Genomic DNA, 138,502 nt, shown 5'->3' with positions numbered 1-138,502 from the left:
AATCGTTGAAAAATCTGTAACCGTAGTTTTCGATTCCATTTGACATCTGACCTATATGTCTTTACAGTGCAAGTCTTAACGGCTCTGGCATAGCATCAGTCAGATGAACGAGCGAGCGCGCGAGCGAGCGAGCCCCTCTGATGTTGCTTTTTCTCTCATGCCTGCGTTATCCCGGAGCTCTCTCGCTTTCGTTCGCTGGCTTTTTCTTCGTTGCGATATCGCTCTTATTCGCTTGACCACAACGAAAGCGAGAGTTTAGCTCGTTTATTATCCAACGTGCTGATGCAATGACTTTTATTCGCCGGATTGCGCGTGCTATCTGTCGCTTTCAATGTTAGGCACTTGGACGCGCGCGAGTTCAATGCCACAGAGACTGTCACTAAACCATCCGAGCCGCAGCAGCATTTCCTACAGACAATCGCATCGATTATCGATGAAACCCCCGAGCCGAAACAGCCTACTCGTTCGTCGACTGATAAATCCGTGCGTCAGTGCATGCGCAGCTGTTATCTCCAAGTCCTCCCTCTCTTTCTTGGTTTAATTTTCATGTATTTACCAGGATCCATGCCTCGCTCGTGTTGCTTTTCTTTTCGTTCTCTGACGATCGCGCGCTCCGCATTTTTTATAGCAAGCGAATAATCCCGTAGTGAGATGATTTAAGAAGATAAATTAGTAAGTATCAAATAGCGGCATGGATAGTCCGCAAATATACATATCGAATAGTAGTATAGAGCCGAATGGTGATGCAAAAGTCAGCTTAACCCAAGGCTAAACAAAACAGGTCGCTAACTCTCTGGCCTACATATACCAACTAATTCTTCCACTTTTTCTTTCGTTACTTTGTAACGTCGCTTTCATTTTTACCCTGTGAATTATTTCAAGTAATCGTTTCGGTAATGTATTTCATGCATATATGTGTTTTTTCTATATGCGCTCAGGACACCTTGTGGTAACTGACTTGATCCAGACAACGGAGTTATTAACGACTAACTATTCAAATATTTGATTTTTTGAAATTCAAATAAAAGCAACAATCTTGATATCAATCAAATTTCAAGTTCAACTGCGAAGCTTTAGGTGGGCCAAAGCGTGCGAGAATGCGGCAATTTTTTCGTTTCATTAGTCGCTGATTAGGGGCGAACGAGGAGAATACTTGTTCAGTAGGTGCTACATTGCGCTGCATTGAGAACGTTGCCTACTTGACTGCACTTAAGCGGGACTACGCTATAAAACTTGAACAGTACCGGATTGTCCTGTGGGCATAGGCGCGCGCGCGCGTACTATACTACTACATGCCAGCAGCAGCACTGACGCGCTCTAGCAATTGCATAGTCGTATAGGTGTATAGCAGCCGCAGGGCTGTAGATTGGAAAACTATTGACCGTAGAGGCGCTTTCGAGAGGGAGCGAGGGAGCCATTTAACAGCTCGTAGCAGTGTTGTACGTTACAGAGAGAGAGAGAGAGAGAAGCCACCCACGCCGCTACTTCGGCTGTTGCTGCTGCTGTTGCTGCTATTGCCGCTGCACATGTATAAGCTCAACGTTCATTCACGCCGAGTAGTAGAACTTTGCAAAGTGCCACAAAGGTCGCCCGCGCGTGCCATTGACTCTGAAAGCTTGAGCTTCCGTAAACGACCGCCTTTTCGCTATATATACATCTATATAAACGCACGCACATGAGGGAGTTTGCGTGGCTCTGCGGTTGACTGGCATGCTGGTATTTCGATATATAGCACGACTTATACACGACTTCAACCTTACATCCGTTCTCTCTCTCTCTCCTTCTCGCTCTCTCGTTTATTAGGCTCAGCTGATTTTATAAGACTTAGCTGCGTGTCGATATTTAACTGTTTTGGCGTACCTTATCACAGACAAGAGATTACATATGTTCTTTACTTCTAATTATAATTACAAGTCAGATTGAATAGGACTTCTGTACATCTTAACGGCAAGGTATCATTTATACACATTAATAAACTTGTACACGGGCATTTTTGTGCATAAGTAAAATGGCTCCAATATTTGTATACGTAATCGAAATTTTTAAAAATGAATGATCATTTTTATGCACAATTTTTTTAATAATTGGCTGAATGAATCGAACATCTTCAACAGTAATATATTATTCAAATTTAGATATCAAGTTTCAATCCTATATAAAAAATTAATTTAAAGTTGACCGAAATTAGGACCTAACTGACCTAAAATAGGGACACTTAGCTCGTATACATATAACATTATGAAAAATTTTGTTTGGACTGTAGTAAGAGCTTTCGAGAATTATAGCACCGAAACTGATGTAGTAGTGTCTGTAGTTTGACATGCGTACAAAATATGATTAGAAGAAGGTGGCATTATTTGACAGAAAAAGCGCGAAGGATTAAGAGAGTAAATGAACGAAGCCTCATCTCACATAAATAGTTGCAGTGGTTGCAGTCGCCAGTGTGCGCTTGGTAGCCCGATCTCGTGCATGGGTGCATGCGCCTGCGTGCGTGTGTGCGCCCAATCGCACTCACAAAATTACAGCTGATACATACACCCCATGCCTGCACACAGAAACATTGCGCGAGGAGCGAGCGACCATTCAAGAGATTAATTGGGTTGTTATATGCAGGCGTGTGGAGCGGATGCTCGCGTGCACGAGGGGTCTGCAACGTTCTCTTGCTCCGCGTCGCCCTTGCACTCTATATGGCCGTTGTGTGTAGTTGCTAGTCTTGAGGTTTACTTTTCTAATTAACAGGTCAGTAGTGCCAAGAGGTTCAGGCCTTACACTGGAGTCAAGTTCAAGGCAAGCCGAGCTAGTTTTCGCGCTCTCTCTCTCTCTCTTGGCAATTACGAGCTGACGCACCTGGACCGGTTGTGTCAAAGAGATGAAGCCAACTTTTTTATCCAAACGTAAATCCTTGTCTACGTGAATATACACCACTTGGGCTGTATTATGATTCAGACGACAAGCATAGTACTTACCTTGTTAGGCAAGGAGTTTATCTGTAGTTCAAATATGCTTCTAATTCTTTTTGATTAATAATTTTTTTGAATACTTAACATTTAGGGTCACTGGACCGTTTACACTGAAAAAAATCTTAGAGGCAAGTCCAACAAAAGTGGACAGCCGGATCAGAAAAAGATATTTTGCTGTCACAGCAAAGCTTTAGCAAAATTTAGCATTGAAATATAACCCAATAATGTTGCTGTGGCACCAAAATATCTTTTTCTGATCCGGCTGTCCACTTTGGTTGGACTTGCCTCTAAGATTTTTTTCAGTGTAGGAAGAACCTTAAATATTGTTTACATTCAAGTCACAATACGGCTTTTTTTTACAATTTCGATCAAAATGACTGTAAACGCTGCACAAATAGCGCCGAGATTTCTGCTCTTAAAACTGAAATTATTTTAATTGAGGATACGTTCCTGTTTGACAAAGATGTCTCATAGAGATTAAATCATTTAACAATTCGAATGACATTTTATTCCGAAACATTACAGATATTATCTGAACTGGATGTACACGTAAATAGACGATGTAGCGTTGGACAGTCGAAACCGCGGAGAAATAACGATAATAATAAATTGTAATGTGAGGATCTGGCATGTCTTTCACAGCTTTATTCAAACAGAGTTCAGAGTGCAAATAAAATTCAAACTCTTTTTTTCTTCAGTGATCTCCTTGACATTGGACTCGTTTTTTGAGATTTGCTGAGCGAACAAAAGATAGTGGAATACTACCGCTTTATCCTCACTCACTATCGCTCGTTCGGTATTTTGGACTTATTTTGAGAAATTTGTGAGTTCGATTTTAAACAAAAAGTACTATAATAATTTTAATATAGCAATATTATAGTGCTGCTATAGTTCTAATATAGTACTACTATAATTCTACTATAGTACTATTGTAGAATTATTTTTTTTTAGGAATCAAAATCAGAAATGTTGGAGATCCAAGCACTAAATAAAGCAAAGCCCTGAAAAGCCGTTACTGTAGAGCATTTTAATGGAATCATTCCAAGGATTTTGATTCGATCCCTTTAATAAATAGAAATTTGTAAGAACACATGTTGGTCCTAGTAAGTATAACCTGAGTCTCGGCGTTGATCGCTTGCAGGCCCGACTCCCGAGACATAAATCAGGGAAAGACGTGACTGCTGACTGCACTGCGTGACCATTGGATCCATTGCGCGTTAGGTGCTACTCTACATCGGTCCTCAATTTTACCACTAAATATTCTACATAATAAAGTAAATAAAGGCTGAGAAACGACCTTGATCCTCGCAGACGATAATATCGAGGGGTGCTCATGCTCTCCTAATTCCCTCTCTGCTCTCCTTTCTCACTCTTGCTATTCGAGTTTTCGATACATGCATACGTTATATACATATCTATATGTATATATGTATTGAATATATACACGTAGGGGTACGTAAACGTAGGTATACACCTGTTGCACTCGCCGAGAGGGTCGGGACTGGATTGTATATTGGTGTACATACGTACACATGTATATATATAAACAAGCAATGTACATTGTAAAGGCGCACACCACGTGTGTACACATATATGGATAGTATCATGGATACAGGTGATTCGCGAATGTCGTACACGCACGGACTCGAGTCATCACCTCGAGAGGGGAGACGAATGCGTCAGCAACGACGCGATGCGAGCACGAACGAATGGCTAGCCCGTTTCGATGTTTTTACTCCCCGGCTTACTTGTGTATACATATTTATATTCAAATGGTATACATGCATGTATGTGTATATATACGCAACATGCTAATGTGCTCGCGAAAGCTTGAAAAAGACGAACAACCCGTTTCTTTGCTCCTAACATATCAAACTTCTTCCGTGCATATTATGCTGAATTTAAAGCTCGTTCTTCGTGGCGCCACTTGTCGGTCCGGACAAAGTCGACTAATCTCAAAACGGTCTCTCACATAAAAATACTTCAAAAAAAAAGAATTAAGGTATCGAAGGCATAAAATGGGCCGGGGGAGGGCAGGGGGTTAATTTTTATCATTCTTTTCCTTTTTGTTAACATTTTATTATGATATTACGAAAATAATCTGATATTTTTATATTCTTAATTTCTAAAATTTTATTCAAAAATTTTTATATCTATTCTTCGAGAGAAAGTCTATAGATAAGTCATGAAAATTCTTATAAGATATATATCTTTTTACAGGATCTTCTAATACTAAAAAATTAAAATAACACTATAAATGTATTAGTTTTTTCAGGTATTAAAGTTGAATTTTTTGATTCGTATTAATTTTTGAAATTTTGATGTTATTTTGAAGTTGAAAAACCGCTAATATTGAGGCCAAACTGAAAAAATTAACTTTTTTCTGAAAAATTATCTTAAATTAAAAAATATTTAGAAAACCCAAACGTATTGACGTCTGCAGACGATTTAAAAGATCAGTAAAAAAGTGTGAAAAATTTATTAAAATCGCTTCAATCCTTTTTATGTTATGTCCTGGTTATGTTACTTATCAATTTGAAAAATTTTATTTAAGTAAATCGCGATTTAAAGATAACAAACCTTAATTGTTAATCAACAAATACCAATAGTAAAATTTTATGATAAACTTCCGAAATCAATCTCTCAATCGATTTCTCAACAGTTAAAGCCATAGAAAGTATCAATGGATAAGCTATTTAAGCAAATCCAAGCTTATTCCTTGCTTTTCCTAGTCGAACTATTCAAGAGCTTTCAAGAGCTTTCAAGAGCGCCTCAAGTCATAGAGATAGAGAAAGAAATTGTACAACAAGCAACAGGTACTATCTCGCTTCTGTATACGTACGCTCATGCACGCAAATAGTATTTGTGTACGTACGAGGAAGCCATTAAAGATACGGTTTACGAGGCAGTCGCGCATGGAGAAGGTGGCTTTTTCCCTGTGCTCTCCCTTTCTCGCCACAATTCAGTCGAAACTTATAGAGCTATCCGTCTTTTTCTCTTTGCACTCGTTCGTTCGGGGCCGTCGGTACTGAGTTGAAATTCTCTACTCGCCGCGCGCATATATCTTTCTCGTGCTCACTCTTATTTGGATCAATGTCAAGGTCTTATTGATAGAGACAGAGAGAGAGAGAGAGAGAAGACCTACGAAGGAGCATAGCTCCTTTGAGGCAGATGGAGAGAGAAAGACCACAACGTGGTATACCGGCACTCGCATTCCTGACCAGCGCTATTCTCGCTTTCACAAGATCAAGACAATTTCACACCCTTTCCAGCTCCAAATAGTCAAGATCAAGACATGGACGAGACTCTACTTTTATTTCTTTTTTATCTTTATTTTGCATAATTTATTTATTTATATCTTAATTTTTCCATGATGTATCTGGCTGTAAAAATGAAGTATTCCATATTCATTACAATTTTCTAACAAAATCAGATGCTTTTATATTTTCGATAATTGAAGTTGAGCAGATGAGCTGATCGTTGTCGGATGGCGGAAATCTGATACAATAGATGGAAAAAAGTAGATATTTTAGTAAGTAGGTGAATCCGATAAGGGTTAAGCAAAAGAGGGATGAATAACGCGCAGGAGAGGAAGTTAGCTTTCTCAGCGATCCAGTCCAGTTGACTGACCTTTAAAATATACGGAATTTGACTGGACGCATAATGATGTCAAGGACTTGCTTTGTTGGTGCAGCCGATTTGCGGGCTTGGGCGAATCTTTCTTGCTCCTCGAGCGTTTAGAATGCGCCGAGCTGACGCGCATCGAGTGATAAAGATTTCCGAGTGTTTGCACGGGATAATGGCTTTGCAACTTGTTGCCGCTTACAGCCCGCTATATACCTACCTACATACCTACCTATCTACCGACACTGCCTCTCGATCCATGTAATTTTTCTCTTTCTGCCTCTTACTGACATAAATATATAACATATCATCTTGTATACTTGTGTGGATAATAATATATTTATTATATCATCTTATAAATAAATATTTATATAAAGAGTTTGCTTGGCAAGCTTTACAGACACCACGTGCCTTCTGCTTGCCATTTTATATAGTATGGCCATTCTATGTCTGTGCGGGTTCGTAAACTGATCTATGATTTAGGCATTTATGTTGCTGCTTATGTTAAAGCTGTATTGCCTGAGCAATTTTAGGAATTTTTAAAAAATCAAGAAATAATATGAAATAATTAAATTTACGCAATACTATGAAAATTTAAACTGATTCAATAAACATGGTCACGTTAAAGCTAGAATAATGCCAGAAATACGAAGTTTTTTCATTCAGTTGGTATATTCGGTGCAATAAACGAACTCTCGAAAAAAACAAGTAAGGGTATGGCAATTGATAAAAAACCGCTGCCAATACATTGATAAAGAGTTTCTTTATGAAAAAATATCGCTCCTATTTTTATTTATAAATGCTAATAAAAAACTAATTTTTGCTGATCTTCTTTTAAAATCACTTGCATATTCGAGAAATTACTTAAACTTTGTAAAAATCTATAATTCAATTTTCAAAAAATGAAGAAAAACATTTTCGTTTTCATAATTCAACTATGTGATTGATCAATGAATCCTAACCTTTTTGGTCTTAAATCGAAATTTAATTACTCATCTTTAGAAATACGTGCTCAAATACTTCAATGAATCACTTTATCCTTTCAAAAAATACGAAAAAAAATTTAATTTAAAAAATAAAATTTTTTTTAAATGTTAATAACTTATGAAATATTGTAGGAAATGAAATTCAACGTAATCAGGCTTAATCCTTAACCCAATCAACGATTAATGCAGTGTATTTCAATAGGATTCACCGTCCCATTATTGAGAAAACTCGTTCCACATACCTACAAACAGAGATCAGTCACAAATTCGATCTCGTTTATGAATATATACTCAAAATATACGAGACACAAGAATTGACGAAAGTCTATTTGGTATGAGCATCGCGCAACCAACTATGGAAAGTCTGCCGAGCACACGTGCTTTTTCATACCCTCATATGCTGACTGCGTGAATGTGCGTGGCCTTCGCTTCTTCATTCTGCCCGCACACAGCTGTTCTCTCCTCTATCCGAACTTCGAAGTATATTAATATACCGTCGTGTTGTGACTCATCGCTTGTGTGTCGTCATCGTAATGATGAGCCGTCGCCTGAACTCTGAATTTCTAGGAATTCTTCCTTTGCCAGCCATACATAATGTTTTTATTTGTTATAGGCTTGTGAAAAGCTTTAAATTTATTTTACAGACATGACTTGTTGACTTGAAGTGGCAAGGAGGAATCAAGTAAAGCCTCAGTATTGAGAAAATTTTAATTAAAAACTATAAATTTAAGGCTAAATTTGTGGTTGACTATTGCGAATCAATGATTAAATGAACTTGAGGGAAAAAGCGTAACAGTAGTATTTTAATAAGGCTGACAACCACACCGGTAACACATCAACATATTTTTTAATATTTTATTCTTATTTTTAGTTTTTGGCTCATTGTTGTATTTTCATCGACAATAATAAAGAAGCAAAAGAGATAAATTTATTTATTTTTGTTAGTGTGTGAGCTTGTTAAAGTTTTTCGCTACATACACTATAATTACGCATAACAGTTGCTTTTGCTATGTACCTTCGAAATCCGAAGAATATGAAAAAAGCTCTGTGGTGTCACAAAAGACATCGAAATCAAGGTAAAAAATTGGGGCCTTTTAATGAAATTTTAGGTAGAAGGTTCAGATAACAGAATTGATAATTTGCCTTCTCCATAAAATCAATATGTCTGGTGAGCAACGATGATATGCCAGAAAGAAAAGGATAATTTTGAAAGTCAGCGCGAAGACTCGAATTTACAGCGAGGCTAGGATATATCTCAGCTGGTGCACGAGCGTATATATGCGGAAAGAATTCAGACTCTTCCTAGCCTCTGTTTTATCTACCGTCGATGAATAATAAAAACAACAAAGCGTTTGCTTGTACTTTGACATTTGCATGCAATTGAGAGAAACGAAAAAATTTGAAAAACTTGTCGCCACAAAATTGACGTGTTAAAAAAAGATCACTCACGATTATTTGATAACCTTTTTCAATCTCATACCTTATTTTTCTTAATTGTTCTTTTAAATTTTCCAAGCTTACTCAGTTTTTGTATAATTTTTGCTGAAATCATGCAAGTAGCTTGTAAGTAAATCGTTTTGTTTTTTTTTTTTTAGATTTTCTCGTAGTATCCTGTGCTAAATTGAGAAAATCTAGGTAATCTTTTGGTTTCTGCTATATAGCTTGTACATGATTGTGTAATTTTCGGGAAAGTTAGTTGAGGTGAGACCTTGATAATATTAAGATACTGGGGTCATTGGTCGGTGCAAATAAAAACAAGAAAAATTTCCAGCAAAGTATTAATCAATAATGAGTTTGTTCTTCTCGCAATCAAACCAAAAATTTAATTTTAAAATGGAGGCATGTATGAAACTTGCAGGACGACAATTACAAAGAGCGAGTTAAAAAATATACCAAGTATTAATATTGCCAAGAGAAATGCTATTGCAAACGTGGCACGCGCTGTACATGCGCTACAATATTTACCGCATGTATATAAATATATAAGTGTGATTTGTACATGGTAGTAACAAAACAGCTATACATGCCTGCTGAGTCAGAGCGAGGCCAACGTTGCCATGATTCTATGCCGTGTTGCCGATTCTGCGGCTCGAGTCTTGAATCCATGACGCGTCGATGTGCGGAGTACAGCAGCAGCAGCAGTGGTAGCTCGTTCGTTTCCTCTCTTCTTTCTCCTTCTATACCGGCGCCCTTTTCAATTCTCTCTTTCTCTTTCTTGCTCTCGGTTACGCGTACGTTACCTTCTCTTTTTGGCCCTCTCTTTTCTCTATTTTACTCTGACTCTGCTACTTCTTTCTCTTCGCAATATATAGACCAATATATAGCCACTGTCTGTCTGCAGAGTTGCCTCTCTCACTCCCTCTTTCTCTCCTTCTACAGTTCCAATCCAAATGAATGCATATATATAATATTCTCCATCTATCTTGCCTCTTCTCTTCCCCGTTATATAGCTCAACGTCACCATCACAGCTTTACACACACACACACACATTTATGTATACGTGTATATTATAAAAGTAAAAAGGACAGAATGAGACAGCAAAAAAACGAGCAAGTAATTTAGTAGAGAAAAGCAGATAGAAAATAAGACGAGAAAAACAAATGGCATTTATTACTGATGCATGCTCATCTTTATTTTTACTTATACATAAATGACTTTTTCTCTACAGAACCAAATCAGTAATTATGCATCATTTTTATAGATTCGATCAAAAAAATTTTCATGAATTGTAATATCTGTGCATACAAATAAATTATTTATAATGAATGTTAAAAACTGCAGTTAGAACCTTAATTTTCTACCTAAAAACCTTCTGGAAAATATCCTTTTTGTAATTATTAAATTATTCATTCAATGTAATATTGATATGTGAAGGACCTCGTGCACGTTTTTTTTCTTCAATACAAACAATTTTGATTTTTGATGTAACAGAAGAGACTTTTAATCAATCTAAAAACAAATGAATACTTTATCAAATGATTAATATGTATACGCGATAATGTCGTGTGCAAGTGTATAGCGTAATTACCAAAGGAAACGAGTAGACTTTCCGTAACAAATATAAGTGAGAAAGTAGTTAGTGCGCAAAAAGAATATATTTGTATACGTATATACATTGGTGTCATGATATTTGGTTCCTGACCTTATAAAACTGCATTGGGTCATAGAAAGGGAAAATACAACCTACTAACGCGACGTATCGAGAGAGAGAGAGAGAGCGAGAAAGAGAGACATATAGACAGAGAAAGAGTTTGAATGCACTATATAAATACCTTTTGAAGAGAAGCTCGAGGACGAGGAGATCACCACCACCGCGGGAAATACGATTTTTACGAGCGTAGTATAGCTTAGTTTACCGAGCGATTTCGAGCGATTCAACCCATTCTATCCGCTCCTCGTCTCAACTCCCAAGATACACAAATAGTACTAGCCATAGTATATTCGAGTACGTGTCTTTGTGGATATGTGCGCTCGAAGGGAAGGTTGATGCTTTCTCTACCTGTATCAATGTAACTGCGCCAATTTTAATTTTTATTATTTATATATATAGGTAATATATAATATTTATTAAATAATACGGCAATGGACGCGGTACCTCCTTGCATCAACCTGTGTTGATACAAGTTGTTTTTTAAATCGCGAAAGCTAGATGCTACTTTGGCATTCCCTTGGAAAACTCACGATTTTATATATATTTTTATCTTAATCAAGAGTCAAACACATCAAACGATGATAATTCAACCCTTTACTTAACTCAAATTTTATTAAATAAATTGTACACAAACGAAAAAGTTAGGAATCGGACTGGACTCGAACCAGTGCCACACGCCTATAGCCGGCGCGTACTCTACCATCTGAGCTACCCAGTCCTCTTTCCAAACTCATCGTTATTTGTGTACAAGAGCAGATGTTATTATTTTTGACTCTAATTATTTAATTTTTATATTTTTATCGGCACTTACCTAACAAGTGCCGCCCGATTTCAGCCGAGGGCCAGTTATGTATTGTATTCTAAGCAATCCTTACCCGTAAATTGCTAGTTTATTTTCGCGCCCCAGTTTTATTTATTAAATAATACGGCAATGGACGCGGTACCTCCTTGCATCAACCTGTGTTGATACAAGTTGTTTTTTAAATCGCGAAAGCTAGATGCTACTTTGGCATCCTCTTGGAAAACTCACGATTTTATATATATTTTTATCTTAATCAAGAGTCGAACACATCAAACGATGATAATTCAACCCTTTACTTAACTCAAATTTTATTAAATAAATTGTACACAAACGAAAAAGTTAGGAATCGGACTGGACTAAATTAAATAATTAGAGTCAAAAATAATAACATCTGCTCTTGTACACAAATAACGATGAGTTTGGAAAGAGGACTCGGTAGCTCAGATGGTAGAGTACGCGCCGGCTATAGGCGTGTGGCACTGGTTCGAGTCCAGTCCGATTCCTAACTTTTTCGTTTGTGTACAATTTATTTAATAAAATTTGAGTTAAGTAAAGGGTTGAATTATCATCGTTTGATGTGTTTGACTCTTGATTAAGATAAAAATATATATAAAATCGTGAGTTTTCCAAGGGGATGCCAAAGTAGCATCTAGCTTTCGCGATTTAAAAAACAACTTGTATCAACACAGGTTGATGCAAGGAGGTACCGCGTCCATTGCCGTATTATTTAATAAATAAAACTGGGGCGCGAAAATAAACTAGCAATTTACGGGTAAGGATTGCTTAGAATACAATATATAATATGTAATTTATAATATAACTATGTAAACTAGACTGATTAAAAAAATTGGAGGTCTTCAAAGTATCGAATTTACAATCTGAATATCTTCAATATGCCTAAAAAAAGGCCCCAAAAATTTTCAGCGCTCAATATTAATTTTTAGAGGTCGCCCAATTAGGGTTTACGAATTAAGGGTTTGTAGGTACCTGAAAAGTTGGAAAAAATTTTATTTAGTTTTTGGAAAGTGTTTTTCTTCCCCTTTCCATAGCTATATCCTTTCCAAAAATTGAGTAAAAATGTTTTCCATTTTTAGGAGCACTAGATGAGTGGTAATTTTATCCGATGGAACGCCGGATTTTCCTATGCCTATACACGTTCCACCACTCTATTGAACCGCACAGAATTAATGCTCACCTAGTGTACACCTATCATTCCCATTGATCTGTCATGGGCGGTAAAAGCATCAAAATTAGTACAAAAAATACAGATTAAACTCAAGCTCGTCACCTTTTTTCTGCAACAGAATAGCCCTATATTTTCTCTGAAAGTAATCACTTTGAATTGGGGCATTGGTGGAACATTGTGAAAAATGGACAAAAGTAGCAAAATAAATGGCTTCAAAAGCGTGAGAAATTTAAGGTTGGATTAAACTCTCGTAACGACTCAAACAAATTTATTGAACTATTATTCAGTACAGAAACTCAAAATATGATTTCATTATTTTTTATAAAGATTTTTAGAGAAAAAATCGATGAAATATGGTAAAAAATGAGAAAAATTACTGTATCCGATTTTAGGTGGCAGAAAAAATTATTTGTACAAGCCTATATTGCGCGTACCTTCTTCTTTTATAGAATTCCTAAAGAAAATTGCTATTACAAGTCGATTTTCGGAAATCGTCCAAAAATGGGCCACCTTATTATACGCGCTACACCCCTCTGTTGGACTAGTTAGAATTAATGCTCACTCAGTGTACAACGCCAGGGTCAATAACACTTTTTCAGAACATGAATGGTTATAACCAAGACCTCGAGCGAGAAGATTGGACTGTTAGGTCTCACTCTGTGAGTAGTTTTGTTTGATATCATGAATAATAACGTAAAATAGAAAAATAAGTATATTTAAATATTTACGCAAGGTGATTTATGCTCCGATCGCCTCACCCGTGATTTTATTTGTGACCATTAATGTTTTTAAAAAGTGTACCCTACCCTAGTGCTGCGACTCAATCGATATGCTCCAAAAGTTTCAGAAGGGGATAAAAACACGACTTACCAGAAAACACAAAAAAAGAAAAAATTTAACATGCAAAGTTTATGAAAAAGGTCCCCAGAAATGTGTGTATACCTCGATAAAAAATAAACATCTTGAAATTTTAAATAATGCTACGGAAAGGGGAAGAAAAATTCTTTCTAAAAACTGGATAAATTTTTTTTTTATTTTTTAGGTGCTCATGAGCCATTATATAATATGATATTCAGATTAAATAAAACAATATATTTTTTCTTTACATGAGCCTATACCTGGAAAAGATTTGACAACTATGATAACATGTATTTTAATGCAAAATTTTTCAGAGTCTGGCTTCAAAATTCAGATTAATGCATTTTTCAGATGTTATAAACAATTTTTGTTAAGTAATTAAGTAAAGTATAACACCTTTTGGCACGGCGCAGTTTAGGGCCCGAACGCAGCGAGGGTACGAGTATTGTACAACATTTTGTAGCACTGTGCTAAGTTCACATTTATGACCCTTTTTACGATACATCAGTCGCAGTTTCTGGTAGCGCGAAGTGAGGTTAGCGCACGAGCGTATGCGAGTGTGATGCGAACGCAGCGGTGCCAGAATGTGCGACTTATGCCACAGAAAAGCGTGCCATAAATGTGAACTTAGCACAGTGCTATAAAATGTTGTACGATACTCGTGCCATGGAGATACTTTTCAGCCCATCTATTAGGACCCTCGCTGCGCTCGGGCCCTAAACTACGCCGTGACAAAAAGTGTTACTTATGGCCCTTGTATCGTAAATTACCATTTTCATTCCGAAATTTCATTATTCCGAAATTTTGTTTTTCTGAATTTTTCATGTTCCGTTTTCAATATTCCGATTTTCAAATATTCCGAATTTTACACATTCCGAATATTCATAATTCCTAATATTTATCATTCCGCAATGTGAACATGGCTTGATCTACAAAACTGAGTTACGAGTGTATGCAGTGCATACGACGTAGGGGTGAAGGAAGAGAGGCGGTTTTCGCGATCGACTTTCGTCTCGAATAACATGCGGTATTAACGTATATCTATTACTACCGTAAGGTTTTCTTAATCAGTGAAAGCACCAGCGTACATACCTACCGAGTACAGGACTGGTGAAAAGTGTGTTGAACGCTAGAGCATTAATTCATTGTCAATATGTTCTACAAATTAGAAAATTGAATACAAAAAATCCGTTTTTATTTTGCCTATTATACATATTTATTAAATTTTTTTATACAAAGCAGTTTCATTTACATTTGACATAATAGTAATGATGCTGGTCTTCAGCTCCAGACATATATATAAGTTATAACTGGCATAAATAGGTGAACCTAAGAGCTTGAGACAGTGCTTGCTTATAGTTTGACGAGTCGTAAGTAGTTGTAAACGGGTAATAGTCAGACGCTGATTCACAGTTGACTCGCACATGATGAAGTACGTGAGTTACGTTCTATCACGCATGCGGCTACTTACGCAGTGGCCGCTGATCTCGATGGCTGGCTAACTTGGTGCACGAAGCACTCAGTCCGCATGCTATACACAGTTGGCTACGTATAACCCACGCTGCACTTGACTATTGCATGCATTTGCAAGTGTATACCGTTGATATCAAACAACAAAAACAACCTATACTACATCTCTTATGTGCGTAGGCACAATCAACAATAGCCTAATTATTTTATTATTTATTTTAGAATATGTTTGGATATTCAATTTAAAATTTGTATACAAAATTTTTCATTTTCATAAACAAAACATCAAATAAGCCTAATGATATCTAGAAATTAGTAAACAAATTATCCCCTCGATAGACATTTCATTCAGAATCCTTTGATTGTAATTCTGCTTTTGTGCTGATCGACCTGATCAATTTTCTCTGAAATATGCAGTATGCACTGCGCAGCCAATTGTCCTCTTAATTTTACGCCGGAACGTCATTTTTTGAAATAAATTTTTCCTACAAATAAATTATATTTTCGTTAATGGAATTTTTAATTTAAGTTTGTAATATTGCAATTACTGTCTTTCTAGAAGATAGCTCCATGAGAGCCTTATTTTTCGAACTTTGAAGTCAAATATCCTACATACTCCAGAGCGCTCTAATGGACAAATCGACCCATACTACTACAATTTTCTGAATGGTGCAACCAAAAGACTTTTTCATTTGCATAACAAGGATGGTTACCTTCACCAATTTTTTCAGTTGCGCGTTCAGAAAATTCACGTCACTTACCCAGCTCAACCTCACAGTAAATACAGTAAGGTAAAACCACCTATTATGGGAATTAGCATCTTACTAGGAAATTGAAGAAAGCCTACATTTCTTCTGCAATTACCTCTTTAATTATTCCTTTAATTTTAAATTTTCTTTAAATTTTTTCAATTCTTATTTTTGAAGATATAAATGCCCACTCATGACCGCTTTGACCCAAGGTCGCTCCGCTCGCTACCCCCCCCCNCCCCCCCCCCCCCCCCCCCCCTCTCATTTACTTACTTGTAAATAAGAGAAAGGTAATTTTTAATTTTAAAACTCGTAAATTTTTTACTTTTGTAACATTTTTTTTGTAAAGAAAGAATTTTTTCGAATGAATTCTAAAAATATGGGAAGAGTAGGGGTCACGATCTAAAGCAATCCATTTCCCATAATTTTTATTTATAATACCTTTACCTTACATATACTAGACTACTTGCTTAAGGTGGCTCGTCAGTAATCATAACAATAGTACAGCGAGGCGTATATCTGTCTCTTTCTCGCATTAGGCAGGCAACCGCTCTCACTATTCTAAATGAATGATTTTACGCACATTTTGTTTAATTACTCATTAGTTAGATCGATAAGGGGTAATTTTTAACATACCAATCAAAAGGTAGCGACTTGAAGCATAACATACTCGTTTTTGGTTAAGATCTGTTGTTTAATAAAAAAGTTATGGCGTAAATGTATGAAATTATGATGGCCTCCCATAAGAGCTCATGTTAAATTTGCTTTTTTCAACAGCTTTGTTGTCAAAAATTAGTTCGATAACCCATGCTGAAATTTCTACAGCATATCAAGAGCACTTTCAATGACATTTCTGCGAAGTTTCATAAACATCTGTTGTCGACCCGTTTTACTGATGAGCCACCTTAAAGAGCGAAAAACTGGAAAACCTTATAGATTTCGCGTAATTATAGTATGTTATTGAACTTAAAATTAAGCTCAAGTATGGAATTTTATTTTCCAACTGAAGCGCCCCCAAAATGACCTAAGAAAAAAATAAAAAAACATACATGAACATAAAATGTTCCGCTTAAATCTGCAATAAAAAATGGGGATCACCGAGTGAAACATCGATTTTTGGTTCGCTGTAGCTTTGAGGTTACGTTCAATTTCAAAATGAAAGTTAAAAAACATTTATTGTCAATTATGTTAAGGATAAAACTCAAAAAAGTTTTATCTCGATCTGTTTAATATTTTAAAAGTTACAAAGATTTTCATTTTTTTTTCAAATTTTTTAAGATTGAAAATGTGTTTCTAACATTTTTGCGCAGTAATTTTGAATGATAAGCTTCAAAGCTTTAAAATAAGATAAAAAACGTTAGAATTACTGGATTATTTTAAAAGTTACATCGCGAAAAAGAAAAATGAGTTTTCCTGCTTTAACGTAAAATACGCAACTTTGCCGCTAACTTTAGGCTTTCATAGGTAGCAATAGTGTCATGAACTGTGCAGATTTGGTTTTTTAACAAAACTCACCCGTTGAGAAATATACTATATTAATCTTCATTTTTTGGAAATTTTAGTTTTTTCGTAGGGTTAGATTTTTTGGTTCATTATTCAATGTGAGACAAGATTTTAAAAGATGAGTGGCCAATTTTTAATTTGAGATCAAATTTTTTTTAAATTACATCCTGAAAAAGAAAATATTTTTTCTATATTTTTTAAAAATTTCAGTTTTCTTATCTCAAGGTTTAAATTTGTAAAACTGCTTCATGAGTATCCACACATAAAATAGGAACGATAATTTTTTTATGACGAAGCTCTTGGCAATGAATTGAATGGTTTTTAGTTTTTTAATGATTGGATACCTTTTCGATTCACAAACAAGCTCGAAGATTACCATTGATACAAAGGTATTTTCAAATATTTACTCATATCGTTGCTTTGTCCTGCTCTAAAGACTCATTCTGAAGAAGAAAAATGAAATATATATATGGCCGATTCTCCGTGAAGTCAAACGACCGAAAAAATTTTTTTTCTGCAAATATGAAAAATTTATTGTTTTTGATGTCAGATTTGTCCCAAAACATTTTTAGAAAAATTGGGGCATTCTATGACACTTTTTCAGAGGCTCAAATTCGGCCAAAAACAAAAAACACGTTAGTTTTGGAAACGAAAGTTCAGATTAAATTCGATTAGATTTCGTGTTTTTTTCTAATTATTTCTACTCTACAAGCCTCCAGATTACTTCAATCACTTTGAAGTACATTTTTTCTGCAGTACATTTTGATCACGGAGAATCGGCCATTTATATAAAATATGAAAGACACGGTTTGGTTAGTAATTAATATAATGAAATGTTCGATCATTTATATTCGGAATCAATCGAATACATAGCTTTAAATGCATAACTACATTTCTTTAAAAAATTGCACTACACGTTGTATTCTTACATTACCTGATTTTCTTAAGAGATAAATTTTTCAAAATAACTGCAAAGTCAGAGCTTTGTTGCCAGTATTAAGGTATGAAAAGCTCCTAAGATAAAAGAAGAAAAGCAAAGCGTGTGCAGAGGAATAACTGGCTTGTATAGACGAGATGTTATAGAGGAAACTTTGGTGAAAAAAAGAAGGCACCATATAGATGAGCGAGCAATAAAGTACTACAGAATGAGAGAATGAGAGAGAGAGAGAGATTGATTTGAACAATTTATTGACCAAGGTCGAAAGACCGAATGGCAATTAGCAGTAAATTACAATAATATATATATTTACAAATAAGACAAGCATAGAATAAGCTAAGTAAAACAAAAATATGCAAAAATTAAGCCAGAAAACAGATATTCAGGTACAGTTAATCAGCATCATATTCAAACACTATGACTAAAAGTATATACAAGTGTAGGTAAAATTAAATGCTATAAGTACGAGAGATTACAATTAATAAGCAATAATACATAAAAAATTATTGAGCATTTTGTTGTCTCCTCATGTAATGCCCAAGTAGGCTCTTGAATGACGCCAGAGAGCCCGATGACCGTATCTGAGCAGGAAGTGCATTCCATGGAGAGAGAGAGAAAGCGCGAACACTTCGTTTCGCTGATGCAAGCTCTACATCGTCTTGTAGTCCTTTCCCTCCTTTTTTCACTGTCTTTTTCCATCCTCGGTACATATTAAATGCACGATAGCAATGTACTCACGGTAATCATCAGTGAACTCGCTCCTTTCGGGGAACAGTTTTTCCTATTGATATGTGAAAACTTACCACTTCTATCACCTTTTCAAACTTATACCTGTTACCTGTGTCGTAACGTGTGTACTACATCGTAACGTGTATAATATTAATAAATAACAATATTTTAAATTTTAAACATTAGATAAATGGGTCGTGGGCATGAGCACCAATAGATGATTTCAGCTCTACACCGACAAATTCTTATATAAAAGCTTTATATTTACGAAAAATAAGAAATCTCGCCGTTTTATATAAGATTGGGTACTCAGCGATACCATTAGAAATTATAACTAAAATTTGATATAAAATTGCTAGTAAACATTACTTGAAACATTTGTTTTAAAAATTGTAAATATTGATATTAAAATTCTTCACATTTTTTAATTGTAAGTTAAGGGCTCAAAAGGGGCTTAAAATTGGAAAAATTTTTATTTTATTTTCAAGTAGGATTTTTTGTCTCCTTTCCATTGCATTTTTGAAACTTCAAAATTTTAATCATTCAGTGAGATACAGCTGTTTCTGTGAGCCATTTTTATATACTGTGTGTATTATTTTTTTTTTTCTTTTGCGTTTTCCGGCGTTTTACGTTTTTACAAAGTGCACCTCAGTTGTCGTAACATTCAGAGCGTACCGATTGAGTTACAGCACCAGGGTCGCGTACACTTCTTTAGAACATCAATGGTTACGGTCACAACCTCGGGCGAGGTGATCGAACTTATAGGTCACTTTTAATCGGTAGATTCATTAAGGAGGTCACAAAAAAAAACGTAAAATGAAAAAAAAATTGTGCTTCAGTGTTTGTGCAGGGTGACCTAAGGGTCGGATCGGCACGCCCGAGGTTGTGACCATAACCATTGATGTTGTGAAGAAGTGTAGGCGACCCTGGTGCTGTAACTCAATCGGTACGCTTCGAATGTTACGACAACTGAGATGCACTTTGTAAAAACGTAAAACGCCTGAAAACGCAAAAGAAGAAAAAATTTAATGAATTTAATGAATGATCAAAATTTTGAAGTTTCGAAAAATGCAATGGAAAGGGGACAAAAAATCCTACTCGAAAATAAACTAAACATTTTTCCGATTTTAAGTCCCCTTTGAGCCCTTAAAATGATTCATTGTAGTTATAATAGAATTTTAAATTGTTCGTTTAGTTAGTTATTGTTAAAAAGTTGAATTCTGAGTTCAATGAGCAAGTTAAGATTTTTTAATATTATGTCAATAAAATTACAAATACTTTACGAATAATTGTATTTTATTGAAATGTCTTATTACAAGTGTCCAGATATTTTAAAATAATTTGCAGATAAACAATTTTGGCATTCACAGTCAGTTATAAATCGAAAACTTTAAAATACTATTATCGAGGAAATGTCTTCTAATGTATCATATTTTATAATCATTAAAATACTTTGATGATTCATTTTTAAAGTTGGCGCATATGAATTTTTAATAGTTGAATATTTGTTTCATGTAATACATGAAATAATCTGTAAATGACTTTTTTATACAACTTTTATTTATAAAATTTAAGCAACATAACTAGACAAATACTTTTTAGCTACTTTTGTTTAATACTGTCAGTATTTAATAAATTTGTAATAAATGTTGTGTTATCGAAATAAATTAAAAAGTATAGCTTAAATTAAAATCTAATTAAAAAATATGATAATAAACAATAGGGCGGATCGAAAAACCACTGAAAATTAAAGTACTAAATCGGTGAATTTATCATAGACCAGATACCATAAGATCATCATAGAATTGAATCATGAATTTTCAGTAAAACTTCAAACAGCTGTATCTCCAGTTCTAGGGGGGTTTGACTATTTTTAAATCACCAAATAAAGGTAATTTTGTATTCTTTGAGACCATATAACTATCATTGGGGTTCAAGTTTGTCTAGCATGTGTAACTCTTAACAAACTGAAAAATTAATAAAAAACGTAGTTTCGATCCTGACACAAAAGGTTGGACGTTTTATTCTGTAGCTTCAGTAAAAATTTAAAAAACCCTATAAAAAGTTATATTGTTGAAAACGTCCTTAAAAGACGAATAAATTGGTTACTCGTTCGTCTCAATAGCAGCAAAATTACGCAACGTACAGGTATACAAAGATAGAAATAGAAAAAAACAAATTAATCTACCGTTGTTTTTCCACCTTCCTATGACTATATCTTTGCTTCTAAGGCACCTAGAGGGCTAAAATTTTACAGAGAAACTTCTATTAACATGTAGAATAAGCCCTGAAACTCCTAGCCCAATCGGTCAATCCGACGCCGAGAAATTTTGTTGTGATTTATTTCTGAAGCATGATGATATTGTTTTTACGAAATTCAAACTTTGATCTTCATGCGTTAACTGAAGATATCATTTGTATGCACCTACCTCGCGGCTTTTCACTTTTTCAATATGATACTAACGTTCTATTGCTATTACAAATCGATCGAAGAAAAAAGTGGTTTTTCGATCCGCCCTAATAAACAAGGCGAAAAGAAAATAATTTGAAGAAATGTTGTTAAAGAGCATATCTACACTACCGACATCCTTGTAAAAGATTCTCGGGAAGAAGTGCGTAAGCTCCAAGCGTCAATTTTCTTCAGGTCTGTCCTTTTATCTGGTAGAGTAGAGAACGTTAAAAGAGGTAAGGTTAGGTAAATGTGGATGGTAGAACGCAGATCGCGGATTCGAGGTTCTCTCTTATACAGAAATAGAAGCAGCCGGTGCATCAGCAGTAGCAGTAGTTCGGCCTCGACGGCTGCTTTGGGCACATGACCGGCAAACATTATATGCGTAAAAAGGAATAGCTGACGGAGAGAGAAGAGAATGAGGAATAGAATGAACAACGATAGAAGTATAAGCACCATCAGCAACGAAGAAAAGTGCGATAGAGGAAAAAACTCAGTGTGGATACATCGGCATAAGAGAAGCTCGTATATAGATGCTACCCACTGTCTGTATCCGCTTGTACGTACACGAAGGAGTAGAAGTATACACATACATACACCCAAATGTGTATATGTATACGGTACGTGTTTCTATCGAGCTCTCGGCTATACAAGGCAGAGAACCGCGCGAGAAATGGTTAGTAGCAGCAACAGCAACATCAGCAACAGCGGCCCCAGCAAGCACGCAGCGACACCGACGCGCCAGCAAGCGCAGCAACAGCAACGAAACGAACGAGCAAATCCCTCCTTTCCTATATGCCAGCTAGTGTGCTTTCTCTCTCTCTCTCTCTGTCGCTCCTGCTGGCGCTCGTTCTGTCTGTCTGTCTCTCTCCCTCTCTCTCTCTCTCTCTCTCTCTCTCTCTCTCTCTCTCTCTCGGTCGGTGCTCCGCCGCCAATGCTGCCGCCCGTCCGCGCGCCGTGCCATACTATGAGAGCACCGCGCGAGCGAGAAGCGAACGTATACGTAGTACGTACTGTACTGTACTAGGCCGGCACGGTCCTGTAGCCCATTTGGCATTTCCCCAGCTATAGCGGCTCTCCTGTAGCCCATCGTTGTTATCGTCCCGCAGCTGCATAAAGTCGGCTCTCCCTGCCTGCGCGACTCTGTCTCTCCCTCGGCCGCTCGATCTGTGCCCCCTCCCCTTTTCAAGCGCGCACGCCACGCTGACGACGAGCTGATGCTGCTACTGCCGCCGCCGTCGCCGCTGCCGCCGCACTGTGCGCTCGTACTCCATGCAGCTATATATATTTATATATATATATATACATATATACACCTATATAATACTAGTAGTGAGCAAAGTCAGATCCAGTCATCCCCTCGGCCCACGTCCCCCTCTTTCCCCTTTCACTTGCAACCATCTCTCTCGCTCCTTGCCATTTGTGCATTATATACCTCGCTCTGCTGTGGCTGTCTCTATGTGCCTATACATATATGTTCACGTAGCAACGTAACTATATAGCTTTCGTATATAACGTATAGCTCTGCTTTGGCTGCTGCTGCTGTTACCAGGCATGCTTTTACGGTACCGAGTAACCCCACCAAAGAAGCGAGCAAGTCTCTCCGTCTCGCTTCATCCCGCACACGTAGAATATACCTCTACAAATATATGTCGGAGCGTGCACGTGCGTATGTGTATATAACTTTACACATTATACACAGATCTTTCCGAATATAGGGCTGTTCTGTGAACAATTCGATGCTAGCGCCGTCACGAGGCTCTCGCCAACTGCTCAAAGTGCTCTCTTCTTTTTGCAGCGATCGTTTGCCATATTTTCTCTCTCCCGATCTGCTTTCATGTATCTATATGAGCACGTTACATTACGCGTACGTGCAAGCACTTTCTCTTGTATACTATAATACTTCAATGTCGATGTGATTCACAAGACTTAGCAATACTTACTCCAACAATAAATAATTATATGAATTTACAATTATCTATTATGTTCATATGCATAAGCACATATTGTGCATAGCGATAACTATGTACTAATGAGGTAATAACCTCAACATTTTAATCCAGTATAAAAAAAACGTATGAGTAACATACGGACGTGATAACACATACAACACATAACAACAAACAGCAATAACACGCAGATCATCATAAGCTAAATCCCCGCTTCGCTAAATTTCGGCTTTCTGCCAGTTACCAAGTTGAGTGCTAATTACTAAATTCCCTTTTGGAACTTATTGTTGATAAAATTGTTGTCTTCAAATTTTATACCTTTAGACATTTGTAATTCATATTTAATATATATTGATAATAAAATAGTACTTCATGCAATAGGTGTGGATATGATTTTTCTGCAAAACGATATGTTGCCGCTTGAGCCAAAGTGCAAGTGCGAGTGCAGTAACAATTTTTGCAGAAAAAGTATATCACCACAAGTTGCCTAGTATATTACGTTGCCTAGGGAGCGAAAAACTGAGAAGCCTCAGAGCACATGTTTATCGGCCGCGGCTACGCCTCGGACGATAATTACACGTACTCTGAGGTTTACTTTTTCGCTTCATAGGTGTGTATACTATTTTACAGCAGAAGAGCTTAAAAGTAACAACTAAGTTTATAATTTTTAGGTTAGAATGCTATAGATACTAAGTATCGGCATAATAATTCATTAATGACATGAAAATAATAAAATGAAAGTGTTAGCATAGGAAGGGTTTTGCCTAATCGAGACTGCTACTGTTATCAATGTTCAGCTTAACATAGACACGCATTCCGGCCTATTGTTCGAAAAAACCATTTTGAGGTTGTTCCCAAATTAAACTCTCATTGGTGTACATGCATCTACGCAGTACTTACGCGCAGCTTGCGCGCTCACGTGTACAACTTTAAGGTGCTTATATCGCTATTGCAACCGATCGTCCTTGCCATACTATCGTTTCTGAGTTCGTTTTATTCATTCGCTTTATTTTTTCAAATCATGTGTATCCGATTGTAAATAGCGCAAATTTGTACGCATGCCTCTTTTGTAAAAAATTGTGCTTATGTCCCCTTGTTGTCTAACCTTACTTTTAAATGAATCTTTTAACCCTTTAATGCCTGAAATGACCATTTTTGGACCACATTTATAGCGATGAATTACACCGACTAAAAATTGTTTAAAAAACTTTTCAGATATCATTTCTTACGTAAAATTTAATGTAATTTTCGAATCTGGGGTCAGAATTTTCAAAAATTAATTTATTTAAAAGTTATAAACTATTTTGTGAAAAAAACATGAAATTTCGAGAAAAAAATCTTGTTTAACTCAAATTTCAATGCGGAAAGAAGGTTTGCTCGTGCGTCTCACGCATATAGATTTGGTCAATGGCATGTATACTTTATTGTAAAATAGTTATAATTATGAAATTCGATATGAAGATCATAAATATGACTCCCGAAGACCTGTATGTCCTAAAATGATTTCGATCATTTTTAACTCAATAACCATCGACTTTACGAGAAAAAGTTGTAGAACGAAAAGTGATTAGAATTGATAAAGAAACACGCCTGATTTTTTTCAGAATTTTTGGAACGATTTTTGGATTTCTGGATAACACGATTTTTTTCAAAAATCCAAAAATCGCTCAAAAAATTCTGAAAAAAATCATGCGTATTCTTTGATTAATTCTAATCCCTTTTTATTCTACAACTTTTTCTCGTTAAGTTGATGGTTATTGAGTTAAAAATTGTCGAAATCATTTTATGACATACAGGTCATCGGGAGTCATATTTATGATCACCATATCGAATTTCATAATTATAATTATTTTAAAATAAAGTATTAAAAAAAATCGAGAAGTACCAAATTACAGATTTTGAAATATGAATGTATTTACAGTGTCAAATAATTCTGATAAATATCTCAAAGTACTTATTATTAATAGCTTTTAAAAAATATAGATAGGCAGATGAAAATAAGTTACCCACAATTTTATTAGTTTCAAAATATACTACAATATTTTCAAATGCAGGTGGCCAGTAATAATCATTCTAATCAGTTTTTTAAAACAACAATAGTAACAATAAAATTAAAAATGTACTATATCATATAAACCGAAAAATATATTTTATAAAAATGTACGATTGACGTCTTATTCAATCGCAACTTCATCAAACTTCGAAAATATTTCTAGAATAAATTTACCATATCTTCGTATTTTCAATGTAAAGGATAAAAATGTGAACTTCTGGTTTCAAAAATATTAAGTATCATATTAATACAATTTTGTGAAGTGCTTTAATAATAATTCTGCCTTAAATTCTTTAATGTAAGATTCACTATTTACTTTATAGGCATGACAATTACGCAACATTAATGTTGTTTTTTCATTTATTCGTGATATTGTATAATTTGAATCCGAATAAATTATAATTATGTTAACCCGAAAAAAGTATAAACGATTTTTAATACATGGAAAATCGAAATAATCTTCAAATTTACATTACAATTTAAACTATCGAACACTTTAGGTCTCTGCCTTTACCAAAAATTACTTTGTAATTTTTGAAATGATACATCTCTATCTTTTTTAGAATCTTTTTTAGAATTAATATAAAATCGCATTGTTATTTTTTGAAGATTATTAAGTCACGCACATTTCATGAAATTCACATATACATGTATATTTTATTTCATTGATGTAATTTTTTTTGAACCTTGAATTCAGCATTGACTTAAATTTACAAAAAATAGAAGTGAAAACTACTTTGGTAATGCGTACATAAGTTTGGTAGAGTATCCAAACATACTGAACATAAATAGAAAACATATGTTTTTTAATTGAAATCAATAAATTTTGATGAATTATCTAAAACTTTTTATCATTGATACAGTAGCCAGTAAATATTTCTTATAATAGGTAGTGATTTCGTTTTTCTATTATATAATATAAAAATAAATTTTTGAAACGTATTACTTTGTATAAAAAAAAGAATTTTTGAAGTTGTTATCTTATCAGCCTTATATTATACATTCTACGCCACCTAGTGGTTCACAAGAGAACTTATGAAAATAGTTGCTCTGCGAGTAACAACTGTTGGCTTTACATCTAAAAGTAGAACTATTTTATTGACATTTTATTTGGCAGGTAGGAATCGAATATCTTATAATTTTTTATTACAAGTATTAAATATATCATGAAGTATATTTTCGAGCTTCAGATAAAACAATTTTATTATGAAGTTGAAATAGTGTACTTTTAAAAAAATATTTATTCAAATATACTTTGGTACATTGAAAAACTAATTTATCATGAATTTATCAATAACAAAGATCGTGAATTAAGAGTATTAAAAATCAAAATCAAAATACGTCTGTCATAAGTGCTAATTTACTTGAAATATTGACCTCGTTATTTCAAATAGTATTTGTTTTTATATTTATCATCAGAGTTCATTTTCATGATCAAGCTCTTTTTCCGATGCACCCGCTGTTATGATCATCGAACGTGTAAAATTCTCCTCAAATGTTTGAAATTCTCATACCTTACGGGGAAAAGTTCTTTATTGTTTTTATATGTGATTTAAAATAAATAAAAATTAGATTTTTATTTTAAAATTTTTAGTTTTTGATGTATAATCATGTTTCAGAATTTTTTTCATCAAGTAAATATGACTGTTAAGACTATTTATTTAAACTAGTCCAGGATCCATCAAATTTTGCAGGTCCTTAGGAATCGAGTACGATTGCAAGTACGAAAAGAGTAAGCATATGTACACCAGCGGACTTAGGTACTCGAAAACTTGCGATCGATTAGTCACTTCCTTCACTGTGCAATGCACGTCGTGAAACTGTAGTCACGCGCTGTTGTTTAAAAAACGTGAAGGAAGCGACTAATCGATCGCAAATTTTCGAGGTCCGAGTATCTAAGTCCGTTGGTGTACCAGTATACCGTAACGGGGGAAAGGCACCTTGAAATCGAAATAGTTATTTATGCAACATGTGCCCAAAAGGCGTTGTTGGGCACGAGTGTGGAAAAAGACACGAGTGTCGGCCATGCCGGCACGAGTGGGTTTTTTTCCCGCACACTGTGCGCAAAAAGCTGGGCACGTGTTGCATAAAAAATCTAGTATTTATATCCAAGAAACTTTTGACTTTTTGACGGAAAAAAAAAATGTTTGCCTACTTATCGACCTGAAAAACGATAAAAATGTAAGGCTTATGATTTTTAGCAACCAGTATTATATATTTTTTTAAATAAGCGACTTATAAGATAAATTCAAATTTTTTTGTTAAACATTTTTATGGAAACCTCTAGAAATCTCGTGGATTAAGCTTAAGATGGTTGGATGAAAAAATTGAATGTTTTTGAAATGACTATAACTTGCTGAATTATGTTACGAGGAAAATAAAAGACTATCCATTAGAAAGATAAAGTCATCACCTGTCGATTAGTGCATTTAAAAATATAGGTTTTTGTGCTTTCTAAAGAGGTATTTAACGATCAAAGTTTAAAATCATGGTATTTTGGCTTATGTTTGCCTTCTAACTCGCTTCTAGGTTGCGCATAAGCCAACTGCGCATGCCGAGATTACTCAAAAGTGTAGTATTGTTATGATGATAATCCAACCACCTTAATAAAAAAATTAAAAAGTCCATGGCCGATGTATTTTGTGGCGAGAAATCAAATCGTGACCTTGAATTTGACCTCAAACATATCCTCTAAGCTACAACGAACCAAAAATTGATTTTTCAAATGAACTCCCCCTTTTTTGCAGTTTTCGAAAGAGCGGAAAATTTTACGTTAGAACATGCCTTTTTTTCCAGATTCCTCTATCAAGAGAATAATTTGAGTAGACTCAATTTCAGTTAGAGGAGGTATTTGCGTACTGCAAACAATATCTACAAAACGGCGTACAGGGTGCTAAAATAATCCTAGAGGATTCTTTTTTTTTTAAATACTCGTTGAAAAAAGTACTTTGAGATGATGTATGTTTAATTTAGATTAAAAAATTACTATAGTCCTGGTGGACGTTTAAACAATCTAGTTTTTCTGCCATTTGAGGTATCATGTTCAAGTACGACTGGCAACTGGACATTGTCTTGAACCCATTCATAATATACATGGAGTTAAGTAGCATGACATTTTCAAAAAATCAAAAATATGAATATCACTATTACTTACTTTGATATGCTTTAATGAATAGTGTACGTAGACTGGTAAGGATTGGGTGAATAAAGAAAATTATTTAAAATTTGTTACACTTACAATTTTTTTTATTTGGAAGAGTGAAGAAATGTATATCGGTTGAGTAGAAAATCTAAACAGCTAACAATTTTGGCGACTCCATTACAAATGTTAGATCAATTTATTTTATCATAAATAGAACAGTTTTAAAAAGTAAGATATAAATAAAAATATTAAAATTAAGATGACATGTCCAGAAAAAAATAAAAGATAAAAATTATGGCCAATGAACTCAAATTTGTAAAACAATAACGATTTAGAAAATAATTATTTTCTAATTGATCTTATACACATTTTATCATATAAAAGTCTTCAACACAACATTTGCAAGATAACTAAAAAAATTGATTCCAACTATTTTGTCATAGAAAATAAGATATTTATCAACTTTAAGGAACTATATTAAATATGCTGGTGAATGATGTTTTGTTTATTATTTAGGAACCCTAAATTATGGAAGTATGAATTTCTATTTATTAGTTTCATGAAACAGTACAAATAGTATTTCATTGAAAATAATTTGCGCGAAAGTCGATTGAAACGTGCAAAATAGATTCCTTTACCTTAGATTATTAATATTACGTTCAGCCGTAGAAACCAGTTCTGGCAAATAATACAAATATAAATTAAAAATTTTTCTGGAACTTACATATCTATTTCAATTTGTCGCATCATTAAAAAGAATACCTACTTTTTCATATTTTAATCTCATTTTTTAAGTACAGCATGGGGCGAAAAACTATAATTATTACTGCAAAAAAATGATTTAACGAACTCTAAATATACACCATAAAATAAAAAAAATATGACATAAATATATTTTTTCGTACCAAGATAATCTGCAGATATGGATAAGTAAACGGATCAAGAAAAATTGATACACTCGGTTTTCAAGCTTTTCGTATTCCATTGACGAAAATCGATAAAATTACAATCTACATCAGATTTTTATGTTCGATGAGAAGTTTGAATTTTGAAAGATGTAAGAGTAAATCTTGTATCAATGTGATTCAAAGTAAAAAATATAAATTTCTATTGAGAGTAATTGAGTATTAGAAACCTAACGAATAAAAGTGCAAATTATGAATTACTAATAAATCGTCATTATGAAAATATTGGGTCGATGCAATTTTCAAATAATATCCAGAGCAACCAACCAAAAAATGCAATCGGTTCTTAGGAACTTCTACTGATTATTTCTCCGAAAGGCTTTTTGGTGTTCTTTATATTGATGCTTCTAAGGGCACCATAAAACTTTTTTGAAAAATATTTAGTAAAAGTTGCAGAAAACTGCATTGAAATATTAATTTTTAGCTAACTCCGAAAATATTTAAATCATAATTTGTTTTGTTATTAAATTGAAAAAAATATTAGTATGCAAATAATGAAATTTTCATTTAAATTACAAAACCCTTGATTTGATTATAAAGTACTTCTTCGTCGAATGCCATTATTTTTGAAGCTATTAGATCGTTCGCTTAAAAATTCTGTTGTTGTGAAATTGTGCATATATCACTTGCACTTATATATTCATTAAGATACTTATAAAGAATGAAATAATGTTCAAATACTTGTAGTTTGAATGATAAATTATGATGTGGCAGCGACAATTGAATGATTAACGATTTCTGGTTCGCCAGCGCCATCAGCCACAGATTTTTTCAATTTGATCGCTTCATCGGTTTCAACTACTTCTGTCTTACCACATACACCGTTTTTATCGTCAATTTTCGTAACATCACCATTCGTTGTTGTTCCGTTAAGCTTCTTTTTACCTTCACTTTCAAGGTTCTTTTCATTTATTTTAGTAATTTCGTTTTCCGTTTTTGCGGCTTCTTCTTTCGTTACAGTTCCTTTAATTTCTAAAATCTCTTCTGCTATCTTATTTGAAGTAATTTCGGGTTTCAATTGATTCTCTGCTTTATTATCTGCCTTTTCGACTTCAACTGGTTTTTTGAGATCAGTTATTTCTGCTAAGTCCTTTTTAACGATTCCATCGACCTCTACTATGATAGATGATTCCTTTTTTGAATTAGAGACTTCCTTCAAAGAAACATCAGTTTTTTTTACTGGCTCTTCAGTATCCGCTGCAGTTTTTTTTTCAGTACTTTCTTCTGAAGTTTCATTAGGTATTATTATTTGATTTTCTTCTTCTTTATCAACTGGTTTTTTAACGTCGTAATTTAATTTTTCATTAACATGTAAATTATCAATATCCACATTTTTTTCAGTATTAACTTCTTCAGATTGTAATTTGGTTATTTTTTCTCCCGTGGATTTTTCAGCATCTAATTTTTCGGATACAGATTGAACATTAGTTAATTTTTCACAACATTCACTTGATTCCTCTTTTTTGGATTTGGCATTTTCTTTTTCATCGCCTCCATTTTCTAATTTTTTTTCAACGGGAGTTTCTTTAATTTCAACAGCGCTATCAATATTCATTTTCTCCACAACTTCTTCACTCATTTTTTCTTTTAATTCTTCATTTTGATTTCTTGCGATGTTATCAGTTATAATTGCAGAATCCTCCATTGCTGTTCCTTCTGTCGTATCCATAGCTTCATCAGACTTTAAAGTTGAATCAAAATTTTTTTTTGTATCATCCTTTTTTTCAACTCCATCAATACTTTCAATTTTTTGTTCAAGTTGAACTGTAGATTCATTTTCTATTTTTGGTCGCTTATTGCCCAGTTCGAAAGATATTTCATCAAAAGATTCTATGGATTTAAATTTTTCCATTTCCTCGTCAGTTAATTCTACATTTCCTTTACGAACGACTATCACTACTGACAAACCCGCAGTTATGGCAGCTTCAGCTTCTGTAAACGAGAATAATTGTTGATTGATGATGGTTTGGTAAAAAATTTTTTTAAAAATTATTAATCTTTAACCTTTTACTGCATCAGTCAAAAACAGTACTTCAGATGCCTTGCAATTAATTTTTTCTAAAATTTTTTTATAACTGTCAGCTTCTTGTTTTGGACCAATACTAGTATCAAAGTGACCATTGATGAACTGTAAATAAACGTCTTTTTTTTAAATCTAAAACTTGAAATTTTTTATTTAAGTGACCTTAATTTTTTATAATAATAATAATAGTGGGAATCAGAATGTGGCTCAAAATATCGGGAAATGCATACACTTGACTTCCCTTGATACACTTACATGGGACTTGACAGGTAGAAGAAAAAAAAGAAAAAAATAAATAAAAGTGTAGTCTTCAATATAAACGAGTTTAAAAGTGTTTTTTTTTAGCAATAGAAAAGACACGTATTATCTAGAGTAGAAGACACGAAAAGACACGAGTAAAAAATGAGGATATTTTTATATCGCTGCTCGGTATACATCCGCCATTTTAGAAATATAGAGGCTAGATAAAAATCGCAGCAACCTGTTTCTTGAAGGTTCAGAGAAAAATTACACGATTGTTGGTGTTATGGGAAGCCTCTGAACGCAGCGCGAGGTAGAAAATCGACTTTGAAAAAAAATTTCAAGTCAAAAAATCACGTTTTTTCTTTTTAATCGCAAAATAAACGATGATAATGTTTATTTATCGCAAAAATAACACTGAATTCTGAAAAAACATACCCAAAAAACCCTGGGTACGGATTTTCAAGAAAATATTTTAACTTTATACATGATTATTTTTAAATGGAAAATTCATGCACCAAATTGCACTTTTGCGCGTTAATGGGTTAAGGTAATCTAACACCTGTGTGGAAATTTAACATCAAACTTTTTTTCATAGATATCTTTACATCGTTGAAGATATTCAAAGAAACACTTTGAAAAATAGTTTAATGGAAATACATAAAACACATCATAAAATTTCATTCTTACATATAGGCTCCACAAAATTATTCTAAAAACGCCGTTACCAACCTTCAATAAATCACCATGCGTGGAGTCTCCGAACAGTAACTTTTGAGCTTGCACACTACCACTTGAATAAATATAAAGTTTTTTACCAGCTTTGGTCCATTCTTCAAAAGCTTTTGGCACATCATCATAAACGCTGAAAATAATAAGATAGATATATATTAAACAATAAAAAAAACCTTGATACCGGTATGATTTAATAAATCAATTTTGTTCAAAACAATTCTGAATACGAATCCATTCGTTCATTAGATGTTCAGTGCGTGTCGTTTAATTCGGTTTCGCGACAGAAATAATATATGTGTATACATTTTAAAGCATTACTGACTTGAACGACACATACTGTACAACATTGAAAAATTTACGTCATTGCATTTATTCTTTCAGAAAATTAATTTTGATGAGTTATTAGTACGCGTCTTTTTTTTGTTTTACTTACTGTCCTTTAATTGATTTATGTGCAGCTTTCCATATATTCCCTTGCAATTGCTTCAAGGCTTCCGTTTTACGATCATTGTCCATTTGCCATAGTACATTTTTAATTAAGGATTCTTTGGCTTCCTCTTCAGTACCCTCTTTAATAGATACAAAACCGTCAACCTTATTTTGCTCATCTTCTTTAGCCTGAAAATTAATACATTTACAAAAATATTATAAAATATCAGTTTTAAAAATTGAATTACCTACACTCGGCAACAAAATTATCGCATCAAAAAAATTCATCGGAATTTTGTCGATTTTCAAATGCTTCTATCTTGGGCTAGATTTATCGTATCGACACGCTTTTTTTTAATTTCTTGGAAATTTTGTCCTCTTTGAATCCATATACATTAAGATAAGATTCGAGTTAATGTCGAGTGACCAGTAAATTTTGAGCGCGACACTAAAAATTACTGAAAAAAATTGACTGTTTGAACGTGTACCAATACCACAATAATTTTTCTATCGAAATCTAACATACACCATCGCAAAGTACTCTTTTCAACGAGTAATTTAAAAAAAAAGACTTCCATAAGATTTTTTAAACGCCCTGTAGTACGATTTGTGTACGCAAAATGCCCAGAAAATCGTCTTGATTTCAGCTAAACGAGGGAATTTACGTACTTTAAATGGTATCTTCAAAACGACCTACAGGGCGTTAAAAAAATCGTAGAGAGGTCTTTTTTTTTTAAATTACTCGTTGAAAAGAGTACTTTGCGATGGTGTATGTTAGATTTCGATAGAAAAATTACTGTGGTACTGGTACACGTTCAAACAGTCAATTTTTTTCAGTAATTTTTAGTGTCGTGCTCAAATACTACTGGTAACTCGATATTGACTCGTGTCGATACGATAAATCTGGCCCAAGATGGAAGCATTTGAAAATCGACAAAATTTCGATGAATTTTTTTGTTGCGATAATTTTGTTGCCGAGTGTATTTGTCGGTTTTATATTTACCTGAGCATTCAATTTCATGAAATCGTCTTTGAATTCCTCACTGTCCCATTTTTCATCGACGTGTTTTTTCAGGCATTCACGGATGTAAGGAAATAGAGTGTCCTATAACATTCAAAACAGTTTTATTATATAAGGGTAAGTTTTTTAAAGTTTTATTTATATAAAAATTATAGATATTTGTAAATAATTAAAAAATGTTTTGCGTGTTTTCCAATTATAAAATTTTTATGTATCACTCATCGATCGAGTGAAATAACTGGTTTCAAGACCTCCCCCTCCTCCCCCCGCCAAAGCTAACCTTTTCGGGCTTGCGGCTAAAACGAAAAAATCAATATTCTATAAATAAAATCCTATAAGGGTACGTATCATTGTTAAAGCTCAATTTCAGTTTAAACAAAGATAAAATCGACTTTTGGATTGCTGTAGTTTTGAGGTTATCTTCAAAATCCAATTCAAGGTCACCATTGAAATAAATGTAAACTTCAAGAAATTTAATCTTGTCATCAATTGAAATAAAAGGGCCAAGTCAGATGTTTAAATTTTCTTTATACTTCCGTATTGTTCGATATTGATAGATTGATCAATTTTATTAACTGACAGTTTACCGGAAGAAGGTCACGAAAGTGACCGAAACGTCGTGAAAATAAAGAAAATTTAAACATCTGACTTGTGCCCTTTTATTTCAATTGATGATAAGATTTAATTTTATTACATAAAACACGGGGCAATTGATGATAATTTTACTATTATTACTGTAAACTTTAAGATTTTTAATGGACATCCTAAATCCATCTTTTCCCTCTTTGTTTACCTGCTTTCTCATTTTTTAGTAGAATAAGACATCTAAATGGAGCAGAGTCAATATGAACAAGTCGGGAAATAACAGACATCCTAATGTCGATGGATGATTAAAAAAAAGGCAAATTATATATGTACTGCCTATAAATTTGAATTATAAGCTTGTGGCTTATAAATGAAATGTCAATTTTTTTTGTTAATAATGAAATAGCTAACGGCCTGTGCACGCCAGGACACAATAATTTTTTTTCTTTTTATAATCACCGATATAGCATAAAAATATTTCATCTTTGATGTTTGTTTTCAATAAATGCATACTTGACACAAATAATTTTTGTTTATTTTCGGATGAAAAAATGAGTCAAATATTCGAGTCACGCCCTGTTTAAAAAATGATCATGATTACCGTTTGATGAGATTGTAAATTTTAACAAACTAAAAAAATTAATTTTTAACTACTTTCAGGCTGCTTTGTATAGATAGAAATTTGCTAAACACAAAAAATTGAGATTGAAAGAAAAAAAATCCATTCAAATCTTCATACTTAAAATAAAGCTACATCGAAATCTAAACTTGCTAGATTATCCACGTTCTATGATAAATTAGTGATCTTATATCCTCTTTGAAATTAGTTGGCTCTTTTTATTTATTTATATGGGATATGATGACATATTGGGTATGACAATTTTTTAACTCATGCTTCTCGGAATACTTAATGTATGTTGAGAGGCAAGACTAAACCTAATATTAGCTTATTATTTAAATTATTATTTAAACCTAGTATTACCTAATATTAGCGTAATCTCATGTAGATATAAAAAGAAAATTGATGGAAATTTCTTCGCTGCATATGAGTAGCGCGTGTCGTCACTTAGTTCCTGCCATACTTGCCAGAGGGAGCGTGGCACACGCTCCTCGATATCCAGGCGTATTTGCGTTTGCAATAAATTAAGTTCTTGGATAATTTTTTTTGAATTATGCTTTTTTATAGAATGATTGTTGAATATTAGTTCAGCTTACCTACGACAAGGCATAAGTGCACGTAGTAGCCTTAATTCTACAGATCTAAGCTGGCAGTGCAAAAAAAAAATAATTCGAAGATATTCATTTTTTAATTTATGCCTTTAAAAAGTATGAAATTCATTGCAAAAACAAATATGCCATTTATATTTACACGCCAAATCACGCAAAATCACGCCAAAATTTTAGGTTTAGTCTTGTCTCTGAACATAATTTAAATACTCCAAGAGGCATAAGTTAAAAAGTTGTTATAACTAATTTGTCATCATATCCCGGTCTATTATTGCTTAAAATAAAAGCACTTGTAGTTCTTTTGAAGAAGCTGAAATATTTATAATTTGATTACGATAGTTTGTAGGAAAATATGCTGGCTATTTATTAATGATTCTCAGCATTTTTCTAAAAAGTTCAATTAACGATCATTCAAAGAAATCTCACGCCTCGTAGAAAAAAATAATTCGATGGTTGAAACAAGAGCAGGAAGAGAAGCAGGAAAAGGAGCATCGCCGACTAGCTTGAACGGTATACCGGCATTGCCATCTCTTAACTAAAAGAATAAACGACGAAGACCCAGAGCATTAGTTATGAGAATGTATAGGGTCAGGCCCCCTCTCCACTTGAAAGGCTAAAGCAGCCGTGCTTATGCGGCAATTCAGTACAGTAAAGTTGCAACCCCCTGGATCTACGAGGCTGTTTAGCGCATCCTGTTTCGGCTCATAGCATCGATACTATCGAAGGTATTGTGGCAAATTTTGTGCGATTCGGTGCAGCATATCGCACTAAATGCAAGGTACGTAGCCGAGTGTTATGACCTTTGCTGTGTACCGTATACTGCGAGCTTATGCAGATAAGAGACCTGACGCACAGCCGATGGTCTGATATCTGTTTGGCGCACTCATTAATTCATTAGCCTATTGGGGTTCATCAAAATCGTCGCATTCGTCAGGGACGAAAAGTTTGCAAAAGTCTACTGACCTTGACAAAGCTGATGCTGGAAGTAGTTCCTTCGATATCGAGCAGGATAGCGGTTTCCTGGCGGAGTGTTTCCTCTGCTTCGGTCGCGTTGCGCTTCTCACCGGCCATCTTTGCAACGAATTCTGTCAGGCGATTTCGATCGGACTAGTGGACTGCTTGCAGTATGGTAAGGGTTCGCGATTTGGATACTCGAAGTAAATTGGAATGAATGGAATGAGCGGGAGCAAATAAGATTTTGGAGCTGTAGCAGTACCACTTGCACACACTCACTGCAGCCTCGACAATTTCGTAGCAAAAACGAAAAGAGAGAGAGCACAAAGGTGACAGTGGTATAAAATATGAAGTGAAGGAAAAAAGCGACGATGACAACGACGATGACGGCTACGGTAACAGTTAGCTCCCACGAGTCGCAAGCACAGCACACGACTGAAGCCGTTGGCTGTGCAGAAAGTCGAGCCGGATCTTTAGCGCAACCGGCGCTCTCCTCGCCAATTCACCGCCGCCGCCGCCGGTGGCTGCTACTGCTGCTGCTGCTGAAGTTGCCGGCAATGCGCCTAATATGCGCGCGCTGCTCCGAAACTATACTAGCCTCCGAGTTCGTTCAGTCATTCACTCGTGTTTTCGCAGACTTTTGTTTCAACATTACTGATCCCTTGTAGACGCTTCGTTTTATTTTAACTCTGCACCGTACGCACATCCTACCGTGTATCAAGCTTGTTGTAAAATATCTAACCGGACAACTACTTGTATACCCACCCCATGCTCTACCAACAGGTCTTTGTTTCGTGCCTTTGCAGTATGTCTGCGAGCACTTGAGCACCTAGGTATGGCCCACCTATGTTTCAATCACTGATATGCCTATGTCTCTTGCATGATCTTATTTGCAAGTGGAAAACTATTGCAGTGGATAATTTCCCTTGGCGTGGGGTTGTTGTATGATATTGGCAGCATCGCTTAACTCCTCCGAATTGGAAATGTATTCATGTACATCACTTGTGATGCAGCTTTTATAATGAGATCACATAGAATTTTTTACTCTATTGTTATCTACGTCAATTTTTTGTTATCTACCATTTATAAGTCTTAGATACTCGATTCAGCATGAGCAGTAAAACATTTCAAACATATCAAGGCTAGATTTATCTACAATTCGATTCAAGCGAGAGAAAAACTCACACGTAAGCAAAAAAAAAACTTACTACAATTATAAATTAAATCACGAGGATATTCTTAATCCAAGCTACATCGATGATGTCTTTTTATGCGTAACAAAAAACTTCCGATTTTTAAATTGGAATATAAAATTTTAGATGAAATTGAGCTGCGAAAAATCTTAAAGTTCCAATCGTACATATTTCTTAAAGATTTTACAGTCAACTTAAATGCGAAGTAAGAGGGGAATGCACTGTATACGAGGGTTTCTTTGTTAAATTTTTCTTTCTTATACTCCGGTTCTCAGCTGCATGAATATACAACTTGCAGAACAGATGTTCCCAAGTGTATAGAAAATACCCTCTCTTTATTCGAGTTACCCATCATAGTGTATAAGCCTCGTACGATGTACCTATATACCTAAGAATTTCAATAAGTACGAGGTACGAATGCAGCGTTAACTAGAAACTTTGTGCTGCTAACATCTTTTTAAATATAAGAAGTGAGAAAATAACGTTTTTTCTCATCTTATCAATCTAAAATAATTTGATTCATAGAGCTCTTCATAATCAATCAATGTATTATTTATTTAAACATTGCTTCAGCAATGAGAAAAAATCAAAATAAATTATTCAACATTTTTGCGTTCATTATGAATATAATTTTGATTTGAAAAATCGCACAGTTTTTTCTTCGTCACAACTGCAAGATGGAATACGACATACATTAAGTTTACCTCATAAGTTACCCCCACGAGATAAATAAAAGTTAATGATTGCCTACGAACAAAAATTCGCTAAAACACTTTTGAGTATCGTAAAACATAAATTAAAGCCTTTGAAATTTTGTTTATTTTTGTGTAAATTGAAATTATTCCTTCAACTTAGTATTCATGTTACAGATACATACATTTTAATCTCAACTAAATAACACATAATTTACGCAATAAATAAAATTAGAATTGAGTGTAAATTTTGCCATCTCGAATGATTCTACGGTTTGGTAATGCACAGTTTATCTAATAATGCCAATATACCAGAAAAAAACCACCTGCAATTCGCAGTCGCTCACACACTCGCTCTCTCTCTCTCTCTTCCTGTTTTTATTTTATGTACTGCTTTCTAGGTCCTATATTTAATTCAGTATGAAGTGATTTGCTCACAGTAAAAGAAGAACATGCTTCTGCAAAAACTTTCTCAACTGAGAAAAATAAAAATTCGGATACATCAATGATTAAAATTAGTTTGAAATATTAAATGCAACTATTATTTTGTTAAAATAGTTTATTTTCTTTAATAAAAAAGTGTCACTATCTTTTACCAGCTCAAAAATTGATACTATGTACAATGCAGACTTAGTCTGTTCACATCATCATGGAGCTGAAATTTAAATGGTAAGGATAGACCGAGTGCTATGCTTCCATTCACGCATGTGACACATTTCGCCGGCTTGCTGGTTTCTCATGAATCATGTGTGCATGTGATGGGTGTGTGTGAGTTACATTGCTTCAAGTGTCGTCAGCTTTTACGCCATTGGTTAATTTTTCGTTAAAGATTTGATGTGTAGCTTTAAACACTACCAAACACGTGTTGTTATGTGAATGAGAAAATTGGGAGCTACAATTATTCCAGCAAACGTGCATGAGTTGATTTGGCATTTTTTTTTTGGTTTTTCAAGTTACAAAAGTTGCGAATAGTGTAAACAAAAAAGTAATCAATAAAGATGTGTTTCTTTCAAATTCCAAATTGTTTATTGCAGTTACTCAATACAATTTCATATTTATTTTCTTGAATATACATAATTACATTTTGTAATTCTTATTTTTTACAAATCAAGATCACTTGATTTCATTACGGAAGTATGTATAAAAGTAATATTTTTAACCTGTGGCGAATAGCCTCCTAATTGGCTTATTGCATTAAAGCTGTGTAACTAATTTTAATTCTTCAAGTTAAAATTTGGCACAATTCATACACAGGCCAAAAAATCCTTTTTTTTTTAAACTATATCAACATATAAAACTAAAATGTTTATACTATATTATGATCTATTATTATAAAGTACACATCTTACAATCAATCACAATTATCAAATAGGTGCATGCAAAATTATGTTTAAAATTTATTGTAAATATATACACATGACACAACAAACTGTTTTAATACTATTCACACAATTGCATATTGTTCATATAATAATTCCCTCACTTTATAATACTCTTCTGAAAGACAGCCTTCCATAATAATTTTGCCAGCTTCGTGCTAAAAAAGTTTTTAACAAAATTAATAATAATTTAACTAAAATTTAATGTTTATACTCACTCTTCTCACTGCAATAGTATTATTGCAACACCATAAAACCCCACCACTGAACTCAGAATTCATATTAGATTTGCTTAATATCTGTTTAAAATCGGAGAGTTTTAATTCATTGATAAATGCTGTTTCATGGCCTGGAATCTACAGAATAAATAATTATAATTTGGCATTTTACTATTATTATTATTATTATTATTATTATTATTATCTTCTTTTTTTTGGCACATAAAACTCTTATAATATATGAAAAATGTTACCTCGCTCAAAGGCAATGGTTCAAGAGTAAGAATATTTTCAGATTCGTCCACGGGGTCTTCATTTTCTGTATCAGGCACTACATCTCTCCGAACTTTGGTGCGTGCAGTTATTGCAGCATCAACCCAAGCAAGTTCTGTATCACTCTTTCCTCGAGAAAACTTCAGGCTGCTGACTAAAGCATCAGTTAAGCGCACCTAGACAAGTCACAGTCGATTAATGCATTATTTTTTTTTCATAATAGATTTTATAAATCACAAAATAATATTACTTGATAAATGTGAGTTTCCGTAGTAACATCCATAGTTTCTCCTTTAGTGGGAATGAATACACGTGCACCAGCTAATTGAGCTTTTTGAGCCATCTTGTCTGAATCTTTTTGAGACCCTCTTACCAAAATAACTCGCCTAGGTCGTAATTGTATGAGTATTTTTTGCAGTGATTCACCATCAGATCGACCTTCGAAATCGATATACGTTACTGAAGCATTAACAGCAATTGAACGTGAAGTTGTTACACATTTGGTAGGAACATCACTTGCATTTTCAGGATGATGAAACTGATCCTCTGTCTTGGATTCAAAATTTTCTTTATTATCTTCACCCTCGGCTGGAGCATCAGCTACTTTGTAGTCCTCAGGTCTTCATTTGCAATAAAATTAATATTTCTTCATGTAAGCAACTAAATACAGAGATTTTAGAAAAAAAAAACTTACTTAATTATTTCTCCATAATCATCAAATTTAATTTTTTCTTCAACAAAAGGAAACATTGGATATAATTTTTTATTTTGTTTGAAAAATCCAGGTTTATGTTCTTGTTTAACTAATAAGTCATGCTTTCCCTTTCCACCAACATCGATTTCATCTTCAGATTCAGAAGACATATCATCAATCTCCCTGTAAAAAATAAGGAATTTAATTAATCATTCAACAAATTAAATTTTATTATTCAGTAAAAAAACTAACATTTTTTCTTGCTTTTGTTGTTCTAGTCTAAGTTTCTCTTTTTTTTGGTATTCTTCCAATTCTAAACCTTCTAATTTTACTTTTTTCTTTATTTCAATTGTTAAATTTCTATTTCCTCCATTTTCTATAAGGTCTCTAGCCAAAGTTCCTGGTGATGATCTGCTGGTTATTATAATACTATTTTGTGGATTACCACACCATTGCAAAAAAAGTTCTCGTGAGAAACCACATTCCATATCTGGTGTACTAGCTAATACAACCTTTGGGCTTGGGACTTGGTTCAATTCTGTCATACTATGACATAACTGCAGGTGTTTAAATTGAAAAGGATTATTTCTTGCTCCCTCAAAACTTTTCATGAGTTTATCACTCATCCACTCAATTTGTGATTTGGCAAATTCAACAACATTGTAGCTAACATTATTTAATAATGCTAAAGAATACGCTAGTAAACCTGACTCTTTATTACGCCACAATTGGTCCAACATATGTGCTAATTCTAATACTCTACCAGCTGTATCAACCCCAACTAAAACATTTCCTCCTCCTCGTAAGGTTTGTAATATATTGGCTATAATCATAAAATAAAGTTAAAAATTAACCAAGATCTTTAATAACATATAAATTAAATTTTTTACTCACTCATTAATTTTTCATCTCTTGCTCGCCGTCTAGCTTGCTGATATGTAGCATTGAAACTGTCAGTAATTAATAATGATGGTCTTTGCAATCTCTCTAACTCACAACCATTTAAATGTCTTTCTTTTTTATGATTAAAATCAACTGCATATATAATATCTTCTTCCCCAACTTTGACGATTTTCCAAATAGTACCACCAATCATATGTCCAGCAGGCAATGGCGTTAAGGTTACACCATACCCTTTACCTTTCATAGAGATACTTTGATTATATTTTAGTTGCACAATTTTATCGAATGCTGCATCAACATCATCCAAAGTAAATAAAGTGAAATCTTCTGTATTATGTCGAGACTGTAATAAAAACCATTTTAGTACTATTACTTCATGAAATTTTTGAAAAAAAAATTTACAAACCTGATAAACATCATACATAAACATTTGACCCATTTTGTAAACAGGTATAGTAGCATATATTGGACAGCTTAAACCACATTTACCCACTAAATAAGGTAAAGCTCCTAGATGTAATGGATCTGGATATGACAACAAAACTGCATCAATTGTATGAACATGTCTGAAAAAGTTTTCAAGTAAATAAATCAATTTAAAATAAAAAAATCTCTTGACTTTTTTTTTGAATAAATTTTATATTGTACCTCTTCAACTCTTTTATCATTTCTTGATCAAACTTTTCATCCCATCCACAATCTAACAAAATACGTAACTCATCCACCTGTAAGATGTAGCAAGGGGGCGATTCATCTAATGCCCCAGAAATGGCATGTAACTTGATTATTGAAGTCATGGTCTTAGTTGGTAATGATCAAAATACTGTTTTGGCAAAATCTGAAATGTCTAAAAACACTAATTCTTCAATGGTTGTACTGTTACTGTTGTAACTGTAACATTCTGGAAAAAGTGTTTGAACTTTCTTATTTTTACCTAGAGTTAGGATCTCTAACTTTTTTGACAATATTGATGAATAATAATTTTCAACTAACCTCAAATTATAACAATGTATCAAAATATGTTTTGGAATTTCTTTTCATTTGATGACTTTTATTGTAAGAGGGAAATCATCTAAAAGTACTAAGTTTTGTAGTTTCATACAAAAAACACAAAGCTTAAGAAATTTTCGGAGAATAAATTTAATCATCCATTCAGTAAAAAATAACTAAAAACAAACAAAAAATAACTTAAGTGTGCGGAGTATACGCATCGTACACCTAGCAATATGACACGGGACGGGCGCGACTGCCGACTGCTGCGTGCATGGCAAGCTGAAGCGACTAGCGAGTGCGACAAGCGGACGGTGCAAACTGCGAAGAGTAGGGGTCACGCAATTGTAACACGACTGGCAACTGTTAAAAAATTAAATACAGCTGCCGCTTATGATAAATATGTTTTGTCGATTAATGTGAAGACGAGAATTTATATAAAAACCCATCAAACAAACAAAATTTTAATTTTCTTAATATTAAAAATATGTTTTTCTGCTCAAGTTTCTACGGAAAAAAGATTGAGTACATATAAAGCATTACACTTCAAAATAAACGCTAAACAATTGTTTTAATTATAAATGAGGAAGATTTTCCAAAAATTGAGGCGGACTTTGCGCTTGGAGTACGACATACGAGTTTATGAATGTTTTACAAACACGTGCCACCAACTTTTATTGAATGCATTTAATTGAAGAAAATGAGTAGGTGGTGAAAGGGAATGAAGAAATAAAGAAAATTTTCAAATGATTGCGGCATGTCAAACACTCTCAAAAGAAAAAATTCCTGATATCGCAAAAAAATAAAGTATGCGTAACGTATGCGCCTTTGAAAAGTATGAAATTTATCTATTGACTAGAATAGTTCATTAAAAACATTGGCATAAGTCAAAAAATGACAATCTGCGAATTATTTTTTTTACATTTCTAGTCTAGACCTGAACACTTCAAGCTACTACGTGAACGATTGGCTTGTCCAAGGTAATCTGGGCTAATTCTTAACTATCATTCATTTTATAAAAAATTTAATTTATTGCGAAGGCCTTAATTTATTGCAAACACAAATACGCTTGGACATTAATATATCTGCATGGGATCACGCTAAAATTTTTGGTTTAGTCTTGGCTCTGAACATATTTTAAATACTCCAAAAGGCATGAGTAAGAAAATCTTTATGCCCAATCTTTCATCTGTTAGTTCTTCGGACCATGAATGGTCAGGACTTCGTATCGGGAACCCATAGGTCGTTCTCAATTAGAAGATAAGTAATAGAATTATAATTATTGAAAACTATTATAAATATAGTATAGCTATAATTAGAAATATTAAATAATATATTAATGTTTAGGTAGAACTATGAAGATAGTTTTCATACCAGCGGCCCAAAAGTGACTGCTTCCCTGCCGCTGCGCAAAGCGGGAAGAGCGATTTTCGGGCCACTGTATGAAATAGTAGATTGACAACCGCCCATAGTATTTTAAGATCACCATCCGTGCGCGAAAGTAGCACTTTCCGCACGCAGTGATGAGAAATAGTTTTTATCACAGCGTGCGGGAAGTTTGATTTCCCGCAAATCTTGATAAAAAATACTATACGTCACTCGTGCGCGTGGGGCTTCTCGTCTTCGTCTCATTGTGACTGAGACTCGTGCGAGAATCACCCACTTTGCGCACGAGTGACGCAATGTACTAATACAGGCCTAAGCGGCGAAAAAGAAAGCCTCGGAGCACTGTTTATGCTAATTACACGTTCTCTAGGACTTTTCTGTTTTTCGCGGCTTAGCTGGGCAGTGATGAAATAATAAAAAGCGAATTACTTTATGGCACTTTCCTTTTCTTTTCTAAACATTCCATCTAACTATTCATAAAAAAAACGTTTTACTATTTTGAACAATTATTACATTTTTATAAGACTAAAATATTTTTTTAATTATGTTCCGAATCTTGCTTATCATTTTTTATTTATGATTTACATTAAATATATTGTTATTGTTCAATTACGCGCTTCATGCATTAGTAATAGTTATTTTGGGATTTCTTCTTAGCAATTTTACTAGCGTTTTATTATAAAATTGAGTGCGATTCAAATTGAAATTTTTATTTCATAGTTTGCCACACTTCCGGCCCGCCATGTTTGCCACTCGCCCCACTAAAAGCAGCGGTTTCTACTTTCGTGTCGTTGCGGCGTCAGATGAACTTAGCTGTTCGTCCTTGTGATTAAAAATATTTATATATCTTTTGAATAATTATTGAAGAATTTCTCAATATTGTTGTAGTGATCAAGGTGAGTATTTTTTGTGCCTGCGTTTATTAAACGGATTCCTTTTCCTTTTCATGGATTAATTTATAAAATGCTATAGATAACCGGCGTAATACTTTATGTTGACTGAATCAGTATTTAAGTCTTCAAGTATTTATTTTTCAACTTGAACTTTTATTAGCTCATTAACTTATTTTATGAACTTTTAGAAACATTAGTGCGAGAATAGATTATTTCAAAATTCATTCAAATCTCGAAAGCTTTGATACTGTAAAAATCAAAATAAAATGTATTGGTTGTCACTGTAACCTATAAAATCACGCTTATTTTTCCTTATATACTCCTCTTTTTCTCTTTTGTTGAGTTTTTATTACTTTTGTCGGTATTTTAACTGAACCATAAATTCACTCACTTGTGTATTACTAAAAAATAATCAACCAATTTATTATTCTTCCATTCAAGGATATCAAATTTTGAACTGGATTTCCATAGGATTGATCTTGATTGTTTAAATTGCAGTTTAAATTTGTTAATATGAATAACCTGGTGAGTAGATAATATCATAAAATAAGATCTAATTTCATTTTTTGTTCAATCGTTCTATAGTGACGACTAAAATTATTCCAAAAATTTGAGAACAACAGTAAAAAAATTATAAAATATTGAATCAATACTTAGTTAGTCAAATGTTACGTATTAACTGGTATGTGAGTTATGATTTAGTTATTATTAATAATTTTTTACTGAATATGTTTTATTTTAATATATTATTTGATGATAATGATTATATTAAATTTAAGCTCAAATAATTTGATTACATTTTTTTTCTACATGTACATCATAATTATTAGATATTTTTGAGCAATATTAAGTTCTTGAACAGACACCATGCTTTTGAGCCTAAAAGCATGATCGATTTCAGAAGAAACATAATAATTATTGATATGGGCTATAAATGTATCTAATTAAAAATATATTAAAAAAAAAATTTTTTTTACAGAAAATGGTTTCACCTACTGCTCCGGTAAGACTTTTTCATTAAATATTAACAAAGATTTGTTATCAAAATATTAATGCAAGTATACATTCTTGTTTATCACATATACTTTGTTTTGAGTTTGTTAATGACAAATTGTTGAATAGTTGAATTATTAAATTGAACTGATAAAAAATGTTTAGTATTGTGGTTGACACAAATGAGTCTGAAAAATACTGATTAACATTTTATGTTTTGTAATATTCATACAAAATTTCAAAATAAATTATATTTATTATAAATAATATAACATTGAAGATGTGATTTTAACTAGAAATAAAGATAAATAAGGCTGGATACTCCTATTTATTATTGTATTGATCAATCTATACAATCAATAGTATCGATTGAGGTCGCTCAATAATTTTACAATTTACTTTTTTTGGTAGAGTGTAAATTTGGGTTTTATTGAATCATATGAGCTATATAAATTCTGGAACAGACACCATGCTTTTTTATCTTTATAAGCATGGTCGAATTCAACAGAAACAAATATATTATTATTATCATCAAATTAAACTTGATAGTATTTCAAATTTTCATTCTTTTATTTTAAATCATTTACAGAGAAAAACAAAAATTTTTGTTGGGAGATTACCGGAAAATTGTCGAAGTGATGAGCTTCGAAGTTTATTCGTACGATTCGGGGAAGTCACTGAGTGTGATGTCATGAAGCGTTATGGTTTTGTACATATGGCTCGAGAAGAAGATGCTGCTGAAGCTATTAAAAATCTTCACAATACAGCATTCAAAGGTGCAACGATTAACGTAGAGCAATCCACTGGCAAGTCTCGTACCCGACGTGACGATGTAGGAGGTAGACGTCCAGGACCTATGCGTGGAGGCAGAGGAGGACGAGATGGAGGACGTGATACTCGTCCTGGTCCATATAATGACAGAAGAGGTTTGTTGACATGATATCACTCTATTCGTTATCCCTGAGAATTTAGAACCCAATCTAAATAAATTTTAACCATTATTAGAATTAGGTTGTCATAAGTTTTGATTTCACAGCATTTAAATTACAAAAAATTACTTCATTTTTATCGTCTCAGACTGCTTAGTCTTAAAAATTATTTATTTTTTAACTAATATAGTAATTTCTTCTACAGAAAATAAAAAAAATACTAAATTTAGAGCAATCAATAATTTTGTTCTAAGTTTAAGAATTAACAATTTGAAACTGAAAATTCACATTAATCAATTTTAATTTATGTTTGCAGTAATGACAGTACACAACATGGGTTATGAAGGTCAAGCAGGAGGTGGTGGAAGTGGTGGTTATGGTGAATACAACCGTGGAGGAGGTGACTTTGGTGGCAGAGGTGACTTTGGAGGTGGTTATAATGATAGAGGAGGATATGGTCAGAATATGGGAAGTGGTAACATGGGATATCAAGGACAAACAACTATGGGTGGATATGGACCTGCTGGAGGTTCTGTGAGTGGTTATGGACCAGCTGGGGGCATGGACTACAGTAGAAATGATTATGGTCGGTCTACTGAATTTGGTGGTAGAGCAGATTACGGTAATCGAGGAGATTTTCCAAGTATGTTCATCTTCTCATTAGTTTGTTTCTATTTGATGTCTATTTTTCTTTATCTATTTGAAAACTACAGTGATGCTGTATTCAATTTTGTTTCTTTGTAAATTGTTTTTTGTGCTTCATTGGATTTGCCACTAAGTTACCATTTATTATCAAATTTAATAATTCTGTATACTAAAGGGAAGAAGTGAACGTTGCATTAAAGTAGTCCGCTTTGCCATGAAGTACTTTCTATATATTTTCCACTCTGTTATTTAATAGCATATCACTGTTTCTTATCAGGTGGGGGAATGGCAGCTGAATTTAATAGACCCACTCAAGGACCAGTTGACTATGGACGTACAGAAAATTTTGGAACTGGTAGAACAGATGCTTATGCAGCAAGAGCCGATTATGATCGTCCAGCAACTGGCCCCATAAGAAACGGAAGCAGTGGAGTTGCTGCTGGAGCATACGGTGCTGGTTATGGTGATGTTGGGTAAAATTTTAAATATCTCTCTTTTGTATATTTTTTACGATTAAATTTATGATATTTCCATGAAAATTTTTTACATGTCGAAAAATTTGTTTAATTTATATCTTTTTTTCTAAATCGAATATCGAAAAACGGCTCTGTGGGAACATTCATTTTGTTGCTCTGAATAGCTGGTAAAAATTTTAGCTAATTCCACCGATCAGATTTCCCGGAAAACGTGTTTGAAAATTTCAAGCTGGGGTAACGTGTGAAAATTGTAAACACGTTTTCCGGGAAATCTGGTCGGTGGAATTAACTGAAATTTTTACCAGCTATTCAGAGCAACAAAATGAATGTTCGCACAGAGCCGTTTTTTGATATTCGATTTAGAAAAAAAGATATAAATTAAACAAATTTTTCGAATCTGTCGATAAAATATGTGGGGTACAGACCTCCTTAAATGTACAATTATGAGAAATCTAACTACGAGTTTTAAATATAAAAAACTTTCAATAGAAGTTGCTATATTATGTGCTAAATTGAATTGACAGTACTTTAAAGACTATCTTTTCTCTATCTGCTTAATAAAAGTCTTCTGATTAAGGTGATGCCTCGGCCACAATTTTTACCTACCGAGCACAGAAAATGTATAATTTCGTAACTTTCTTTCCAGGCCGATTTTCGAAAAATGTAGCCGAAGCCCCGATTTTGACCGACCGAGCATTAAAAATGTAAATTTAAATAACTTTTTTACTACCCCGATTTTCGAAAAACGGCTCTGTGGAGCCCTCCGTATTGTTGCTGTGAACAACTGCACCAAATTTCAGCCAATTTCATCGGGTAGTTTTCCCGGAAAACAGGATCGAAAGTTTTGATTACTGTTTGTAGGATAAAAAAGTTTGATCCTGTTTTCCGGGAAAACTACCCGATGAAATTGGCTGAAATTTGGTGCAGTTGTTCACAGCAACAATACGGAGGGCTCCACAGAGCCGTTTTTCGAAAATCGGTGTAGTAAAAAAGTTATTTAAATTTACATTTTTAATGCTCGGTCGGTCAAAATCGGGGCTTCGGCACTTAATACAGCAAATTTTTGGAAAAATGACTAGATATAAAAATTTTTACTTTAGTTTTTCAGTTTATTTTCACAGCAGTTTGAAAAAAAATTGTTGCTGAAATTTGAAAAAAGAATTTTTCTCATTGGTTCTGGCAAAATAAGAGAATGTGTACTAATTATACAACTAATTATTTTTCTAAAAAGTTAATTAGATACCTAGACAACAAAAAATTTAGTTACATTTTCTCTATTTTAGGTTTAGATTCCTCTTCATCATTCTGTATACTATGGTACCCTTTATTTAGTTATACTTATCAATTTGCATGGAACTTTCTTTCCAGCTTTTTTTTTAGTTTGCATAGAATACCAGTGCTTGTAACTCTTTTCCAAGGTCATTAGAAATTACAAAGATTAAAACTTATTAATTACTTATATACTTGAAAATTACAATGAAAAATTAATTCACGAAGAATTGAAGTGGAAAAAAACCTTTAAATACTTGCGATTTTTTATGTTGAAAAAGAACACTTTTAAAAAGACGCGTGGAAAGAACCAAAAAGTTTTGAAATTAGTCATTTTTTAGAATTTTTTGAAGAATTTTTTAGAATTACGAAAATGGCGTTCTCAACTTGCGGGCATTTAATTTACTTGATGAAAAAAAATCGTTTTGCCTCAGATTTCATTTCACTTTTAGGTCCGAGCAAACTAAAATAAACTTGAGAACGAAATTTCATGATTTGATAAGTCACTATAATATATACCCATGAATACAGTTAAACCTTTTAATTTCAAACTCTTTCATTCTCAATCCTTTCTAATTCATAAAAAATTTTTGTTACCTTAAGAAAAACTGTCTAATTAAAAAAAAAACCTCTAATTTATAAATTTGGGTTTTCCATTTTGTTTGCCTAAAAACAAATTTACACATTAATTTACCTCTCTAATTCATGATTTTCCCCAATTGTATACTCTCTGAGTATGTACAAAATCATTAATGAATTATTAATCAATCATTAATAAATTAAAATCATTGTTAAGATTTCATTGTGTATACATTTATCTACAGAAAAAATACGTAATAGACTAAGTAAAAAATTCCAATTGAAATTTTTTTAGACCATTAAGTGGAGCACCCAGTTACAATTCAGGCGGGTCAAATTATAATGCTGGTCCTGGTCCACAAGCTGATATGTTTAGCAGAAGAACTGGAGGAACTGTTCCATCTACTGGGGGATATCCTGTTGGAGGAGGGTATGTTAAACGTTATTTCTTATTCACCTACGTATTCTAATACTATGTCATTATTTTAAAAAATTTTAAATATTTCAGATACACGGAAGGTTACGACAGAGTAGATCCCTATGGACCTCCACGAGGAGGCGGACGGTAAGATACATTTATTTTACTTTTAATCTAAGGTACAACCTTCGGTGTTGCATCGCTTTCATATTATTGAGTACTTCTAAAAAGAAGCGAAAATTGGTTTTCGATTTATTAGAAAACCCTCAATTATTCCTCGTTAGCCTTTTCACTTTTACGATCCATTAAATAGTTTATTATGCGTAAAATTGAAATCAATAGCGTACATGCGACATCAATATAATTTCGTAAGTATAAGATGTAACATTTCATTTGTTAATTTTTGGCAATTGGTAATGCTATTTTGCATTTACTATAATTATTATTTATAAATAATTAGTAATAGTTGTATTTATTACAATTGCCACTTATTATCAAAATGCGTCCTGTGCGTTTTTCATCTGTTAAATGACATTCAAGTCTACTGATTAATTGGTTTTATTACGATTGCGAATATCATGCGACATCTAAGTAATGACCCCGTATTCCGACAAATATCAGTAAAATAGAAAAAGTTTTTGAGTTGTGTAGGTAGTTTCTCGAATAAACAGAAAGTTACATCTCATACTCAGGCTGCGCAGTGGAATTAAACGTGTATATATTAATCATGATTAATTTGCGACTTATTTATTTTTTTGAACTTTTAGCTTCCCAGGCCCGGCAGACGCGATGCCTCCAAGGTACTAATTAAATTTGAGTACCTGCGAACCGAAGCGAACTGTAACTCATGCAAACTGACGAACACTCGAGTTTGCCTAAAAAATAACTAAATGTTAAGAGCGAATTCATACCTACGTTTAAAATAAACCCATTCTGAACTCAAATTATTTTTTAGTAAATAAAATATTTTGGCTCGTGTATAAGTTTGTATGCTTACCATAAAACTTTTGATTGACTAATTAAGAAGATGGACATACATTTCCCAAAAATGTATAACAAATTTTAAAGAAGAAAAATACGTAAAAATACGTTAAGTCATCGTAGCTTTGATAGCATTTTTTCAAAATGAATGAACCGTTTGAAGGGAACGGAAATGAATTTTCGAAAAATTCTTTGCAACGTGGCCTTGCCATCTTCTTCAAGTCTCTCAAAAGGATATGTCTTAAATGGAAAAATAGTTATAAATGTGCAAACTATAAATTATAGCACATGGAATTGAGTAATTGAAATAAAATTTGTATGAATTTTTTTTAATATTCCAAACGCATTGGAAATTAAAAAAAGGGCAAGAACCTTAAATATATTCATTGACTCACTCTTATGAGTTGTCAACAGTTAACAAAGAAGCTCTTGTGAGCATTCGTTTCGGTGATCGTAACGTAATGTAATCGATTAATTAAATGTAAAGGGCAAGGAAAATCCTGTCATTTTAGGAATAAATATGTATAATGATTATTTAGGATATTAAACTAATATAAATCAAGCCTTTCTAGTAAACGTATAAATGTACGATAGTTATTTATATAGATTTGATGTATAATTTTCTTCTTTTCTTTTTATGTAAGAACTTTGAGTGTTTTTTAAAAGTATGCGTCAATAAAACGAGAGAAAATGCTTGAAACTGCTTTCATTAAATTTCGAAAATTATTTTAACTCCATTAAACAACTCATCGATCCTCTTCCTAATTGTAAGTTAACAAAATTCAGTTGTAGTAGAAACATAATAATGAACTAGAACCATGTTTTTTTCTTTGTAATTAATATAAATTGTTCATTTTCGGTTGGTTACATATTTATAATGTTAATTTTTATTGTCTAATATTTTTCCCCTAAATTGCATGCTGTAGATAATTTTTTAAGCAGAACGTGCTTACTAAAAATTGGATCGTTGATTAATTAATATTTCTGTTCTAAATTTGAACTTTATCTTGCAATGTTTAGGGTTATTTGTTTCCTAGATTAGTGAACTTGGCTTTAGGTGCGATCACACTATAATTATAATAATATTATGTGTATTAAGTGCGAAATTTCAAATTTTAATAATCGTAGAAAAAAACACAAAATAAGCGTCATTACTAAGCAATTTTTAAGGACAAATATATTTTCAACAAATATTTCAAGTCAGCGCTGGAAAGTATTTTTTATTTTCAACAAAAAAACAAAAACAAAATAATTCGAATTATTAGAGGCTACTCATCGAGTTAATGTGCAAAAAAATTTCATCTTGGCGACTTTTTACCTACTTTCTATGTAAGAAAGAAGAGTAAAACAAAAAACTCGATAAAACTATGTTCGACGATGCGTGCGCTGTAATGTTACAGAAAAAGATGCGAAGTTGACGATGACCATGCATTTGTGCTTCATCGACTTTGAAATAATAAAAGGTATGTTGAAAAATTGCGAACATCCTGTGTTGCACAGCGAGTTATCAAAGAAAACTTTTATTATATTGAACTTCATCCGTTTTGATTTCTATGTACTTTGACGAATCGTGGTAATAAGAATGTTTTCTTTTTGATAACTGTTTTAACTTCGATTATATTTGAATAAATAAGATTTTTCGAGCAAGATCTTGAAATTATAAAAATGAATGGATGCCATTCGATGCATATTGCGTACAGAATACTAGATCAAGTACGTGAAAGAAAACAAAACATGTATCATAGAACAGTAAGAAAAAACTATTGTGTTTGATGTATTATTGCGTTTGTGTTCTAGAAACAAAAGAAACTTTTCAAGATCTATTATTTCCGAACTTAATTATAAATAGGTTTCATAGAATCTCATAGAAAAAGAGGTTTTTTGCGATTCATTTTGTTTGAAAATGATTATTAATTTTACCCGTAATATAATAAGCAATTTTGCCTTGAAAAGACAATTTAAGATTTGATTACATTTTGAAACTTGAATTAATTCTATTCGGGCATAATTTTAGAAAAATTGTAAAATTTGTACATTCAATACATTATTAATATTAAGTTTTTTCAATCGCAATCAACTGAACAAACGTGTTTATATAAACAGCGAAATTATTATTGTGTCCCTCGATAAAATAAATAATATTGAAGCAGCTAATATTGCGGGTATGAGTATATGTTTACTCTATAAAATTGGAGCTCTCTTAACCATTTCATTTAGGTTCAAATTTTTTCTAATTTCAAAAATTATAAGTGTTTACGTAGTGTTATTGCTCTTCAGAATAAACGAGATATTCCCTTTCTATAATACCTTTGCGACTATATAAAATTTTATCCACCGAATGTCGACCCCCCTCTATCTTTTCATCTTTTTCGTTAATTAACATAATTTTATGCAAACAGTTACTGTAATTAATTTAATAAAATTAATATTTTTCAATCGTATTTTCAACAGGATCCAACCAGGATGATAATCGCTAAGACACAAGATGATGCATTTTCCTGAAGAAAAATAATTGTATTTTATAAGTGAATAACTGATTTTGACACTGGAAGTAAAGCTTCAAATAATTGCTGAAATAAAGGAAGCATTTACGTGGAATCTTATTTACGCTAAGTATTTGTAAATAATTCAAAGCCAAGCTGTCATCGGTCGATTTTAATAAATTTGTTTTTTATTAGAATTACGTTTTACTAATGAATTTTTACATTTTTATCTCTATAGTACGATTCCTTTTTCATTGCTACATTGGTTATACATAGTTAATTGATCTAAAGTGTGTACCTAAACTATTAAAATGATCCTAAAATTTTATACTAACATGCCATTTAAATTGAACAAATTACTTGATTGATACATGCACACTGAATCCCTTATAAGGTGGCTCAGACAGTTAATTTTTTCAAATTTGAGTTTTCTAATTGAAATAAATTATAAGTTAACGAAAAGATAAAAAATGTCTACTTTTTTTTAACTTTTGTCTTATGAATCTTCTGCTCAACCTAAAACTAAATGTCTGATAGGTACGATATTTTAACAATATTTTTTAATCAGTAGTAAGTATGAAACTTGTATTATTCAATGAAAAAAACAATTGCAGTGAAACTTGTTTAATTCGAAACGGTATGGATTAGAAATCCCCTTTGGACAATTGCTGGGATTTTCGGAGTGGTAATAAAACTCTCAATATTCAAAGGAGGGTATCAAGCCCAGTTCGAGCACTTCAGGAAGTACCTCGATGTTCCTTGTACAGGTTGCATCGTCAGAATTCTTGTTTCATACTCTCTGCGGCGATTCCACAGTTTTCTTTCTGTGCAAAGGATTTGGCGAAGCTGCGGTGATCTTCTCTTTTGTTGACTCAGAGTGTTATAAGTTAAACGGCTGAATTGTCACCGTTCAAGGCTTGCGGTGATCGATGCGCATTTGGTTCAGGGTAACAATAACCGATCGATTCGAGATATTTTCCACCGGACCCTAAACCATAGGAAAGATCTGACGCTGCTGTGAAACAAGTCATAAATATTTATTTCTTTGTGTTCCGCGTCAACATTTTCACGGCGGATGTGTTTGTCGCATTGTATTTTTTAATAATACCGTGAGATCAGTGGAAGACGCAGGCGAGAAATCAATATTAAGTGCGGTGGTGACTCGCAAAATTATCAGCCTTCTTGTTGTTAGGATTTGAATATTATGATGAGATCCAAGCAAGCTTCATTGAAAAAGTGTCATTATTTTTGGCCAAGTGATAAGCTTATTTTTTTATTCTTATTCATTATTTCGAACAGCAAGTGGTTAGATTTGACCCCAATATTAGCAGTGCAGCTTGTTCAGCTAAGTCATCAATACATATATTGTTCATAAGGTATACATTACGTTTCAATTGACTTTAACATGTAAAACAAACGATAACGATACAAACGACATTTTAAGTCACTTTCAAATTTATCGTTTGAAAATTGAATATCGCGTATGAAAAACGATTTTCTAAAGTAATTTTCTAGTAATAGAGAAGAAACCATATCCTTAAAAAGTTTGTACTTCGAAGATGAAGAAATAAACATTTTTTGTTATAAGCTCTGAAAGAGTTGAAAAAATTACAAGTTAAATGTATAATAGAATATTATTAAAAGCAAATGTATCTTTGTTTTATGTATCTAGCATCTATCAGCACGCTACGCGTGCTCAAATCATACCCGTACTCGTTCACGTTTTCAGGAATTCAAAAACTCGCACTCGATGCATAGCACGCTACCTACATATTTAAATTCAACAACAATAATTTTTTTTGTATTAACAATTATTTGCTATTAGTTTTTTTAACAAATTTTTTGCAAAATAAAAAATTTTCTTAAATTTCTTGGACATTTCTAAACAAAAACTTCCTTTCTTAGTTTTTTCGCTAAGAACATTGAACTAATTAAAAATCGTTCAACGCTGGAAAAATATCAATTTTCGCTACTTTTCAATACCTAAAATAACACAAAATGACCCAACAATTTAATTTTAATGAACGGAATTTAACTTTTTAAAATGTGATCGCGTCAAAATTGAGGAGCATACGATACCGCAGCGCCTCTATGCATTCAATGTTAATTTACACATGCTCCGTCAGTGCTTAATGCTCTGCTGTCTTATACGTTGCCTCGTGTGTAACACGATAGAGCAAAAAAACGTGCCGCGTGATGTTTAGTAGATCATAACCAAATACTTATGTCAATTTAGTACAGATAAGTAGAAACTTATTACTGTGTAAGATATCAAAGCCAACGCCGTTGAAATATTTGTGATTTGTTTTCATTCAAAAATTAGTATTGACGATAACAAGTTTGTGCATTATCAACCGAAACTTACACTCATAATTTCATGACAAATATATTTTTAAAAATAAAAATAAAATGAAGAAGCCAATAGAAGCTATAATAGACAGTGTTATAATCGAACCAAATAAAATTCAACCCATTATTGGTATGTGTACTTGAAATTTTTTTCTTACTTGAAAAGATAGTTGGAACGATTTTCTTTGTTCCTAAACTTATTTATCAAATTTTATAGAATGATAATTATTATTTTAAACTGCAGTTCATTTTCAAAATGGTCAACTTAAAGATGAAGAAACAAATAAAATGAAATGTCAATTGTACAATGATGAGGATAAACAGAAAGTAGTTCTGGCAATGACTAATGGTCAAGTGGCTTATAAAGGTCATAGACCAGATTTTAAAAAAGAACTAACTTATACAATGTTGGCAATTCATAATAAAAAAACTGGAAAAGTTAGATTAGTTCAAGCAGAACACTGGGATGTAGCTCCTGTGTTAGACCAACTTACTAACAATAACGATGATCAAAATGTAGATAAAAATGCTGAGTTAAACAAAAAATTTGGATCTAAAAAAGTAAAAAGGCGAACAGAGCAGCATGAAAAGATGAAAGTCAATGTTGAAGATATTAAAGAACAATTGGAAAAAACTGTTCAAGGTAAATATTATTTACCTTTTTTTTTAATAATAAAAAAAACAAAAGTTTAATTTTAAAACTTTTCTTAGATATTCAAATTGACAAAGAAGATTTAGAAAATAATGCCAAAGATGATTTGATTGATGGACAAATTTTGCCACCTTGTAATACAGATGCCAAGCACGAGTCTGAAATTTATAATATTTATGATATTGTTCCAAAGAAAATTTTGAAAACTTTATACATTGCTTCAGTTGACATTTCTGAAAGTGATATTGTAGAGTGAGTATTATATTACAGGTTATAATTTTATCTTGAATAAAATATTTAATAATAACTTTTTTTCTATATTTTTAGCAAGCCAACATTTTTCATGAAAACTGTTGAATATGTTAAAACAGATCCTAAATCAGCATTTAAAATTGCAATGTTGCTGTATATTGAAGCAATAGCTAATTGGTTAAATAAACCTGTAAAATCAGCAAAATCTAAGGATTTTAATGTATGTGAACATTCTGCTGATGTAAACTCTTATGTTTTACAAAATTACAGTATTAATAATGGAAGGTAATTTTCATCATTTAATCATGGTATATAATTAAAAAATACTTGTTATTATATATGCTATTTATAATTTACAGACTCAAGCCCCTAACTATGAGACACAAAGGGTTGATACATTGTATAATATTAGGACTAATAATATGGGATTACAAATTAGACATAGAACAGTTTAATACAATGTTTACGTTACGATTGGGTACTAAAAAACTAATTGAATTAGCTAGATGTATTCGTGCTGTGCCTGTCAAAGATGATAAAAAAAGTGTGGTTCTAAAAATACCAGTACCTGAACCTGTTTCTAAAGTTATTTCAAGAAAAAAGAAATAAAAATTAATTAAATTAATGCAGTGATTGAATTTTGTACCCATAAATTTGTACTAATTTTTTTATTCTATATACATGTTAAGTTATTTATTATATTGATGTGAAACATCTATTTTATTTTAGTGAAGTTTAACTTCTTGCTTAATGTGCATGTACACATTGATTGTCTCCTAAAAAACGACAATTTTTCGAGGTTTATACGTGCTTTTAATAATAAATTTTGTTTTTTACAATCAAAAATAAAAATTACTTCGAATCTATTTGAAATATTTCTTGAAGAAATTATTATTATCTTTAAAAAACAATTCTAACGCGATAAGATTGAGTAGTAATAATTGAAAGGTTAGAATGGCAGCGGCTATGTTCCAGCAAGTGGGGGGCGAGGCGTTTGTGTCACGTTCACGAGTGTTCTTGTCAGCAGTAAGGTTGCAGACTACTCTCGGAGCAAAGAAACAAAAAATGGTTCGTAACTGTCGTGAATAAAATAATAATTGATTTAAATATATATGTGTATTATATTTGAAAGATTTAAGAAAAATGTTTCTGTTCGTTTTGATATTCCTTTACACAATCAAATAATGCATTTCAATAAGTGCCTCAACAAGTGGTCGAGTTTATTTATTTCCAAGACGCGTAATCAATATTTCGCAATCGAAGGCCGATTATCTTAAGTGAAAGGTATATTCGTGATGAAATTAATGACAGAAAATATGAAATGTAATTAAATTCACAAAATATTTGACTATTGTGAATAAAGACACTTTTTTTATCGTCAAATTTGTTACATCGATATCTTAACAATCATGTTTATATTGAAAACTTTTAAATATAAATAATACCGCAGATGTACAATTTTCTATCCAGTTACCGAACACTATGTTCTGCAAAACATTTAATTTTTACTTATTAACAATATCAACGTTTGAAAAATAATTTTTACGATAACTTATAGTAAATACTATTTTGTGATTTTTTTTCAAATCGATTGACTGAAAGAATGTTATTCCAAATTAATCTAGGTAAGCGTTAATTCTAAACAGAGTGGTTAAATGTGTATATGTATATAAAAAAAACTCCGGCATTCCATCGGGCAGAATTATCATTCGCCTAGGGTACGGTACTCATAGTGTTTGGAAAGATGCCTTAATACTGGCAGTTTTTCCTACCAGAATTTAAATATATACAAAAAATCAAAGAAAGTCTTTAAAGCGTGATTCGCGCTGTAAGTCTTCTAAAATTACACGATAAAACATATTTAGAAATATTTACGAAAAATTCAAAACCTAAATTATCATATAAAAAAATTTAGTTTAGCAATGTATATTAGCAATTGAATAATATTTTTTACAGCCAAAATTAAGTGTCGAAGATAGACAAAAGGACTTGGCTCCTTTGCTCACTAATGGATGGGCTGTACAAGATAAAAGAGATGCTCTGTGTAAAGAATTTATCTTTAAAAACTTTAATGAGGTACCGTATTTTAGTTATTTGTTTTTCTCTACTAGAAATTTAATTAAATAAAATTTTATTTCTATTTTGGTTCAGGCTTTCGGATTCATGACAAGAATCGCTCTGCAGGCTGAAAAAATGGATCACCATCCCGAGTGGTTCAACGTTTACAACAAAGTGAACATCACGCTATCTTCTCACGATGTTAATGGTTTATCCCAAAGAGATGTAAAACTCGCAACTTTTATTGATAATGCAGCAAAATCTGCTAAAGAGCAATAAACGATATCATTACTTACTTAGATATGATTCAACAATCGTTTATTTTGGCTTATTAAGAACGAGGAAAAGTCACAATGATCGATTGTGAAGCAGGAAGCTGTACAAACACAACAATATTATTATCAAAAAAAGGAAAATTTATGTTCAATTATAAACAAAAATAAATAAAAATATATGACGTTATAAAATTAATGTTAATATAATAATACAGAAATTATTTGCAAAATTTATGACTTTTAACTTTATTCTGAGATTTGTAATACCTGATCGCATTTCTGACCTTATTTAATGAAATTCCAATAGCGATGTGCTCGTAAACTTGGCTTGGCCTAGTTATGCGAAATTGTAATAATGCTCTGAAAAAATTAATCAAATTATTCAATTGATCAATTTGTATAAATTATTCATCTTTTCATTTTCGTGTACATCTTTTCACTTTTATGTACATCCAAAAATATTTTCTCTTTTTTACTAATTCAATAATAAAATAAAAATTAAGGAATTGTTTAGAAAAATATTTAGCATTGATACGTTAGTAAAAGAATATAAGGGTAAAAACAAGCCAAACGCAATCGTAATGAAAAGATATAAAACGGCTCCTTTTTTGTATACAGGAAAAGTTTAAAGGCTTTTATTATTTATGAAGTTTGAAACTGGACTAAAAAAGCTCGAAAATGTAAATCATGAAACTCAATCATGTTATAACTAAATGATTCGATTTAGTTGAACGAGCTTATACCATATTACAAGATGAACAAATAAAATTATACGCATTTTCTTCCATTCTATTATATGCATTATATTATTTATATTGTATTACAATATAAATTATATTATTTATATTGTAATATTGGATGCATTGGTTTTAGAAAAAGAAGAGAATAGATGTTTCACATCAATAAAAATAATTCATCAGGTTGAACCACAAAAGTGGCATTTTGTGCATGACTTTTTAATTGTAAAAAAGTCACGGATGAAGTTAAAATGCTCTTTCAGAATCCGGCGTTATTTTTGCGATAAGTAAATATTAGCATCGTTTATTTTGCAATAAAAGGAAAAACGTCATTTTTTTACTTGAAATTGTTTTCAAAGTTGATTTTCACCTTGCCCTGCCTTCGGAGAGTTCCAATAAGATCAGAAATCGTGTACTTTTGCTCTGAACATTGCAGAAAAGCGTTGCTGCGATTTCTATGTAACCCTCATAATTCTGAAATGGCGAATAATTCCTAGCAGCGATATAATTAACTAATTTTTTACTCGAAAATTATTGACTTTATGAAAAAAAGTTTTTAAATATGAAAAGTTTTTTCAAATTGTTCAAAGAGCGAGTGTGAGTTTTCTCAGAATTTTTTTTGGAACACTTTGGAGTTTTTTAATTTTTGTTATTTTGTAACATTTCCAAAGTGATCTAAAAAATTCTGAAAAAATTCACAAACAAAATTTGTTGCTTCTGAACAAATTCAGAGTAGCAAAAAAACTTTTATACCATATTTTGAAGTCACATTTCTTTTCGATTTTATAAAACTAAAAAAAGAATTATTATACTGAAAATACTTTGATGTCTTTTATTCTTAAAAAATTTATTTGAAATCGTTCAGAGAATGCGTGTGAATTTGTTTAGAATTTTTCAGACAGTTTTAGCAATTTTGCAAAATGATCAGAATTAAAAAAATCCAAAATGTTCTGAAAAAAGGCCCAAAAAGACAAAACATTTAAAAACAAAAAGCTTTTTTGTATAAAAAAGTTATAGCTCATAAACATTTGTATTTATTTATACATTATAGTGTCTTTATGTTTTTTTTTCACTTGGGATATAAAAAAACATTAAAATCGGGCAATCTAAGTGTGACACGTTTACTTTACATTTACTTGAAATCATTTCGATCAGCTATAATACCATTGACATGATACATCATACTCAACATAGTAAGCACGTGAAGAAATCCTTGAGTGCAATTTCGGCAATAAGAGTGAATATGAATAATCACCCAATCGAAACGATGATAGTTGGGACTTATACTATAAACGTTTAAAGAACGAAGAGATAATGGCATGGACTTTTTCGTCTTACCCGACAGTCTATAACGATTGGTTTTATCTTCCGAGCTATGAAACTCGCATATTTTCACTAGAACAGAAATAATCTCGCATCGTTTATGCTTGTTGGCCATTTGGAACCGTTTAATTTGTCTACATAGAAATTACAAATTAATTACAACATAAAAATTACGCTAGCAAAATAATTAATGCATGGATCAGTAGCTATTTTTTAATAAAAAAATCAATAGAATTCAGACATTAAAGTTATTGATTTATGACAAACAACAATTAGACATTGAATCATTTTTATCGGAAATTTTTTGGTACATTGGTAGTTTCTATATTGTTTATACCTACAATTCACCTGTAGAGGACGGGGAATTGAGCAATTTCGAATGGCCAGTTTTTTGAATGGGTCATGGCACCTTAAGGGCTTAAATACACCTGAAACTAAAAAAAGACATCCCGGTCTTACCCTCTACTAAAGTTTAGTGGCATGACTCAATACTCTAAAAAATTCAAAAGCATCTCTTTTGGTGTCACACCGAAGAAAAAATTATTCCGGTCTGGGAGTTTGAACCATTTAACCAGAAATGAAATTATTCTCGTTGCACCCCCGTCATTTATGTAACTTGAAGAAGAGTTGCCAACGTGTCTGACTAGATCAAGACACACTCTACTAGCGCGACAAGCACGGCGTCGACTCGTGATGTTATATTACTTACCGCAGATCGCGTCATTTACATTATAAGGCTCGATTGATAACTATCTCTGAGTGACAGTTACATCGTTTCTCTGAATTTGTTATGTGTAGTATTTATATGAGGGCTTCGAATTAAATAGCCTGAAAAATTGAATTTATTCAGTTTTTATATTTCTGTCATCTGTGAGCTGCTTAACGATCTACAAGTAAACTTTTTTGTGCAGTAATAATATTTGCATTATAGCAAGTCCAACGGAAGCAATCAAAGTAAATTCAATAAACCAGGACGTTTTTTTTTAGAATCTTTCAGAGCAAGTGCGAAATACTGAATACTTACGATAATTACCTTTAAGAAAAAGTTGTGTGGGAAAGTTCTGCAGAAATTACCCAAAAAAAAAAATCCCAAAGGTAATTCTGCATGATTTTCTATGGGTAAATTCGGACCATATGATTGTGAAGGGTTTATTGCAGAAAAAATAATAACGGTTATGAATCAAGTTTTCCTTGAAGAAATTATGATGATTCCAGTTAGAGATAAATTCGTCTGAATTCAGTAATAACGGAATGCATGCGGAAAAATAACGAGAACATCGCTCTCTTCTATTCAATCCGAAATTCTACAGGAAATTTACTTACTTTCTGAAGGATTTTTTCTGAAGGAGGATTTTTGAAGGATGAATTCTTGCAGGAACCCACACATTTTTAGCAGATTCTGAGAAAAATGTTTCCGTTTTTTCTGCAGGAAAATTCCTCTAAGAATTTTCTGCTTTTCTCAAGATTTACCCATAGAAATTTCACATTTACCTACAGGATTCCTGCGGTAAATCCATGATATTCTGAATGATTACCCATACGAATTTAGGGTTTACCTCAAGGATCCCTCAAAAATGTCGTGCTTTTCTTAAATATCTCTCAATGCGAAATTCCAATTAATAATCCGGATTTTCTGTAAGATTTTCTTTGGGTAATTTTTGCAGAACAAGGGATTGCTTCGTTTATTTATATGTTATACTTATAAATTATAGCTATGGTATGCTTACAATGAAAAAGTAAAATATCACAAAAATGTTGAAAGGATTTTGATCTCGTTTGACTCTAAAAATGAGATTAATGTGTTTTTTACTGCTCATTGTCATTAAGTTGGATAGCTAATTCTAAATGCATAATGGGTTCAGTGCTGCACGTTTATAAAGCGATAAACGCGAGAAATGTATTCGATTGTATTAATATAGATGTGTTTATCACATAAGGTACGCCGTCCTAACGGAGTCAGGAGAAAAGAGGAGATTCCATTTTTCGACCTTTAATAATCCTAATAATATTGGCAAGGATCTACGATAAGCGAAATTATGTAAGAACAGTAACTCGTAAAAAGTTATGCATTACATAAGTACGGCACAGCAACCGAGCGCCAAAACTACAAAATGCCCGCGTCCTTCTTTTCGTTGCTACGCGGACTCTCTCGGCGTCGAGGCTCGCCTCCGTAAATTGCCAATGCAACAACTCAAGCCACGAGCCAACGGTACATCGTGCAGGCAGTCTGCAGCACTGCGCTGGTCTGCTCACAGCCACAATAGTAGCTACTTGAGTGCACTATATATATATGCCTACTAGTGCGCGGCACGTCTGTCAGTGCCCAGCGGACGACTGTCTATCAGTCACGATTCGCGCCGTGGCCGAGGACGACGAACCACCTCGACCGCGACAAAAATTGCATAAATGGCAATTAGCCGGCTCGAGGACTCTAGATAGGGCTCGCGGTTGATATTCATGTGGGCTGCGATTTTCTTGGATCAAATGAACCATTTCGAACGTTTGGTCGCGACCAATGCCCGAGACGAGTACATCGAGTAAACAGAAAAGAATTAGAAAGGTATAAATATTTGGCGCTTTTCAAAACTTTTAACAAATTATAGAGGCATGAAAAACCAGCTGTAGCAAATGCATTTTAAGTTTAAAATTGCTCTACTTCGTAGAATAGAGTTCCAACCACGCTCATTAACTTTCTTCTTTTTGCAACGAGTACGACGAGAATGAGAGAAAGAGAATGCATAAGACGAGAGCAAAAAAATATCCGCGTGCAGCTGTATCGATGCGCAGGCTTTCAAGATAACTGTAAACTGTAAAATGTTATTTACGTTGAATGTATGTCAATGGTTAAACTTATAGTTTTTCGATGCAATCTTCCATGGATATATTTCAGTTTTTCCGATTTTTCCGAGCTCATTCAACTTCAACGTCCTGTCAATTTGAAACTATAAGAATTCTGAGAACGTTTGTGCGTGTGTTGAGTCAATAAACATTCTTTCATATCTTGCCTCCTAGTTAATGTTCACAAATTAAGATTAGAACATGATCGTTAAAAGTGAAAATACAAAATGTAATAATAATTTTTTATAGACTTATACAGGGCAAGCTCAGAGAAAATCTAATAAGAATTTAGAAGTATAAAAATAAAAAAAACACAGAAAATGTTTTGTGTTATCATCATTATTTAAAAAAAGAAAAAATTGTTTTGTTTTCATCATTATATTATAGAACTTTTTATGTTTAGTGCCAATGATATAATTAAAAGTTGCCAATAACATGAGGAATTGAATATGGAAATAATATGGAGATATGGAAAAAAATTAAAGCTTTCAAAATATGTTTAGTCATTCATTAAAACTTTAATAAATGACTTAAAATATTTTAAAAGCTTTAATTTCTTTTATTATATCTCAAGGGATTGACAAGTTATCAAAACAATTGTTATTACTGTTATTATTTATTTTTTTACAATTATGACAATTTCTTTTACTTCTCATTTTTAGATAAAACACTTTTAAATGTAATTAAATTCCCAAAAGTTAAGAAAATTATATTTAGGTAATACCTGCCTTGATATAAATATATTATATATCTTTTCGTTTTACAAAAATTTTAACATGGATCATTTTCTTTTTAAATTTTTAATAGTAGTTGCGTTATACTTATCACTAATACTTTTATTTTACTAAAATCATCTCATCAATTAATTTTTCTCTACAAAAAATATATTTTTGTTTACAGAAAAAAAAATGGAAAACACAGAATTAACGTTCCTTTTTCAGTTTGGTTTGATAAGGGATACTGTAACTGTAGACGCTGGTAATTTAACACTAAAATCATTAAAAGATTTTGCATGTGATTTTATAACCACTAAATGTCCTGATCATGGGTTGAGTCTATTGTTTGAAAGAGTGCTTCTTTTTAAACATGATTATAACTGCGTCAACATACTGCAGCTTATTACGAATACAACAGAAATCACTGATGAAACGTTAGTCGAAATTGTCATATCAGGTAAATTATTTTATTGTAGTAGTAAAATTGTTCTATCAAGTTATTTGAATTTTCCCAATACATATATTTTTTTAAGGTCAAGTACCCATCGAACAAATAACCATTCGCCCTCATACATTGTCTGTCCATTCTTTTAAAACTCCAACATTTTGTGACTTTTGTGGTGAAATGTTGTTTGGTTTAGTACGTCAGGGTTTAAAATGTGAAGGTACTTAATGATATATAAATTACTATTTTTTTATTTTATATATTCTTATGGTGCAGGTTTCTTATTATGTTTTATTATACAGGATGTGGAATGAATTTTCATAAAAGATGTGTAGTAAAGGCTCCAAACAATTGTTCTCATGACATTTGCCAGAGGAGACGAAGTTCAACGTTATTAAGTGTACCAAGATCACCAAGTCAAGGATCCACAAGTAGTTTAATAAGTGTTGGTGATGATAACCATGGAAATACTGCTAACACAAATTCTAGCCAAAATAATAGTTCTTTGGTAAGGTATCTTTATTCTAACTTTATTTATCACAGAAATATTAAGATTTATAAAAATAAATTTATAGGCCATACCCAGTATTATTACCCCAAAACAATCTCGTTCACCATCTCTCGGGGGAAGGCCAGCTTGGGTTGAAAAGGAATTAGCTACTCGAGTTAAAATACCTCATACATTTGTTGTACACAATTATACACGCCCAACAGTTTGTGGATATTGCAAAAAATTATTAAAAGGTTTATTTAAGCAAGGTTTGCAGTGCAAAGATTGTCATTATAATGCACATAAAAAATGTATTGAAAAAATACCAAAAGACTGCACTGGAGAAAGTCCCATTGACTCAGCAGGTAAAATAATTATATAAATTCAGATTTTTTCTCAATTTATCTATACTTTCAACAAATTTAATTTCAGGTAATGAATATCTTGATAGTGGGGTTGGTAGTGAAGCTGAGGGAAAAAATGAAACAGATAGTAAAAATGAAGGAGATAATGATAGTGATGATGATTCCCCACCTACTACTTATCATCAATTTTCAAGAGATAATAGTAAAATAAATGGCGAGTGTATGGTAAGTTTTAAATTATTTTCATACATAGTACTAAGAAAATATCTTATTCTTAAAAGAATAAGATATGGAGTGATAATATATCCTAACATTAAAACGAGTTAAATTATCGTTATAATTATCAAAATTTTATATCACATATTTTAGTGGTTTTTCTTGCTTAAGTATTACAAAAAATATTTTTTTAAATCGACGAGACGCCCCCTCAAAAGTTTCAAGCTCTACCAAATTTCAGCTCATATGGTTGAAAAAACCCGTGCCACAAGACGGGTGTTGATTAACATTAAATTAAATGGAAACTCCGTATGAGTATAATACGAGAAAACGACTTTTCCATTTAATTTAATGTTAATCAACACCCGTCTTGTGGCACGGGCTTTTTTCAACCATATGAGCTGAAATTTGGTAAAGCTCATTTTTTGGGGGGTTTGAAATTTTTAAGGGGGCGTCCAGTCGATTTAAAAAAAAAATTTTTTTTATTGTCAGTCTAATATCCACAACTGTTGTATGAAGTGTTAATAAAAGAGCTTAAAAACTTATCATTTGAACTTACATTTAAAAACATGAAAAAAGTTGTTTTTTTCTTTCCAAAATATTAATGATGAATATCTTACTTTTTTCAAAATTATTGAAACTTACAATAAATCAAATAAAACTATAGCAATTTTTAAAGTCATTAATTCAAGGAAATTACGAAGTCAAGAAAAAGAATTGTAGTTTCGAATCCAATCTAAAAACTGATTCATTTCAATTTGGAAGTTTTGCAACTTCAGTATTTTTTTAAAATTTTCGCGTTATTGTTTGTTTTTCCGAACACTTGTGATTTAATGGGAGATAACATTTTACACGTGACGATAGCACAGAGCAGACGCTTTCTCAATCAACTATATTTATCGTACATACAGTTTACACTTTGCTATTATAAGATGTAATATACTTCCCACAGTTACAAATAAAACTTGGAATTAAAAAGCATGCTTTATTATTTGTTTTCTTTAAATGGACTTGAATGTTAACTTTTTTTACGGAAGAGTTTCTTCCCGTACAAACTGGATTTTTAATTTATTTTGTTGCTCCGAACTGGTAATATATAATATATATTTATAATAACTGATTAGAGTTTTACATTATTATCCACGTTAACATACATTTAAGCTTATTTGCAAGTAGAATGCTTTTCATACGAAATTATTTTGTAAAATCTATTGTATTTAAACAAAATTATAAACAAGCTAAGAAATTGTCATATTATTGGCTTTGTAAAATTAAGATGAACTTTCATTCAATCTCTCTCAAATTGCTAGGATGGATGATAAATTCCGATTTAGTTTGGTATTATATTTCAGAACCAAACGTAAAGGCTTCAGATTTATTTTTCATTACATTTTAGTTAGTATTATTTTGCAATTCTTGAAAAAAATTTTTAACAAAGAATTATTAAACGCTTTCTAAGATAAAACAATACTTGTTAAATGGAATATTATAGCTACAGTCAGTATTTTCAATATGTTTCCAGCATTTTATGTTTTTCTCAAACTTTTCCACTCGAGAAAATTAAGAAACTAATTCATTTTAAAAATTCAAATCTTTATTTTCTGTGATTGTGACTAATAAGTATGTAATCGAAAAAGTTCAATTTTACTATATCTATATCCTTTTATTTTAAAGCAAAATTTTCTTATCTAAGTTATAAGATGAAAGTTTCTTAATTGATAGTTCCATATAAATTGTATGCATTTTTACAAGCTTTTTTACATTAAATGAATATTTTTCAAGTATCAGTTATCTAATCAAGACGTTGCTAAAGATGAAATTGATAAATGTAAACCGGCAAGGTAGTGATTCATTTATTTTTTAATTAAAAAATTATTAAATTTAACTTAATGTACATTTTTCACCGTTTTCTATATAGTTCAACCCTCAGTAACAACATTCCATTGATGAGAGTAGTGCAGAGTGTTAAACATACTAAAAAAAGAGGATCGAAAATATTAAAAGAAGGTTGGATGATTCATTTTACTAATCATGATCCTGTAGTAAGTTCACGTGGAAAAATAATTTTTCTTTTCACTTAAAACTGTTATTTTATATAACTATCATTTTTTCATGAAGAGTAAAAAACATTACTGGAGGCTAGACACAAAAGCAATAACTCTATTTCAAAGCGATATCGGACCTAAATATTACAAAGAAATTCCTCTAACCGATATTCTGGATATTGAAACAGCCAAAAAAATTCAAAATGGTAATTAAAAAAAATGTTTTTCTCACTCATTGCAAATTTAAATGTTATTTAAGAGAGGTTTTGTAATTACAGATTCAAACACAATGCATTGTTTCGAACTGAAAACCGCTAATTTAAATTATTATGTTGGGGGGGCTTCATCGTATGGTCAGCAAGTACCATGTCCTGAAAGTGGAATTGGTGCTCATGTAGCTCAATCATGGGAAAAAGCAATTCGTCAAGCTTTAATGCCTGTCACGAGTGCACCATCAGGTATTGATATGAAGAACTTGAATGCGATCAATCGACCAACAAAATAATTTTTATTTTTTATCAGGCCAAAATTCAGATTCATTAGAACCAGAAGAAAACGTTACTGATTTAGGACAATTGTATCAAATTTACGCTGATGAAATCTTGGGTTCTGGACAATTTGGTATTGTTTATGGTGGAATACATCGAAGAAGCTTGCGTCCCGTTGCTATTAAAGTAATTGATAAATTACGTTTTTCGACTAAACAAGAGGCTCAATTGAAAAACGAAGTATCAATTTTACAAAATATATCTTATGAAGGAGTAGTTAATTTAGAGCGTATGTTCGAAACAACAGGAAGAATTTTTGTCATCATGGAAAAATTAAAAGGAGATATGTTAGAAATGATTCTTAGCTCAGAGAAAGGAAGGCTTAATGAAAGAATCACAAAATTTTTGATTACACAAATTTTAATAGCATTGAAGTATTTACATAGCAACAATATTGTACATTGTGATTTAAAACCTGAAAATGTCTTATTAAGTAGTAATGAAGAGTTCCCCCAAGTTAAATTATGCGATTTCGGTTTTGCTAGAATCATCGGAGAAAAGAGTTTTCGCAGAAGTGTCGTCGGAACACCTGCTTACTTAGCTCCTGAAGTATTGAGAAATAAAGGCTATAATCGTTCTTTGGATATGTGGAGCGTAGGCGTAATCATATATGTATCGTTAAGCGGAACATTTCCTTTCAACGAAGATGAAGACATCAATGAACAAATTCAAAATGCTGCCTTTATGTATCCAACTAACATTTGGAAAGATATTTCATCATCTGGTAAGTTTTGAATTTTACAAAATAAAATCTAAAATATTTTTGACATTCCAAAATCAATTACATTTTTTCAGCCATCGATCTAATAAATAATCTTCTCCAAGTTAAGCAAAGAAAACGATATTCTGTTGATAAAAGTTTGATGCATATTTGGTTACAAGTAAGTTATTATAATATTAAATTAAATTATTATATTATATTATCTTATTAAAAATGCATTCTGATACTTTTTATAAGGATTATCAAACATGGTGTGATTTAAGAACTTTAGAGAATACTTTAAGGGTTCGCTATTTGACTCACGAGAGTGATGATGCTCGTTGGGAACTTTACCGTACAAGAAATACTGATAATAATGAAAGCCAAGAAGTCAAAGAGTCAGCCGAAATCGCCTGACACACTGAATTATCCGATTCATGTACTGATGCATTAATCGAACTTGTTATAACTAAATCTTGACTATGGGCTGCACTAGAAGCTTTTGTAGGTTTGTTCGCGCTTAATTAATAAAACTCGAACTAACTTTTTTAAGTTTTAATCATATAATCCAGTTGTAGATTGAGTATTAAATTCAGGATCTGATTATCATCTAGTTTTATAGTAATTTTCAAACGAAAAACTAATTAAGTATTGAAAATTACTCGCATTTTTTAATCGTCTTCGATACTTAATGATAGCTTTACACATGTTACTCAAAGTTGCACACATTACAATCATTTTGGGTTAATATAAAGAAAATAAGATTGCATGCTTAATTTGAATCTTGAACAAGATTTGACTATTTAAGATCTTTTATTTAATTTTTAATCATATGCTTTTATATTGTCTCAAAAAAAAAAACAAATAATTTCACTAATAATAATAAAAACCGCTGCCAATGTATTGGCAAGTAGCTTCCTCATACTTTTTCTTTAACTTCAAGATACGAAAAATATTAAGTATAAGTATTTTTATAAGTTCATTAAGTATAAGTATTTTATAAGTATTTTTCGCTATATTGTTTTTAAAAATACAACACATTTTTTGTGAAATAGTCAAAAAATTTACTTGAAATTAAATACTTGCACTGTAACATGTAAGACTTTTTCTAAAATAGGATATTTACAGTTGTTAAAAATGAATTTCTACAGATCACAAAAAAAATCTTTAGCAAGTAGTTTTCACTTAAAAAAAAACTTAGTTGCAAATTTTTTTTACGCATAATATTACATTAAGTACAATAATACAATTATTCCGAACAAAAAATTTTCAAAAAATAGTAACTCAAACTTTAGAAAAAAAATCAAAAGAAGACCCTACTTTATTTTCAGAGTATAACTTTTCAAGTATTCAACAAATCTTGAAATATTTAATTTTATATTAAAGTTTTATTGTTCTGTCGAAGTCATTACGTAAATTCCAAAAACACTCTGAAAGAAAACCAACTGAATTTTTCAAAAAGTCATAAAATAGTTTTCGTTTTCAGGATATAACTTTAACGAAAATCTACGAATCATATTTTTGGTTTTAAACTAAAGGTTAACTGATCTGTATTAACACAAAAAGGAAATATTTCGAAATATTACTATACTTTTCTCACACAAAAAAAATTTTATGGTAAACATAAAATAAATTTTTTTTTAAATGTATCTTTATCACAACCATCAATAAGTACACACCAACGAACTTGGATACTCGGGCCTCGAAAATTGATTAGTCGCTTCCTTCACGTTTTTTAAACAACCGCGCGTGACTACAGTTCACGACGTGCAATGCACAGTGAAAGAAACGAATAATCAATTTTCCAGGTCCGAGTATCTAAGTCCGCTGGTGTACAGCTTATTTTGATACAATTTAATTTCATTTTCACATACACACAGACATTTGTTGGGAATTCATATAATTTACAAATAAGTATAAAAAAAACAAAATTTCTCTACAATACCGGAGTGAAAATTAGTATATTTCTCAACGAATGCATTTATGGTTTTTCAGTAATACTCTTTACAGTACTCGCCCTCGGCTTGTGTGATACCTAATTCCTCGTTTTAATCATAGTCTGTCACGAAGCTTCCTCATCAAGGAAGCAATATATTTAGTTACATTTGCTTACAAAAAAGTATTATGAATGTTTAAAATCTATGGTTTCTGTACATACCTATAAACGAAATTTATATAAATGCAATTGTTATTAAGAATTTGATCGTAATATTTAGACAATATGATCAACGGCTTCTCAGTAAATTAAAATTTACAATTCATTATTAAACTACACTACGACCAAAAGAAAAATTTATATGGGAAGTTCATAAAATCATTTTTGAAAAGTATTAAATATTATTGTAATAAAAAATGAATGTTATATGTAACATCAAAATGTTAAAGTTACTAATGTTGATCGTAAAGTTTGTTTGAAAAAGTTGTGCTTTTATCAAACTGCCAGTATTATATATGATATCAGAAATCGTTCTGTCTTATTAATAAAAATGTAACGTTGACGATAATTTCGTTTTAGATGACGACAATAATCTTAATGTAGTTAATAATGAGGGGCCACAAAGTTTAATGCAAACAAATATATTTTTTTATTTTAAGTTTCTTGAATACATAATTTTACTTACTCCCGTTTTATTGTTCATGAGTGTATTGTTTTTATACAAATTAAAAAAACATATAACGGTTACGTGTGTAACATAAAAAACCTAACAAGAAGTCTTAAAAATTTATTTTAAATCATAACTATTTCTAGAAATTCTTGTGTATCTATTCATGTACTGATTAATAATACCCATGATGTCAATAATCATTTTAAATACTAAAAAAATTGTTTACAGATTTTCATTAAAAATAAATCATCTATTCATTTTAAAGAATATTTTTTTTGGTCTAAAATTATTTATGATTCAAAATATTGAATTGGAAAGTTAAAACATTATGAAATATTGATAATTATTTTAAAATACATCGTAATTACCAAGAAAAATGTCAAAGAAGATGCACGTTCCATTTGTCCTGTTATTATTGAATATTATTTTAATTATAACTTTGTGATAACCCCTGCTTTATTATTGTTTGACGCGTAACGGAGCTTAATGGAGAAGAGTGCGTAAAAGTTGCAACAAACGTCTCAATTTTGATTTTGTCGCTCCAGCGTACTATCTTTTCAACACAGGACTAAGGCACGTTTTTGCCACTCAAGTTTATTTCAGTGATTTTTGCATTGGGGTGACGATTTCATCTTTTGATTTAAGAAATTTCTTAAAAAATAAAAAGGTTGAATCTAGTGAATGGGTTGTAAAAAAATTATTTACTTTAAATATTATCATATAGATGATAAAGTGGCACTTCAGTTTAGCAGTAAAATGAAAAATATTCAGCCAATTGTGTTTGATTATTTTAAAATTACAAGTTAAAAAAATTTAAATCATAAGCAGTGGGTCGCCGATAAATTATCTAAGCATTAAAAAAATCGAAGTTGAAGAAATACATGTAATAATCTACTTAAAAATGAATTTATAATGTACGTAAAAAAGGTGTAAAATTTAATTTAGGCATAACGGCAAATGCCTAATTTATTAGACAAATTCATGTAAAGACCAAATGATTCAAAATAACTTTGAAAAAAAATGACATGAATAGGGTGAATATATACGTATACATCGTAACTAGTACAAAATGGCCTAAATAATAATAATGACGATGTTCTGACTGATAGTTAAAATTATAGAACTCTAGTTTCATTAAATCATTGTTAATTAACACAACATAGAAAGAAAAATGAATTGTAACATGACATTCTTTAAACCCTTTCATTCTCATTACTATACTTAAAGATATTCAGCTTGTTAAATATTATATTCACGCTACAGCAGAATGTATATGTTTGAGCGAAAAATTTCAATAAATCACATTTTTTACTTCTTGGGGTTTTCACTATTTCCATTACATTCTAAAATGATATTGATCCAATTTCGTCGAATGTATATATGAGTAAATCTCGTGCAATTCTACTTTTAAATATATTTTCACTTTTGAATTTATTTTTAATGGCAATATGAAATTGATAAAATAAATATATAATAACGTACGAGATAAAACTAACAAAATATCACCGTTTGACCTGGTATGAGAATTTGTGTACCATGACGATTCACAGAACACAAGAGATGTATTTCTATTGCTCTTGCCATTGGTACGCAAGCTTATTTTTTTATTTCAATTGAAGTCAATGCTTGTGCATAAAATATTTTTACTAATAGGAACTAAACCGTTTTTGTAGGAGATGCTTGAGTCGACTTGATTTAATCTGTCAAGACTAGTTGAAATCTAATAATAATCGATTAAAAATACAGCTACTAGCAGTTTCCTCTCGGCTCATAAAAGTGTCAAGCTGATCATTCTGTTTGATGTACCATTTTTTTCAGTGTGATTAACTTCAAATACAGAGGTGCAGATAAATCTTTCCAGCAAAGCATAAAACATATTCAAGTAATTGTCAGTGAGATGTCTATTACAGATGAAACAAGTCCCAAACATGTCAATTTACACGAAACATAGAATAAAACAAAAGTTGCAGTGTTAAAGTTGCAAAGAGTGAAAATACTTGAACGGAAGTAAGAAAAACACTGTTGCTCTCATATTTGTGACCATGCAAAAGTATTAGGCTAGCGATAAGCTTTAATAGATGAGAGACTAGTCGATTCGCTCTCTGAATCTCAGAATTTTCCAGGCAAATTTTCTCTCGAGCTTTGTTGTACGATGGTATAAGTACTAACGGCCGGATAAACTGTTGGCGTGAATAATGAGCTTGTCTTATCGTTGTCATCGCCGTCGTCGCGTGTCCCAAAAACTTCTTCTCAACACATCTTGTCTTGCAGTTGATTACAGAATGCCGGGTAATACGCACACTCAAGTATTACAGTCTATTTTATAGTTTATTTGAATGTGTGAAAATTGATCAAAGAAGTTGCAAGAAATCGGAATAAACGCAGTTTCACGAATAATCGGTATAGTGTCGAGATTGACAATGTTGGAAAAATACGCACAGCTGAATGAGATTGTGATGGGTTTTTTCACTGAATTCATTGTGGCGACATAACAATTGGTAAATAATTCAATATCACCAACACACGTCGCGCGATGAATTTGTTCGAGCGATTTTCGGTCTTCGTACTCTGCTGTTTTTTGTTGTACTTTTGCAAACATGCTGGCGCAGAATGGATTGACGTACCGCAATTTTCTGACCAACACAAAGTTTATAGACAACCAGTAAGACTAGCTTTTCCAAAACCGACAACGCAACGGCCACTTAAGTTTTACAGTGACTCTGACCCCGAGCTTTATCATTACCCTGCAGTTGGAGACTCTACTTTTGTTCATCACGAGAATTTTTATAAGGTGACTGAATTTTTCAAGTAATACAATTATTTTTCAACCAATTTAACTTTTTGAATATTTCACTTAATTTTATCATAGCATTTTATAAGAATGATATCTTTGTTGTATAATTCTGTACAATTGTACAATTCTGTACAGACAGTATAAACAAGGTGTGTGCTTTAGTCATTACTATTTATTAAGATTAACTTTTCAAATTGGTATACATCATATTAAGATTAAATGCTGTGGCGCGCTTCGTTCAATATACTGAGGCTAAGCAAAAATGATTATTTTTAAAAATATTGTTTAAAATTTTCACTCAATATTTTTCTTAAAAAACTACGTGTGTGTCTTTATTTTGTTTTATCCTAGACATCCACATAGCTAAAAAGCTCTGGAAAGTGGAATTGGGAAAATGCTTGCGTACACTTTTTTTTGGATGCACGAAGGTATCATTTGTTAATAAGTACCCAATTATATGCATGTTTCATTTTTTGACTCATCAGTAAATAGACTAAAAACTGATACATTATGCAGCACCGCTTATCAATCATATCATAATTGATAATCTATCAAAAAGCGTCTAAACCACTCAAGTTACTTAGTCCATAATGACAGTATTCATATGTGGCTGAATTACATAAAAAATTATTCAGCCAAATAATAAAAAGATGATGAATAGTTTTAAGGTTTGATGATAATTTTGATAAGTAAATAAATAAAAAATTCGAAAAGTGCATTTATTGATAAGAAACAATGAATTTCAAAAACAATTGATAAAATAAAAAATGTGTGTAACATTAAAAACATTTTGAAATTACTCGAAATTTAATCTCAAAAAGTTGAAACTTATTTTTTGAATGACTATTTGGCTGTGTTTGTTTTTTTTCTACTTTTTTTGTTGTTAAAAACAATAATTATTTTGATCAATTAGGCAATTTCAGCACGCATAAAAGCGCATTTTAAAAAGTTTTGGTACGTGACGGCCATTTAATAAATATAACATTTTTGTAAATTATCAATATTATTTTAGATTTTTCGATGAAAAGCTACTTTATATTAAAACCCGATAAATAAATTATTCCAAAAATCTGTTGTATTAAAAAAATGTGAAAAGAATCAAGCAAAGAAAATATAAGGTATGACAAATAAGGTCAGTCGGCTTGAAGTAGGTGTACACATGCAGTCGCGCTCTGTAAACTCATCTCACCTAGCGCGTGCTCCATGAAATAATGTTTATGTGTCACTTTAGACCTTTAATTTTTCATTGCGATTGCGCGTGTTTTTAATATATCGTCAGATACAATTTTATCCTGCAAGCGCAACAATTTGCAGCATTAATTTAATATGAATTCTGATTCAAATCTTAATAATTCTGATTTGATGATTTTGGTATGACCATTGATGAAGTTGTTGTTTTTTACTTGAAGGGTTTCAATTCACAAAATGTTAGCCAGCAACATGTAAAACTTCGTCCAGAAATTTTCCTTGACGATTTGATGGCATTCAATGATGGAACGATCGCCACCTTCACAACCGAGCGAATAATTAGTAGCATTATTGACAAGTACGACAGGCCGACGGATTTTCATAGGCCTGAATCCTTTACCGATTACGACGATGTACATCACGTGAGTGGAATTAAATTTAATTTTAGTGAAAAAATAACTAATTCAATATCATCGAATTTAATCTTAGTTTGATGTTGAGCCTGTTCTACATACCTACCCATCGAAAAAATTTCTCGTTCCTACTTCAACGACAATCACTAAGACCACTACGATGACGACTCCAACTCCCATTACTACTGCCAGGTCTGTAACTATTGCTAGTACCACTACTTCTACCGTAAAACCAATTATACGATCCAGTACAACAAAAAGTAAACCAACTAGTCCTAAACCTGATGCTAACCAAAGCAGTCACGCAGGACAGCTTTTTGATTACTTACCGATCGATTTACTCAAAAAAGTCCACAAGACTCTAAAATATCAACCGGCAACTATTAAAGGAAAAATCAAATTTCTTAAAGCCTTTGAGCAAACGTTAATTGGAGAGATAAGTACGTCTTTGTAGATTGAATTATAAAATGATTTCTGTACGATTTTGAATGTTAACTTACCACACATGTTTTTCATGACAGAGACTCGATTAAATGCGGCTCTTAGCGTTGGGCCGTCCCGGAAACCCAGGGATGCCAGAGGCGATTGGGGACATGACGAGAGTATAGGATTCCCTTCTCTTGAGGGTACATTAATGGCCATTTCATTTTTAACTTTTGCTGTTTATTTAGTTAGATTAGTCATGGTAAGTCTTAGAAAAATTAATAATTTCTAATATGTTTAAAGAAAAACTGTGAACGAAAGTATCTTAATAATTTAAAACAAAATTTAGTTGCTTTTCCGTAACGTTGGTGGTACAGGGACAGCGCCCATCTTCATTGGCCGAAAAAAACGCTCTAGTGATCTCCATATCGAAGATACCGAAAGAATTCTTGGCTACTTGAGTCATCCTTTTGATCCTGATTATTCATGATATTTTGAAAAATTCTGACGCCTATGTATAAATTAATATAAGTTGAATTTTTTAGTATAATGGTTTGAAGGGATTTTATTGAGCTGATAATAAACAATGATGTTAATATAAATCTCTGTAAAATTTGTTTACTGCGTACAACGTTTCGTCAATGTATCATTGTCCTCTTCAGGTACATCTGAATCACGGAATGAAATATGTTAATAAATGCTTATGTTACAAGAAATAAAGAAAAAAATAATAATAAACGTAATAGATTTTAAATTTGATCTTCGCGAATGTAGCTCACAAGTCTTTTCCAATTTCATGGTCAAGTGGAAGTCGAGGCTAAACAATAAATGTTGTTATGGTCATACTGCTAGTTTAGATTAGCTTACGTCTCAGCGAACAGTTTGTTCTATTGAGGCATCGAATAATATCTTCTTTCTTGTAAATCGGTTTGGTTACATGGTCATGTTTACACATAATAATCTTTACTAGCGCTTTATCCTCACTCGCTAACGCTCGTTCGGTATTTTAGACTTTTTTTGAGAAATTTCTGATTTCGATTGAAAAAAGTACTATTTAGTACTATTAGAGTACTGTTTTTTTAGGAATCGATATCAGAAATTTTGGAGATTCAAGCACTCTTTTCAGCTTCACATATATAGGATTTTGTGTACGAAGCCTCATAGTAAGTATTTTAACGATAATGAAAATGTTCAATACTGACGTGAGTTCTCATGTGATAACTGGTTAAAACTAAAAGGAAACTATGTGTGGAAATCACTTTTTGCGTAGCAATTAGAGTAACAACTTACACAAGATGTTCTCGTGAAGGATCTTGAGTTCAGGTGAAGAATGTAGTATACATGATATTTTCCTTGGAGAACATTTTTTCAATTAATTTCATGCTTATAATCATGAACTTACTCTGAAACAATACTTACTGATACCATCTCCAAAGTTCTGGAAAAATTTTCACATTAATTCTTTGAACAATTTTAAAACTTTTTTGCTTTTCGCATTTTTCGTAGAAGTGCTTCTTTCTTGGGATAGAAAATGTCTAAAGATGTACTGATAAAGTAGAAAGTCACTTCTAAAGTTGGCATTAAGACCCATTAGGTTGAACTAAGCGAAAAGCGTTTCATGAAATTTTTTGGAGCTAATCCATGATCCGGAGTTCAGGTGGTCTCCTCTTTGGATACGTTTGCTTATTTGTAAAAAATATAAATACGATAAGAAATAAGAGTTGCGATACTAGTAGATGCCTCCTACGAATTCATACGTCGAACATGCGATACAAGTTTAAATATCATTTCCTATTATTTTCTAATCGAAAAAAATTCGATATCGCATAGTAGGTCTAGTGGACTTAGCCGGCTTGGCACACTATTAGATCGACGCTATATTGCCGGCTAATCTGACACTAGTATATCGAAATAGGTGATTCACGTCACTAATTCGATTTTCAAAAAAATGAAATCAGTCAGTTCTCTCTTTTCACCACAGAATTATATTATACAACCCTTCTTGTATTACAGGAATAGTTGTTATAAGGTAAACTACTAGTTATGGGATACAAACTATTTTCAGACACTACGAGTTGAAATATGTTTTGAATAAAACACTTTTAGTCAATCGATTTAGAAAAAAAAACACAAAATAGTATTAATTTTAGTTATTATTCAAAATCATTTTCAAACGTTGGTATTGATTAAAACGTTAAAATTGAAGTTTTACAGAATACCTATAGTGTGCGAAAACTAGACAAAATTTAAAACTTTGGGTTCTAGTTATCGGACACTTATATGATTCATTTTTTGCAAATTCAACCTCTGAAAGTTTATAAATTTCATGAATCATACTTAAGGATTCAACACCTAATACAAAATTCAATATCCAAATTCAATAGCCAAAGTAAATAATTGTAAGTCGTACATACAAATGCGAAAAGGAATAAATTAAAAACTAACTATTTTACTCTGACATCTTTTCTAAACAGTTGTGGATACAACGAAATGGAAATGATATTTGTTCTTAAAATATGCATACGAATCAGAGATAAATCAGCTGCTACAATGTCAGAACACCCTATTACCAGCTCACCAAAATCCCTTAACGCTCATTTCTATACAACGTGAGCGACGAGTAACTATTACAAAATAATTTTAAAAAGAATTAGACTTTATACTAGTTTCCATATACCACATTAAATTCTCTTCTTTTAAAATATTTTTCTTTTAAATATTGAAAAGACTCGTTTAAGTTCTAATGATTTTTCATTTATATAAAATAAATAACTATCAATAAATACAGCTTTTTTTCTGAATTGTATCTTCATGAAAATTTTTTTTATTTGTGGCTGAAATTGGGTTATTATCTGAATCCAAATATTAATTATGGCTCATTCAAGAATCAATACGATTTTTCGAGATTCAACAGAAAGTGAACTTGACTTTGCGGCAGCGAGCGAACAGTGGACACTTGTTGCTCCGATTGCTTGTAACACACTTGGACAAAACGTACGTTACTATAACACTGGACTTTGGTACACTCTCAAATTGCAAACGTGTCATCGCACCTTGCTTAAACATTATTCAAGTATCAAACCAAACTCGTTAGCTTACAGACATTTCAATCTGTTTGTGTCAAACATTTTTATCAAATTGAAAAATATAATGCAGGCGGGTGTGGTAAATTCTTACGATTTTAAGTTGGTTGAAGAATTGGCAAAAAGTAAACATCGGAAATGCTACGATGGATTTATTCAATACGGCACAGCAGGATTTCGTATGAAGTTTGTAACTTTTACCACTCCTATATAAATTTTCAATAATATTTTCCTTATCACATTTTATTTTTGCGCTTCTTTTCTCTGTTAAGGTTATCATATTATTTTATGAATCTTGAATGAATTAATTTTAATGACATTTTTATGCATTTTACTATAAATATTTACTTTTTCAGAGCCAATGTTCTTGATCATGTTGTATTTCGAATGGGATTGTTAACAGCTTTAAGATCCCAATTTAAAAAAGGTATTAATATTACAGCTGCAAATATTTTTTAATATTATTTTAACATTGTTGAAAATTTGCTTTAGCTACTATTGGATTGATGATAACAGCAAGTCATAATCCAGAAGAGGATAATGGTGTTAAACTTGTCGATCCAAGTGGAGAAATGCTAGAATCGTCTTGGGAAAAAATTGCCACACAATTAGCTAATGTAGAAGATGTGGAAGTTTGTGACACATTAAGACAAATAATTAAAGAAAAAAATATTGATACAAATTTTTCAGCATCTGTTATCATAGGAAGAGATACTCGAAATAGTAGTTACGCTTTATCTCAAGCTGCTATAAATGGAGCTAAAGCTATGAACGGAACTATCCAAAATCTTGAAATTGTAACCACTCCTCAGCTTCATTTTATGGTAGTTTGCACAAATACCAACGGAGTTTATGGGAATCCATCTATTGATGGATATTATGAAAAAATAAGTAAAGCTTTCCAGACTGTTGCTAAAAATATAGAATGCAATAATAGTTTATACATACCCAAAATTCAGTTTGACGCAGCTAATGGAGTTGGTGGAATTGCCATCCAAGAATTTAAAAAACGCTTGAATGGTGTTTTAGAAATTGATATTTATAATAATGGAAACGGGCAACTGAATTATATGGTAAAAAGTATAATCCTATTAAAAATAATTTTAAAATTAATGTCAATTTAATTGGTGAAATTTATTAGTGTGGTGCAGACTTTGTGAAAGTACAACAAAAACCACCAAAAAATGTACCATTGAATCCTGGCATGAGGTGTGTTAGTGTTGATGGAGATGCTGACAGAGTTATTTATTATTATACAGATGAAAAAAATGATTTCCATATATTAGATGGAGATAAAATAGCAACCCTAATCGCTGGATATTTTAAGGAATTACTTTTAGAAAGTAATTTGAGTTTACAGCTTGGCCTCGTACAAACAGCTTATGCTAATGGAGCTTCAACAGAATATATTTCTGAAATTCTGGTAAGAATGTTATATATTGTTATAATTATAGATATTTTAATACAATAGTAAATTTAAGTAGTATCTTGTTAAGTTTGCATCTTGGTTTAATTATATTGAATATTTATAGTACTTGAATGAGTTAGATCAGGAAGTAAGTTTTGAGTAAAAATTGTTTCAAATAATTCTAATTAAAAAGCCAATTAAACTAATAGTATAATTTGAAATAATTTTATTAATCAAATTTTGAATAAAATGTAATGAAATTTTTATCTGGCCATTTCAGAAGATACATTGCCATAACACTGTATCTTAAATAAAAATTTAGTTTTGTACTTCTCTATTGACAGAACTTAAAATTACATTGCCAAGACAAATTTTTAATTACAAAAAAAAAACTGATATAAAACGTTCGCCATATTGAAATTTATTCGGCAACTAATTGAGCAATTTTTTAAATTAGCATTAAAATTTACAAGCTAAAAATTAAATAACACGGAAAGATACATTTTTTAAAGCCCACTTCGTTACCACGTATTTCTGATGTCATTAAAAGCCATGTGTCATGCGTACACTGTGTACATAGTCATAACCAAACAATCAATACTTCGAAATTTTTCAACGTTGTGTTTTTTGTATCAGTAATATCTAAAAGTAAATTCAATTATTAAAAAGGCGAAAATTAGTTTCGAGCTACAGACACTAGCTAAAATGAAATCTAACTCTTTTGCTCGGACCAAGAGTCAAGTTTTATCGAAATTGACAACGACCGCGAATGCACATCATTTAATACCAGGACATATAAAAAATCAATCAAATACTATTGCGAGTGAATGTGTTGAATCGTTTTCAGAGAAATTTCAACTTTTTCCTTACTATAGTGATCTTCCAAAACCACTGCTTCCTCCCAGTAAATTGCAACGTGATAGTATCAATGAAGACCCCAGTATGCGACTTGTGAGCACAAAAATAGGGATTCAAAACGAGATCAACAGGTACTTGGGATTTTATAAAAAAAATGCAACAAAATTAGATAAAAATAAAAATGATTGCATCACAAAACTTCCAAAATATGTTGCAAAAGTAACAGAAATTTTAGATCATGATTCAAATCCAAGTTTCTCTGGATCATACAATTGGTACTATAATGGTGGTACTTTAAATGGTATTTCACATGAATCAAAGAACATATTAGTATTTCCATTTGCTGATGAACTCATAGCTTTGCCAATCGAAGCTAAAGAGTATTCGTCATTATTACCAAATTACAAAAAAGCTATCAAAATACCTATAAACAAAGATCTATTTCAAGTTGTCTGTGATGTAGTCAACAATTCAGGTAGAATTTTAACCAGACATAAAAATGATTGCGGTTTGTACAATATTTTTAATTTGAACAAAAGTAAATTAGAATTTATGAAAATAAGCAATCAAACGTCAGAAGTACCTTATATTTCAGTTGATTTAGATCCATTAGATGTGAATCGTTATTGCACTGTAAATATTGATAGAAAAATATGTATATGGGACATCACTTCATGTAAGAAAACTGTAAAAGAGACTAAATTATATTCAACTCAACAGATACCCATGTCTAAAGATTTAGAAGATAGGTGGGCTTTTTTGAAGTATCATGACTTTAATAACAATATTTTGAAGTACACTGATAGACATTGTGTTACTTATTATGACACAAGAATATCATTTAATAAATCTTGCTTAAAGATGTGTCCAAAAGATTTACTGGAAAATTGTGAATATATTTCTGCTTATGCAGGTAGTATAAAAAGTGAGTTTTATTCCTATATTGGATCTAATCATAATATTTGTCTACTTGACAGTAGGCAACCTGATAAACCAATAACAAAAAAATGGACTCATCAGTTTAAAAGTAGTCCTTTTATAACTGATGTTTGCTTTAGAGGAGATTCAGAATTTGTTGTAATGGCGAGTCAAATTTCTGGTGAAACTGGAATTTTATTGAATACTTGGAGCTCTACAGAAAAGCCACCAGATTCAAGTAGTACTCCTTTTAGCCCTCCAACAAGTATGGAAACTCTGACAGCTCTACAATCTCAAGGAAAGTGTCTAGACCCTTATTTTAAAAAAAGACTCTCTTTTTGCAATACTGGATGTATGACTGTCATAGACGACCAGACTCAAGATATTTATCTTTTAATTCAAAACTCCATAAATGATATTTTCTATCAAGGAATTAGTCATCACGAACAATTAAATCTATATTCATTAGAAAACTGTAAATCATTGCATAAACTAAAATTATGGGAGAGTCAAATTCACAAAAATAGTTATTACGATATTCATTCTCCACTAGTGGTTACTAAAAGATTAAGTACTTGTGATACTTTCTTAAATTTGACAAATAACAAACTCAAAGCTTCAAAAAAATTGAACGTAGAAAAAAAATTGGAGTACGTTCCTTCTTGGCAAAGAACTGTTGCAGAATTGGAATGTTTTGTTGATATACTTGCTCCAGAACTTATGGCTCGATGGGATGTCATGCAAGAATCTCAATCACTTGCAGTTAACAATGCACCTCATCAGAAAGTTTTATCTTGGCTTCAAAATCAAGTTGAACCTGTCCCTGCTGATGTAGATATTCCTACCCCTTCTTTTGAAACATTAGTTAAGCAAGAAACACTGACTCAACAAGACACAGAAATTTCAAGAATCCATAATGATGAAGAAATCGAATTATTTTTACCCAAAGTTAAATCACAATCTACAAAAAATTTAAAAAAAAATAATAAGCGAATTCCTGGATTTTAAATTTAAATAACTATTTAGTATTGATTAAATTTTATATTTTTAAGGATAATTTTCAAATTAATTTGTTTAAGTAAAATTAATTTTTCAAAGTATTATATTTATAAAAATATAATTATTTTTAACTAATAATATTTCCAATAGAAAGTTCCTGTTGCATGTGTATCTACTGGTGTGAAACATTTACATCATAAAGCTTTAGATTTTGACATTGGAGTTTACTTTGAAGCTAATGGTCATGGTACTGTTGTCTTTAAAAAAACAGCAATTGAAAAAATTCAATCAACTGCAAAAGAAACAAAGTAAATAAAATATTTTTTAATTAATATATAGAAATTTAAAAAAAAAATCATTCATTTTTCAATTCAAGTATTCCAAGATCACAACAAAAAGCTGCTCAAAAGTTAAATTATCTAATCAACGTAATAAATCAAACTGTTGGAGATGCAATTAGTGACATGCTGTTAATTGAATTGATTTTGCGTTCAAAAAAGTGGGATATTGTTGCATGGGAAAAGAGTTATATAGACCTTCCTAATAAACAAGTGAAAATAACCGTGAAAGATAGAAGTAATATTGTTACAACTGATGCAGAGAGAAAATGTGTTAAACCAGAGGGTCTTCAAGATCAAATTGATAAAATAGTAGAAAAGTATAAAAAAGGAAGATCTTTTGTGAGGTGAATTTTACTTTTACACTGATTACGCATTTTATTTATCATTTAAGAAACCAAACATGTCTTTTAATAATTTTAAATTAACAAATTTAAGGCCATCTGGAACTGAAGATGTTGTACGAGTATACGCAGAGTGTGATAGTTCTTGCAATGTAGAAAATTTAGCTGCAGAGGTATCCCTCGCTGTATATGAACTGGCAGGTGGGGTTGGAGACAAACCGACAAAGCCGCAATAAGATGAAAATTTCATAATAAATGATTCAATTATTTGTTCAATTACTCCTATTGTTGAGTCTCATTGTTAACAATTATTATTTATGTGTTTTAAATTATTTCTAACTGTAAACACAAATTTTGATACATTCTTTACAACTTTTATTGTAATTATACATTTCTTGTATGAAAATTAAATAGTAATTTGATAATAAATATAATTTCTTCATAAATATACAGATGCATCTCCTTTTAAAAAAATTCTGATTCTATTCTAAATTTAATATCTCTAACTAGAATAATTTTTTAAATAAACTAATACAGTGATACCTGCTGTATTCAAAAACTCGGTTATTTCGAAGTATATTGCCGATCCCGCCCAAGTAAAATTCATTACATCATGAGATATAAAGTAAGAAATCATGCCAAAGCCTTGTGTAAAAAATGAAAGGTGAATTCTGATCATTTCCATTCTTTCATAAAATTAAATCAAAGTATTTTTGACAATTTATATTAATGAGAAATAGGCGAAAATTCTCAAATTTTTTTTCTTCAGATGGTGTACATAATAATGTTGTGAATTGTTATAAAAAGTAAAAAAGTCTATACCGACGGTCCCCACGAAGAGTAACACGTTTGTGTATTAATTTCAATGGAAACGTGTTACTCTTCGTGGGGACCGTCGATACACTCAGCACTAAAGTGTAAAATGTGACCTAAGGAAGAGTAAAAAGTTCACTTTACACTTTTCAAAAGTAAAAATTAGCGAAATTTTCCTTTTGGGTTGTGCGGGCCTATGACCGAAAATAACAAACTCGCTATTTCACTTTTCATAAAAAGTAAAGTCAATTGTTTTTCCTATTTAGAAAACTTATAAGAAAAACAACGTTCAATATCAAATCCGTAATACTGATTTTATCTAAAATATTCTAAAATATAAAATGTATAATTTTAGTGTTGCTTACTGCGCAGCTTTATTTCGTCGAATTGCTAAATTTGTAACTCGCTAGAGATAGTACTTATATTATACAATAAAGGAGTACAAGTGAAGGATGTCTCAGATCACATGTAATTGTCACCCGAGGCGGAGCCAAGATATACAATGTAAGATATACATGTGACCTGAGACATTCTCTCCTTTCTTCCGTGTTTTGTTTACTAATTTTCTAAATAGTCGAATTTTCCGATCGCGCAGAAGGAAGGAAATTTTACTTTCGTTCAAGGTATGATGTAAAAAAGTAATGCATGATTTCGATAGGAAATTGCTTCAGCTCATCGATGGTTACGTCAGATTTCTCGAAATTTTTTATTGTTCCATGCTAAGCATTTTTTTTTTTTTTTTTGAAAAATAGGGTTCTCGCTTTTAGAACTCGAAGCACTATCTGAAAAAATCTGTGTAATTTTATGTAAAAAACAAGAAAAGTTCTGCTACCCAGGTGAAAATGGTATATCAGATCTGATATAAGTTCTGGTGAACACACATCAGATCTTATGCCAGTCTTATATCAGAATTTGCATGCGATAATCGACATTATTAGAGCTTACATCAGATTTAATGTCACATCTGAAGAGACTGTATCGCTTCCAACTATTTAAACAATAAATTTATTGAAAGTTAAAATTTAATATTAAATCAAGTTATGTTTTAAAAATCATATTGATAATATTTTTAAGAATAATTCCTCTAATATTTGGGTTTTCGATCAAGGGAATTTAAACTGATTCAATAATTTTAATATTGTTAAGATTTGTTATTTAATTATAATTATTAATAAACTTATTGTTTAAATAATTAAAGGTGTTACAGTCACTTTAGATTTGTCATTAGATCTGATGTCAGATCTTATGTAAGTTCTGATGTGGATTATCGTATGCAAAGTCTGATATAAGAACTGGTATAAGATCTGATGTGCTTTCACCAGAACTTATGTCAGATATGATATACCATTTATACCTGGGTACATTTTTTTCTGAGTGTTCTCGTCTTAAAAATAGGGTTTTTTGGCTCTAGATACTTGCACTGTTTGATAAATAGCAAGAAATAAGAGAGGTTTTTTTTACCCAAAAAAGAGAAAAATCTCTCGAGTGTCACATCAAAAGCAATGATTTTTGGAAATATTAAATATATTTTTTTGAACCCTGAAATATATATAATATTCAAGGTTCTTTAATTCTTAACCTATTAACGACGAAAAAGTTTAATTTTTTGTTGGCTTTCGAAGCGAATTGTTCCGTAGTTTTAGGCTAACAAAACATTTCGCACACACCTATTTTAATCTAAACTTAAACAAAAAAAAAACGTTTAAATTTATGCAAAAAATCAAGTTTTCGATTTTTTTGCCATGTTAACTTTAAAGAATCACGATATAAACATGATCATCACGACTATTGAAGTATCTATTGTTTTGTGCACTTTTTCTCTAAACTCAATAGTTTTCGAGTAAAAATGAGTTATTTTTGTTTCAAGTAGTGGTTCGAAAATTCCATAAAAATTCACTGAGATACTGTAATAGTCGTAATCGCCCGTTAACATTCCAAAAAAATCGAGAAATTGATTTTTTGGAAAAAAATTTTACGCTCTATTTGTTCAAATAGCTATAACTTTTTTATTATTCAAAAAATCTGAGAATTCAATTTTACATTGAAAAAGGTGTTTGCGAAATGTTTAAAAAGCCTAAAACTACGGAGCAAATCGCTTCGAAAGCCGACAAAAAATCAAGCCTTTTAATAATAATGTTAATGGGTAAAGATGTATCTTTGAGCATTTTTCAGATCTTCAAAGTTAAAAATGGTTTCGCAAGTAATAACGAAAGAAAATGGACGTCCATACGATTTTTGCCTTGTCCAATTAAAATTGAAGTCTAGAATTTTGGTTTTAAAAATTTTTTTTTATATTATAAAACATACCAAAAGCGCATTCAAGTCCAAAAGGCCCCACAGCTAATTATTTATTAAAATTTTAGCTTTACCTACTTATATAAGATAATTTTAATGTTGCGTCTCAAGCTTTTAAAGGTGGACGCTTGTGGAAGGTCAGGCTTTCATACATTGATAGAAAATTCGAGCATATTACCAAGAATTCGTTTAGATTTGCGGCGAGGATCACAGTAATTTATGTAATAGTATAGCGAGCGGGTTACCGACAAAATCTCCGCGAGAAAAAATCTCCGCGACAAAATCTCCGGAGACTAAATCTCCGGTGACAAAATCTCCGGGACATAATCTCCCGGGAAAAAACACTATCACGCATCCCAAACACACCAGCACACATCCCAACACACTATCACGCATCCCAAACACACTTATACACATACCAAAAGCACTTATATACATACCAAAAAAATCTAATAAGTAGAAAAATATAAAATAAAATTCGGCGGAGATTTTGTCCCGGAGATTTAGTAGTCCGGAGATTTAGTAGCCCGGAGATTTTGTTAGCGGAGATTTTGTCGCGCTCCCATAGCGAGCATAGCTGTTCGTGTCTCTTCTCGTGCCGACGTAGCCGATACTTGTGCACATACTGTGTCCAAAAATGCTTTTTGGGCACTTGTTGCATAAATAACTTAATGCAATGCAGCATAGTTTTTGAACATTGAGTTTAATTGCGATTGTATTGATTTCCAAGTCATAAGCAGATGTATACATATGTTTGTATATTTTTCCATGGTAGGTATGACAACGGTACCTATAATCCACCAGTAAAAATTTCTGAACAGCAGGAACCCGACATTCCCTTTTTTTTGAAAGCGTTTTTGAACATATATCCTAAAATGTGGCAGGATAATCAAGTTAAATTTGATGTTTCTCTTTCGTAAGTGCTTTACTTCAAACAAACTCATTAATTTCAGATGGATTGTTTAATTTTTTAAGTTTTGTAGTCAAATGGAAATGAGATCTGGTGAATATTTGATCGATAAATTAGATATGATCGAAGATACTAAAGGAAATTCAGGAGATCGCGGTCGTCTATTGGTGACAAATCTTAGGATCATGTGGCATTCTATTGCCTATCCACGCGTTAACTTAAGTACGTTTGAAAAGTTCTAAAATATCTACATCATGTAGTGCTGAAATGACCAATGACCATTTTATTCAAGGCATTGGATTTAATACCTTTGACAACGTAACAACCAAATTTATTAATACGGTCAGTAATTTTATACTGTAAGAAATTTGTTTACCTCGTTAAGATCGAAATTTGCATTTCGCGTAAGAATTAGAATCGAAATGGAATTTTTTATATAAAGAAAGTATACATGTATCATGAAACGATCATGATGACACATGTTTTTAATTGTCATGAATCATGATCATCTGAAGATTAACTTTCTTGATGCTGTCAATACAACAAATTTCTTTCGGTGAAACATCATATTTTTAATGATAAATAAAGATCAAATTTTTAGTTATTTGGAACTACTACCCAAGCTTTATATGTATTAACATCTTACAAAAATTGTCGATACGAGTTCATATTTAGTAATATGAATAATAGAAGTTCTCGTCATTACACCTCTGTTATGGGAGTTTACCGAGCTTACGTTTCATCAAAAATCTATCGAGAAATCAAATTAAGAGCTGGAATCATTCTAAATGGTAGATTATCTATATTGCCACAAGAAATAATTGAATTAACGACTGCAGGAGTTTGGAATTTGTCAACAGATCAAGTAAAGTCTTCTTTCAAAATATTTATATTTTTTTATTAATTATAAATTTTGTTATACATATTTTACAATGTCTGTAGGGAAATGTTGGAACTTTCATTATTTCAAATGTCAGAATTGTTTGGTATGCAGAAATGAATGAACAATTCAATGTTTCGATGCCGTATTTGACAATAAATTCAGTAAGCTATTCTTTTTAACATTGTTATTAATTCTATACTTATAATAATTAAATAATGAAAAAAACACGTTGTGTATATTCAGATTAATATTAGATCGTCTAAATTTGGACCGACTCTTGTTATTACTACTACAGAATCTTCGGGGTCATTTATCTTAGGGTTCAGAGTTGATCCCAGTGAAGAACTTCGCTTTTTACATAGCAAAATAACTTCAATTTATGAAACTTATAGTAAATCTCCAATTTTTGGCGTTGAATATACTTTTGAACATGAAGTAATTGTTATTTATTTAATCCGTACAATATTAAGTTAATTTATTCAATAATTATGTACACATTAAACATTTTTACAGTCAATTGATCAAGCTGAAGTAGTAACAGAACAAATTACAGAAACAGATATTACTGAAGATGAAATATCAAATGTTTTTAGTGTGTACTTTTCTGAAGGAGAAGTTAAACAAAGAAAACCAATGCTAGCCCAAAATTTAGGACTTTCAGTTGAAGAACCTAAGGAAGGGAGTACTTTGGAAATGTTATGGGAACTGTTCCCAACTAATAAATAAGTTGAATCAAATTTTAATAATTTAAAAAGATTACACAAAATTACTTGTCCAAGTTGAGAACAAAATTTTCACATTTACGAATAATAAAATAATTTTATGTCCTTTTTAAATTGATATTTTTTTCTTATTTTCAATAAAGCTTAATTAAATAGCATTGTAAATGCAATTATATTAATGTATTACAAATAATATTATATACAGAATTTTGCAAGCTTTATATAATATCCATATTACACAGATATAAATTTAACTTGGTCTACAATTGAGTGGTAAGCTCCCACTGGGTGATTGACGACCCTCTACATCATCTTGATTATTACCTTGTGCAGGTATTCTGTAACCCATATTGAAAAGCATTACTTCAAAATGATCAGTATTCATGCGTACATAATTTGCCATTGCTGCCTCATGTAAATTTTCAACTTCCAATACATTAGCAGAACCATCCTAAAAGTCATGATTCAATGATTAATTTTGAATTCACAAATGAAAATAAAAATAAATCAAACAGCACCTCTGGTAAAGGACTCCACAGTTTAATTACTGGATCTATACCACTAGTTGCTAACAAACATGTTGATGGATGAGGTTGTAAACAGTTTACTATTCTCTGATCCCCTTTTAGCACTCTTGCTATATTTGTGGTACATCTGTCCCAAATGAAGAATGATCCATCATCTGATCCAGCCACAATATATTGTCCATCACTAAAGATATTAAATTCGTAAAAGAATAATTTTTCATGCATTGATGGATTAATCATTCATTTTGTATGCATAAAGTTTCCAGCATTTTGCACCCAGGGTGTTTCAGATTAAAAGCAAGGTATACAATAGGATTAATAACTATTAACTTACTCTCCAAAAAAATTGGCTTCCTTAATATCCGTGATAGTATTACAATGACCACATAAACGCATTTTATAATCAAATGCCTTTTCACGCCATTCTTTTTCATAATCTGATGTTCTAATATCATTACTTTGCTTAGAAGTTTCTGGTTTTCCTAAAGTTAAAGCTTCTTTTATATCTTTTCGCAATGCTTTACATGATGAGTTATTTTGAAATTCAGGAAATTTTTCTCCAAAATTTTCCATAACAATACGAGCTTCGTTAATCCTATTCAAACTAAATAAACACTTTGCAAGCCTAGAAAAATTCAAATATAATTCGGATGTTTAATTAGATCAACAATTTAAGTACAAAAATATCAATTTTACCTAAAATGAGCTTTTACGTGTTCAGGATCTAATGCTAAAGTTGCACGGCAATCACGCAAAGCAGCATAACAATCACCATCCCTATATTGAATACAATTTATTGAATTGTTACAAGATTGGTAATTGATAAGTTTAAATCAAAACTTGCCATGCCCTCCTAATGTAGGTGCCAGCTCTATTAGCATAAAGCATTGCAGAATATGGACACAAGTTTATTGCTTCATTATAATATGTTATCGCACTGGCATATTGTTCTTCTTCAAATGATTTATTTGCCTGTAAAAGATTTGATTGATAAAAATAAAGAAAATCTATGAGTGATACAAAATATTAAATATCATTCTTTACTTTTTGATGTAATTCTTCAACTTCAGAACTTAATTCGCTAATATTCAATGCAGACAAATCTTCTAAAACTACTAGATTATTGATTTCGTCTACACTGAGTTCATCACAATTTTGCTCTGCATTATTTTTATCTGAATTAAGAATGAAGAAGTATTTACAAATTATAAGTTTTAAATATGTAAAAATCAGGACATTATTACCTATTTCAACTGGAACAATAAAAGTTTTTGAATTATTTCGATTGTTTATATCAAAAAGATATATTTGTTCTCCTCCCATATTAACTAATAGCTCATCTCCATTGTCATTGAAAGTTAAGTATGTTGTAGAAAAACGTCTACAAGTGCCACGATGCTTTAAATGACCTGCAATGAAATACTGCACACAGCCCACTGGTATATTATCTTCAGGGTCTCCTTTGCCTAATGCTAAAGATGTACCGTTTGTTGCATATGACAAAGGTCTCTGAATAGTGATAAATTAAAACATAAAAAATTATACATTTTTTTTGTGTTGAAAGCTAAAATCAAGAACCTTACACTAGATAGTTTAATCATCCTTCGATCGTACATTCGTACATAAGCATCATTAGCACCAACAGCAATTAGTTCAGGTCTTCGTGGGTTGACATTGACACATTTTGCTTCAATAAAGCATCCTGTATGATTGGCAAGACTTACAAGGACTGTTCTCTGATCAGTGTTTTTACAAGAATGTGGTAAACGTAAATCATATTGCATTATTATTCCGTCTTCTGAAGCACTCCAAAATAAGAAAGGAACACCAGGTGCTGTAGCACATCGTTTTACTCTACCAAGATGACAGGTGCATATGAGCATTGTATCAGAACTTGAAATATTATGAACTCTAATCTTGTAGTCACCAGCTCCTGTTACCAAAATAGAATCATTTGATTTTGGCATAAACTAAAAATAAAATAAAAATTGTCATCATCATTTATCACCATATATTTATATATTTCAGTCATAATACTATATAAAAAATGGTTTTTGATTATACAGCACTTTATACCTTAATTTTTTAAATATTTACCTTGACCGTGAAAATATTACCACCATGACCAGTTGGTAGAATTAGTTTTTTTTTATAACTAAATGGATCCCATAATATTACATTCATATCATCTGATGCTGAGGCAAGAAGACTAAAAATGTAAAAAAATTATATATTTTCTGACTTGATCTCATTGAATTTTTTAATATTTAAAAACATTTTTTCACTGACTTGCCACTTTCATTCCACTCCAAACAGTTAACACATCCCTCATGACCTTCAAGTTCCGTCTCCAAACCTAATCGTTTTAAAAAATTTGGAGTGATTTTGAGTTCTCTGTTAATGCTTGTTGTTGTTGACTCCTTATGTAGAATTATCAAAAATTAATACATTGACTTTACGAGTACAAGTTATACTTCAACCTACCTGTATTTCTCTTTGTCGTATTAAGTTTAGAATTCCTTTTCTAGGCTTTCTTTTTTGAAACAAATCCATTTTATATCTAAAAATATTGTAATGGATTGAGAAAAGTGAAATATAAAATGTGGTTTTCAATTGTTCTCACATTTGCTAAACTTACTAATACATCGATTATATACATACTAAAATCAATAAACAAATGTTTGCAATAAGCTGTTTAATAGTAAATTAAAGGAAAATTTTAGAATATATTGGTATTAAAAATTGTCAAAAGTAATAAAGTAATAAAAGTAATAAAGTAACTTAACAGGCGTCACAACTTATAATTAGATTCTTATTCGTCACTCTTTAATCTATGTCGATTTTATTGAATTATATATTAATAATAACATTAGCATAATTAAGAAACATGATCCATTCATTTCACGATAAACTTATTCAGAATCCCGCTTGTGCTTGTTTTCGAAAAACTTGATTCAATATATCATACTACAATAACAAAGAGCAGCTTTTTGTTTAATAGTCAAAGTCTATATAATTGATAGTTTTGCGATATGCATGCACAATTAATCACTTTTGAGCCTAATAATTGATCTTAAAATTTTCTTCAACTTTGCGTTAGTCTATTCAAGTACTCGATTTCATTCATTGTAAAATATTTATGAGCCTGGTTTTGTTTTCATATTGACAACATTAAAGATGAAAATATTTGTTGAGGATAGTATGTTCAATTTATCATATTCTACGTTAATTTAGGGCAGAAAACACTAACTATGATCATTATTTCTTTACGCGCAACATCGCACTGCCACTAGATTTATACATACCATGATATGACATTACACATGTCAAATTTACACATATCAGGCCATCAGTATATACACAAACAAAATCAGTTATAATTTCAAAGTACCTGAAGTGCGTTGATATCGGCGTTTGGCAGGTTAGTTACGAGACTGCGTACAACAGACATCAAGATTAATAAATAGATACTCTGTATTTATTTTTATTGTCAATTTTTTTTGTAAAGTGTACAGTTATATTTTATGTAATGTAAGATTTTTATGCTGTTTGATGAAGAGATCAAAATGAACCCAAATTCAACAATTTTATTTGAACGTGGTCTTACACCGTAGCATGTTTTAACTTTCGCAGCACTTAGGTTTTATTTTTTACTATCAATTTGAATTACGATTTGAATTTGAAATTTAATTTTGTTAAATCATATTCTTTTTTTTTTTTTTAATAAAAGATTTTTGATGATTTCCGTTCAAAAATCAAGTCATTTAATATTTTTCTTTCAGATTAAAGAATTGTAATTGTTAAATTTAATGAATTATGAAGCTGCAGTGTAATGTTATAATTACCAATAGATTAATGACAACTGCTCCTATTACTGGACAAAGAAGAGCTCAAAAATCTTGCTTGGCCTTTTGTAGAACATCAAAAACAGAAGATAATGTTTATATGTTAATACAATCACAAACTAATAAAATGGGAACCAAGTACAAGGTAGCATAACTTTAAATTACAAGTATATAAAAATTAAATATAATTGAAATATCTTCTCAAAAATTTATTTTTTGGCTTTTAGATAAATAATAACATTGAAAAAGTATTTGTTAATTTCTTAAAAGAAGGAAAAGCAACTATAAGGATAGTTGAACCACCACTTGATATTAACATTAAAGGAGATCCGTTACAAGTTCATCTTTTTATGGATGTTTTAAAACTTTATCTGACCAAAAAAATTACTTCAGAAAAATTTACATTAATTCCTTCCAATAAAAAAAATTTGTTAGTTCAAACAAAAACAAAAATCACTATAAAAAAATCATGCGAATATCCTGTTTTGAAGGGATTTCCAAGAACTACAGAAGAATTAAATTTAATTGGGCTTCAAAGAAAATCATTTGATCGTCAGATCTTGAAGTTACAAAGTTTAAGGATTTTGGATTTATCAGAAAATCAATTATCTTCTCTTCCAAAAGAATTAGGAGATTTACCCAATTTGCGAGAATTGAATCTATCCAAAAATCAATTGGGAAAATTTCCAATTACAAAATGGTCTTGGTTGAAAGGAACTAAAATCATGACAAATTTGTGTTTACTAAATTTAAGTGGTAATCAAGTAAGTATATATTTATGTTAAACCATTCTTGCTTTTGCATTCGACAATTTAAAAGTAACTTTTCTTGCAGCTAACTGTGATTCCAGACTCCATTGGTAAATTAGGCAGTTTAGTAACATTACATCTTGATAATAACTGTATTCGTGCTTTACCTCAAGCAGTAGGAAAACTACATCGTCTCAGAATTTTAAATTTATCAAAAAATCAGTTATCTATATTGCCAGGCAATATGAAGAACTTAAGTTTATCAAAACTAGATATTTCGTACAATTGTTTTACATGTCATAACAGAGGTTTATTACACAACTCATTAGGAGTACAGTCTTTAGTTGATTTAGCTGGACAAGTGATAATTAAATATGGGTAAGGTACTTTGCACAAATTAAAAATTTTTATGAAATAATAAAAATTGTTTTTCTATTATTTGCAGGATTAGTTATGATGCTAGTTTAATCCCTTACACATTGGTTCCATATTTAGATAAAGCTTATTATTGCTTATGTGGTCAAGCATGTTTTAGTAGTTACCTTAGGAAATTTGTATCATTAAATTTATCTGATGTTGCAACAAATATAACGTTTTCTAATGATACTGGAAATAATGTATATTTTGATGCATACATATGTTCTGAAAAGTGTTTTAAAAAATATAACCGATTTATAGTTTAATCTTTTATGATAATGTTATAAACATTCTAAATGATACTGATTAATTTTTATAGAAATAATATTATAATCGTTCTTTATTATTAAAAATAATTATAAATTTAAAATTGATAATAAATAAAATTCAAGTATATTATTTTTTTTATTTTTTTGAAAATTATTAAAATTATCATTTATACTATATGTATTTAACAAAAATATATTAAAAAAAACTTTCGAAACAAAGTAAATTAAAATTTTAAAATCAAAATTGAATCTCGCGCTATCTTAGTGCGTCGTCAGTTCAGGTCGTTAACATCGATTCTGTCCATCGAAACGTGGACGGTGGAATGTGTACACTTGTATCACAAAAAACAACTATTTTCAACTGAAGATTCTCAATCAGTAGTAGGCGAGCTTCTTTATTCTCAGATTTAGAATACCGGCTTCGTTCGGTGCACGGTGAAAGTGTTCTTTTTGCATGGAATGTTCTAAAAGGTATTATATATTTTATTTTTCTTAATTTTTTCTAGCAAGATATTTAAAGTAGTCCTAGGGTGTAGAAATTAGTAATTATATGTTTACAGACTTTAATATTCATTTTTTAAATACAATTATTACCTATTTTCCAATTAGCATTGTATTCTAATTCTCAGGTCCTTTTATTAAAACCTCATATTGCGATCTGACACATGTTAGCACATGGTAAAAGAGCTTATGCTTGTACACATGTAGAATGTATTTTTCATTCTATCCCAATCGAAAATAACCTTTTTATACTTTGCCGGCTAGGTGCTACCGCACATCTTGATATTTATGTAATTTGCTACACTTCTGTAGTTGAAATGGTTGAATGGCCAAAAATTAAACTAAATTATAGAACTTTGCATAATATTAGGACTTTTCACAATATTCTCTTAGCGACTGAATTAAATTATGCAGACATGTGCTAGCATGCAGTCAAACCTATGTTGAATGAAAAATTTTTAAATTACCAAGCAAATCATTATATTGATAAGAGAGAGTTCAATTTTAGTGTGCTTGTAGTGTTAAAAGTAGAGTGTGAAAAAAATAAAACATTAAAGGTAAGTGAGTTGTTATGTGTACAATTTAAAATCTATGAGTTGGAAATTTAATTGTTTTGGTTTTGACTGACACAATGTACCATAATATTTTTTTAGGTTCAAATAATTGGGTGAATTGAAAAAAATAACATGCCACAAAATGAATACATTGAATGACATAGAAAACTTTTTGGAAGAAGGCTGGACTATGAAGAACTCAAAAGAAAAAGGGAAGCTCGTGCTCCACATAAAGATGCTGAAAAAGCAAGAAGTCTTTGTGGTATCAAAGCAAAGTTATTCAATAAGTAAAGAAGAAATTGAAAGATACAAATGAAAAAAAAGATTAAAGTTCATGAAGAGCGCAACATAAAAAAGAAAGATTCACTTACTCCAGAAGGTGTACTGCCTGTTTATTTGCTTGATCGTGATGTCACATCAAGGGCTGAAGTCTTGTCAAACATGATAAAGCAGAAAAGAAAAGAAAAAGCTGGTAAATGGTATGTACCTATTCCAAAAGTAAGACCTCAGGCTGATTCTGAAGTTTTTAGAGTTCTCAAGTCTGGTAAGACCAAAAGAAAGTCTTGGAAGCGTATGGTAACTTAAGTCACATTTGATGGAGAAAACTTTACTAGGAAACCTCCGAAATTTGAAAGATTTATTCGCCCCATGTCATTGAGATTTAATAAAGCTCATGTCACCCATCCAGAGCTTAAAGCTACATTCTGTTTGCTAATAATTGGTGTCAAAAGAAATCCTAGTTCTCCTATGTATACTTCATTAGGTGTAATTACTAAAGGAACAGTCATTGAAGTAAACATTTCAGAATTAGGCTTGGTCACACAATCTGGTAAAATTGTATGGGGCAAATATGCTCAAGTAACGAATAATCCAAAAAATCATGGATGCATCAATGCAGTACTCTTGGGTTAGCATATAATTATTGTATAATACTCATAAAATAATATTTAATAAATTATTTATATCTATAAAACAAGCTTTAGTTATTGTTCAATTTTTTTTCTGTATCCTTGTTCTAAAATTGTACGAATGTTTTTGTTTTATAAATATGCACAGTGCTTGATTTAACTAACGAAAATACTCTCTTTTTCAGATCAAAATGCAAATTTTTGTTAAAACCTTAACTGGGAAAACCATCACTCTTGAAGTTGATGCGGCTGATTCGATTGAAAATGTTAAAGCCAAAATCCAAGACAAGGAAGGTAATACAATTTTGACTCTTTAATTAATATTATTAATATATTACGAAATATTCAAGAAAAATACATTATATTTTTAAACTTTATTCATTTTAACAGGAATTCCTCCAGATCAGCAAAGATTAATCTTTGCTGGAAAACAACTCGAAGATGGACGCACACTTTCAGACTATAACATTCAGAAAGAATCAACCCTTCACCTTGTCCTTCGGTTGAGGGGTGGTGCTAAAAAAAGGAAAAAGAAGAATTATTCTACCCCCAAAAAAATCAAGCATAAGAAAAAGAAAGTCAAGCTTTCTGCCTTGAAGTTTTATAAGGTTGTAATTTTAAATTGACTATATTTGTTAATTATATTTAAGTATTCCAATGTATAATTATACAATTTTTCATTTCAGGTTGATGAAAATGGCAAAATCCATCGATTGAGAAGAGAATGCCCGTCCGAACAATGTGGTGCTGGAGTTTTTATGGCCGCTATGGAAGATAGGCATTATTGCGGAAAATGCGGATATACACTTGTATTTAATAAACCGGAAGATGTATAAGACCATAAGCTTTTCATTGTGTTTTACTAAAAAATTCTAATTGTAATAAATAGTATTTTTAACTCAATACTAGTTTTTTGACTCATAACTTATTCTTCATTAGTCTGACACAGTATTATTATCAAAGTCAAAATACAGATTTGATTGAAATGCTTTTAAGTGAAACCTTGTATAAACTAGAATTTTTTAAAGTTATGAATAAAAGTACTAAATGATTTATAGCATTTACTACATCATAAATGTACACAATAATTTTAACAATCAATACAAACTACTTAAAAAGTAAATATTCACAAAGTTCTATAACTTAAATTATGTGCGATATTTTTAAATTAATTTTTACAATCGTTTCGTGATTATTTTTCATTCTGAACAGAAAAAAATAATGCAACATGTATGAGGTTACACTTGTATTATCACTTGATTTTTCATTCAGAAAAAATATATACACATTCTTCTTTTCTCAATTCTAAAATGTCATATTGAGCAAGAGCTTACAGTTCTAGTACAGCAAACATTTAATAATTATAACAAGCACAATATCTTCGATCTTATTCTATAAAAATGCAAAAACTGCCAAAAATGTGATAATACATCTCTACAAAGTTAATAAAACCAAACAAAAAAAATTTAATCAGAACTGAACTAATTTCATTGCATTTTCAGATAAGTCAAATTATTGCATCTTACAGTTTAATGACATAAGATGGATAATTTAGTAGCAAACACAGCCTTGAGCAGGTTTAATATTGTACATTTTTAAAACCTACGATATTTTCATAATTCGGATTTATGCTGCTGATCGTTTTGAGTATTATGTGTTTTTAATCCAGGTTTTAATACTGAAAACATTTTTTCAGTTGTTGTTGGATGAACACTCATTTGAAGTTGTGTTAATGATTCTTCAGTCTATAAAAGTTGATACGAATTTATGAAAAACTATTTATTCAAAATAACTAGCTAAGTAAATTAGTAAAAATACCTGTCTAAGTAACTGTGCTGCTGAATGTAACACTCTCTGCCATTTTTTGACTTCTATGTTATGCAAACTTTCTTGTTGTTGTAGTAAACTTATCCAATCTTCTTCAGTTTTTGGTGTATTTCTATTAATTTTATTTTTATATTTTCAATAATTGTTATATTTAATTTTATGTAAATTGAAAAATTATACAAAAAATGTATAAAGCTATACATAATTATATGCTTGTTAGGGGGAGGTTCTCTGAGCTACGAAAATAGCAAGGGTTTTCTCAATTATTTCTCAATTTTTAACAAGTACTTTTACTACTTACTTTTACTACAAGTAATTTTTGTCAAAACAAAATACACCTTCATTAATAATTTAATAGCGTTCGAACAGGGTTGCGTTTAAAAAACTGAACGCCCTGGGTGACAAGCTAAACCTTCGTAAAATTGTCTCAAATCAGGCGGCGAAAATTGTTTCATATTTGTATGATATTTACTGAAATCTTGAACCAGTCCCAAAAAATAAAAAAAATTGAAGAAATGACTGACTTTATGAAAAAACTTTCTTTTGCTGTGTTTCGGTTCTTCTAATTGCTGTACAATGAAAAATGATAAATTAAAAAAAAAAAAAAAGCGATAAGGTTCTGTGACTAGTTCAAGATCCGAAAATTCATGTATCTTTAAAATAAATCCAAACGAACACGATACATCGACTATATTTCTATAGATCTCGAGAAATTATGCTACAAAAAAATGCTAAAAAAAAACCACTGTTTCGAAGAAAAACACGTTTGAAGTTGTCAAATGCAATTGAGCGCCGTGTAAGCGCTTAATCTCAATCTGACTTAACTGAGTTAGAATTCAAATTTACATATCAAATTGCAGGAGGGGTTTTTGTATGTATAAGCAGTTCGAAAATGCAAAATAAATTCATTTTTTGAACACGTGTCCTGAGAACCTCTCCTTTGTCAATTATAAAATTGAATTAAAACATGTATGCAATCAAGAATACAAAAAAACATAAGAAAATTAATTGTCTCCAAAAACAGAGTTTAGAACTACTGCATAAGTAAAAACAAAATACTAAACTACAAACGATAGTGTGTTAACTTATCTTCGAGGACATAATACATACTTTAAAACATGCAGATCCATGACTGTGTATGTGGCAGCTTGGTCTATATTCCACAATTTATAGTATAGTAAACCATTTATAGCCATTAAACACAGTACAGCAATCAAGAGAATATAACTAACGACAGGACTGCTTTCAGGTCGTAAATCTACAGAAGCTGTGAATTAAAAATATTCAAATTGTTAAACAGTTTAAAATCAAAATATTAAAACTTTTAAAAATTACCAGTAATATTGCGTGATAAAGGCAGCTCTACAACAGGCGATTGGTGGTTAAAGGCTGTATGATCAGGAGCATGCGTTTTTATGGTAACACCAGTGGCTGCAACACGTCGTCGCCGTCTCGTTTTCCGTTTGATACCCACAGCTCCTGCACCAATTTCTTCGCATTCTACCGCTAAAGCTTTTATTAAACTATTCAAATATTCTTGCATACCAGCCCAACAATTTTTTTCAATGAAGCCTAGCAATAAAATTAATATATATTAAAATTTGCATCGATACAATTTTTTGATATTTTTATTTGTAAACTTACTTTTAACTATACCCCAAACATTCTTTTTATACTTGATTTCGGCGAACACTTCAAAGGTTGTTTCAGTTTCTGAAATACTAGTTAAACAATAATGCGACAAAACACTAAATGAATCAGCATACGGTATCCCTGCATTTGTAGTTTCAACATCGATGCAATATAAATGACCTGGGGTACTGCATGGGAGCATCACCTATAAAAATGTACAAATTTCTAACACAGTTTTAATTGAAATATATAAAATTAATAAAAGTTAATTTTAGAAAATTATGTCTTATAGAAAAAAATTGAATGAAGTCTAAAAACTACTTATTGTTATAAATGTTTTAAGGTAATTTTGCAGGTGTTTTTTTCCAAAGCAATTTCTAATAAAACTAGTTACCAGAACGTAAAATAATTTATGTTAAATGATCTTAAAAAAATATATCTTTACTTAGCTAAAGTATTTCCGTAAATTATTTCAAAATTGACTAATAGCCAGAGATTTCTGATAATCGTTTTCTTATTGATAAAAGTTATATAATTATTATTATATTTTGATTAAAGTTATATTATTTAAAGAGATACCTCGTTTTCAACGATCGAACGCTAAAAATGTGTAATCGGTCGATTCTCAGTGAAGTTTAATCAACAACAAAAATTTTTCTACAAACATAAAAACTTGTTCCTGATGTCAGGAATTTTTCCAAATTTGATAAGAAATTTCAGAGCTGTTTATCACCAGTCTTCAGAGGCCTAAAGTTGACATTTTTCCGTAATTCACGATTAACGTAAACTTCAAAAGTGATTCCTAACACACTATCAGGTGACTTGAATGAAAAAGTACAAGAAAGCTTTTTGGTTGGAAATTGTCCAAAATTTTAGAAAAACAGTACTTCAAAGTGATTTGAGCCCTCCCGAAGGTTGTCCGATAGAAAAAAAAAAAATTCAAAATATAATCGAGTTTGATTCGTAATTTGATCTCGAAAACCTTTCGCAGAGATTCCTCAGATTGTCCTCTACTACTAGATAAATTTTTGTAATGGGTCTTTAAGTCTAACAGCCTGGAGTCATTAAAAAGTGTTAAGAATGCGCAAAAAACATCGGAGAAATGCTATTATGAGCGATTTACGCTTCTGACAGAAAAGTAAAAAAAAACGTTGACTGCTTTCTTGTAAAAACACCACAAAATATTAAGTAAAATGAATACGAACTTGAGTTTCTGTCACTTGGGAAGATCTTGGGCCTACAGCTTGAGTGAGTGAAACAGTTAAAGAAACTGTTCTTAGTTTTTGACCCGTAGCATCATCTTGAGTCCAAGCAGGTTGAATCAAGTCTTTGAAAAAATAATTCATCAATCTTTAATAAGAATATATATAAGGTAAAATACAATTTAATTAGCTTTTAAATTTTTACTACTACACAAATACATAAGTTTAGAAAATACAATTCATAATTCGTTCGTAAAATTAAAATCATGATCATTTAATTTCATTAATACCTGTAGTTTTTCTAGCTGTATGAAAGTCCAGAAAAAATTTCGAATTTGTGAAGAGAAGAGTGAATAACTGATCTATATGGATTGGTAAAGTTGCTTTTATGAGAGGTCTACCCTCATGTGAAGCTGTACAGACCGCTGTACTGACTAAACTTATCCTACCTAGTAAATAAATAACATTTCAATGTAATAAAGATTCTAAATATTTGCCTCAAAGACTCGGTATTTTGATATGGAGAATTGTAAGGATAAATGGTTTTTATTTTTTTCTGCTTTATTACCACATGAATTTTTTTCTTCTTCACTTTCACTAGTATCACTAAGATCTGTAGGGTCGACTGATCCATCAGGTCTTGTACCAGTAGTTGAGTGTATTGGTGATGAAGGAGTAAGTGGTGATTCTGCTAGAGCATCAGATGATACAGGATTTCCAATTTTCACATCAGCCTAAAATTATATAATATTTTTTTTATTTTCAGTAGGTTCTATATACGCATTGTACTAAGAAATATTCTTTGTACTTCTGAAAACGATTCTAAAGAAAGTTGCGTTGAGAGTTTTTCTGTACTTGCAACTGCTAATTGACGTGATGCAAAATCCTCGTCATCAGATGTTAGCCCCAGTTCTTCTCCATAACAATCATGAACGAGCTGCCACATTTCAGTCATACTCATTGACTTTAAGGAAAATTGTTATCGTTTAAATAATTCCTAATTCTATAAGCAAATGGGCTTTTAAATAATGCAACAATGGTCTTTAATACCTCTAAATTACACTTTTTACTCTTGCACTTAGGCTTCCATTCGCTTTTTCCAATCTTTTTATAAAATATAGATTTAATTGGAATTTTGACATAAATAAAAAAGTTAAAGAAACAACACTCATTAAATATATACTTATAAATGTTGTATTAATATAGTATTACTTTTATTTCAATAAACATAAAAATAAAACAAAATAAAAACAGCTTAATTATAATAAGTATTGATCTTACCTGTCCCATGAGAGCATTTTGCCAAACTTTGAATAACATCATAAATGTTTTATCGCGTGACCCAAAAGATGTTAGAAAGAATTTATCATTGGCAGTAGAAATTAATATAGCATTTGGAATTACAAGAGCTGTTTTTTCTTTAGTCATTGAAGTAACATCTTTCCAACGCAAAGAGACAAGTGTTTCCCACATAAAAATGTTAGCATAAAAACATACATAATTTTGTGAAACATACAGTCTCCCATGAACTAATATTTCTCGTTGCAACGCGCAAGAGTAATCTGTTAAAGTAATAAACATTGGATAAATTAAAAATTTTTTAAATTATATTTTGATGTGTTTTTTTCTACAAATGAACATAATATTTATAGAAAAAGTCCTTACCAACAACAAGTCTTTCTTCATCTGGTACATCTTTAAATATTCTTTTGAAATCATCAGAGCGAGATTTGTATGTAGGATAAAGAATATTAGAGTACCATGACTTTTTCTTACTACTACGATCACTTCCTCTGTCTTTTCTTCCTTCAAATTTTCCATCCGACTTAGAAGACAGATTTGTAATTTCCTATAACATTAATAATTATTTGAACTTATGATTAAGTATTTGGATGTATAATAAAATATTGCTGTTATCACCAAGTGAGAAACCTCTAATCTATTTTAAATTACTGGTTCACGATTGAAATATTGATAAAAATTATACTGATAAGATCACATTACATGCATTGACATACAATCAATAATTATGTTGAAATATATATAACTCTTTTTTCAAAGAAAATTAAAATAAAAAATGCTCCATTATTCTCACTTTTTTCTGTGAACATAATTATCATTTTCTATGTAGAATAAATTTTAATATAATATTAAAAAAAGATACCGTCAATTATTAAGTAGAAAAGAAATATTATAAATTCTTTTAGAAAAGAATTATTTAAAATTATTGCATTGTAAATGATAGGTTATCCATTTTATTTTAAAAGTTTCTTAAGAAACTTATATTGGAAATGATTGATGAATGAACAATGTTAAATAATAGTATAAAAATTGTCTTTACCGGCATTTGTTGATCATTTAGCTTGGTTAAGCTTATATCTTTTTGTGAATATGGAGTACAATCAGATTCTTTACTCTTCATAGAATGATCTTTATGATCAATGTGATCCTTGTGGTCTTTGTGATCTTTATGGTCCTTATGTGATTTATCTTTATCTTTTCTTTTACCAAATCTAGGACTTGGTTTTGGGGACAAATTTGGACTTGAAATTGGGCTTGTCCGCTCATTTTCTCCTCCTGAAGAAACATCCTGTGCAGATTCATTGTAAGCCCCATTTGTCAAGTTTGCAGTTGAACTATAACCGGAAAGCGACGAAGAATTAATACTAGTAATAACTTCATGACTGGAAAGAAGTAGATTTTCAACAGACTTATTCCTGTAAAAAAGTAATAATAAGATAATGGAAAATGAGTTATTGGTGTAACATCAATCACAGTTAAATAAATCAATAAATCTATAATGTGCAATGCCATTAATTTTTACTTGCTAAAACTCTTAAATAAGAATATCTTGTACAGTAATCTAAAGTGAGTTAAGTATGGAGGTGGATTCATAAGCACCAATGAAAAGAAAAATGCAAATGTTGAAAACAGTAAAAATAGTAAGTCCTCACATGCTTGAAATCGATCGTTCTTGCATTGAATCTTCGAAATGCATAATAAAAGGCAGATGCTGGGTCGTCGTTTAAGTCGACAGTTGAGGCAGCTTGTTGTCGTTTTCCAAAAAATTCGATCAGCGGCCGCATTATCTGCCAAACGCAGAGAGTCGACTACGAACTTATGTGTAAACTGCAATTGATTGCTATGTGTCGTCCGTCTACGTCGGGCAACAATCTATATGACTTGCTCTCTTTCTTTCTTGTTCACTCAATTTATGGCATTATTACTTTCAGACATGGTGCGTCTTCATCGGCTTTTCATCCGTTACTAATAGTACCAACACTTGTAAGACGCCAGGTTTAATGTCTACAGACTACAGATTGCCACTCAACACATGAAAATGAAAGGTATTTATTTATTGATCATAAATTCAGAGAGACTAAGCTTTCTACACATACTACAGTTAAAACTGATCGAGTCTCCCTTATACGAGAGGCTACTCTGTTTCAAAGGTGCTTACGACAGTTACGAATGTTGGGACTGTAGTTTGCAAAAACAGCAAACCAGTGAAGGATGAAGCGCGACGGCGCAGCAAATTTCAGTAGAATTTTATTTTGCACTCAGCACGTACAGTCGTTTGAGCCGTACACGTATCACACAGTGTATAAGCTATATAGCAGCTATATATGTATACATATATATCTCTCTGTAACACACACACACACACACACACATATATAATATATATTATATATATATATATATCAGCTGCATAAATCAACTGCACAATATTTCATTTCTTTATGAATGTCTGCGGCATCGTACGATGCAAACTGCAATCATGCAACTGCACAGTCACACACGCCGCTGTAGATCTATTATAACTGGCTCACGCGCACATTGAACGTGCAGTGCGATTAGGGTACCCATTATAGATATGGCTGATCATGAGTGAACCGACAGGGTGAAAATCACTCCACAAATTTTCGAACAGACTTGCATGCTACTTATAATTTCTGATAGTACGATAATTGGAAAGTGGAAAACTTGAAAATTTTTCAAGTGAAACTCTCAATGAGAATTACAAACGTGTGCAGCATGATGACGTCCTGCACTTTAATTTGTCATCGATTTATAGTCACTAATTACCAACCTTCTAAGAAAAAACGCGCGCAAACTTGCAGCGCGTATTTAAAAAATAGTAAGACCAGATATAATAATAAATTTTTCGTATTAAAGTAAAAGATATTAAACGATCTTAACTACAGCTTGCTGTATTATGGCAAATCAGCTGGATGTAATAGGCTTAGATGCACTTCATTAATTTCTTACTTTGATACAGATCAACTTGCATGAAGTTTTTGAAAACGAAAATTTAGATCAGAACAGAAATTCGAAGTACAAATTAAAATCATCAATTAAATGTTACATGCTTTTTTTCTTCAATAGTAAGGTTTGAAGAGAAAATTTATTCAGGCAGAATACATTTTATTCAGGCTCCAGTGTCTCCTTTGAGAAATTAGTGCTTTCATTTTTTCTAACTAATATATAATTCAAAAAGGCATTAAAATTCAAAAAAATTGAAGCATTTCTTCATATTTATTTCATTTATTTTTTGACTCATGAATAAAAATATTGTTGATATATTAACCCATTAAGTCCCAAGCGGACATGTTTTCAACACTTGATTCGGCCACCGTATTTTTGGTGAAAATGGGGTCAACAAAATGTGCGAGTAACTTATTTTAATGTACAATTGAATGCCCTTTCAGAATCTGATCTCAGATTTTCGATAAAATGATAAGGTCAAAAGTTAAACTTGATTTTATCCAAAAAAACGTGATTTAAAAAAATTTTTTTTTTATTTTTCCAATTTCCAAATGGGAACAATTAGAAATCTCAGAAATTTCAATCGGAACCCAGCTAACTTTCAGTTTAGATATCGAGGACGCGACATTGGCACAAAACCCTTGAGATAATTAAACTAAAAACATAATTTGCCAAAAAAGGCAAAAGAAGAAAAAAAATTGAAAAATTGAAAAGAAAAAAAAAGCTGTTTCTCAATGAAAAAACGGAAATTCGAAGATTTCATAATAGCAATGAATAGGGAAGTAAAAATACTATTCAAAATTTCCATAAGAAATTTTGAGTTCCTGGTGTACATTAGTCCTTACATTAAATTCATAAACAAAAAGAATAGTATTTTCGGGCTTATTTTCAAAATGAATAATGAGTCCATGAATTAGGATATTAAGTACATCTGATGACAAAGAATTATAAATAGGACTTTAGTAAGAAGAAATAATAAAAATTTTTTAAAAATACAGAATTGTTATAGTTTTTTTGTGGAAGCCACGATAGATATTTTAATTAAAGACTTTGAGGACTAATCTTGAATAATTGAGGTTTTATCTTGAGGTACTTAAAAAAATTTTTCTTCGATTTTCATTATAAAATGGCGGAGATATCGTAAATGTTCAAAAAAGCGTATTATCAACTATTGAACCGTTAATCTATGGCATCTGAATCAAATACTACATTTCCTCAATTGGTAGTCATTCTACAGAAGAAAATACTTGACAAATCCTGAAATGTTTACTGCTTATTTTACGTTACTGAAACTTCGACATGTCCAAAATGCCGCATTGAATAATTGTTTTAAAGCAAAAAATTGCCCAAAAAATGTCTATTTTACAATTTTGTTTTTTTCATCAATGCCATTTTTTCAATTTAAAATAACATTTTTTTTACAGGTTCCAACGTCGGTGAGTATCTTCACGAACAAAATGCTTTTGTTCATTTGTTGAATATTTCTATCTAAATCGTGGCCGCCAACAAAAAAATTTTTTTGTTTGCATTTACGGAGATTGGGTATAAGTACATGCGTACATTGTACACTAAAAAGTCAATAAAAATTGTTTCCAAAACTTCAAGAGTTACTTTATACTACCCTTAAAAACCTTACAACACAAAAAAACTTAATCAGCTGATGTTCTTTTTGTATAAACAGCTAATAACAATAGTCATGTATGTATATATATATAAAGTAGTGTCGTCTTATAGCTATATTATATACGCATACCGTTTTGACTTCTTCGAAGCGCTCAGTGCAGTACGGCATAAGAGTGCCTACCAAGCACTCTACATCAAAACGTAATAATATACTACATATTTCATTTAAATCATAGGTTAAATCAGTTGATTTTCAACACGTGTAACGTAATCAAGACTTTTTCTTTGGTTTGTTTACATGGTTCTGTAAGCTGTGTCTTAATGACTTCAAATTGCTTTCTATTATGTCTATCATAAGAACTGCTAATAGATGTTTCAAGAAATTCGAACGCCACAGCAGATCAGTTTATTACTCCATTAATGGTAAAAATATTAACTTTTATAGTAATATTAAATATTATAGTAAGTTCAAAATTTAAAACAATCATTTCGTCAAGACGTTCTCATTGTCAATAAAGTCATTATCAATAATAAATAATTAATACCTATTTTCTTCAATATTTTTATTGACAATGGGTCTCTTGAATATTACTTAACATCGTGCCGATAGCGCTTGCGCATAAGAAACTTTAAAAGGGCTCGCAGTCGCAAGTCTCAGCCCTACGGTGAGTATGTTGAGTGGTAACTGATGGATCGCGGGGCTACTACTGCACTGTCAAGCAGTAGGTAGGATCGAACTAACTTAACCTTAGCTTAATGGTTCTATATTCTTATTTCAAATGTCTGCAGCAAATAAAAAACAAACTGTCAAAGAAATGGCTGAAAATCAACACAGAAGTCGGATTGTATGGATTGATATGGAGGTATATAATAATAAAACTCACAATTGAATCATTTTCATTATAATCTAATTATTTTGATTTTAGATGACTGGTCTTGATGTGGAAACAGACCGAATTTTAGAAGTAGCTTGTTTGATTACAGATGAACATTTAAATATTGTTAGCGATGAATTTTGTAAAATATTATACCAACCGGACTCTCTCTTGAATAACATGGATGAATGGTGTACAAAAACTCACAGACAAGTATGCATATACCATTTCCAAGTATTGTATTTTACTTATTTTTCATGCCAACTCAAATAAAAAATTTTTTTTGAAGACTGGACTCATTGAACTTTCAAGAAAAAGTAAAGAAGATGAAAAATCAGTTAGCGACAGTTTGTTACACTTCATGATGAAGTACATACCTAAAGGAAAGTGCCCTATGGCAGGAAACTCTGTTTATATGGACAGGCTATTTCTTAGAAAATATATGTCTTCTGCTAATGATTATATGCATTATAGGATTATTGATGTTTCTTCCATTAAGGAAGTCGTGAGGTATGATTACAATTTTTAAAATATTTTTTTTATCGATCAATTTTGATTTTTTGATAACTAAAAATGGATTGTGTTATTTTCAGGCGGTGGAAACCTGAAATTTATAATTCAGCTCCCTCTAAAGATCTATGTCATCGGGCTCTTGATGACATAAAAGAAAGCATACAAGAACTTGATTTTTATAGAAAAAATGTATTTAATGCTAATATTTAATACATAAGTTTTGTATTTTTATAATTTTGTATTATGGTTATTTAAAAATAATGAAAATAAAGTTATTTAAAAAGCAGATAAAATTTTATTATTTAAAGTCTGATGAATTTCAAAAATCAAAATGAATTTGGATTTTTTGAAGAAATATGAAGCTTATGGGAAAATTTTCACTTGATAAATTAAAAAATTGTTTGACTCAGTAGACCTTGAATTGCATTTAGTATTGATAACTTTTAGTCATTTCTTGAATCAAACGTAAATAAATAAAATTTGAACACTTAAAAACTTGAACACAAAAAAAAACAAGTAAAATCCAATTAATTTAATGGTACTAAAATATTAGACTTTTGAATAAAAATTTGGTAAAATTTTTATAAATTTCGCATTGAGATGTGTAAGTGGTGCTTTTTTCCTATTCTCGTCGGGTCTTAAAACAGGGAAGGGTTCTTTTGATCGCAATAAATTTTAAGTTTAAATTCAGTTCTGCCAATGTTGGAAAATTTATGAATCATCATCGCGTTGCTTGCAACCTAGTACTATAGATAATATTTCAGTAGGTAAAGGAAATATGTGGGTACATGCGTTGTACATGTATGATAGGACTCTACACAATACACTATAGACATCGTCAATATTTGTGTATTGTCGACAGCGGTTTGCGGCTATGTTATTATTTGTAGTTAGATTAAAAGTAAAAGACTTAGATATTATTAAACTTAGTTTATGGAAAAATCGATTGATTTGAAATTATAATAAGTTTCGGAAACTATCACTAGCTACAAATCATCGTGACTTATTTATTTCAACGTAAACAAGTAATGAATATGTTCCTGTATGGCTGTACGATATAGAATAGATTGTTATCAAAACTAGAGTAAAAACTTGATGTTGATTTCTCACCGTAAGTCTTTTTTTCTTTTCTTGTATCGATAAAACATTGCTAATTTCAATTTCATTTTCTATATGTTAAATATATAGGTAGATTCGCAGCAGCTGTAAATATGATACACTGACGTGTCACTACACTGACGTAATTTAATGATAGGACGGATGATGCCAGTCTGCTAGACGATGTCCACGTACTTATGTGTTTCTTTTGACGTTTATTAAAAACGGGCTGGCGGCTGCGAAAGCGCTTTGATGCGCTGCTGAGCGTAGCCAACTCGTTGTAGCAATGAAGTCTCTACATTTTGTAATTACTAGCCTTTTGCTTGTGTGGCTCTTCTTAGTTAAAGCCGACCAGGATGGTACCGCCGCTCCCGTTTCTAATACCGAGGTTCATCCGGCTAAAGAGAACGATGTTAGCCAATCAAATGCAAAAGCTAAACCTGTTTCGGAGAGCAATGACGAAGAGGTCGTAACGGAAGATTTTGAATTAATTCTTGAACACTTGAGAGAAATTACAGCTCTAAGGGAAAACATCCGTTCTCGACTGCCTTCATCGGTTGAAAAATCTGTTTTGACACCTACAAAACAAAATGACAAAGAGAGTGATGAGTCTGATAAAAACAGTGACACTGCATGGAAAGTTACTCATGCCATGCGGATGAAAGATGATGATACTATTAATTTGAACTCTCAAGAAATAATTTTGATGGAGGAAGAAGAAGAAGAAGAAGAAGAAGGCTGGTCTGATGACAAAACTGAAGACGAGCTATCTGAAGAAGTACCAAAAATTTTAACTCCTGAAGAGCAAGAGGGTAAATACTTTTATTCAAATTTCTTTTAATTTTTCAAATGTTTTGAACTAATTTTTTTAATATCCAGCTGAAGATTTATTCAATCAAGCTAAAAGCCTTTTAAATGCCACTAAAGTTAACAAAGTTGAAGCTTATACATTGTTGAATACAGCTGCAATATTAGGTCATAAAGAAGCTCGATCAATGATTGCATGGTCACAGTTGCTTGGAAACCATGTTGGCTCTTCAAGACAAGATATAAATGCTGCTGCTTTGACTTTAAAGGAATTATCTGAAACTGGATTGCCTTCTGCTCATATGGTTAGTTTGAATTTTACAAAATAATTTAAGTTTATTCACAGAGAACTTGAGAATAAAGACATTTATACTTCTTAGGGAATGGGATTTTTGTATGCAACTGGATTGGGAGGTGTTAATGCTTCCCAAGCAAAATCTCTTTTGCATTATACAATTGCAGCTCTTGGAGGTGATATACGGGCCCAAATGGTTATGGGTTATCGTCATTGGTCAGGTATAACTACTCCAGCATCGTGTGAAAAGGCTTTAGATTTTTATCGAAAAGTGGCCAATCGAGTTGCGGATGAAGTATCGCTAAGTGGCGGTCCAGTTGTCCAAAGAGTTCGGCTTCTTGATGAATATGAGAATCCAAATTATAATTCTGGAATATTTGATCAGGATTTAATAGAATATTACCAACTTCTTGCTGAAAAAGGTGACATTCAGGCTCAAGTTGGTTTAGGTCAACTTCATTATCAAGGTGGAAGAGGTGTGCCTATTGATCACCAACGTGCATTACAATATTTTCAAAATGCCGCAGATGCTGGTAATCCTGTAGCAATGGGATTTTTAGGCAAAGTAAGAAAACAAATAATTTCCTAATGTTGTATAACACTGAATAATTCTTACAATTTTTAAACAATGAAAATGAAATTTAAAAAAATTTATGCAGATATACTTGGAGGGAAGTGACATAGTAAAGCAAGATAATGAAACAGCTTTAAAATATTTCAAAAAAGCTGCTGAACTTGGAAACCCTGTAGGTCAAAGTGGATTAGGTTTAATGTACTTACATGGTAAAGGAGTTGAAAAAGATCCAGCAAAAGCTTTACAATATTTCAGTCAAGCTGCTGAACAAGGATGGGTTGATGGTCAATTGCAACTTGGGAACATGTATTTCAGTATGTTCTATTTGATACATTTTTTCATGGGTATTAGAAGTGTAAAAAAAAAATATCTGTATTTACCAGGTGGTACTGGAGTTCGACGAGACTACAAACTAGCTAATAAGTATTTCAATCTTGCTAGTCAATCTGGTCATGTTTTGGCCTTTTACAATTTAGCACAAATGCATGCCACTGGAACAGGAATGATGCGCAGTTGTCCATCAGCTGTAGAATTGTTGAAAAATGTTGCTGAACGAGGTAAATGGAGTGACCAGTTGATGGCGGCTCATGCAGATTACCGGGATGCTCGAGTAGACGAATCCTTTGTTAAGTATTATCTGTTGGCTGAAATGGGCTATGAAGTTGCTCAGAGCAATGCTGCGTTTATTCTCGATCGAACCGAAACAAGTATATTCAATGAAGAGGAGGGACTTGTCCGCGCCCTTGCTCTGTGGGCTAGAGCCGCCGCTCAGGGTTACTCTGTTGCTCAGGTAAATTGAATTAACAAAAGTAAAAAATTTATGAACAACTTTTTTAGAACACATTGGAAGAAACTCACTTCAATTGATTTCTTAGAAAAATGTTTTTTACTTCATGCATCTTCGAAGAGAACATCAATTTATTTATAGTTACATCGAAAATTAAATTTTTTTATGTTGCATAATTTATATTGTAAAAGATCTAATTTTTTGAAAAGTTCACCAAAGTGTTAATATCAACACCTTATGTTTATAGGTGAAACTTGGAGATGCACATTATTACGGCCGTGGCACAAAAGTAGATTATGAAGCTGCTGCAAGTCACTACCGGTCAGCTTCTGAACAGCAACACAATGCTCAAGCGATGTTCAATCTTGGTTATATGCACGAACGAGGACTTGGTTTGACGAAAGATCGTCATCTCGCGAAACGATGTTATGATTTAGCAGCTGAAGCGAGTCCAGATGCGCGTATACCAGTGGCTTTAGCTCTTATTAAATTATTTCTTCTTTTTGGTTTTGATTATTTTCAAGAATTAACAATAATTGACCAATTAAGTAAATGGGAAGAAATAATTCCTTCTAATTGGGACATATATTTAATCGGAATCTTTAGCGGAGCTCTTGGCATAATTTTTTACTTAAAAAGATTAACCTCGAGACCTGCTGCTGCTGCTGCACCAGTAAATTAAGTTATTTCAAATTTGAACAAATTATTTTCAAAGTTTTTGAGACCAATCCCAAAAACTTAAACTCTTTGAATAAACCGTTCTATTTCCAGATAACTTAGAGAGAAGTTTTTATGTTAACTATAATAGAAAAACTTTTTTTAATCATTATTCTACGAATATTTTTCTTTTCTTTACTCAGAATAAGTATTAACTTAAGTATGGATTTTACCGTTTGAATGTAAGTTAATAAATTTAAAATTGATATTTTTCAAGTGCAAATGCTTATCTGGACGTCAAATAAAATAAGTAGATTGTTCTCCTTCTCTCTCTCTCTTTCTCTCTCTCTTTCTCTTTCTCCTTCATGTACTATGAATCTTCGGTATTGAAAATGAAGAAATTCTTCGAATCGAAGTAATCGGATGCCAAAGCGAAAATGACAATTTTATAACAATCCATCGAAGTTGATTTTAAAATTTTTTTATTTTCATAGTAACTAACAATTTGAAATACGAAAGTCATGTTAAAGTCAATTGAAAAAATAGTGACCAGTCAAATGAATACTTTATCTTAAGTATGGAATTCTTCTTTAATAGAGTTTAATAGAGTAGAATTGTAGATAAAATTTTCTCATTTCATATTTATTGTCTATTAAAATATTGGTGTTGCTTTGGTTTATTTATTTACAGTAAATTAATGAAAATCGTTTTCCGAAACGGAAACAACAGTTAATGTAAAATAAATACGAGCACGAAAATTTACAATATTTCATCATCAAAACTGTAATATAGTTGAGTTTTAATACCATTTACGTTTATAAAATTTCATGTCATTATTAATTATTATCTATTATAAACAGTAATTAATTATTGAAGATACGAAAATAAAATAATTGTACAGATGACATTATAAGGAACTCGATAATTAAAATGTATTTTTAACATTATCATCCAATTTATCGATTTTAAGGTTACTTGGACAATTGCGTTCATATTAATCATTAATTTTTTAAATAGCATATCTTTTGTTTATTTGTTGCTTATTTGTAAAAGAACAAACCAGCCTAGGCTCAAATGTTTAAGTTAGAAATTTAGATGGTATATGAATTGCGATGTCGTAATCATTTCTATGGAAACCCTTTCATATCGACCTCAACAAACGTGCATGAAACAAATTTCATTTGGTTTTATTGAATGTATATGGAATAATAACCTTTTAAGCAATGTCCATTAAATTTTAAGTTTCATTTGAAAAATTGTGATTACCGCGATGATGAAAAAATAAAATCCATTATGGGGGTCAAAGGAAAAAAAGAAAAGAAAGCACGGAAAAGAAATGTTGCGAACGAGCTCGACACTGTGACTTACGAACAACAAATTCTTGATAACAATAGACAGTTGGCAAGGTATGCATTATTGTAATTGTTATTACCGACAAATGAAGTAATGAATAAAACTATTTTCATTAAAAATACAATACTCGTTGCAATAAAAAAAAAAATATATTCATATATATTAAATAAGGATCTTATGATAGATTACGATCTCGCAACGAAGAATTAGAACTCGAGGCGGAAAAACTGAAAGATAAGTTATTGCAACTAGAAGAAAATAAAGCAGATCTTACATCGCATCTGCAGCGTATTTTGCAACGGAAAGTAGAAGAAGCTGAAGAATTACAAGAACGTCTGCTGGCCCTAGAAAAATTACGCAAGGACGAGCAAAAAGCTAACAAAATGAAAATCGAAAGGATGGAACAGGAGTTTAAGACAATGGAAAATAATTTAAGTGCAGAAATCAAACTTGCAGGTTAGTAAGCGCGATAAAAAGGAAGCAGTAGAACAAAATGAAAATAGGTGTATTGGACCGTAGCCGGCAAGTTGAACGCTCTCGAGGACTTTAGATTGGCGCGCATAGATCTGATGAACAAGTTCGAGGAGCAAGAAAAGCGCGTCGCCGAGCAGGAGTTGCGCCACAAGGAGAGCCTGTACGAAGCCGAGAAGAGCTTGATAATCGGCAAAGCCAAGTAAGTGGTCGATCGGTAAGTGACGCTGAGGCGTGGACAGGAAAATACATAGACTCGCGATCGGTTCGAGCGCAGAATGCAAACGGAGCTGGAGAAGCGGCTGAGCGAGCTCGCGGCCAGCTTCCGGGCGGCGAGCGGTCTGCGGCTGGCCGAGGCGACCCAGCGCACGGTGCGCGAGAACGTCGCCCTACGCCGCCAGCTCGAGACGCTGCTGCGCCACTGCCGCCAGCTGGACGCCCGCAGACAGGACAGCCAGGAGAACGAGCGCGAGCTGCGTCTCGTCGCTTCGCTCCACGAGGCCGAGGCGCGGCTGGCCCTCGGCAAGGTCATGCGACTGCACCGGCGCACCGAGAGGCTGGCCCTCGAGCAGCGGGCCAAGAGCCAAGCCATAGGCCGCTCGCTCCGAGCCGACAAGTACGCCCGACTGTCCGAGGCGGCTCGTCGCGAGTCCAGCCTCGAGCGCCACGAGGAGCTCCGCAAGTGCCGCCTGCTCGAGCAGAATATCCAGAAGAGCCGAGAGGACCGGCTGGGGCTTTGCGGAGAGGCCCAGCAGGCCTGCCAGCGAATAGCGCGACTCGCTCACATCCTCGAGCGAGCCAAACGGACCGTGCAGCAAGCCCTTGCCAAGGTACCTTAGCCAAGTGCAAGTACGAGATCCTCCCTCGATCGCCCTTCTTCATGTTCGCTTCCTTGTCCCCCTTCTTTTCACAGACGGAACTGCGCCAGGCGACCGATCGCCACGAGCAATACGAGCAAGATCAAGAGGATGCCTGCTCCGACTGTTTGTCCGATTACAAGGAGCATTTGCTTCACTCCTTGGCAAATATTTTCGATGAGTATTCCGATGACTCGGATCGAGAGCCTAAGGAGTTGCTTGAGGTGAGCTTCGAACCATCGATTATTTTTCTCAATGATCGCGTGCAATCGAATATTTTTCCTTTCTCAGGTTCATTCGGTGCCATCGGACGATATTTACGAGTTTGGCCAATTGGGATTGATACCAGCGATGACCCCGTCGGTCATCGATGTCCTGAGCGATAATTCTTCTAATCTGGGCGATGGCCTCTTGAATGATAATTCGAAAAAGACAAACGATGATTCTGTTTCAAAGTGTTGCTGCGATCTTTCAGATTTTGCTTAATAATATGAAAAATTAGCTCTCTTGAAGTAGTACTTGACACATAATTCGGTATCGCTTTATTCCCACTACATGCTCTTATCTTGTTTGTATTCAGATTCGACATTCCATGAGCTGACCAGCTTGAATAAGTCAATAGATCGAAAAACTTTTTAACCTACTTTTGTAAAATAAATTATACCTATACTCACATATGTACTGCGTGCTGATGACTAGGATCAAATTTGTAAAGACAAAATACGATCGCCGATCAAATGTTATGATTATACATTGCGACTCATATGGCTTTACGCACTTTTTAAGGTTTCAATAAACTTGCCTACACAAAAAAGTTTCTATAACTTTGGTCATTTTAAATTCAGCTAGTTCAAATGGACAATTCCAAGAAAGGAGCTTCAAATGTGCCTGCCGAAGAAGAAGATGATCCCGATATGGACTATTGGGCCACAACTCCAAATTTACATCAAGCCATGTATGAATCTCAAATCCTTGATCAACAACATCGAATAGAACGGTAAACAACAAACTTTCGAATACTTTTTATAAAGATTTTTCAATTTTAATCACACCAAGTATGTGTCTTCATTTAAAATGTTGCAAAATTCAGGTTCATAATTACCATTCTCTTTCAGTTTATTACTGCGCAATGAATATTTAGAAAAATTCTGTACAAATGTCAACAAAGATTCAGAAAACCAAGCCCACGAGGCCGAAAATGTAGTTGTTGAATTAAACGTGGAAATTGCTTCGGAAAGGAAGAAGATTAACGATAGAAAAAAAAAGTATGAAGAACTATGCCAGAATATCGACGAAGAAAAGTCCGCTCATTTGAAAACGGTAAAACGATTGGAACAAAGTTTCGAATTAACTAGAAGACAACATTTAGCAAAAATTAGAAATTCTAGTAAGCTAAATTAAATGTAAATTAATACATTTTATGATTTAATATACGTATATGTTATAGCGGCGAAAGTTAATGCCATTGAACATTTTAAATTGAATGAAAAATATTTGAGAGATAAATACAATAAACAAAATCAATTGCTGTCCTACAATAAAGATGAAATAAACAGAATTTTAGAAAGTATGAAACAAAAATCAATTTTACATAAAGAAAAGTAAGTCTGAATGAAGAAACTAATCATAATATTTAAAACTATTAATCTCAACATTGAAACTAATTATAGTTTACAAAAAGAAGCTTTAGCACAAGTGTTATTTTTATCCGTTAAATTTCAACAAAATTTAAAAAATGTAATCTCTCCTACTGTACAACGATTAATGCGAGAGAACATTGTTCTTGAAAGTGAAAAAGTTCAATTAGGAAACGATTATTTCTTAATGAAGGAAACCCAAACGAAACAACGGTAAATTCTCAAATATTCATCTGTTTCTTATTTTATTTAATTAATTTAATTATAGAGATATTTATTTTTATGTATACTTATAAATACATTGATGTAATTAGAAATTCAGCCTTGAATTCTAAAAAGAGTACCAGAATTGACAAAAGTAATATAACTAAGCGTTTGAAAACTGGGAAGCTACAATTAACTTTACTTGAAAAATTACAAAGGGTTGAATCAAAAATAAAAGATGTATTGTCGAAAACATTTACACCGTCAGCCGCTTTTGAAGAAGATTATTTAATAATTTTGAAAAACCTACAAAATCCAGAATCAATGGGTTATAAGCATCGACGAAGAAATCTCGAAGTATTACTACATCAAGAAAAGATCAAATTAACATTAGCAAAGCAATGGAAAATAAGAACAATGTCTGTTTTAAATAAATATAATAATTGTATGCATCAGATAAAATCTATCATAAACGGGGCTATTTCGGTGTGTTCACTTTATATTTTACAATTTTTCATAATTATATTTAATTGGTAATTTCATTGTTCGCACAGGTAAACTACACGAATTTCAATGATTTCAAAGATATGGATTTTAATGCTCTAGCAATATACCTATTGAGTATAATAGAAAATTGCAAATACTTTAATTCATGTCAACTTACTAATTCGTAAGTACTGCAAAACAGTATATTTTAAGATAACTTACTGAAAATTTGTGGAATTTTAATATTTACAGAGTGGAAACAATAGCAGATGTCTCCAGAGTGTACGTAGATGATGATTTAGGATTTGAGCCTGAGCATGTAGATTTGAATTATGAAATTTTACAAAAAGCACAGAATAAGAAAAATTCTGAATTGAATAATTTTGATATTTTAGAAGAACTACGATTATTACAGGACGCTCAGGCGAGTTAAATTTATAAAAAAAATTTTTTTAATTATTACGATTTTTAATACTATTGTGTAATTTATAATTTAGACAAAGAACTCAAGTACAGAAAATTCTCTTAGTTTGGGAAAATCAACTTCCGACGAAGAGAAAATATTACGGAAATCTTTTGGCATTGAAGCAAAGTTATATCAGTTTTCATCAGACGAAATATTTTTAGATTATGAGGAACACGAGTTAGAATATGATTTCCAAGATGAAATTGATTACATAAATTGAAATTATAAATTATTATTTGATTATGATTACCGAAAATATTAAACTCAAAATTAAATATTAAGTCGAAACGAAGATCAGTGAAAAATGTAATTTTTTCTTCCGTGTTATGAACGATTGTCGAAGTTTATTCTACCCGTCACTACCCCTCACAAGGCAATTACTAAAATTAAAATTACAAATGTCAAGGTTTTGTTGGTGTTTGCTGAATTCTCTACCAGCAAATAAAATAATCAAAGTAAGCTGATTGTAGAATCACATTTATATTATCAAATGTACAACGAGTCAATGATGGAAGACATTGTACAATGTTGACAATTTTAATTTATGAATTCTTTTGAGTGACAGTGATGGATCGGATAACATTCAAAATCCTGGTTTTATAAATGTAAATTCTATTACAATACTTGTGCGTTTGATAAGTTAGAGTAATGTAGTAAAAATTAAAAAAGTACGCTATACATTCCAAATTGTGTTGCTTATTGGTAAAGGATCGCGAACAAGTACAAGCTAGGCTTAGGTGGATTATTCCACTAAAAATCGATGCGACCTTTTTAAAAGTAACGACTATAGAGAGGAAAAATGGCAATAATAAACGGCTTCTTGAAGTTAGTTAAAGAATGGCTGCTGGCTTTTGTAAGAGTGGTGTCAATTTTGTGCATTTGAAGGTGGGTGATAAATTATTTTGAAAATTTTGAAAAGATCCACATGTATTTTTTTGATTTCTTTCAAGAACTTTTTTGTTCTTGGTTTTTTTTGAAGTTGTCACTTTTCGATATAAAAAATTATGACGATTTTATAATATGCAAAAGAGAACCATTTTAGAAATGGTTTCTAACTTTAAGGCCTATGGTATTAAACAAAGCATAGGAGGATTATCAAGAAATCCTAACAATTTTTTTCACGTATAGTAAGTAAATAATGTTCGACGTCGAAATTGATTAACTTTTTTCATAAAAATGGTTTATTGAGAGTCAAAAATGTCCCGTCAGATTTTTGGGGGTATTTTCAGATAATATTAGATTTGTTGGAATCCTGCGCAATGGGATGTCAACGTGTTGAAATCAGCAAGATGATGCCTCACGTTATACTTATTACAGATCGTTTTTACAGTCTCCACTACTTTTTGTAAGCATAGTGAAACTTTGATCATTCTAGTTGCACTTAACAGATATCATACTACATTCCGATACATCATAATATATCATCTTTCATGAAATCATTATTATAGCTGGTGTCGTATATATATCCATATGGAACACATTAGAGTGAGCTACGAAAATATATAGTGATAGTTAATGTTTATACCCGATTGGGAAACTTCTTCTACGTTTATACATCATACGAAATTTAGAAATCTGTCAAAACATTGTCTCATAATGTAGAACGCGGCCAAAGAAGGTAGACACGTGTAACATATAAATATAGGCAAAAGTAACGTTGGCTCAACAAGTACCAAACCATCTTCGAGATAGGGTACAAGTGTTCAATCCAAGCCTGTAAGCACTCGAACATAGTAAAAGGGTAAATTCGTCATAGCACCTTACAGCTATTCAACCTCAGCCAGTGAATTTTACGTAACAATTTTTTCACAGCAGCGACTCGAAAGTGACTACTTTCCTAGCGGGAAGAGAGATTTTCGGGCCGCTGAGTAAGAAAAATAGCATTCGCAGGCGTATTGTTCTTCGGCCTCGGCTTCGCTTCGGTTGCTAATTATACGTACTCTGCGACTTTTCTATTCTTCGCGTAATATTTACTATTAAAAAAACTACAAGTTGACTGATATTTATTACCTCGCGTCACTCGGCCGATAATTTCTCACTGGGATAATCACTTTCGTACTTAGGAACATATAAAACTTTTCGTAAGCAAAACAAACATAATATAATAAAATACTCTTCTATCGATGGGGGAAATTGTAAATTCACTTTTGTAGGTGATTTCAATGTCGGTTAAAAGCCCAAAATCTAAAGGATGTCCGAATTTTTCTACCTGGCAAATTTATGAATCGCGATAAAACATGGGAACAATAATTAATATGATAATTTTGGAATAATATATTTTTCACGTACAGTTTTAATAGCCTGTAATCATTTTGAGAGAATAATCATAATTCATCTTTATGTATACATATTATCGATTTTTTTATAATTTCACTCTTTTCACTTTTACAAATATTTTTACGCTTGCATCGCGAAACTGCACGCATTGAATCCCTTTTCAAGATTTTTATTCATTCATAACACTCTGACCGAAAAATCATTAAATTATCACTTTTCAGGCTCTTGAATAGAACTTTATGCAACGGTTGTGAATATGCTTTTACGGAAATAAGCGGGGTTACAATTGTCCCGAATGCTAGAAAATACTCTATGCAGTTTATATATGAGTATACTTGAGGCTATGTGATTAACCCCTCATTCTGCAGAAAAAGCACATCCATACCGACACCTGATGCACAAAGTACTATTATGATCTTCCTATTTAATATTTTTTCCCTTATAGAAGTTGCTTATTCATCACGTTCAATTTTGTAGATTTTTATTATAGAAAGTTAAAATTACATTCAATTGCCAGAACACATGATATAGGTACATCACGGGTTTAAATCGCACACTCACGTCCTCTTGATGTTGGTTCTGGTACTCTGTGAGCCAGCTTTACTCGGCCTATCGGCTATCACTCTGTGCATCTACATATGTCTATTTTCTTTGCTTGCATATTTTGTAAACTTTCAACGGTATCTGTGCGTGGTACTGTTGTACTTGGTTGACAGTTGACACCTATAGTAAACTGTGAACTGAGAGTGCGAATTTTGGAATCAAAAGCGATTTAAAATTACAGATTCACAGACCAATGCCAATGGATTTAGTACATGTATGAGTTGTATCAAGTTTATAGCGACAAGATTACAACTATTAACCTAACCAATAAAGAGAAATAAATTGCGTGTTGCACTTTTACTTGTTTATAAAAACGTCAACAATGAGTGACGACGATCGAGATATAGATATCGAAAGTGATTATGTAAGTCTATTTACACAGTTTAAATGAACATTTTTATTTAGTATTTTTAACTATTTTTCAATGAAACTTAGGAGGGTGAGGACTCCGATTCACGACATAAACATTCTAACAACCAGCAGTACTTTTCTCAAGTAACTTGTTTCACCGTCATTCTTCATTTTTTTTCAACAAACGTTTTTATTTACATAATCTAATTCATTCATGTTTTATTAGGCTGAAAAGAGAGCACATCATAATGCTCTTGAAAGGAAAAGGCGAGATCATATTAAAGATAGCTTTTCCAGCCTACGGGACTCTGTGCCATCTTTACAAGGAGAAAAAGTGGCCAGCAGAGCTCAAATACTCAAAAAAGCAGCAGACTACATTCAATTTATGCGACGCAAAAACTCATCACACCAACAAGACATTGAAGACTTGAAACGTCAAAATAATATTATTGAAGCTCAAAGTAAGAACTTATTTTTGATCACATTTTTCTTGACATCTTCAATTTTATCGATTGAGATTATACGCAAATTTTCGAAAGCAATTGAGTCAAAATGAAATGAAAAAAAATGTCCTAGTGTCTTTTTATCCAATTATAAAACTGTCTATATGGGCTAAACTATAATTTGCATGTCGAATGTCGAAAATAGAAATTGAAACCAAGTATGTACTCTTAAAGAGTACATTGAAAAATAAAAATACTGCAGAGGTTCAAAGTAAGATTTTTATACATTTTTTATTTTGAGGTAAATATAAAAAAAAGTTAAAATCATGATTATAGATGTGAAATTTGTTGTGAAATATGCTGTCAAAAATCATGTTTATAGCCTCAATATCCCTAAAATATGATGAAATAACACAAACATCCAAAAATAAAGTTTTTTTTCATCTTCAAAAAGTCCAGAATTTCAATATGTTCTATCAAAGAGTAAATATTACTTTTTTAAAACTTGGCCATACCTTAATCTAAATATGTTTCATTTCATTTTAATGAGATTACTTTCAAAAATAACAAATAATTTTAACTGTTAGTTATGGATGTTTGTGCATGTATGAAAATTTAATCAATTGCCTCTGCTATCCTTTTTACATAAAGTAGTAAAAAAATTACAATTTTACAAATTTATTAAATTGTTATCTTTAATTATATTTATTTTATATTATCAATTTATATATAATAATTGTATGTATTATACTGTAGTTCGTGCATTGGAGACAGTCAGTGCAACCGGAAAATTTGATTCTGAGTCCTGTGATGCATCAAAAGACTCATTGGATAATTCAAATGAATCAGATACAAATTCTTCAGGCAGCAGTGAAATAGCTGATCCTACGCGACGTCCAAAAAAAATGAAAGTTTCTCAGATCCATCATCAATAAATTACTTTCAAAAATTAGAATTTAACATCCATCATGATTTTATTTCAAGATATCGCTTTATTGTAATTATCGCAAATGTTATAACAATTGTAAACTAGTTTTATAAGGTGTGTAGATTAGATATAATGAGAAGTTCATGATATTCAAAATAATATATTTCCTGAATATTGTTGAAAGTTGCTTCTACATTACTATTAATAAATGTAATAACCTTTAGAGAACTGAGATGACGCCTTGAGACGTCATACCCCAACTTGTCTAAGACTTTGCCTCAGTTTAATCTTTTGTGAATGACTTGAACTCACTTTTTTATCAAAGAAAATGAGCTTTTGAAATTTCTTAAATTCTGGTTCTCAATAGGTTAAGGAAGACCACTTATAGACTTTTCGTGATATGGAAAAAGAATGACTCAGTCTGAGTATGTACTGTACTTTTTTATACGTTTATGCTATTTAATAATTTTTAAGGGGCTTCAAGGTTATAAATATGATTTGTGATTAAAAATTTGAAATCTACATGAAATTTTACATAAAAATATACGATTTTACAATTTTTTCATATTCACCTCAGAAAAACAGAATAACATCAACAAATGAAAACCCAACTTTGAGCTCCTATATATCTATGTAGGATGAACCTAGAGGGCTACAATTTTCAGGATTATCATTTTTCGATGCACTTTTTGAGAGTATATTACTAAGGCTGAAAGTCATTTTTTTGGCATATTACACTTAACTATGAATAGTTGTAAACTTCTACATGATTCATTTCGCAATATTTTTAAATACTAAAAATTGTGCAATAGAATCAACTGAATAAATTTTTCGTAACTTATTGAAGCCAAGTTAATTTTCACCACCTAATATGAGAAAATTGCTTTAATTTTTTTTATATATGTATTGAGAATCTGTAAAATCGTAAATGTAAGGTATTTAACAATAAATGAATATATTAAATTCTATCTTCAAATTTTAAGATAAACTACTATAGTAATTGATACGTATATAAGTAATTTTTGAAATTTTGTCTCAAGATTATTTATTTGAAGAGTGAACATTTAAATTTATTATTTAAAATTTTACTTTAGTAAATTCTGATATAGTTATAGTATTAACATTTTTCTCAATATCTTCGAGTTTCATTACGTTAAAAAAAATAATTTATTGATTATTTTACCTATACATGATACATGTATGCATGATACATGATGCAAAATACATGATTGAACTTACACTTAATACTTTATAAGTAAAGACTTATGTTGAAAATTAATGTTTTATGATTTTAACAAAACAATACTTCATAAAATCTAATTATAGTAATCAATTGTATACTAATCAATTTTCTTTTAATGAAAACTTGCTATTGTCTTGATCTTGATTTTTTATCTAATTAACTATACTCAATTGTTCAAAAAAAGTTTCATGATTGTAAATTAGTTCTATACTTATATCCAAAAAAAAAAAAAAATTGTTTTCAAAGAAATTAAAAGACAGACATGTTTTGTGGTCTCGTGTCATGTGCTACAATTCTTTCTCGTAGTAACGGTTTTCAAATTGGCGTATACATGATTTAAAGAAAATTATTTATTTTAGTTCATTCTTATAACAGTAAATATACAAATTATTGTCTTGATATTTCAGAACGATCAAATTAATGGTTTTCATTAAATTACGCACGCTTTATTTTTTTATATTTTTTCGAAATAATTATAGCTGACGATACTGGGCTTAAAAAATTTTTAATAAACTTGCAAAAGAAGTTTTTTTTTAATTTGAACGTTTAAAGTCCGCTTAAATAAGTTTGGCCGTTTTTTCACATTGATTTAAGGGAGGCTCTCATATAGCGCCTCAAAAATGACGTGTTTTTCGTGATTTTTTTTTCGTGGAAGGAAGTGAATAATGCAGTCAAGTTTTTTGGTACTCATAAGTATGTATTTAACTATATTTACAAATTTTTTCAAACCGAAATATCGAATTATTTATTGCCTAGCAGCGTTTGATGGAGGTCGTGTTAAAAAAAGGTACCTCAACGGGCGCCAAGCTAGCTCCTTCAGTTTTTGCCCGAAACCAAAAATTCGAAGTTCCTCTTAAACTAGATGACTTTTCCTGGAGGTTGAACCTAAATTATTGAAAAAAAATTTAAAATTGATAAAATGGCGGACTTCGGAAAAAATAGTATATTTTGTAACAAGTGCGCGAAGCAGTTGACTCATGCAGGAGTTGTTTTCACCCGAGCGTAGCGAGGGTGCAAAGACTCCTGGATGAGTCAACTTCCTCGCGGACTAGTTGCAAACGATATTTTTTAACTCTGCTTGCGAGAAACTAGGGTTTTCTGACGCTTAAAGGTTAGAAAACCCGTGTTTCGCGCACGCAGTGTTAAAAAAATTTTTTTTGCCCTTTTTTGGCTCTTTTAAGGGTTCTAAAAAATAATAATAATGAAAAAACTTTTTAGATTTAACATCCACACAATTTAATTAGCTTTAAAATAAAATAAAAAGTGTATCTTTAAGTGCAGTGCTTTTTGAGATATCTTGGCGCCCGATTCAGAAAACGTGGTTTCGAGAAAACGCGTTTAAAGTTTTAGAAAGCGAATGTACATACATACATACATCATTCGCTCGTAAAAAGGCAGCTCCAGTATTTTGCCAATAACTTTTTAACCAAATCGATTTTGTTAAAAAGGGTTTCGGAGGTGTATTCTACGGGACATTTGCTAGCTAAGTAAGCAAAAAAAAATCGATTTTTTGATCGAGTCTCTTGAGAGCCTCCCCTTAATGGTTTAACGATCTGAAAAAATTACATATGCGTTTACATTCAGAAAATTTACCATTGATTCCTACTGCATCTGAATGTAATTCAGATTAAAATTCATTCAGAAGTTTTCGGTATTTAATTAAAGGCTTATAGGCACCCATGCATCGAAAAATTTTCTGTTGAATTATTGGAAAGGATTTTTCTTTTCCTTCCCATTGCATTTTTTTTTGAAACTCTGGAAAGTTGATTTTTCATTGTCGTACAGCATTTTCCGTGAGTCTTTCCCGTATACCTTGCGTGTTGAATTTTTCCTTCTTTTGCGTTTTCTGGCTAGTCGTGTTTTCGATCACTTCGTGCTCGATTCAGAACATCAATAGTCACAAATGCGACACGTGCCAAGACAATCAGAATGGTAAGTTACTCTCGATCAGTAGTTTTATGGTGAACATTAGGAAAAATAACGTAAAATGAAAAGTAAATGATGCCCGAGCTGTGCAAGATGACTTATATGGGTCAGATCATCTCGCCCGAGGTTGCGTTTGTACTCTAAAGAAATACACCCAAGCAACCCAGGTGCTGTAGCTCAAAGGGTTCTCTCTGAATCGTGCACGAAGGGATCAAAAACACGAATCGTCAGTAAACGCAAAGGTAGAAAAAATTTAACACGCAATGTATACGAGAAAACCTTACAGAAAGGGCTGTTTCTCAGTCAGAAATCAGAGTTTTAAAAAATGCAATAGAAAGGAAACGGAAAATTCTTTCCAAAAATTGAATAAAAAAATGTTCGATTTAAAGGTGCCCGTAAGCCCTTGAATCAGTTGATTGAATAAGTAATACAATTCATATAACGTTTAACAAATAATGTAATAACGATTCTAAGATTTCTAAATAAAAACTTTTGTGACCAATTATAAACTTAATTAATTTGTATTATTCTCAAATGAAATTTTTTAATGTATCCCTCGCTGCGCTCGGGCGGCAAACGTCGCACTCGTGGGAACACCTACTTTCCGCACTCGTTGCGTAATCTACTATTTCCGTACGTTTAAGAATTTTTGATATTTTAATAACCCTTGAAAATCTCATGTTCAAACTGAAAATTTGTTTTCACTTTTTTACCTCTGCAACGTACGAGTTTACTCTAATTGAGCTCGTGAAACAGGACAGTTTTTCGCTCGTTAAGCTCATAGTCTACGATCACTTGAGTTTTATTTATCAACAATCATTTGATATGTTTAAAACATTAAATTTCAACGAATATTTATAATTCGACTTGTGTCCAACCTCGAGGTTTCGAGGTTTCTAGGATTTAAGAAATTTCTTAGTGACCAAAAAATCTAAGCAGGTAGCTATAATTTCACAGCTTTGGGCGCTCTTTTATGGATAATTTATAAGTTATTTTTTATCCGTAACATTCCGTATTATGCAGCCTTACGAAAACGCATGTTTAAGCAGAGCTATATGTATAATAAATTGGCTAATATGAAGTTAATCCAAGTTGCTGAAAATCTGTTTGAAATATGTCTGCTAAATAGAGAAAATATAATACCGTACCATTGTGTTACGTCATGAATGTTCGATTAAACAAAAACTAAATTAGATTGAAAATAGTTGACAAAGTAATACTCGATAATTGTGACCGTTAAGGGTTTGCGATCGATGACGAAATATGCGATTATTTAATAGTTATTAATGTTCCGATGACTTACTGCTCGATAATGTAGTCAATATAAATATCAGTAGAACGAGAGTAAACAGTATTTTTAAAAAAACGCGTTCAATTATTATAGTCATATAAAAAAGTGGATACAGGTAAACATATAACTTTTAAAATGATTGGCACAATACTAGGCACAATCTGATAACGCCTTGAATAAAAATTGTATATAAGTAGCAAGAAAAATTGCTGCATGTAGCATAGTCGTAAAATAAATTTAACGACTTTTATATTGCAGCGTGGCATAGTTAACGATAAAAAAAAATATTATTGAACCAACAAATTTAGCATCTCGAAAGCAAGGATATTAAGTACTCTGAATAACGATAAATCGACGGCCGAGAGAAACGTTCTTTACGTAAAACTGGGAACATAACAGCTCGATACCAGTTTGTCGCTCCAATTTCACCAAATCAGGCACTGAACCAATAACTTGTTGTTCTTAATTTGAAGCAGCGCTATTCTTTATTCATCTATCGAAATTTGCATTCACTTTGAAGTCCCTTACAGTGTTGGAGTTGCACACTTGTCAATCGCGCAGCTGGAAAAAAACAGTACGTCGAGCGAACTTGGCTGCAATTGCAATAAGTTAAAAGCAGGAACTAATGATATAGGAAATGTGTAATCGTTAAATATAGGCGGTGCGAACGGTGTGATTAGCGAATTACTCATCGAGCTCGTATAACAATGTGTAAAAGTCGCAGTAAGTCGGCAAGAAGAGCGCGGGGACTGACTTCGTATAGGTATGCAGCGCGCGGAAGCTTCAGTCGAACTCGAGTCTTGAGCCGCCGCAAGCGCAATAACGCCGCGTGGCCCGTGGGTATCAAACAGCGCCAACGAGTAACGAGCGTTGCGCTGAGTTGCCTAAGCGCACACGATTATTTTATATACCTATTTACCTAATCAAATCAGATCTATAGGTATAATAGTTGATACGCAAGTGTGCGAGGTTATATGTGTGCAGACATGACCATACAAATACAACACAACGACGCGTGAATATACGAAACGTGTATAGGTAGTGTTGCCGCTTATAGCAGTAGGCAGTAGCGCAGTAGTGGACTTGAAGTTCTACTGCCAAAGTAAGTAGCTACTCGGCAGACAGTACAGTCATTTGCCGCCCACAAGCCACGAGGCCGTTTTCTCTTACAATATCTGCTATTCTGCTGTAGCACGCGCTCGACAAGGTTAACCAACAGTCGACACTCAGCAGGGCCACTGTCGCTCTCTTTATCGAAAAACTCAGTCGTACAGTGCAAGTAATAATCCGAGATATCAAACCTATATCCTTGCATAATGTCATCGTGCACGAGAAACGGTACGGATCCCGTTACCAGCGAGGTTTGCAAAAAACCTAGGACCGGCGCTCACCTGGACTTGAGCCAGGCCAAGGTCGTCGTAGTACTCGGAGCACAGTGGGGTGATGAGGGCAAGGGCAAAGTCGTTGATATGCTCGCCACCGAGGTCGACGTCGTCTGCAGGTGTCAAGTAAGCAATTTTTTTACCAACTTTCTCCGTATATTCAACGCATTTTCAGCATGCCTCCTTCGTTCTGCTCTTATCGTTTCTCCATACCCTATACTTTCGCACAGCTATCACGTATTTCCCCACTCAAAATTCTCGCTGATCTACATTGACGGGCATTTATAGCATATATATAGTATCCATTAGAAACAACTTGTCTACTGGTGAATTCGAATAACTGTGCTACTCAAAATTACGCGATTTCGACCCTGGTGCATTGTTACAATATAGGCCTAGACTGATTGAAAAAGAGAGCGAACAAGTTTTCTATTTTTATATCTTTCAGAGGCTATTAAAAATTCTGCTAAAAAGTCGCTACCCATCTTCCTTATGTATGCTTATAGTTGATTGTTGATATTTTACTTTGTTTTCTTGTCAAGACCAATTTTTAAAAATCTCTTTATATCTTTCTATTTCAACTAAAAATGTTTTATGTGATGTGTTTCGCTCTTACTCATGATCTATATATTAAATCAAGTTTTTATCTGTATAAATTGGCATAACAATTTTAAAAACACATTTTTTATTTTTTAATGATCTATTTTAAGCCATTGTTTAGGATGAAAATTTTTACTGCTGTCTATCAATATTTTATTCTGAATATATTTTGTGACCATATTTTAATATTCTATAGAGCATCACGAAGCTTTTATTAAGAAAGATATTAAGTGGGAGTGTCAGGGAGCTAGATTGTAAATTTTAATTGTGGGACAGCTTTCTTATCCCCCTAGAATGCCAATTTCTGTCAGCAACGTTTACAATGTTTTTTTTACTGTAAGAATTTTTTTTTATTCTGATACTGAATAATTACAATAAACGTCATTTACTAATTTTTCACATGAAATAACAACAATGCATAAGCTTTAATAGTTTACAATTTACATTAATAATTAAAAAGTTATAAGGATAAATGATATTATATATATATATATATCAAATATGTTACTGTCAATCATAAAGAGACAAAATTTCAATTCATCATGATGGCTCTTTATAAAATTTAAAACTGCAATTGTCATTCTAGCATGATGTTATTATAATTTTCCTTGCAGGGAGGAAGCAACGCCGGTCATACTGTAGTTGTAGAAGGTTCTGAATATCACTTCCATCTTCTACCTAGTGGAATAATTAATCCCAATTGTACATCCGTTATAGGTAAATTGTTTGTTTTAGTCGAATTGAATATTCGATTGATTTTTTTATTTTTACAATTTTAAAGAGATATGAAATTTTGATTTATTATTGTCAAAAAGAGTATTTTAGCTCTATTGCAACAATAAGTTGCAATAGAAATTCTTGAATTTGATTATAAATTTTAGATTACATCTATAAAGACTTAAAAATTGTATTGTATTTACCTAGAAAAAAATATGCATATTCTACTTTAATAACTTCAAGTATTTAGAATACTCAAAGCAAATCAGTATTTGTAATAATTTTACATGATTCACAGTCAACTTAATGTCATGAATGCGTAATAAGTGAATTAAGTCCTGAAATAAGTATTGTGTGTGTGTATGTTTTTTTTTTCAATTGAATGGAAATAATTATTTTGATTTCGTGTCAATTTTTGTATGCATATTTTATGGCAAATTTAGAAAGCTATACAATACTTTAATAAATATTTCGTGAAACTTTGACTCTTAAATTTTAACGTCGTAATCGTGTAACAAGGGAATCGATTTAATAAAGTAATGTATTAAAGTAATGTGTAAACGCTACTCTGTCACACAATGTACTTTGCAACTCACAATTTAACACGTTAGAAGAAGTAATAATGTATAGCTGTAATCAACAATGAAAGTACTCTTGTTTTTTAACTTGATATTTACATGCTTGCGAATGCGCGTGCATGATGATCCTATTGTGTTAAGCTTATACATCGGCACTGGTGAATTCATCATATTTAAAGCTTTATACAACAGAGTGAATTTTCCAGACATCTTATCATGTATCACGAGCTTTTCATTGCACTTTTATATAGCCTCAAGCCCGTTGTTGTTCTTAGATTTCTCTAGGAATTTAAGCTCATAAATGCTGTATTATTATTCTTATCTTATATGAAGACTGCAAAGCTTGAGACAAAAAAATAGAGACAAATAATACACTTTATATACAAATACGCGATAAGCATTAGAATGATCGGTTCAACTAAGTGGCTGGAATAGCGTTTTTTTATGAATATAATTTAAGTTCGCTTATTAATGAAGTAAAGTTTCCTTTAATTGTAAAATATTATAACATGAAATGCTCACAAACAGCATACGTATCTGGGATATTTTTTAAAAAATTGGCAACAGCTGTCTCGTTTTTTTTTAATTCTAGCGAGTATACAAGTTTGACGTGATAATAAATGTAGCGCAAAAGCTTAAAATCAAATGAAAACGGTTGTTTTGGTATTGTTATAGGAAACGGAGTAGTGATTCATCTACCGGGATTATTTGACGAATTAGCAGAAAATGAAGCTCAAGGATTAAAAGATTGGCAAAATCGTTTGATTATATCCGATCGGGCTCACATAGTCTTCGATTTCCATCAGCAAGTCGATCAGCTGCAGGAATTAGAAAAGGGCAAACGCTCGCTGGGAACAACGAAGAAGGGTATTGGTCCAGCCTACGCTAGCAAAGCTGCTCGCACAGGAATACGCATTGGCGATCTAGTAGGCGACTGGGATACCTTCGCCGAAAAGTTTACTACACTTGTTACGTCCCACCAAAAGATTTTCCCTGCTCTTGTGGTTGACATCAAAGCTGAACTTGATCGCTACAAAGGGTAAGGCAAAATAATTTTATGAAATCCATCCCTCTTAAAAGTTTAGATTCATCATTTTTTAGCCAAAATTCAAAATTTCAAATTAATAATTTCGAATATTCTCCATTAACTTATGTAAATGCATAACAGTAATGAAGCAAAAGTTAAGGCTCTGAATACGGCTGATTAGTTTACGATTGAATTTATTTTTTAGTTACTCGAGTCTTACTTAAAATTACGCTTGAGTGGAAAGCAGTCATTTCGTTACAATTTTTCTCCACTTACGATTAATGTTTGACGTATTTGTTAACATAGCCTAGTAACTTATTTATAAAAGGCTCCGATAATATAAATAATCAGAAATAATATACTTTCTTATCTCGGAAGAAGAAATTTACTTGAATTATTTACTCTACAAACTTTGGAATTTTTGTCCATTGTCAACGTCATCACTATGTTATCCTTTAAAAGAACAATTATAAATGCAATATCTATTTAACTTTTTTTCAATAAATAATATTAATTTCTTATATTTTAAACGGTAAAACTATAAATAGGGAACCATAGTCGCACCCGTCGCATATCATTGCATCATTGCATTGACTTAAAATTGCGATAAGAAACAGATTTTTCCTTCTGTTTAAAAATATTTCCTTTCTTCAATTTCAATCGTGTTAACGTCGTCAGAAATTTATTTATTTTTATTCGTATCTTATTGATTCGAAAAAAATTTTCTAATGTATTCTGATTAGTGTTTCTTGCTCGTCGTTTGCTTACTGAAATTATTGATGAGGGTCAAAAAACGTCCAAAACTGGCCTCAAATACGTAAAATCGCCAAAACAGTCTTTGTCGACGGTTTTCGCACGTTTTTCGACATTCATTGTTGTCTCCAGTACGTTATACTTCGAAGGCGGTCACAACATTTTATCAGGTAGTAGCTGATATTGTAAGGAAAATTTTTAAATAATTTAAGAAACGGAAATCCGGATCAAATTCGATTAGATTTTCAGTTTTTTTTTATGTATGCATTGTATTTCAAAAGCCTCAAAAGTGCTCAGAACACTTTTGAATGCATTTTTTCTGAAAATTTGGACAATTTTTGGACTACTTTGGGCCCTTGAAAAGCGGTCATAAAATGCCCCAAATTTGCAGAAAAAATTTTTGATGGCCATTCGATCTCACTGAGAATCGGCCATATTAATGAAAAGCTGTATGACGCGAACAAAGCAATGATTCTGACTTTAGGATATGCAACGGGGGGGACATTGTGCATGATTGTGCTATCATCATATTTAAAAGATGTTAAACTATGTTATTTTTATATTCTGGGTGCGTAAAGCACAGTCATTTGAAGACAATTAGTTCATTTGATTTTAATTTTTTTCATCTCCGAGCACCTGTATCACCAGGATAGGACACGTTTTAGCGATGAATCGGGAGACAGAACCATATACTTCCACAAATATTAAACAAACTAAAAATTGAACATTATCTAAATAAATAATTTTTTGATGTTAAGTTTATAGGTTTTAGAATCATCTTTAAGTATCTTCTTCTATTAAAACATCAAAGAATTTTCATGTCAAAAATGTTAAAATATTTATAATTTTACCAGATATGCAGAACGCATCAGACCGCTAGTTCGAGAAACTGTTCACTACTTGTATAAAGCTATCAAAGAAGGTAAAAAAGTTCTCGTTGAAGGTGCTAATGCAGCATTGCTGGACATCGATTTTGGAACGTATCCTTACGTTACGAGCTCAAATTGTAGTATCGGTGGCGTATGCACTGGCCTTGGATTGCCACCCCACGTTATCGGTCAAATCGTTGCCGTTGTCAAAGCTTACACTACACGCGTTGGCGATGGACCGTTCCCCACGGAACTGCTCGATGCTACGGGTGAAATGCTCCAAAAACGAGGTTTCGAGTTTGGTGTAACTACTAAACGAAAAAGACGTTGCGGTTGGCTCGACTTGGCTCTGCTTAAATACACCGCTATTGTTAATGGGTAAGTACCTCAAAAAACTAATTTATCTATAATAATAATGCAAAATATTGAAAGACATTAGATCGAAATTTATAAAAAATTGAAATACAGGACGTAACTATTTATCATTACAGCTATACCGCCATTTGTTTGACTAAACTCGATATATTGGACACTCTCCCAGTTATCAAAGTTTGCACTGGCTATCGTTTAAATGGAAAAGAGATTGATTATTTCCCAAGTAGTACAACGGATTTAGCCAAAGTTGAACCAATTTACAAAGAATTTGAAGGCTGGCAAACCAGCACCGAGGGCGTACGGTCGTTTGACAAGCTGCCTGTCACTGCTCAAAAATATGTACAAATTTTGAAAGAGCACTTGGATATACCTGGTAATTAAAAATTTTTACTTTCAATTTTCAAAGGCTGCATTCTAAATCAAACACGGAATTTTTTTAATTTAACACACATATATGTATATATTATCAACACTTATGAAAAATTCATTTATAAATTATATATAATTTACATTTTTACAGTTAAATGGGTTGGTGTAGGTGCTGGTCGCGAGAGTATCATCCCAGTCTGACATTCTTTGCTTGAAAGTTTATGATGTTTGCATCAGTTTTAATGTATTACTAAATTTAATTGTTACTATATTGTTCACAATACAAAGCTGAAACGCACATCTAGCGAAGAATTTTTAAAGTTACTCGTAAGTGTAGAGCAATAATTGAAGTTAGTCTTGTATTTAAGAATTGAATAGCAACTTTATACATACTTTTGAGCTCCCAACTCCAGCTGTACAGGGCAAGAATTGAAGAATAAAGTATTCTTATATTACAATAATAAAGAACTGCTGTACAAATCATTAATTTTAAAACTTCAATTACCGCTTATAGATATAAATTGTAACATGCTTATTTCTGTCTAAAACGTTTATATCAAATCAATGTTTATTTGGGCATTGAAATAACATAGACAAATATTGAAAGAATCATCATCTTAAATATTGCGTTGGACAATAACAGCTGTCACGTTGATTGCAGGGACTCAGTGATTTGAAATTCTCTTCTCTCTCGAGCACGTCGATTTTGAAACCAAATTTTTATCTAAAAAAAAATTGATTTAAAGATTGATGATCATATGTTCAAAATTGTACAATAAATCAATCATATCTTATATATATATTTTTGTAAAGTTGTTTACTGACAAAAACTTTGCAATTTTTCACAAACTGCAGCTGTTATGCACAGATACATGAAAGATTTTGTTATCAATAAAATGGTGTAACGTATATTTTTCTGTGATAATAATTAACGTTTTATTGAAATAAATAAAACTTGGATAATAATCAAAACTATTAATTTTCATTTTTTTATCCCTGCTTCGCTTATTGGCTTAATATAACATGTAGGAAGAATATTACTCACTCGACTTTGCGGAAGATTTAATAACTCAGATAAATGCACTACGTCTTTTCTTGATAAATAGGCACTTGTTTTATACTTGTTTTCCAGTGTTTCCAGTTGATACGTTGTAAATGGTATTCGCGGATGGGATCCAGGTTTTCTTTTGAGCCTTTTATTGGCACTAGATTTTCTCGGTAATTTAGGGGGACGATATCTTGTACACCTTAACCAAGTTAGTTCTTCACTAGTAACATTTTTTAAATTTTGTTCTTCCTTTTTTTTTGAAGGATCGATACTGTAAAATATAAATTGTCACATACATATAAACACCCACCCACACATACACACACACACACACACACACACACATTTTTCATATTAAAAATGTCAACATAAAAAGAGAATCATTTTAAGCGGCAAAGCATGTATTTGAAAAAAATTTCGAAAAAATGTATTTATGAAATTTATAGCGAACTAGAAGCTTAATAAATGCTGCCAACGCAGGTTTTTCAATTGATTTTTGAACAAAAATAAAATCTTACGTAGATTTGAAAATAATGCGCTGCATCCTGAACTTGAATGTTGTCAAATATGCACTCGAAAAATAATGGTCGATTTCTCAAACAATTTAATAACTAACACTGTTAAAAATTAGTTGATTAAAAAAACCCTCATTATAAGTAAAATTGAGCTTTATGACTGGAGAAAAAGAAGCAATAGAATTATCAAAAACGTACCTGTGGATGAGTATTTGAGAGGAGATTTGTTGAGTTTCTCGAGACTCGTTGATGCGAACTTTGGAGACTGACAGCGATTGAAGGTGGGAAAAGTGTTGCAAGCAGCGCAAAGCCGAGGCGTCGGCCGTGAGCTTGGAAGTCGTTACGGCGTCGAAAGCTCGAGTTGGCGGAGTCGAGCTGGCAGGCGACTGATCATCCTTGGCGAGGATGCGCTCTATACTGAAATCACTGGAGCCTCGCCGAGGCTGCGCGTGGCTCTGGCTCATGTCGACTGAGGCCGGATCGGTAAGCGGTGTGCTCATCGCCGGTGGAATCTCGCGTTCTCTCTCTTTGGGAGCAGTTACATGTGCACGTTAATAACGTAGACAATGAGCAAAAGCATAAGTACGCGCTCGTAGGTACATGTATAATATGCTAGATCGGGAATAAATGTGGCGCGCCGCGTTGATGGCTATCGCGTTGCGTTTAGCGCGCCTGGCT

General features: G+C 31.9%; 20 protein-coding genes and 1 pseudogene across 48 annotated transcripts; 16 read left to right on the top strand and 5 right to left on the bottom strand.

Annotated features, from left to right (window-relative positions):
* Positions 1-29,957: 29,957 nt before the first annotated feature.
* On the bottom strand, positions 29,958-37,166 carry LOC106659727 (enolase-phosphatase E1). The gene is made up of 6 exons (XM_014382409.2): positions 36,738-37,166; positions 33,945-34,046; positions 32,946-33,130; positions 32,510-32,642; positions 31,519-31,642; positions 29,958-31,446 (listed from the first exon to the last, which is right to left on the bottom strand). The coding sequence occupies exons 1-6, from the start codon at positions 36,843-36,845 to the stop codon at positions 30,215-30,217; spliced, it is 1,884 nt and encodes a 627-aa protein (XP_014237895.1). The 5' UTR covers positions 36,846-37,166; the 3' UTR covers positions 29,958-30,214.
* A 2,450-nt stretch (positions 37,167-39,616) lies between these two features.
* On the bottom strand, positions 39,617-43,321 carry LOC106659433 (probable cleavage and polyadenylation specificity factor subunit 2). Of its 4 annotated transcripts, none has more exons than XM_023460593.1 (10): positions 43,074-43,321; positions 42,729-42,999; positions 42,487-42,646; positions 42,072-42,423; positions 41,430-42,000; positions 41,178-41,360; positions 40,734-41,103; positions 40,465-40,659; positions 40,211-40,348; positions 39,617-40,150 (listed from the first exon to the last, which is right to left on the bottom strand). In XM_023460593.1, exons 2-10 carry the CDS (start codon positions 42,875-42,877, stop codon positions 40,058-40,060), a joined length of 2,211 nt encoding a protein of 736 aa, XP_023316361.1. In that variant the 5' UTR covers positions 42,878-42,999; positions 43,074-43,321; the 3' UTR covers positions 39,617-40,057. The 4 variants fall into 4 exon arrangements, with proteins under 4 accessions (XP_023316361.1, XP_014237486.1, XP_014237503.1 ...); XM_014382000.2 differs by having other exon boundaries at positions 42,729-42,981; XM_014382017.2 differs by having other exon boundaries at positions 42,729-42,936.
* Positions 43,322-45,242: 1,921 nt separating this feature from the next.
* Positions 45,243-54,258, top strand: LOC106659870 (TATA-binding protein-associated factor 2N-like). Of its 4 annotated transcripts, none has more exons than XM_014382603.2 (9): positions 45,243-45,352; positions 45,791-45,874; positions 46,329-46,352; positions 46,932-47,268; positions 47,588-47,914; positions 48,194-48,389; positions 50,536-50,670; positions 50,749-50,805; positions 54,091-54,258. In XM_014382603.2, exons 2-9 carry the CDS (start codon positions 45,863-45,865, stop codon positions 54,104-54,106), a joined length of 1,104 nt encoding a protein of 367 aa, XP_014238089.1. In that variant the 5' UTR covers positions 45,243-45,352; positions 45,791-45,862; the 3' UTR covers positions 54,107-54,258. The 4 variants fall into 4 exon arrangements, with proteins under 4 accessions (XP_014238089.1, XP_014238098.1, XP_014238079.1 ...); XM_014382612.2 differs by lacking the exon at positions 54,091-54,258 and adding an exon at positions 51,426-51,947 and having other exon boundaries at positions 47,588-47,857; XM_014382593.2 differs by lacking the exon at positions 54,091-54,258 and adding an exon at positions 51,426-51,947.
* Positions 54,259-56,263: 2,005 nt separating this feature from the next.
* On the top strand, positions 56,264-58,000 carry LOC106659940. The gene is made up of 5 exons (XM_014382723.2): positions 56,264-56,601; positions 56,716-57,114; positions 57,183-57,375; positions 57,451-57,660; positions 57,735-58,000. The coding sequence occupies exons 1-5, from the start codon at positions 56,532-56,534 to the stop codon at positions 57,982-57,984; spliced, it is 1,122 nt and encodes a 373-aa protein (XP_014238209.1). The 5' UTR covers positions 56,264-56,531; the 3' UTR covers positions 57,985-58,000.
* A 68-nt stretch (positions 58,001-58,068) lies between these two features.
* Positions 58,069-60,084, top strand: LOC106659947 (probable pterin-4-alpha-carbinolamine dehydratase). The gene is made up of 3 exons (XM_014382736.2): positions 58,069-58,443; positions 59,332-59,451; positions 59,527-60,084. Exons 1-3 carry the CDS (start codon positions 58,330-58,332, stop codon positions 59,710-59,712), a joined length of 420 nt encoding a protein of 139 aa, XP_014238222.1. The 5' UTR covers positions 58,069-58,329; the 3' UTR covers positions 59,713-60,084.
* A 4,060-nt stretch (positions 60,085-64,144) lies between these two features.
* LOC106659040 (serine/threonine-protein kinase D3) lies at positions 64,145-71,018 on the top strand. Its single transcript, XM_014381367.2, has 13 exons — positions 64,145-64,328; positions 65,507-65,779; positions 65,856-65,987; positions 66,070-66,275; positions 66,343-66,622; positions 66,690-66,847; positions 68,621-68,679; positions 68,757-68,880; positions 68,957-69,089; positions 69,162-69,341; positions 69,406-70,155; positions 70,227-70,312; positions 70,390-71,018. The coding sequence occupies exons 2-13, from the start codon at positions 65,515-65,517 to the stop codon at positions 70,546-70,548; spliced, it is 2,532 nt and encodes an 843-aa protein (XP_014236853.1). The 5' UTR covers positions 64,145-64,328; positions 65,507-65,514; the 3' UTR covers positions 70,549-71,018.
* A 4,875-nt stretch (positions 71,019-75,893) lies between these two features.
* Positions 75,894-78,211, top strand: LOC106651082. Its single transcript, XM_014369807.2, has 5 exons — positions 75,894-75,959; positions 76,941-77,141; positions 77,209-77,572; positions 77,654-77,817; positions 77,905-78,211. Exons 2-5 carry the CDS (start codon positions 77,010-77,012, stop codon positions 78,043-78,045), a joined length of 801 nt encoding a protein of 266 aa, XP_014225293.2. The 5' UTR covers positions 75,894-75,959; positions 76,941-77,009; the 3' UTR covers positions 78,046-78,211.
* Positions 78,212-78,663: 452 nt separating this feature from the next.
* Positions 78,664-85,941, top strand: LOC106651905 (phosphoacetylglucosamine mutase). Of its 2 annotated transcripts, XM_023460592.1 has the most exons (8): positions 78,664-78,718; positions 80,650-80,824; positions 80,995-81,065; positions 81,131-81,711; positions 81,780-82,061; positions 84,972-85,129; positions 85,198-85,506; positions 85,598-85,941. In XM_023460592.1, exons 2-8 carry the CDS (start codon positions 80,706-80,708, stop codon positions 85,737-85,739), a joined length of 1,662 nt encoding a protein of 553 aa, XP_023316360.1. In that variant the 5' UTR covers positions 78,664-78,718; positions 80,650-80,705; the 3' UTR covers positions 85,740-85,941. The 2 variants fall into 2 exon arrangements, with proteins under 2 accessions (XP_023316360.1, XP_014226477.1); XM_014370991.2 differs by lacking the exon at positions 78,664-78,718 and having other exon boundaries at positions 80,443-80,824.
* Positions 85,942-89,250: 3,309 nt separating this feature from the next.
* On the top strand, positions 89,251-91,140 carry LOC106650485 (Bardet-Biedl syndrome 5 protein homolog). 2 transcript variants are annotated; one of them, XM_014368521.2, is made up of 7 exons: positions 89,251-89,527; positions 89,595-89,743; positions 89,814-89,839; positions 90,123-90,386; positions 90,464-90,565; positions 90,648-90,839; positions 90,918-91,140. In XM_014368521.2, the coding sequence occupies exons 1-7, from the start codon at positions 89,352-89,354 to the stop codon at positions 91,128-91,130; spliced, it is 1,122 nt and encodes a 373-aa protein (XP_014224007.1). In that variant the 5' UTR covers positions 89,251-89,351; the 3' UTR covers positions 91,131-91,140. The 2 variants fall into 2 exon arrangements, with proteins under 2 accessions (XP_014224007.1, XP_014223999.1); XM_014368513.2 differs by having other exon boundaries at positions 89,814-89,863.
* LOC106650460 (WD and tetratricopeptide repeats protein 1-like) lies at positions 91,128-95,124 on the bottom strand. 5 transcript variants are annotated; one of them, XM_014368492.1, is made up of 12 exons: positions 95,045-95,124; positions 94,138-94,213; positions 93,943-94,073; positions 93,751-93,862; positions 93,237-93,623; positions 92,898-93,162; positions 92,698-92,828; positions 92,498-92,625; positions 92,350-92,430; positions 91,988-92,278; positions 91,645-91,837; positions 91,128-91,577 (listed from the first exon to the last, which is right to left on the bottom strand). In XM_014368492.1, the coding sequence occupies exons 2-12, from the start codon at positions 94,204-94,206 to the stop codon at positions 91,377-91,379; spliced, it is 1,989 nt and encodes a 662-aa protein (XP_014223978.1). In that variant the 5' UTR covers positions 94,207-94,213; positions 95,045-95,124; the 3' UTR covers positions 91,128-91,376. The 5 variants fall into 5 exon arrangements, with proteins under 5 accessions (XP_014223978.1, XP_014223961.1, XP_014223986.1 ...); XM_014368475.1 differs by lacking the exon at positions 95,045-95,124 and adding an exon at positions 94,959-95,040; XM_014368500.2 differs by lacking the exon at positions 95,045-95,124 and adding an exon at positions 94,904-94,985.
* On the top strand, positions 95,096-96,930 carry LOC106652709 (leucine-rich repeat protein 1). Its single transcript, XM_014372197.2, has 5 exons — positions 95,096-95,184; positions 95,436-95,643; positions 95,726-96,262; positions 96,333-96,625; positions 96,693-96,930. Exons 2-5 carry the CDS (start codon positions 95,470-95,472, stop codon positions 96,928-96,930), a joined length of 1,242 nt encoding a protein of 413 aa, XP_014227683.1. The 5' UTR covers positions 95,096-95,184; positions 95,436-95,469.
* A 301-nt stretch (positions 96,931-97,231) lies between these two features.
* Positions 97,232-99,799, top strand: LOC106648681 (ubiquitin-40S ribosomal protein S27a). The gene is made up of 4 exons (XM_014365759.2): positions 97,232-97,404; positions 99,082-99,190; positions 99,287-99,504; positions 99,583-99,799. The coding sequence occupies exons 2-4, from the start codon at positions 99,088-99,090 to the stop codon at positions 99,730-99,732; spliced, it is 471 nt and encodes a 156-aa protein (XP_014221245.1). The 5' UTR covers positions 97,232-97,404; positions 99,082-99,087; the 3' UTR covers positions 99,733-99,799.
* LOC106648670 lies at positions 97,418-99,070 on the top strand (annotated as a pseudogene).
* Positions 99,800-99,944: 145 nt separating the features above from the next.
* On the bottom strand, positions 99,945-107,364 carry LOC106648620 (GRAM domain-containing protein 1B-like). 9 transcript variants are annotated; one of them, XM_014365689.2, is made up of 15 exons: positions 106,512-107,363; positions 106,269-106,274; positions 105,899-106,193; positions 105,223-105,406; positions 104,839-105,119; positions 104,608-104,661; positions 104,366-104,521; positions 104,126-104,291; positions 103,848-104,006; positions 103,561-103,682; positions 102,368-102,560; positions 102,059-102,295; positions 101,834-101,990; positions 100,715-100,835; positions 99,945-100,641 (listed from the first exon to the last, which is right to left on the bottom strand). In XM_014365689.2, exons 1-15 carry the CDS (start codon positions 106,553-106,555, stop codon positions 100,510-100,512), a joined length of 2,307 nt encoding a protein of 768 aa, XP_014221175.1. In that variant the 5' UTR covers positions 106,556-107,363; the 3' UTR covers positions 99,945-100,509. The 9 variants fall into 9 exon arrangements, 7 of the variants coding, with proteins under 7 accessions (XP_014221175.1, XP_014221158.1, XP_014221149.1 ...); XM_014365672.2 differs by having other exon boundaries at positions 105,899-106,274; positions 106,512-106,883; positions 106,956-107,359; XM_014365663.2 differs by having other exon boundaries at positions 105,899-106,274; positions 106,512-106,883; positions 107,018-107,359.
* A 1,930-nt stretch (positions 107,365-109,294) lies between these two features.
* On the top strand, positions 109,295-111,071 carry LOC106653526 (oligoribonuclease). Of its 2 annotated transcripts, XM_023460583.1 has the most exons (6): positions 109,295-109,650; positions 109,726-109,872; positions 110,239-110,312; positions 110,376-110,537; positions 110,614-110,834; positions 110,918-111,071. In XM_023460583.1, exons 2-6 carry the CDS (start codon positions 109,794-109,796, stop codon positions 111,045-111,047), a joined length of 666 nt encoding a protein of 221 aa, XP_023316351.1. In that variant the 5' UTR covers positions 109,295-109,650; positions 109,726-109,793; the 3' UTR covers positions 111,048-111,071. The 2 variants fall into 2 exon arrangements, with proteins under 2 accessions (XP_023316351.1, XP_023316352.1); XM_023460584.1 differs by lacking the exons at positions 109,295-109,650; positions 109,726-109,872 and adding an exon at positions 110,007-110,175.
* Positions 111,072-111,461: 390 nt separating this feature from the next.
* On the top strand, positions 111,462-115,378 carry LOC106648663 (protein sel-1 homolog 1). The gene is made up of 7 exons (XM_014365736.2): positions 111,462-111,948; positions 112,026-112,747; positions 112,815-113,047; positions 113,123-113,602; positions 113,697-113,925; positions 113,995-114,401; positions 114,646-115,378. The coding sequence occupies exons 2-7, from the start codon at positions 112,222-112,224 to the stop codon at positions 115,078-115,080; spliced, it is 2,310 nt and encodes a 769-aa protein (XP_014221222.1). The 5' UTR covers positions 111,462-111,948; positions 112,026-112,221; the 3' UTR covers positions 115,081-115,378.
* A 622-nt stretch (positions 115,379-116,000) lies between these two features.
* LOC106654347 (cilia- and flagella-associated protein 157) lies at positions 116,001-118,247 on the top strand. The gene is made up of 6 exons (XM_023460585.1): positions 116,001-116,461; positions 116,593-116,864; positions 116,928-117,081; positions 117,157-117,709; positions 117,793-117,960; positions 118,028-118,247. The coding sequence occupies exons 1-6, from the start codon at positions 116,349-116,351 to the stop codon at positions 118,220-118,222; spliced, it is 1,455 nt and encodes a 484-aa protein (XP_023316353.1). The 5' UTR covers positions 116,001-116,348; the 3' UTR covers positions 118,223-118,247.
* Positions 118,248-118,566: 319 nt separating this feature from the next.
* LOC106655155 lies at positions 118,567-120,896 on the top strand. Its single transcript, XM_014375791.2, has 8 exons — positions 118,567-118,733; positions 118,852-119,123; positions 119,184-119,337; positions 119,407-119,586; positions 119,688-120,063; positions 120,132-120,247; positions 120,316-120,487; positions 120,561-120,896. The coding sequence occupies exons 1-8, from the start codon at positions 118,591-118,593 to the stop codon at positions 120,747-120,749; spliced, it is 1,602 nt and encodes a 533-aa protein (XP_014231277.1). The 5' UTR covers positions 118,567-118,590; the 3' UTR covers positions 120,750-120,896.
* Positions 120,897-121,087: 191 nt separating this feature from the next.
* On the top strand, positions 121,088-125,972 carry LOC106658101 (protein max). 8 transcript variants are annotated; one of them, XM_014380188.2, is made up of 5 exons: positions 121,088-121,414; positions 123,591-123,773; positions 123,845-123,904; positions 123,987-124,221; positions 124,960-125,972. In XM_014380188.2, exons 2-5 carry the CDS (start codon positions 123,732-123,734, stop codon positions 125,136-125,138), a joined length of 516 nt encoding a protein of 171 aa, XP_014235674.1. In that variant the 5' UTR covers positions 121,088-121,414; positions 123,591-123,731; the 3' UTR covers positions 125,139-125,972. The 8 variants fall into 8 exon arrangements, with proteins under 8 accessions (XP_014235674.1, XP_014235836.1, XP_014235443.1 ...); XM_014380350.2 differs by lacking the exon at positions 121,088-121,414 and adding an exon at positions 122,129-122,147; XM_014379957.1 differs by lacking the exon at positions 121,088-121,414 and adding an exon at positions 122,154-122,245.
* Positions 125,973-130,407: 4,435 nt separating this feature from the next.
* LOC106650784 (adenylosuccinate synthetase) lies at positions 130,408-136,722 on the top strand. Its single transcript, XM_014368988.2, has 7 exons — positions 130,408-130,693; positions 130,784-131,099; positions 132,188-132,290; positions 133,544-133,907; positions 135,503-135,895; positions 136,009-136,265; positions 136,413-136,722. Exons 2-7 carry the CDS (start codon positions 130,908-130,910, stop codon positions 136,460-136,462), a joined length of 1,359 nt encoding a protein of 452 aa, XP_014224474.1. The 5' UTR covers positions 130,408-130,693; positions 130,784-130,907; the 3' UTR covers positions 136,463-136,722.
* Positions 136,723-136,819: 97 nt separating this feature from the next.
* On the bottom strand, positions 136,820-138,292 carry LOC106650794 (homeobox protein MSX-2). The gene is made up of 4 exons (XM_014368998.2): positions 138,023-138,292; positions 137,828-137,926; positions 137,307-137,580; positions 136,820-136,985 (listed from the first exon to the last, which is right to left on the bottom strand). Exons 2-4 carry the CDS (start codon positions 137,851-137,853, stop codon positions 136,908-136,910), a joined length of 378 nt encoding a protein of 125 aa, XP_014224484.1. The 5' UTR covers positions 137,854-137,926; positions 138,023-138,292; the 3' UTR covers positions 136,820-136,907.
* Between the last annotated feature and the right edge of the window lie 210 nt (positions 138,293-138,502).

This window comes from Trichogramma pretiosum, unplaced genomic scaffold, assembly GCF_000599845.2.
Source record: "Trichogramma pretiosum strain Unisexual culture from Peru unplaced genomic scaffold, Tpre_2.0 scaffold62, whole genome shotgun sequence".
NCBI classification, from domain to species: Eukaryota; Metazoa; Arthropoda; class Insecta; order Hymenoptera; family Trichogrammatidae; genus Trichogramma; species Trichogramma pretiosum.
The sequence above is the reverse complement of the archived record's forward strand: the minus strand, read 5'-3'. Positions and strand labels throughout refer to the sequence as shown.

Coding starts and splice junctions, on each gene's coding strand:
- LOC106654347 (XM_023460585.1), top strand. CDS start 116,349: ATGGGGGTCAAAGGAAAAAAAGAAAAGAAAGCACGGAAAAGAAATGTT. Junction 116,865..116,927: donor TGCAGAAATCAAACTTGCAG/GTTAGTAAGCGC, acceptor ATTGGACCGTAG/CCGGCAAGTTGAACGCTCTC. Junction 117,082..117,156: donor TTGATAATCGGCAAAGCCAA/GTAAGTGGTCGA, acceptor GTTCGAGCGCAG/AATGCAAACGGAGCTGGAGA.
- LOC106659940 (XM_014382723.2), top strand. CDS start 56,532: ATGAAGAAGCCAATAGAAGCTATAATAGACAGTGTTATAATCGAACCA. Junction 56,602..56,715: donor TAAAATTCAACCCATTATTG/GTATGTGTACTT, acceptor TTTAAACTGCAG/TTCATTTTCAAAATGGTCAA. Junction 57,661..57,734: donor TACAGTATTAATAATGGAAG/GTAATTTTCATC, acceptor TATAATTTACAG/ACTCAAGCCCCTAACTATGA.
- LOC106651905 (XM_023460592.1), top strand. CDS start 80,706: ATGCAGGCGGGTGTGGTAAATTCTTACGATTTTAAGTTGGTTGAAGAA. Junction 81,712..81,779: donor ACGGGCAACTGAATTATATG/GTAAAAAGTATA, acceptor GAAATTTATTAG/TGTGGTGCAGACTTTGTGAA. Junction 85,130..85,197: donor TCAACTGCAAAAGAAACAAA/GTAAATAAAATA, acceptor TTTCAATTCAAG/TATTCCAAGATCACAACAAA.
- LOC106659433 (XM_023460593.1), bottom strand. CDS start 42,877: ATGACTTCAATAATCAAGTTACATGCCATTTCTGGGGCATTAGATGAA. Junction 42,001..42,071: donor AAGAGATGAAAAATTAATGA/GTGAGTAAAAAA, acceptor TTATGATTATAG/CCAATATATTACAAACCTTA. Junction 41,361..41,429: donor CAACAAAAGCAAGAAAAAAT/GTTAGTTTTTTT, acceptor TATTTTTTACAG/GGAGATTGATGATATGTCTT.
- LOC106653526 (XM_023460583.1), top strand. CDS start 109,794: ATGTCTATCATAAGAACTGCTAATAGATGTTTCAAGAAATTCGAACGC. Junction 109,873..110,238: donor AGTTTATTACTCCATTAATG/GTAAAAATATTA, acceptor AAATGTCTGCAG/CAAATAAAAAACAAACTGTC. Junction 110,835..110,917: donor TCCATTAAGGAAGTCGTGAG/GTATGATTACAA, acceptor TGTTATTTTCAG/GCGGTGGAAACCTGAAATTT.
- LOC106655155 (XM_014375791.2), top strand. CDS start 118,591: ATGGACAATTCCAAGAAAGGAGCTTCAAATGTGCCTGCCGAAGAAGAA. Junction 119,587..119,687: donor GAAACCCAAACGAAACAACG/GTAAATTCTCAA, acceptor TGATGTAATTAG/AAATTCAGCCTTGAATTCTA. Junction 120,248..120,315: donor TCATGTCAACTTACTAATTC/GTAAGTACTGCA, acceptor TAATATTTACAG/AGTGGAAACAATAGCAGATG.
- LOC106651082 (XM_014369807.2), top strand. CDS start 77,010: ATGGCATTCAATGATGGAACGATCGCCACCTTCACAACCGAGCGAATA. Junction 77,573..77,653: donor AACGTTAATTGGAGAGATAA/GTACGTCTTTGT, acceptor TTTTCATGACAG/AGACTCGATTAAATGCGGCT. Junction 77,818..77,904: donor ATTTAGTTAGATTAGTCATG/GTAAGTCTTAGA, acceptor AACAAAATTTAG/TTGCTTTTCCGTAACGTTGG.
- LOC106650784 (XM_014368988.2), top strand. CDS start 130,908: ATGTCATCGTGCACGAGAAACGGTACGGATCCCGTTACCAGCGAGGTT. Junction 133,908..135,502: donor GAACTTGATCGCTACAAAGG/GTAAGGCAAAAT, acceptor TAATTTTACCAG/ATATGCAGAACGCATCAGAC. Junction 135,896..136,008: donor TACACCGCTATTGTTAATGG/GTAAGTACCTCA, acceptor TTATCATTACAG/CTATACCGCCATTTGTTTGA.
- LOC106650794 (XM_014368998.2), bottom strand. CDS start 137,853: ATGCAGCGCATTATTTTCAAATCTAC. Junction 137,581..137,827: donor CGCATTATTTTCAAATCTAC/GTAAGATTTTAT, acceptor TATATTTTACAG/TATCGATCCTTCAAAAAAAA. Junction 136,986..137,306: donor TAAATCTTCCGCAAAGTCGA/GTGAGTAATATT, acceptor ATTTTTTTTTAG/ATAAAAATTTGGTTTCAAAA.
- LOC106648663 (XM_014365736.2), top strand. CDS start 112,222: ATGAAGTCTCTACATTTTGTAATTACTAGCCTTTTGCTTGTGTGGCTC. Junction 113,048..113,122: donor GATTGCCTTCTGCTCATATG/GTTAGTTTGAAT, acceptor TATACTTCTTAG/GGAATGGGATTTTTGTATGC. Junction 113,603..113,696: donor CAATGGGATTTTTAGGCAAA/GTAAGAAAACAA, acceptor AAATTTATGCAG/ATATACTTGGAGGGAAGTGA.
- LOC106650460 (XM_014368492.1), bottom strand. CDS start 94,206: ATGGATTTGTTTCAAAAAAGAAAGCCTAGAAAAGGAATTCTAAACTTA. Junction 93,863..93,942: donor GAGTGGAATGAAAGTGGCAA/GTCAGTGAAAAA, acceptor TTACATTTTTAG/TCTTCTTGCCTCAGCATCAG. Junction 92,829..92,897: donor TATTGTTCCAGTTGAAATAG/GTAATAATGTCC, acceptor TTCTTAATTCAG/ATAAAAATAATGCAGAGCAA.
- LOC106652709 (XM_014372197.2), top strand. CDS start 95,470: ATGAAGCTGCAGTGTAATGTTATAATTACCAATAGATTAATGACAACT. Junction 95,644..95,725: donor AAATGGGAACCAAGTACAAG/GTAGCATAACTT, acceptor TTTGGCTTTTAG/ATAAATAATAACATTGAAAA. Junction 96,626..96,692: donor CAAGTGATAATTAAATATGG/GTAAGGTACTTT, acceptor TATTATTTGCAG/GATTAGTTATGATGCTAGTT.
- LOC106659870 (XM_014382593.2), top strand. Junction 48,390..50,535: donor GCTGGTTATGGTGATGTTGG/GTAAAATTTTAA, acceptor AAATTTTTTTAG/ACCATTAAGTGGAGCACCCA. Junction 50,671..50,748: donor GGATATCCTGTTGGAGGAGG/GTATGTTAAACG, acceptor TAAATATTTCAG/ATACACGGAAGGTTACGACA.
- LOC106659947 (XM_014382736.2), top strand. CDS start 58,330: ATGGCAGCGGCTATGTTCCAGCAAGTGGGGGGCGAGGCGTTTGTGTCA. Junction 58,444..59,331: donor GAGCAAAGAAACAAAAAATG/GTTCGTAACTGT, acceptor TATTTTTTACAG/CCAAAATTAAGTGTCGAAGA. Junction 59,452..59,526: donor TCTTTAAAAACTTTAATGAG/GTACCGTATTTT, acceptor ATTTTGGTTCAG/GCTTTCGGATTCATGACAAG.
- LOC106659040 (XM_014381367.2), top strand. CDS start 65,515: ATGGAAAACACAGAATTAACGTTCCTTTTTCAGTTTGGTTTGATAAGG. Junction 68,680..68,756: donor GATAAATGTAAACCGGCAAG/GTAGTGATTCAT, acceptor TTTTCTATATAG/TTCAACCCTCAGTAACAACA. Junction 69,342..69,405: donor TGTCACGAGTGCACCATCAG/GTATTGATATGA, acceptor ATTTTTTATCAG/GCCAAAATTCAGATTCATTA.
- LOC106648681 (XM_014365759.2), top strand. CDS start 99,088: ATGCAAATTTTTGTTAAAACCTTAACTGGGAAAACCATCACTCTTGAA. Junction 99,191..99,286: donor CAAAATCCAAGACAAGGAAG/GTAATACAATTT, acceptor TCATTTTAACAG/GAATTCCTCCAGATCAGCAA. Junction 99,505..99,582: donor CTGCCTTGAAGTTTTATAAG/GTTGTAATTTTA, acceptor TTTTCATTTCAG/GTTGATGAAAATGGCAAAAT.
- LOC106658101 (XM_014380188.2), top strand. CDS start 123,732: ATGAGTGACGACGATCGAGATATAGATATCGAAAGTGATTAT. Junction 123,774..123,844: donor TAGATATCGAAAGTGATTAT/GTAAGTCTATTT, acceptor AATGAAACTTAG/GAGGGTGAGGACTCCGATTC. Junction 124,222..124,959: donor TAATATTATTGAAGCTCAAA/GTAAGAACTTAT, acceptor ATTATACTGTAG/TTCGTGCATTGGAGACAGTC.
- LOC106650485 (XM_014368513.2), top strand. CDS start 89,352: ATGTATACATATGTTTGTATATTTTTCCATGGTAGGTATGACAACGGT. Junction 90,387..90,463: donor GGAATTTGTCAACAGATCAA/GTAAAGTCTTCT, acceptor CAATGTCTGTAG/GGAAATGTTGGAACTTTCAT. Junction 90,566..90,647: donor CGTATTTGACAATAAATTCA/GTAAGCTATTCT, acceptor GTGTATATTCAG/ATTAATATTAGATCGTCTAA.
- LOC106659727 (XM_014382409.2), bottom strand. CDS start 36,845: ATGGCCGGTGAGAAGCGCAACGCGACCGAAGCAGAGGAAACACTCCGC. Junction 32,643..32,945: donor CATAAATCAATTAAAGGACA/GTAAGTAAAACA, acceptor TATTATTTTCAG/CGTTTATGATGATGTGCCAA. Junction 31,447..31,518: donor TTTGACTGATGCAGTAAAAG/GTTAAAGATTAA, acceptor TCTCGTTTACAG/AAGCTGAAGCTGCCATAACT.
- LOC106648620 (XM_014365672.2), bottom strand. CDS start 106,555: ATGCATTTCGAAGATTCAATGCAAGAACGATCGATTTCAAGCAT. Junction 100,836..101,833: donor ATGGATCTGCATGTTTTAAA/GTATGTATTATG, acceptor TAAAATTAATAG/AAATACACCAAAAACTGAAG. Junction 100,642..100,714: donor CAGCACAGTTACTTAGACAG/GTATTTTTACTA, acceptor CAACTTTTATAG/ACTGAAGAATCATTAACACA.